This window comes from Pongo abelii, chromosome 16 (genome assembly GCF_028885655.2).
Source record: "Pongo abelii isolate AG06213 chromosome 16, NHGRI_mPonAbe1-v2.0_pri, whole genome shotgun sequence".
Taxonomy (NCBI): Eukaryota; Metazoa; Chordata; class Mammalia; order Primates; family Hominidae; genus Pongo; species Pongo abelii.
Window position 1 is genome coordinate 59,659,937 of NC_072001.2, and position 144,179 is coordinate 59,804,115.

Here is a 144,179-nt window from a genome sequence, read left to right on the forward strand (position 1 = left end):
TCTCTGTCTTATATAACTGTGCTGTTGCAGTGCAAAAGTAACAAGAGACAATATGTAATTAAATGGTATGGCTGTTCTAATATTTTGTTTATAAAAATAGGTGGTCAACTGTGGGTCATAGTCTGCTAACCCCTAATATAGAGAACCAAAATTTTTTTAAGGAAGTGGAGGCCGGGCGTGGTGGCTCACGCCTGTAATCCCAGCACTTTGGGAGGCCGAGGCAGGTGGATCACTTGAGATCGGGAGTTAAAAACCAGCCTGGCCGACATGGCAAAACCCCCGTCTCTATCAAAAATACAAAAATTAGCCGGGCGTGGTGGCAGGCACCTGTAATCCCAGCTACTTGGGAGGCTGAGACACGAGAATTGCTTGAACCTGAGGGGCAGAGGTTGCAGTGAGCTGAGATTGCACCACTGCACCCCAGCCTGGGTAACAGAGCAAGACTCCATCTCAAGAAAAAAAAAAATGTTTTTAAGGCACCGGATAAAGATGAAATATTTTCAAAATTTAAAACTGGCCCAGCATGGTGGCTCACGCCTGTAATCCCAGCACTTTGAGAAGCCAAGGCAGGTGGATCACCTGAGGTTGGGAGTTTGAGACCAGGCTGACCAACATAGAGAAACCCAGTCTCTACTAAAACTACAAAATTAGCCAGGCGTGGTGGCACATGCCTGTAATCCCAGCTACTCGGGAGGCTGAGGCAGGAGAATTGCTTGAACCCGGGAGGCAGGGGTTGCGGTGAGCCGAGATCACGCCATTGCACTCCAGCCTGGGCAACAAAAGCAAAAACTCCATCTCAAAAAAAAAAAAGTTTAAAACCATACTTTATACTTCTCCAAATCTCCACAAACAGCATGCTTTACTTTAATATTTAGGGGAGAAAAGTCATTTTAAAAAAGATGTTGGAATGGATCAGCAATACAGTCAATTTTTCTATTCTGTTTTTGGTAAAGTCTAATGATCCTAGATGTACCTGGGGCATTTTCCAGAAACCAAAATCCAAGGTAACTTCTGTGATCAACTATCTTTCAAGCCATTAACTTCTGCAGCTACAGCTTCCCTTAAAGTGTGGCCCAATAATCTTCATAATAATGGCACACTGTGCCATCAATGAAGACCAAATTATGTGCAATATATTTTTTTAAAATGAAGGCAATTTTACAGTACTTTTAACAAGCAATTAAAAGTTAGCTAGAGCTAACTATAAAAGTAATTTCACCCAACATATCTCATTTCTTAAAGATGTTATAGTTGTTGCTACAGATGTGTTTAGTTCCTCACAAATGATCTGAGTGTATCCCTTAATTTGCAGCTTTTAAGTTGAAAATTAAATATTGTCATGGCTTTCGAAAACCTATTCATTTTGTCTACATTGATCTGCAGATGTGCATCAGTCAAAAAAATAGTTATGCATCGCTTAATGATAGGGATCTATTCTGAGAAGTGCGTTGTTAGGCGATTTCAGCGTTGTGTGAACATCATAGAGTGGTCTTACACAAACCTAGATGGTATTGCCTACTATACCCCTAGGCTATATGGCATAGTCTATTGCTCCTAGGTTGCGAACCTGGGCAGCATGTTACTGTACTAAATACTGTAAGCAAGTATAACACGATGGTGTTTGTGTATCTAAACATAGAAAATATACAGTAAAAACAAAGTATAAAGATAAAAATTGTACACCTATGAGTACTTATTATCAACGGAGCTTGCAGGTCTGGAAGTTGCTCTTGATGAGTCAGTGAATGGTGACTGTGAAGGCCTGGGACATTACTGTACACTACTGTAGACTTTATCAATACTGTATACTTGGGCTAAATTTAAAAATGTTTTTCTTCAATAATAAACCCTAGCATACAATAACTTTTTTACTTTATATATTTTAAATCTTTTTACTTGACTCTTGACACAGGGTCTTGCTCTGTCCTTCAGGCTGGAGTACAGTGGCTTGATCATGGCTCACTGCAGCCTTGAACTCCCAGGCTCAAGTGATCCTCCCACCTCAGCGTCCTGTGTAGCTGGGACCACAGGCAAGTGCTACCATGCCTAACTAATTTTTTTTTTTATTATTTTTTTGCAGAGATGCAGTCTCACCACATTTTCCTGGCTGGTCTCAAACTCCTGGGCTTAAGCGATCTGGCCATCTCGGCTTCCCAAAGTGCTAGGACCACAAGCGTGAGCCACTATGCCCGGCCTTTTACTTGACTCTTTTGTGGTAATGTTTCACTAACAACACAAACATTTTACAGCTGTACAAAAATTCTTTATATCCTATTCTGTAACCTTTTTTTACTATTAAACAAAAAAAATTTTTTTTTACTTCTTAAACTTTTTTTAAAAAAACTAAGACACACACACATTAGCGTAGGCCTACATGGGGTCAGCATCATCAAGATGTCACCAGGCAAGAGTAATTTTTCAGCTTCATTTTAATCTTGTTGGACCACCATCATACATGGGGTACGTCATTATGTGGCACATAACTGTACTTAAAAGATAATTGTTTTTCCTCTTAAGTTTAGAAATAGGTAAATCAAGTGTTTCACTTCTTAGCTGAGTAAACAAGTCTTAGAGTTATAATAGTCTAGTAAAAATAAAACACTTGTAATCCTCTTCTAGTGCATACAAACTTCCTATTTCATTAGAGATAGTACAAAGAGTAGTCTTGTCAACCATGAAGTCAAACAATGACCTAACAGAAGCCTACAAAAATGTAACGATATTAAAACTTCAATATTTTATAAAGTATATCTTTACATGATATACTATCTTGCCTATTAATAAAAATGATTCACAACTCCTTCTCTTGAGGAAAAGTCCCCTTTCTTTAGGTTAAGAAGTCTTTGATTCCATATGCATTTAACAAGCAAATAAAAGTTAGCTAGAGCTAACTACAAAAGTAATTTCACGCAACATATCTCATTTCTTGAAGATGTTATAATTACAATTAGTATCATCCATAGGAGGATTATTTGCAAAAAAAGAAATATTTTAAAAGGAAATGTTTAATATAAATGCTAGGAACTAGATATAATGGAAAAACAATAACTTAAGAATCAGATCAAACTGGGTTCAAATCTAGGCTTTGTAACCCTAGGCAAATAATTGCCCAGATATTTGGTTTCCTTATCTTTTTACTTCTAACCAAAATAAAGTGACTCACATCTTGTCAGTTTCTTTTAACAAATGTTTAGAATAGTTCTTTAAAAATTCATGGGGTGAAAAAAATTTATAGTTTCTTCCTTAAAACACTGAAGAGATGGAAAGGGGAAGAAATAACAAATAAATATGATATTCAGATTTTCAATATAAATTAACAGTGCATCCTACAAAATAAATATAATGATTCTTGATGTTATTAAACTGCACTTATAATCCATCATAATCCTGTTGTTTTAACAGGGAACTATAACATACTAAGGCGTCCTGATAGTTCTTAGGCAGTCACTAGAGTGCATCACTGGCTTTCATATTCTTATCAAAGGAGTTTAAGCACTACAAAGCAGGAGTAGGCAAACTATAGTCCATGGGCCAAATCCAGCCAACATCCTATTTTTGTAAATACAGTTTTACTGGAACACAAACAGGTTCATAATTTACGTATCATCTACAGTGGCTTTCATGATACAAGGCAGAGTTGGGTAACTGTACTACATGGCCCACAATTATTTACTGTCTGGCCCTGTAGAGAAAGTTTCCTAACCACTGCTCTAAAGCGCTGCTACCAAAGGTTTGGTTTGCATACCTGGATTGGTTGTTCCTGATTGGAGATAAGGAGATTGAGAGAGAATGTAAACCAGCTATGGTACCAAGTACAATTCTTAATTCAGCTATTTTTTTCATTGCCAGAATTTCTCAGTGAAGCACTTACAGTCCAGTATAGGTTCCTTTTCTCATAGTATAAAGGTACAAACAGTTCATTGACCTGCTAACTTTGAATACCACTACTCAAAAGGTATATGGTGGCTGATGTAGCAAAGCTCCAAAGGGATTATGGTGTCATAATGTGATAATGTGGCAACAGACTGAATGAGACTCACAAAGTGGTCCTTATAGAGACAGGCGTTTTTCCTAACCCTGCTCTTCTAAGGTTTATATTATTCCAAAAATCTTCCATGATACAGAATTACATTTTAACAAGATGAAGGATGACAGCTAACGGCTCCTTCTCTCCCTATCTTTTCTTGGGAGCAGGAAAGATAAAAATATTAGCTCTCCTCCCCAAAATACTCAAAATAATTCATAATATATTTTGCCTATTTAGCCTCTTTAAATTGTTGAGCAGATAGAAATGTATAATATTAAATTCTATTTCTCTTGAAGTAAAAGAATTTATAAAGCAAATCTATTCTCACAAATATTACCAATATTGTCCCCTGTACTTTAAGTCCTAATTTAAAATAATGTATCAGCAGTTAAAGAATGTAGAATGGAATCCTCACTACTAACACTGATATTAAATTTCTTGAACAAGTATATAATTTCTAAAGGCACCAAAGGTAATCTGAATCAAGCAGTGATTGGAAAAATAGAATTATTCGGGGACAGATTTTTATTGCAAATATTTACTCAAAAACTACTATATACAGCAGAGTTTTAATCGCCATTTAAAACATTGAACATTCAGTGAAACAAAATTTAAGAATCCAAAGCACATTTTAAGAAGTAAAAATGAAGCATTTTAAATAAAAGTTTATTAGTATTTCAAAGCAAACTACTGTTCTTCATATTATTCATTTCTATATCTATTATATTCTAGATGATAAAAAAAACTGAAAAATCAATTTAGCAGCCATCTTATAGATAAATTAGGCTAAATTTCCAAAACCAGTTCTTTTACATCACTGTTTTAGGTCCCATTTGAAGTTTTTATTTTACAATTACAGAAAAGTCACTTAAACATGGCTGAATACATGCCAAGACATGTTTTCAGTTTACTGCTTTACAATATCTATATTATACCATACTTTGGTTTGGCTTCCAGACCATTTTTATGGGCCTATTTCTAAAGAAGATCATTAAAACAATATTAAAAGCATAATAGCTACAGGAGTTTCAACAATGGGTTTCTACTTTACATTAATACAACTAATACATCAAAGAATTTCTACACAGCTTACACACTGACAAAAAGCACAAATATAAATTTATATCTTAATAATTCCACTTTCACTGAAAGTTTAATTAAGGTAAGCTTACAGCCTGGCAGGCTAACACTTGTATGGAGGTACAAAGATTCAAATATTCTGTTTACATGCGTCTGACTGGAATGTTATATTAAATCCAAAATTAAGTTTATGTTCTTCCAAATTCTCATTAGATCAGTTTAGTACTCTAAGCATGCTCCATTTACCAGCATCATCCTCATAAATAAAGCCTTCGTTAACAATGCCAATCAGCCATTGTTTTACATCCATTACTCCCCAAAAGTACATGGTTTCCAAATCCCTTCCTCTCAGTTAACTGAAAAGGATATACAGGTAATAAAGATTTTTAGCTTACGATTGATGGAAGTTTGAAAGGCTTTATAAATATTACTAATATCATCAATTCATGTCAGCAAGCAAATCCCATTTCCTTGAAAACCATTAAATGAGACCTTTCCACTGCAAATTTAATTATCATTAAAATCCTGTTCGTGTTTTTAAAAACTTTTTGGGAATCCCTACTAATCATGCTATTATTGGTGAATTGATTTGTTTGATAACATAGGTTGAACATACAGGTAAAGTGTATGTGTGACCTCCCTTACATATTTCCATTTCTGAACCTACAACAGCACCACTGAGCTCACCTGATAGCACTGTTCCAAATGCCCTTATCGTTGGTACACTGAAACTTAAAATGACTAATTTCAACTTCTTTCTTTTTCATCTTCCAGGTCTACTGTTGCCTCTGTTGTGCTAGGGTTATTTCCTCCAGGAATGTCATCTGTTTGATGAGACACTACTTCATCAGTCTTGGCTGAAGAATCACCACTACCTTTCTGAAGAATCTCTGTGGCTTCATACTCAAGTACCTCGGATGGAGTCAGAGGTTCCAAATGAATACTGCCTTGCTCGCTAACATCAGAACTAACAGATTCAGGTTCATCTCTTTTTCTCAAAAACTGATCAATGCTTACATTATCTGATGCTAATCGCAAATCCTTAATATTCTTTGAAGAAAATCTGGCTTCACTGGAGTTGTGATCTTTAATCTGATCAGATAAGATTATGTTTTCTGAACTTTGGCACATCTTCAACTCCATTTCCTGACAAATGTGTTGTATTTGTTTCTTCTTTTCCACTTTATCTGCACCAATATTTGAATCACAACTGAAGATGTTTTTTGAGCCAGTTTCCTGGTCTGCAAGACAGGTTTCATTTTCCTTATCTGAAACCGTTATGCTTTCTTCACTTTTTGTTGTTGATGAGCCTTCAAATGAATTTGCATTACATCCATTTTTTTCTTCTGAAGAAGCAGCTTTATCTTGTTTACTGAAAAATAAAGTCATTTATTATGTATTTCTTCAGAAAGCAATGTTTTTGAACACTATCAAAATAAAGACATGCTCTAAAAAATAAAAAGTCAAGGTACATTTGCCCACCAAAAAGGAAAACAAGTCCAAGTTCCCAATCCTTGCTATGGCAGTAAAATTTAGAAGGAGGCCGTTTTCTTAGGCAAGATTCTGAGAAACTCTGGAATCACATACTAAAAGATGTCTATCAACTAGTTTTAGTCCTGGCTGTCATTATTTTCATCTGTTCATATCTCTTGCCTGTTTCTAGTTCAAATTTACGTATTTTTATTAACTTGTAAAAGTACCTAAAAAAAAAAAAATTTGGAAAAAAATCTATTTTTTTTATGATTTTTTTTTTTTTTTTTTTTTTGAGACAGGGTCTTGCTCTGTCACCCAGACAGGAACACAGTGGTGCAAATGTCTCACTGCAGCTTTGACCTCCTGGGCTCAAGCAATCCTCCCACCTCAGCCTCCCAAGTAGCTAGGAATATTGGCGCACACCACCAAGCCCAGCTATTTTTTTTTATTTTTCATAGAGACAATGTCTTGCCATGTTGCCCAGGCTGGTCTCCTGCGCTCAAGCAATCCTCTTGCCTTGGCTCCCAAAGGGCTGGGATTACAGGTGTGAGCCACCATGCCCAGTCTCCTTTACGATTTAAATAGCTTCTTATGTTTAGAATGTCTTTCCATACATAAAATCAGATAAGCATTCAAACATATTTCTCTAATTTTTAATAGCCCAATTTAAAAAAAATAAACACATGCCTGAAAAACTATATGTAAATATATAACATACATACACATCTGAGAGTGTGTGCATGTTTGTACACATACATATGTGTGTGCTTCTGTGTGTTTATTCTGGCCCTGATGTGTTAACAGAAACTATCTAGTGAATCACAAAATATGAGAAACAAGATTTCTAAGAAGATCACCAGTCCATTATCTAGATCTAACTAAGGATGCTTATTTTATGAAAATAAATTTAATGATTACATATACCTTATTTCTTACACTTAATCTGACATTTAGACATATTCCAATGAATTGCACAAATATCCTAGCAACATTTCCAAAAGATAATTTATTATTTACTAAATTATTATTTATATAAGGCTATTTCTCTGCTATTTGTTTTGTTCTACTGATTTGTCTTTAGACTATTCCTAAACCAGTAGCACCCAGTTTCAACAATTATTGAGTAACAATATACTTTAGAACTAAACAAATCACCTACAATCTACAACTCTTCCCGATAAATTTCATACTTTTAAAATGTAAAAGATACTTACCAAGGATGCTCATTAAAACAACATTTAAAATAGTGAATACAAAAAATCTAATATCTTTTTATCTTTTTTTTTGTTTTTTTGGGACAGTCTCACTGTGACGCCCAGGGTGGAGTGCAGTGGCATGATCTCGGCTCACTGCAACCTCTGCCTCCCGGATTCAAGTGATTCTCCTGCCTCAGCCTCCCGAGTAGCTGGGATTACAGGCACGTGCCACCAAGCCCGGCTAATTTTTATATTTTTAGTAGAGACGGGGTTTCACCATGTTGGTCAGGCTGGTCTCGAACTCCTGACCTCGTGATCCACCTGCCTCGGCCTCCCAAAGTGCTGGGATCACAGGCATGAGCCACAGCACCCAACCAAAAACCTAGTATGTTATCCAACAAGAAAGGAATGATTAAATACATTATGGTATTAATAGTGAGAAAAATATAAATCTTTTTTTAAGTTTGTCAGTTTCCGAAACAAATCCCATGTTTATTAAATTCGTAATTTAATTTGTAAAATAGTCTATCATGTAGTTAATATATTATTTTTTATCATGGAAAATTTTGCTTTTCTTCATTTGGATCCTGCCCATTTCTCTCTCTATATATAGATATAGATATTTTTAAGGCTAGTCAAGTGAATCAGTGGGAGTGGAGAAGGAACAAAGAACTCTGCAACTGGCTGTGATCAATTATTTGTATCATTTTTGTTACATTATGATTGAGTGAGTTTGTCCACTATATTTTGTAATCATACGTTAGTGGTAGATTAGAAAGATTCTGATTTTTATACCAGGTTACTTTAATCAATACTCTCATTAATTGAATCACTTAACTCATTTTTTGGATCTTAACTGGTCAATTACATATGGAAAAAATTATTATTTTTTTCCTCATTTCAAATTTGTATAATTCTTAGTTTTGTTCAGATCATAATGCACTAACTACAATTTACAGAAAATGTTAAATAATACAGAGATGACTAGTCCACATTTTCTAACTCCTTAGTTGATTTTTTGTTAACATTCCCCCAAGAACTTACAAAAAATTCAAGGTGAAGAAAGGGCGAGATAACTTTACTATTGAAGTATAAGAAACACCTTCATAGGAACTTAATCCATAACTTGCTTTTAGGGACAAAAAATTAATCTCAACAGACTAACAGGCAACCTACAGTAAAATATACAGCATACAGATATAAATGGGTGAAATTACTTAAAAGGCAAAATAAAATTACCCTTCTTTGGAATAAAATTCTAATTGGAATGTTCAGATTCTCTTCTGCTAAAAGACTGTGAAACAGCTTGTGTTCTTTAACATTCTACCAAAGTATGAAAATTTTAAAAGCCAATCCCTGAATTTTGAAACTATTGTGATCCTACCATATAAGTAGTCTTATAGCTTTTTGAAAATACTTTAAAAAAATCTTAAGATTACCTATTTGCAATAACTGTTCCTGTCCAGTAACACGTAGCATCTTGTAAATGTTTTCATTTAATAGGGGCAAAGAAAATCTGCCAACATTTTACTCGCTAGTAAGTAGTTTTTCAAAAATTTAACAACATAAAATATACTCTATATGTTTAAAAGATTTAAAAACAAAGGATATAGAGAATATTTTTCTTGGATTAAAGTTTTTAAGTTTTATTTTAATTAAGAGCCATTACAGAAAATAGCACTATATACAAAAATTTAAATAGTCCTTTGCCAGTTAACTGTGAAATAATGCAGCTCAAGTGTTATTTTGTATACTTGAATTTTATGAAATTCAGTTTTTCCTTATATTTACCTTTCAGAATTTGATGTTTCTGTTTCTCTTTCAGCCATGTTAGGTCTTGCAATTTCCTGAAATAATTAATAATACTTTTCTTTTACATTCACAGTTAATCTTAAAGAAAACTATTTTTATTATACTAAACTCTCTGGATAAAAGAAACAAGTGTGCAACTTAATATAACAAAGAAATAGAAAAATAAATTATTAAATATAAAATGTAATTAGAATACTCCACAATTATATGCAGGTTTTAAAAATGTTTTTAAACCTATAAAAGTTTCAGTGTACCAAAAGTTTCTGATTCAAGGTAAAAAAGCATTTACCCACTCATGTCAATATCTGCTTTTCGTAACCTCTATTTCAAATGTGGCTCATAATTACAATTACTTAAATAGAAAACTAGTAAAACACAACTTGAATTTGAATAACAAGATGCATCCATAGTATTTTATATAAATATATTAAGCACAGATATTTAGATAAAACATTTCTGAATTTATGATTTCATATTGAGTCACGGTAACCCTTCCACTGTCAAACCAAAAACATGAAACAGTACACAAAGTAAGAAATATTGTACTTATTTCAAATGTTTTACAGGGAAGAAAGAAAAGTGTAAAACCACAGTAAACCATAGGCCAACCTAACAACTTGTAACAATTACCAGCTATGGAGTACATATGATGCATGAAGCAGTATATTAAGAACTTTACATTCACTATCTCATTTAATCTACATATTAGATTTTATAAACACTATTTTAATACATGAGAAATAAGACTTGAGTGGGAACCCAAGGCAATACCACAATAACTGGTAAAGAACCAAGGCAATACCACAATAAGTAGTACAGATTCAAATCTATATCTACCTCTTAACCACTATGGTAGATGTACTCAAGCCTGTGAAATTGATAATGGTGTATTAATCACACACACTCATCTACTCACCATCTCAAAACCCTGCTAAAACAAGGGCAAAGAAATAAAATATTTTTACTCATAAAGATGAAGAAAACACCGAAGTATACTAATTGCTAAACAGATTTCACCAAATGTTTAGAAATAGGAAAGTCATTGGAAGAGTGGCTACTGATTTAAGCAGTATGGAGGAAGTTACAATCAATGTCTGCAGTGGAGGAGTGCAAGGAGAAGAGATCAATTTGCCCAGAGAACCAAAAACACCTGGTATTTGCAGGTGGTCAGTCTACTATTTAGTACATAAAAACAAAGCATTGCTGGGAAATCTAAATGCTCCTTCCCCGCAACTTACACAACAGGCACTTATCCCTTCCCTTACCAAAGAGGCTAAAACTTAACTTCCTTCCTTCCCTTTTTTTTTTTTTTTTTTGACAGAGTCTAGCTCTGTCACCTAGGATGGAGTGCAGTGGTATGATCTCAGCTCACTACAACCTCCCACCTCCCAGGTTCAAGCGATTCTCCTGTCTCAGGTCCCTGAGTAGCTGGGATTACAGGTACCCACCACCATGCCCGGCTAATTTTTGTATTTTTAGTAGAGATGGGGTTTCACCATGTTAGCCAAGCTGGTCTCAAACTCCTGACCTCAGGTGATCCACCCACCTCGGCCTCCCAAAGTGCTGGGATTACAGGCATGTTCCACCATGCCCAGCTAATTTTTTTTATTTTTAGTAGAGATGGGGTTTCACCATGTTTGTCAGTCTGGTTGTGAATTCCTGACCTCAAATGATCTGCCCACCTCGGCCTCCCAAAGTGCTGGGATTACAGGAGTGAGCCACCGTGCCCAGCCTAAAAGTTAACTTTCTGAAGTAGAGATAGTCTAGACTTATGAACACCAGGAAAAGCAAAAGGCAGGCATGAGATACTGAGAAAACAAAGTTTTAGTAAAAGTCCACGTACTTAACAATCCCTCTCCCTGCCTGGCTTCCAGAATGCCAACAGCCAGAGAACTCACTCCCCAACCTAGCACCCTCAGCTAGAAGCTAGATTTCTCTCTGGAGAAAATGATCAACCCCAAAGAAAAAATATTCCAGAATGAATTTTATTTTTTTAAGAGACAAGATCTCACTCTGTCACCAAGGCTGGAATGTAGTGGCACGATCATAGCTCAACTGCAACCTCGAACTCCTGAGCTCAAGCAATCCTCTCACCTCAGTCTCCTGAGTAGCTAGGACTACACAGTATGTGTTCACCATGACTGGCTAGTTAAAAACATTTTTTTTTTGTAGAGACGAAGTCTCCAGTGTTGCCCAGGCTGGTCTCAAACTCCTAGCCTCAAGGGATCCTCCTGCATTAGCTTCCCAAAGTGTTGGGATTACAGACATGAGCCACCACACCTGGCCTCTCCATAATGATGTTGAGACCATCCTCCTCAACAAAGAATCAGTCAGTTCAGCACCTAATTTTCCCACACTGAAGTCTACGCAATTTTCATGCAGATTGCGCACACAGTACAGTGGACAAATCCAGAGGGCAACACATTGTAATTCATATCATCCGTTCCCAAAGTATGATATATGGACACCTGGGGAATCCAAGCCACTTTCAGGAGGCATCTGAAGTCACAACTCTTGGCATACAAACAGTAGTGTGTAAAAATGGTGGCAAATTAATATAAATCAAGGCAGTAGCACCAAACCCAACCTGTACTAGTAGTCATTGCATTCTTCACCACCATACACATTGTATTCTTCACACCACATCGAGACAAATTAAAAAAAAAAACTTTATTAAATCTCAATCTTTGAGCTCATATCTTTTTAATATTTTGTGTGACAAAATGCAAAGAAAGTATGCATAAGACACAACCATTGCCTACTGAAAATATTTGAGTCTGTGATTGAGTTGTGAGTTGTACTTAACCACATTTTTTTCATAGAACAGGATCATTTTTATTTTAAAGAATGACTGTCAAACTATGAATATTTAGACTTGAGTTTCAGTAGATTTTTTCTTTTTGAAAAATTAACAAAGTGAGCCTGTCATATCAAGGAAAACAACTGACAGTATTCATTTCCAGTAATAAAATCAAGCAAAAACTCCTACCCACCGCTGATTAGATTAATGCTAATATTTACTGTGAGTGCTTGATATTATATAATGAAATATTTCAACATTTGGAAGATCCAGGGCACTTAGAGGGCCAATATGTTCCAAATGACCAATGCATGACATTACAAAATTAGGCATGGATAAAAGATCCATTCAAAATGTAAAACAGACAAACAGATTTTGATGTAACAAAGCAAAAAAAGTCAGTGATACGGAGTTAGATTCCACAGTGCAACAAGCAAGAAAACTTCCACTTTTGGTGTAGTATCAAAGGAGAATAATCACAATTATTGGAAAAGATTATTAAAGTACTGGGTGAGGCTGGGTATTCTTCATACATTTCAACCAAAAGAATATATCACAACAGATTGGATTCAGAAACATGAGAATCCAATTTTTTTCTACTAAGCTTGACATTAAAGAAATATGCAAAAGTGTAAAATCAAGCCATTCTTTCTCACTAAATTTCTGTTGCTTTGGAAAATAGTTATTTTTCAGAAAAAATGTTATTTATGTTAACATATATTTATTATTTTTATTTTTGACAATAGTTTTTAAATATCATTATTTCAATTTCTAATATGGTAAACATCAGTAATTTTTGAGACTACAAAGGATATATTTAAATAGTATCCGCAGGAGTTCTGCAGTGTTCAACCTGAATGGCTATGCAAGATAGCCCTGTCTCCATTCAAACACATACGGTTTTCAATGATTATTTTAGCCTCATTCTTTAATTATGTATGGGCGGGTAAGGATCACCACACAACAAAATATACACCTTAACATGAAAAGTACCAAAATAAACAAAAAGGAATAAAGAAAGGGGCTTGCAGACATCAGATACATTGCTGGGTACAAAAGAAAAAAGTATATATAAAATATTTAATATCTCCAAAGAGGTATATGTTATTATATCCATTAAACAGTAACAAAAACTGTAAAAAAGAGAACTAAAGAACAAATAAAAAGTTACAGAGCTCTTCAAAATTACAAATATGGCAACTAAAATAAGTAATTAAGTTAAGAAAATTATTTAAAAAGATTGAAACAAAAAAACAAAAAGATAAAAGGCCAGAAAGAACATAACATACAATTAAATGAGCTAAAAAAAAAAAAAAAAAAAGAGTTGATGCAGGAGGCTCAATGTCAGAACAATAGGAGTTTCTTAAAAATAGGAGAACACAGAAAATAAAAGCTAGCATTTACCACAGAAATAAAACAAGAAAACTTCTCCCAAACAGAAATCTCCAAACTCCAAAGGTTTGTCAGATGCCTCATGCAATGAATGAAAAAAGGATGGGTGAACATATCATGCAATTTCAAAACACCAGTGACAGAGATAATCACTAAAGTTTCCAAAAAGAAGAAAAGTAACCTAAATACCAAGAAACTGGAGCAAGACATGCATTAGACTTAATACAAATACTGGATATAAGAAGACAGTAAAAACAACATTTTAAAAACTGCATGGGAATTGTTTTTATGTACTTCAGCCAAACTATCATTTGTATATTTTTAGATATGCAAAAACTGAAAAAAGATGCACACCTTCTGAGGAAGCTAGTAGAGGACACAATTCATCAAAATGATGAGTAAGCCAAGAAATGAGGACTAATTCATGGTTCAGCAAACAGGACATCCAATACAAGAGAGTGGCAAAGGATAATCTTGACATAACAGAACTAAGCACAGGCTTAGAGAGCAACTAGTTGAAGTTGAGGCAGGAAGTCCGGGAGGAGATCTTCAGACCCCTTCACTCCCCAACAATTTTTTTTTTATGTGTGTGAACACTGGAAAAACTATTTCCAAATATTAGAGACAGAAATTGCAACATTAGAAAAAAATACAGCATTAGGTGCACAGAAAACTAAACAAACGAGTAAAAAAGATACACATTTTTAACTCCAGAAAAATAACATAAGGTATAGAAAAGGAAAAGAAATCCAAATGTCCAACAATGATAGACTGGATTAAGAAAATGTGGCACATATACACCCATGGAATACTATGCAGCCATAAATAATGATGAGTTCATGTCCTTTGTAGGGACATGGATGAAATTGGAAATCATCATTCTCAGTAAACTATCGCAAGAACAAAAAACCAAACACTGCATATTCTCACTCATAGGTGAGAACTGAACAATGAGAACACATGGACACAGGAAGGGGAATATCACACTCTGGGGACTGTTGTGCGGTGGGGGGAGGGGGGAGGGATAGCACTGGGAGATATACCTAATGCTAGATGACAACTTGGTGGGTGCAGCGCACCAGCATGGCATATGTATACATATGTAAATAACCTGCACATTGTGCACATGTACCCTAAAACTTCAAGTATAATAATAATAAAAAATTAAATTAAATTAAATTTAAAAAAAAGAAATCATGGGGTACTTTCTGGCTCAGCATAACAGTCTCAAAAATTTTGATGTAACTATTCTGCAATCAGTGCTATACCAAGGCATATTGAAGCCTGAGGCAAAAGAAAAAATGAATGCCCCTATAAGTTTTGCTTTGTGTGTGATGTGTTTTTGTTTTGTTTTTTGTTTTTAGCAACAGGGTCTCATTTTGTTTCCCAGGCTGGTCTCTAACTCCTAGACTTAAGCAATCCTCCCACCTCTGTCTCCAAAGTGATGGGATTACAGGTGTGTGCCATTGTGCCCAGCCTGTTTTTGTGTATTTAAAAATTTTTTTTTCTAGAATGTTAGTCAGAAAAATATTGAAAAATTTAAAAGTAGGAGAATTAAACTCACATTAGCTTAAACTTAAAGATTTTGCTTATGCCAAACAGTATTATTTTATTCTCCTGGCTAATGGAAGCAAATGCATCAACAGTACATTTTCAAATCTAATTCTTTTCTTATTTTGTTTTCAAATGAGCAAACTGTCATGTACAATTTCTCTTGAACAAGTGACAATCATAAAAAAAGTTATATTAACTTCAGTTTACAGTTAAGCTTCATTTGCAGGATTCCACTGTGGCTGGAATTGTTTAAAATTTTTTAATACCATATCCAAATCTGTTTAAGACTGCACTAAGCAAAATATGTTAAGAAGGTTTAGAAGACCCAAACACAAACTTGATTGTATGTTACTGATATCAAATGCTGCTTTAAACTATTTCATATAGAATTTCTATAGAATTTAAATCGTCAGAATATTTAAGTGCAAACTTAGTGGCTCGTCTTTGTAAATCAGATATATTTATACAAAACAACTTTTCTCCAGTTTAGAAATTCTAAATCTGAAAACATTTCACTGAATTTTTTATATATCTATATAAAATATGAAATTAGGGCATTTATAATCTTAATTTCTATTTAATAAGCACTGCCCTCATAATTATCAATACTCTTCACCCAGTGACTCATGCATTTCTCATTTGTTTACTTTTTTCATTTATTTTAAAATTTGAGAAGAATATGTGTATCTCTTGCTCAAGTTTTATGTTCATCAAATACACTTTCAAAATTACCTTCAATTGTTGTAAGCAAAGGGATAGACCTTTTATTAAGTGTGTAGCTTTATATGTAGTCATGTTTACTGATTGTAAAGCTTTAGCTTCTTCCACTTGGCTCAAAATATCCATACAGATAATCTGCATAACACTTTGTAATCTATTTGTACCAATATGCTTTCAATTTCAGCATAATGTATTTTGTCATTTGATATTATATCTTTTAATATTTGATAATCATCTTTAATTTGTGTGCAAAGTGTCTCAACTGCATTTATCTTGATGCCCATAAGGTAACTATATGTGATTTTAATGTCATTTTTAGACCAGACAAGAATATCCCATTTGCTCACTGAATTCCCCTACCCCTAAAATATATATCCTTTGTACAATACTAAAAAAGTTGATCATATTTAAATTCACAGAATGAAGCATTTTCTCCTGTTAAATTATGATGAGTTAAACAAGGAACAAATTTGGCATAATTATTTTGGGGGCAAACAGTGGCTTGTATACCCCTGTATAAACCCGAAACATTTGCTCCATTATATCCCTGGCCAGAATTTTTAATGTAAATGTGATAAACAGAAATGAAGACTACATAAAGAAATGAAGAGCATAGGAAATGGTAAAAATAAAGGTAAATATAAAGCTAATTTTAAAGTTTTTAATTGCCCTAAAAAAAACTGTCTAAAGTAAAAACTGTAATACTGCATTCTGTGTATTTACAACATATTTAAAATTAAAATATACAATAAGAATAGAAAAAACACACAAATTGTCAATATCATGAATGAGAGGGGATATCACTGCAGATTCCAAAGATTACAAAGACAATAAGGGATACTATAAGCAACTTTCTCAATATACATAAGATTAGAGTTCAACATATTAGGTAAAACGAACCCATTCCTCAAAAAAACTACAAACTACCAAAACTCCCTCGAGAAGAAATAGATTAAAAAATTAAAAAACCTGCATCTGTTAAAGAAATTTGTCGTTAAAAAATTTTTAAACAAAAGAAAACTTTCTATGGTACAAAAGAAAGCTGCTTGGAAGAAGGCTGATACTTCTGCCTGGGTTTCAGTTATATTATGCACCATTCAAGACAAAGTATTCAAAAGATAAATGCCAAATCTACCTCACTTCATTACACTCAGAAAGAGGCAAACAATCATTAAGTAATATCAACATAAATTGACATCAAGAAAGCAAGTAGTTGAGCAAAACTATTTCCACACACATCTATTAGACTGTCCGGTAAATAACATTTATATGATAATTCTGAGTTTTGCATTCAGAGTACTTGTTTAAAACATATTTAAGATACATTCAAAATATTTCTATTTTAAAAATTAGTTTAACCTTTTGACAGTTAAAATATCCCAGAAAATTAAACCTGGAAAGACTAATTTTTCCAGTGTGCCAAGTGATTGAGGTTTTACTGATTTGGGGATTTTTAATTCATAAATTTATCTCCATTACTCACTAGTTGAACTAAATAACAGGCAAGTGAAATATAAGATGTCTTTGTCAAAACAAGAACACCTTAAAATTTTACTTAGGGCTAGATATTTTTATATCTAAGGAAAATTTTAAATCTCGATTTTTTTCTTCCTCACAACATCCCAAATATTGTTGATGTATGCATGCTGAAATTGAAAAAAATTTTTATATCATACCAATAATACTTTCAAATGTATAAACCTTTAAGGTATAAAGTAAAACAAACTTTACCTTAGACACAGGTTCTTGTTCCTTTGTGGGAGCTTCTTTTTTTAATCTTGAAAACAAGATAAGTATTGAATATTTTATTTTATATGTACGATGGTAAAATATGAAACAGTTCTTTCTCTGCCAGCCTAAAATAATTAAAATGTAGATCGAAACTAATGTACATTTTATACTTTAATAGTAAATTGACCTCTGTAAATGTTTTAAGGTAAAAGTTAAATGTATGAGACTAAATAGTAGATTCAATAAATGTGCTAAATCAATAAAGACATTTATTTCCTTGTTCTCTAAAAACAAGGGCATTTAAGAAATGTTCTCTTTGCTAAGTACAATTTAAAATAAAAGACATACACATTAGTAAAACAAGAATTACTCTTTAAAAATTAAAAGCAGGTTATATGCTTATATAAGTAATATGCCTCAGTATTTACGATTACAGGACTTAAAAAGTGAAAAAAGATAAATATTTTATCTATTGTGAAATTCAACATGATAATGCCGTTTACATATATATTATAGTCAACTTACTCTGGAGGCAGTAAAATCACAGAAGTAATTAGAATTTTGAGGAATATATTCTCTTTAAAACCTCCATAAGCACTGCTCAAATATTAAAACTTCTTGATTTCTAAAAATATTAATTATAACTTATTAAAACATTAACAAAGGTATATGCCATCCAGAAAATCTTGTAAAATAATCAATTTAATCTAAGAGCTAGCTTATCCAAAGGATCTTTGTTTTAGAAGCTGCAGAAATGACTAAATATTATTTGTGATATTATATATTAAACTCAATTTTAATCTGTGTAAGTAGGGTACCTACCTGATCTGAAATGTCATTAATCAAGAGTTAAGTTATACATAATTTTATGAAGGCTTAATAGCTATACCTAAGGAATAACATGTTTAACATAAGCAGCAACTATATTATCTTAAATTTCATTGACCAAAAAAAAGATATCTAATAGGATAGAAATGTCAACCATCCTAAAAGCTACTCTCACGGCTAATCAATGAAACAGAGTTGGCAAAACCCTCCTTCTTCATCCATCCTTTGAGGGCATATTTGAAAAATTAGGGCTATAAATGTTTATACTTTGTTAAATATTAATAATTAACTGTATGAAATTACTTATCTGTACTTTAGCTATTAGGCAAAACTGCTACTTAAAATAGATTATGTCCTTTGTAAAACCACTATATTGGCAGTGCACTACAATAATTTACAACCAACTTGTTAAGCCAATTGAAATGAATAAAACTTGCACAAAAAATTGACAAAAGACACAAACGTCAATCATTTTGGGGGTTAAAGATTTTGTAATTGTCTCAAGTATTTAATTGTGCACAATACTTATAAAGATGAGATCACATCAAGTATACAGTATAACTTCACTGCTTTAATGCAGTATAAAGGAAAATAAGTTTTAAGAATAAAATTAGTTATGAAGTAGTAAGAAAACATGAAACATTAGTCTAAAAAAGCAAAAAGCATGAAAAAGCAAATTAATGAAGTTTTGAAATAAATGTGTATATTACAACTCATTTTTATTTCTAAGCATTTAGTTATTTTAAATTCAGTTTGAAAAACAAATTGGTCACAGAACAATTTAAATATTTCATGAAAGATTTTTCTCCCTCAGCTCATCATTGTAAATGTTATAAAAGTAAGACCTTTTATATTCTTATAAAAGAAATATTACCATGCTAATCATTTTAGCATATGCCTATTATAATAAATTAATTGTATGCAGCTATTAAAATGAGCCCCGTTAAGTATGTTCATTATTGCTGGCATTTCAACAGAGGAAACACAGTCCTCTTGCTATCTCTGCAATGGAGGTTGGTGACAGAGGTTTTTATTACTCTTTATTGTACTGGCAGGAAACTGGTAGGTGAGAACAAAGTAAGTTATTGAAATAACTTGCATTAAGAGGCCTATGATTTCAATCTTGTTTTGTGCCTTTTACCATATTAGCACTCTCTTTAAGGAACAGAATCATAATAACTAGTGAACACATTTAGAAAAATAAATCTTAAAAATATTTAGAAAAGCACACAGTAAATTTTAAATTATAAAATGCATCACTAAAATGTACACTCAAATTTTGAACTACAAAAGTATACTTTAAGATTAATACTACTAACACATCATTAACACTTTTAGAAAAGAAAAATTTTCTTACCTATAATTCTTATTTACTAAAGAGACCTGCTGAAATAGTCATTATTTTAGACATTCAATTACTTTGGTAGAAGACAGGAAATTTGCTAAGCTCAAAGTTCTGAGCTAATGACCCACCATTAGATAATTATACTTTTCACCTGTGAATGTTACAATAATTTTTAATAGAAAAATACAGTGTAGTATTTATAGCAAACACTATTTAAAATTTCAATGCAAAGAGAACAGAATGACTGACTGGTGATCAATTTCAACATCATTAGTGATCAAGATTACAAGAAATAACTTTTCCCCTCTATGAAAACCTGCTGAAATAGATCTTTCTGATGTATTTCTACAGGACAAGCTTTTCCCTCTAAACACTAAAATGACCCTATTTGCATTTTTCTGCAGGTCTTAGGAGCAATCCATACAAAATTTTTGTTTTGTTTTGTAGACGGAGTTTCGTTCTTGTTGCCCAGGCTGGAGTGCAATGGCAAGATCTCGGCTCACTGCAACCTCTACCTCCCAGGTTCAAGCGATTCTCTTGTCTCAGCCTCCCAAGTAGCTGGGATTACAGGCACATGCCACCATGCCTGGCTAATTTTTGTATTTTTAGTAGACATGGGGTTTCATCATATTGGTCAGGCTGGTCTCGAACTCCTGACCTCAGGTGATCCACCCACCTCGGCCTTCCAAAGTGCTGGGATTACAGGCATGAGCCACCATGCCCAGCCAATCCATACAAAATTTAACATTCTGGCTCACCTCCAGTAGTATGTTCCTTTGAGGTTTCATTCACACTATAAACATACCATGGGGTGAGGGGAAGAACTGTAAGGGGAAAAATATTAAGATTCATTTCAGCTAGGCCACATTCTTTCTTTCTGATGACATTTAAAAGCCAAAAATTTCAATGCTGATGTTAGAAATGTAATCTTTAAGAATATTTGTAAGCATACTAAAAAAGTTGAAAAGAGGCTGTAAAGCAACCAGTAGTAAAGTCAGCCAGTAATCATGACCTTCCACTTAGCCCAGGCATGGTGGCACATGCCTGTAATCCCAATGCTTTGGGAGGCCAAAATGGGAGGATCGCTTGAGACCAGGAGTTTGAGACCAGCCTGGGCAACATAGTGAGACCTCATCTCTACAAAAAAATTTTTAAAAAATTAGCCAGGCGTGGTTGTACATACCTGAGTCCCAGCTGAGTCTCAGGAGGCTGAGGCAGGAGAATTGCTTGAGCCCAGGACTCTGAGGCTGCAGTGAGCCATGACTGCACACTGCACTCCAGCCCTCTGGCTTGAGCAAAACAGCAAGACCCTGTCTCAAAAAAACAAACAAAAAACAAACAAACAAAAAACAGCAAAATAAAAAGACCATTCACTGAGACATTCAGGGACTAAATCTAATATAGTAATCATCAGACTAAGAAATAACAGTAAAATATCTACTCTACCATTTCTGATCATTTGTTCTGAGAATTATCAATATATTTATATGTGGAAAGGATGCCTGAGCAAAACATTTACCAGGTTGTACATATTTCAGGGATTGTACTAAGTGTTTCAGTCCAAAGTTAAAAAAGACTGTCTCTCCTCTCAAGGAGTTCACTGTGAAAAAAACACAATGAAGCAAATGTTTACATTATGAAAAGGTTTAGAAAAGACATCTTTGTTCAGAGACCTAAGCCACTATGAAAGGGAAAGAGGCAAGGAAGCAGTGAAGATACTACAGTGAACTTGGTTTTGCAAAAAGAGCAAGAATTACCAAAGCAGAGTAAGGAGATCCAAGGCAGAGAAAAAGCAAAGAAGTATGAAACAGAGAAAGTATGAAAAAGCAAAGAAGTATGAAACAAGATGACAATATGAGAATTGGTGGTCTCATATCACTGAAATATCAGGCACAAAGCAAAGTAGTCCAAGATGAAACTGAAAACATACAAGAGCCTCTTCAGGGAAGGTCTTGATTGCCATGCTAAAGTGTTCATGCTAAGAACTTTAATGCTAATAGGAAAGTATGACCAAATTTGTGCATCAGAAAGACAAAGGTCTGTATTGGTAGAAGACAAGCTGAGAGTCCAGTTAAGAGACAGTTAATGACCTTCTCAATTAAAACAGTAACAGTGTCAATGGAGAAAAGGTTGGTTTAGGGAGATGAGAACAAGTTAAAACCAAAAGAATATAAGTATACACTGGATAAAGGTAAATGTGGAGAACAAATATGACCCCCTCAAATGCCTGCCCTGGGTGGTAAGAGATTATTCATGATATGGAATTCAAAGGAGGGAGAAAGCATTCTTTGAGGGAAAAATAAATTCAGTTTTGGACATATTGGATTTGTGGTGCTTACAGAACACTCATATGGAAATATTTACCACTCAGACCTGCCTCTTGTGTATCTCATCCTTATACACAATTCCAACCACAACTTCTATTTATTTATTTATTTTATTTTTTTAAACAAGGTCTCACTCTGTTGCCCAAGCTGGAGTGCAGTGGTACGATCACGGCTCACTGTAACCTCCACATCCCAGGCTCCAGTGGTCCTCTCATCTCCATCTCCTGAGTAACTGGGATTACAGTCACACCACAACACTTGGCTAATTTTTATACTTTTTTGTAGAGATGGGGTTTCACCATGTTGCGCAGGCTGGTCTCGAACTCTCGAGTACAAGTGACCCACCTGTCTTGGCCTCCCAAAGTGCTGAGATTACAGGTGTGAGCCACCACACCTGGCCACCAACCATCACTTCTCTTCACATAACTTCAAAATCAACATCCAGGGAATGACTCCTCGATTTTTAATACAATTTGTTATTTTTCAAACAGCTGACAATTCAGTTCAGAAACATCACAGTGTATTAGACTTGGGTCCTAAGAGATTATATTATTCAACTACCCCCATCTTGCAGATGAGAAAATCTGAGGCCTAAAAATGCTAAAGTTATAAAGCCATTAAGCAATAGAATGAGGATTAAATGTGTGGGTTCTACTTCAAATTTCCACTGCACTGCCTCAAGCCAATTCCTCTCCTGTGCACCAGGCTCCCTTATGATCATGCCAGGAAAACTGAAAACCTTAACTGATCTCTCTGCCTCTATGTTTTCCACTCTAAAACATGCTGAGTATCACTGCTAAATTAATCCACCTAAAAGACCAATTTATACCATTCTTTGCTCAAATGTTGTATTGCCCAAACATCATTAGGGCAGTATTTCTATGAAGTTTGAGCAATAGAACATAGGATTGGGACAGTAAACTGGTATGCTAGATTACTGTCCCAATCCTATGATTGTGTCAGTTGCTGCCTACCCTTCTGCAGAAAGAGGGCCTTAAGACTGAAGCTTAGTCCTCTCCAGTTTCTGGGCCAATCACAAACAAGTCAGGATGTACACCTGGAACTACAAGCAGAAGCAGAGAAGCAATAGAGGATACTACCGAGTAGTTTACTCTCTGAAGACAGACTGACAGAATTTAAATTGAGGCTCTCCACTTAACAGGTATGTGCGACCTTGGGCAAATTATTTAACATATCTGTATCTCAGTTGTCTCATCCATAAAATCAGACAGTAACAGCTCATATCTCACAAATATGTGACAATTAAATGAGTAAATAAATGCAAAACACTTAGAAGAGTGTCTGCCACACTGTATGTGCTCAGTAAATGTTAGTTATTACTGTCATGGGTATGGGTAGAGTATAGAATCAATCTTCTTGCTCAGAATCTGCTTGAGAGTATACAACAAATTTAGTATACCATCTAAGTATCTCTACTCCCATGTTTCCACCTCACCCTCAACTCAGCAGACATTAATTTTGATTGCTGGTCTATTCTCCTTAGGACCAGTTCTATTTTTTCTAGTATGAAATGATCTGCTAATCTTAGAACACCAGGGTACGATTTGGCCATCTAAAGCTATTATAACAAAGGGCAGAAAAATCATTTTAGACAGACAGAAGAAAGAACTAGGTAAAGACAGAGAGACAAGAAATAAAAAAGACCAAAATATTCATGTGTAAAAATGTGAATAAAAAAAATAAGACTGTCAATGTAGGCAGAAGATTTTAATGACAGTCTAGGACTCTATTTTATTATTTTGGTTTGTTGGTAATATTGAATTATACCCTGGATATTTCATTTATAATCTATAAGCAACAACCCTCAGGAACCAGAGACTGAAAAAAATGGTGGTAACCTCAGAGTCACTGGTAGAGATTGGTACAGTTTGTCCTAAATGAAAGACTACACTAAAGTTTCATTTATTTTTCCATCTCACTGGGTCTCAAATTCTCCCTGCTTACCAGATATCAAAGGCAGAAGTCCAAATTGCCAGAAACCACCACATCTTGATGCACAGGTCCTACCTACTGACTTGCAATTACATACCAGGAGCAAATACATTAAGTCTATTTTGAAAAGGAAGAACTATTTTACAGTTCCTAAAGATCGGTTTGAGATATTAATGTCTATGATAGGATGACAGAATCTAGGGGCTACAATCCCGGTCACATTTCAAAAGTTTAAAGAAGGAAACAAGCCCAAAATGAACTCAATAGATCAGTTTGGTTTTTTTTTTTTTTTTAATCTTGCTAAATAAATGAAATGAAGACTCCCGACAATTTTGAACACATAAGAGCTATAGAGTTATAATTTAGGATTATGACCAGAGCCAATAATTCCTCCAAGTAAGTTCAAAATTTCACAGGAAAATAATGGAATGAACCCTTACAGATCTTCAATGGTCACAGATTCAATGACAGTAAGTATCTCTTAACAGAAATAATATTTTAAAATATGAGATTTATAGAAAAAGGCTGCCATTCTGTTCCTAAGAGTTTACTTACTGCTTACATTTATGAAAGATAATTCATAACTTATTGGTTTGAGAATGGCAGAATAAAGTGCTATTTCACCTTGAGAATAGGTCCAGATTCTCTTCTGATACAGCATTTCACAAAAAAATCCCATAATGCAATATATACATGATATTAGTGGTTTAATTGATTATGAAATCAGTTGACTATAGGCCCTGTAAAAAATGTGGATTCAGTGTCTACATTTCTAATTCCCTTATTCTGTAATTGCTTTGGTGCTATAAACCATGTTTTATTCATATTTCCAACACCTGACACAGAATCTTGCACACATAAAAAGTAGGTATCAATGTTCAGTGACAAAGAATATATGGGAGGGTTATCTATATCATACTGTGAATGAGCCATGTAGTTACTACTGGTGCTAAGTATAAAGCTCATTAAATTAGGGGGATTTAATAAAGTATAATACACACATTAACCTCTGTAAAACACATTTTACATATTTCTAACATCTTCAAAACAAAGATATTTTCAACTCGATTTCACAGAAAAAGAAACTGAAGTAACTTTACCTTAAATAAAGTTAGTGAGGCAGCTAGGTCCTTTAACTCTAATATTTTGACTGTCAATGTCTTTCCCATTGTACTTTGCTTAGAACAAACAAGGATGTCACTCAGAGAACTAAATCAACTTTTAAAATCTCTTCAAATGGTGGCTTTTAGGATATTTGATTCAACAATAAAATAGGGAACCAGTTAAGTAGCCTAGTTTAGCAAACTTGAGTTATTATGTATTTACCACAGATTCTTACACTCTCAAGATCTGTTAGAGGAAATTATCATTCTATTCTCAACTTTTTGTCAAGAAAAAGAAACTTACAAAACTCAAACCTTTACTTCTATTTTGTTATAATTCATCCACCCAGGTAGATATACAAGAAAACAGAGGAGGGGAGAAATGGAGGTAAGGGAGAAACAGAAAAGAACAATTTCATGACTGAGTTTGACTTTGCCTGTTTCATGTCTTCACTCAAATGTCATCTCTCAGTGACCCCTCACTAAATTAAAGATGGCAGCCTTCCAACTCCTACCCCATACTCCTTTATCACCCTTCTCTGATTCATATTTCTCCATAGTATTGATCATCATCTAACATATTATATGTTTTATTTACTTTTATTGTCTTTCACAAATATAATGTAAGTTCCATAAGAGCAGAGATTACAGTCTATATTTCTAGCAACTAGGACAATGCCAGGCACAAAGTAGATGCTCAATAAATATTTGCTGAATAAATATATGATGCCCAAAGAGGCAAAGTGTTCTGCCAAAATGTGACAAAAATAGGGCAAGAATCTGAGCCTCTGTAGTTTAATAATTATTTTTCTAAGAATGGTGATGGACTCAAACTCAACCAATCACATCTTTTAATCAACAGTAACCAAAAAGCACATATGCATGAAATGGCTATCTGACCAGATGAATAAACTAGAATAAAATGATGGTAAGGAGGGATCAGACTCAAACTAAAACTCATTGGCACCAAACTGAAAATTCAACTAATTGCTTACAATAAGCAAACTTTGTACTGACTGCCAAGTGTTTTATTTGAACCTTTTTTTTTTAAATGAATTTACTGGTGAAAGAACTTTAAGAGTTCATACTTTAAGAAAATGAATGTGATACATACTATAAAAAATAGAAGTCTATGTAAGACCACAAAGCAGTACAGTCGTTCCCTGGTATTGGTAGAGGATTGCTTACAGAACCTGCCCCCACCCCACAGGTCGCCCCTACCTCCGCAAACCTCCACCAGGAATAACAAAATCCTCAGATACTCAGATCACTTATACAATGCAAATGCTATGTAAATAGTTGTTATATTGTATTGTTTTTTATTTGTATTTTTATTATTGTATTGTTATTTGTTATTGTTTTTCCCCCCAAAAATTTTCAATCCATGGTTGGCTGAATCTGCAGACACAAAACCCAAGGGTATGAAGGATTGACTGTACTCCTACATTACTATATTAACAATGTGGTTTACCCTATTTTTGAACTATGACCAAGGTAAGGTGAATATCTGTAAATGAACTAATGTTAAAAATGGAAAAAGTTATTTTTTCTGGATAAACTTTTAAAAACTGGGTAGAGAGAGTAGATAACAAAAATTCCTAGAGACAAATAAGGGAAAAAAAAACCTAGTATATCACTAAGTCCACTACTAAGAAACAAACCACTTGTGGAGATTTTGGAAAACCTTTCACTTAAAATATAAATTAGTTTGGAAATTCAGAACTATTAGATTCAACTCTTTTGATAATTAATTGCAAGAAACACATCATATAATATGTGGTCCTCTAAATTGGCTTTAACTGGTCATCTAAACTGGCCTGCCTATCCTTATGGCTATTAAGTTCACAAAAGGCATTTTGCTAGTCTTTAAAATTTAAGAAATCAGTAAAGTATAGTAACCTTTTCATTGTGCTGCAAGAAAAAAAATGCAAGATATACTAAGTAGATATAGCACTGTCTGCAGCCAAGTAACAAGGCTTCCATATAACAATGAGAGCAATGTTCCTATTTATAAGATAAAATCTACACCCTTTATTCATTAGCAAATAATTCCTGAGGCACTTAAACAATATAATTTTTATTAAAAGGATAATAGTATAAAAAGTGTTTAGATCTATATTCAATGTAACTAAAATAAACACATGACAAATTTAAAATATATAAAGGAAAGAAATACATGCATTACTGGTTACCATATGTATGTTTTTTAACATGTTACCTTTACCCAAAGGAGCTACATTAATGGCTAAGTAGACATTACATCTTAGACGCACAAATACGTAACTTTAAAACTGGCTCTTAAGGTCTGCAAGTAGTATTGCCAATTCTTTACACCTAAGAACTCACAATTAAGGTAATATTAAATAATAATCCCAATAGGACAGAGTATCTAATAATGTTTAATGGGCTTAGTAACAGCCAAATTTAAAATCTACAAATAGACAGCTACATAAAATCTGTAGAGAATTCTAAGAAATCTCTTGGAGTTCTTAAAACAAACACTAAACAAATTTTAAATAATATAATATAAAAACAGACATCATAAAATAGACATTAATAAATTTTGAGAACATAAAACCAAGCTATTAAATTAATTTTTAAAAAATCAAAATGCAAGAATTGGTATTGTTAAAAAATTACAGAATTAATACTGGTTAATAGATTTTATATGTCAGTAAAAATAACTGCAATTTTGGAACATAATTGTGGAGACCTGTTGTTCCAAGGATATGAAAGTAGCCATGGTTTCCTAACAACTAGAGTTTTTATATTCCTTGGACTGCATTCATGCTAGAGAAAGATTTAAAGGCAGCAGCCAAAATGACTAAACTTCAACTTGGATGCTGAAGCAGTGGTTTGATGGGCTTTTCTTGGTCATGACTGACTCATAAGCTTAAATCATAAGCCAAAGCCCCCAGTGGGAAGTATGCTCAATTTGGTGGGCCTTAAAGCCATCTCTGGCCAAATAACATCAGCCTTATGGGAGGCCAGCCATGTAGAAAGGGAGTCTCCCCAAGATCTGATTTCTTGAGGCCACAACCTAAGAGCAGGTCCCACAGTCAAATTATTCACATTCCTTGGAAAGAGAGAACAGGCATCAGTTGTGTCCATCGAAGGGGGACACTGTCCAGGTATACCCTGGACATTTTTTGAAATCTCTGGGCTGCTTCTGCATCTGAAAAATAAGAAAAATAGCACAATGACAGACAACGAATGAGGAAAAAGACAATTATCTGGCCTAAAACTTAAGACGTATAAGAAATTAAGAAAGCAGACAAATAGACAAAAGACAAACAGGCATATAATTTGGAATCTATTATTCTGAAGGCAAGTACAGCAGAGAAAAACAAAAATTATTGTAAGCAAAGAAAAGACCATAGCAACAAACGTTATTTTTAGATAGCGCAAACTGGAGAAAAAAAAAATGTGTTAAGATATGTCAACCTGACACAAAGATAAGGTGGAATAAGAATCTAGTCCCATTTGAAAGCTGAAAAGAGCTGAATAATGAGAGCTAGTGTCATGAACTTGGCTGCTCAACTGCCTTTGTGTAAGAAAACATCTCAGAACTTTGAACTTAGGAAATTCCAACTTGTCTTGCACCAGGTCACGAGCTCCATAGAGCAGGAACCTATTTCAACAAGCAGCTTTAAAAAAAAAAACAACAACAAAATACTTTAATACTTTTCATTCGTATTAATGATACATTTAAAAATGCAATAGTGCTAAAATCCATCAAAGTAAAATGCACTGAATAAAAATTAAACTTACTCAGAAAGGTGCTCAGAAGTTGGAATACAAACAGAAACTGAAATTAGAAGAAAAGTTTTACATTTACAACAGCATATGAAATATGATGAGTGAGAATAACGATTTAGTAAAGAGACCATATTGTGGATGACCAAAAATACTGGAATAAAAGTCAAAAATCTAAAGTAGCACTGTTACATATACGTACCTTTCTGCATTACCACTTGGCAAGTGTGAGTTTTATGTCGACTTAAGTGTGTAGCCATATTATCTAAGCCAGAAACATCACTTAGGAAATCACAATTAAGGCACACTAGAGTAATGCCCCTAAAAAAAAAAAGCATTAAAAAAAGATTTTTATCTTTTATGAAAATCCATTTACAAGTTTGATGATTATTTTTCCATAATTTGCTTTTTGTGCCATACATAACTATAACTTCCCATTTTTGTTATATAAATTTGATACAAACTGAAATTATTCTCTGGAAAATGACATAGCCATGTCCAAATTATGCTACCATTTATTTACAGAAAGTATTTATTTTATACTTTTACCTGTCATACCAATTGTTAAAAGTTAGGAGTCAGAAGACCTAGAGTCAGTCTTGGCTCCACAACCAACTTGTGCAACTTAGGCAAGTCACATTCTATTTGTCCTCCCACGCATCTGCAAAGTGAAGATAGCGTATTCATTCACTTGATATTTACTGGAGCTATTTTTATATATACTGTACTACTAGGTATTGTGAATATAATGGTGAACAAAAAATAGTACTGTCTATGCTCGAATGGAGCTTACTTAGAATCTGGTGTTTTATTCAGTTGGAGATAAAATCAGAAGAAAAATGGGAAGGCTTTAAAAACAGATCATGTTTTAGCCACCATCGATTGTACATTATGTGTCAAGAGTTTTCCCATTTATTATTTCATCTGATTCTCACTACAACCATCAAGGTTGGTATTATTCTTACTTAACACTGAACTAGCTAAAGTAGTTAATAAAATACTAAAATCCACAAACTTGAGTTCCTCATCATCTCAGCACTGTGAACTAGGGAGTCTCACTCTGTCACCCAGGCTGGAGTGCAGTGGCGTGATCTCAGCTCACTGCAACCTCCATTTCCTGGGTTCAAGCGATTCTCCTGCCTCAGGCCCCTGAGTAGCTAGGACTACAAGGCTCATGCTTCCACACCTGGCTAAGTTTGTATTTTTAGTAGAGACGGGGTTTCACCATGTTGGTCAGGCTTGTCTCGAACTCCTGACCTTGTGATCAGCCTGCCTCGGCCTCCCCGTGCTGGGATTACAGGCGTGGGCCACCGCACCCGGCCTGAGTGCTGTAGTTCTTAAATGAAATGTGTAATTATTATAAATTTTTAAAGAGGTTAGGAAACAATTCCCTAGTTATCAATACTTTATTTTTGAGTACAGGAAGAGTTTTTGTCCTCACTGGATCTAACTGCTTAGCATTTGCTATTTGAAGTATCTGAATATACTTGACATAAAGTACATTAAGATTCTAATTTAAAATACATTTAGACTTGTGTGATTTTTAGCTGAAAGGTGTTTTAAAATATTAAACCTGTAAAAATACTAAAATGCTTCAGATAACTTAGCCACTATATGTTTAATTTCTTATAAGAGTTAAGCACTTGGGAGTTTGTTACACCAAGCATTTAAAGTGCTATTTAAAAGAAAATCAATTATGTTAAATGTACAAATGATGTTAAGTTGCCTAAAGTAATTTGAATTGTAAACAGAACTCTTGAAAAAAATTTAGTCTATTGAACTAGAATGCCCCGTGCCTCTTCTACCAGTAGAAACAATACCCATCCTTTAAAGCCAAGTAGGCCTAATACCTATCCAGATCACTACAAGAACTGTAATATTTTTCCTCTCTGAAATAACTCTCATCGCACTTATTAAAATTCATAGTTATTTATGTTCACACCTTAACTCCCACCCAATAAACTGTACTGTGCATTCCCTGAAGGCTGGTTCCAACACTGCTTCATCACTGTCATCTTTACAGGACCTGCTACTTTATGTGCACGACAGATACATAATAAATAGTTACGGAATGAATAGTCTATTTCAATAAGAATAATTACATTAATCATTGTCATATAGAATTATAAATATGCTAAGCTCCATTCACAGAAATTGAACAATTTTCAATTTGAGACTACCCAAGTTTAGCGAAAAAACATCCCAGATCTTTAAAATCACATAGTTCATTGAGAAACTAAACACACAACTGAGCTTGACAACAATGAGGTAAAAACTGAATTAAACTCTCATTCTTAGAATGCAATAAAACCATATTCACTCTTGTAACTGTTTTTAGTAAAGGTAACATCTAATGTAGCTTAATTATTTCCCTAGCTTCAGTAAATATTTTAAAAGTAGTATTAACATTTTAAAAATTGAATGATATTTTCTCTCCCTGTGAGCTACTAGTCTAACATCACAGATGGGACCTATTTTCCACGTACATCATTTTCAATATAGACATTAATTTATTCAACAAATATTTACTGAGTGCCTATTATGTGCCAGGCATAGACAAAAAAACCAAACCACACACCATGTAGTGAGAGAACACAGGCAATAAGTAAAATAAAAGTATGTTAGATGATCTAGAGAAAAGTAAAACATAAAAAGGAGATAGGGAATGCTGGGATAAAGCAAAGGGAAGAGGATACAGTTTTAAATTTTGTAGTCAAGGAAAGACTCACTCAATCAAAGTGAGGCCTAAAGGAGACAAAAGAGCTAACCATACAATATCTGGGGGAAAGCAAACTAGGCATAGGAAATAATAAATGCAAAGGTCCTGAGACATACCATCCCCTCTTCTACATTTTCCACTAATCCAAAGCATCAAAATAAGTATTGGCTAAACTTATCTCTACAGATCAGCTTGGTGGAACAAAGACACTGACATTTCAAGGAGCAATGGCAACATAAAATAAACAAACAAAGTTCAAGAAATCAGAAGAATAGGAAACAATAGCGCTCAGTGGATTCTAAGTGTGTGGTATAACCAAAGATAACTATCAATGCCTTTAGAAAATTTTATTGACAGTTCTTTCTGTATAGTAAAATTGTATAATTCTCTTTATTTTCAAAAGAAAATATAAGAATTATAAAAATCATATACTGATTTCAAGAATTCCAGTGGTTAAAGGAAATTTACTTCAAAACTAAAAAAGTGTTCATTCCTTTACCAGATAGCTTAGCTATCTTTTTAATATTCAAATACTGTTGGAGAGCCTTATTTTTGTTCTCATTTTACAATGCAAATGCATCAAGGTTTCCTCTGGACACCACCTTTCCCCTGAAATAAATTCAGCAAGAGAACAATGGCTAATCATACTTCTGGTCTAAGAACACAATGAACACAACTCTCTAATGTTCAGTAGCAATCATTTATATTTTCAAATTAGGTACCCTAACATCAGGTTTAAAAAAAGTTATAGCAAACCACAATGAGATACCACTTTATACCCATTAGGGTGACTATAATCAAAAAGAGATAATAAAAAGTGTTGGCAAATATGTGGAGAAATTGGAACCCTCAAACACTGCTGGTGGGAATGTAAAATAGTGGAGCTACTTTGGAAAACAGTCTGGTGGTTCCTCAAAGGCTCAGCATGGAGTTATCAAACAAACCAGCAATTCCAATCATAAGTATATACTAAAGAGAAATAAAAATACATGTCCATACAAAAACATGCACACACATGTTCACAGTAGTATTATTCATAAGGGCCTCAAAATGAAAACAATCTAAATAAATAAACTATGATATATCTTTACAATGGATTATGCAGCAATTTTTAACAATGAAATACTGATACATGCTACAACATAAATGAATCTTGAAAACATTATGCTAAATGAAAGAAGTCACAGAGGACCACATCATGTATCATTTTTTATATGAAATGTCCAGAATGGGCAAATATTACACAGACAGAAAGTAGACTAGTTGATGTTTAGGGATGGGGAGCGCTGGAGAGAAATGGGAATGACCACTAATGGGTACAGGGTTTCTTTCTGGAGTGATAAAAATGTACCAAAACTAACTGGTGATTGCTGCAGAACTCTGTGAATATCCTAAAACCTATCAACACATAAATTGTATGGTATGCTAATTCTACCTCAATAAAGCTGTTGTGTTAAAAAAAATTTAAGTCATTACAATTTTTCAATAGAAAGAGTAAAAAAAAGATCAACTAGTTACCTGAGATTTTCTGAATGCTTCTTAAAAATACAAAACCTTTTGCTTGGACGGTTACTATGAAAGCTGGAGAAACAAAAGAGATTGTAAAAACTTTATTATACAATAAGTCACATTAATTTATAACTATATTTCAAGTCCATACTTAAGTTTCTAGTTTTTAATGAAAGATTATAATGTAAATAATAAAATAATGCCTGTCACTTCCATTTAATTCAATATTTTATCTAATATTCCATTTTACCTATTATATTCTAATGACACTATTTTCCTAGGCATATTCTTAGATGGTTAGCACTGTACCTTACCATTATATTAAAAAAGGAAATACTGAGAATTAAGAAAATGTAAAGAGCATCAAATTAAATATTTTGATTTACTAAGAGTTGAAAACAATTCTAAATTTTTGTTAATAACACATGTGCTATAATATGAACAGTTATTAATAGTAATTCTTTTTTATTACTCTCCAATTTTAACGTTTGTGTAGGGGGAGTGGGGTAGGATCCAAATGATCTGGGAAGTAAACAGAACTTGAGCTAAATGCCATTGTTTACCATCTATAAATTCAAACATTTACAGTGTTCCTTGTAATTACTAGTAGGCTTTTTTTTCTTCTTAAGAGATGGATCTCACTATGTTGCCCAGTTGGAATCAAACTCCTGGGCTCAAGTGATCCTTCTGCCTCAGTCTCCTGGGTAGCTGAAACTACAGAGGGAGGCCACCAAGCCTGGCTTTCTAGTAGAGGGATTTTTATTAAAAAAAAAAAAAAAAAAAGGAACTCATGAGTTAAAACAATGTTTCCTCTAAGCACAGAAAAGAAAACTAACCAAATTTTGTAGCCCATGATAATAGCTTCTACATACCCTTTTTAATTCCAGTAAGGAAAGTTTCCTGTACTAGAAAGCCAGTATTAAACCAAAAGCATAAATATCACCTAACAGCTTACAGTTGTCCCTCCTCACCACCGTTATCCACGTTTCACTTTCTGTGGCTTCTGCTACCCACATACAGCACAATAAGATATTTTAAGAGAGACAGACTACATTCATATAATTTTTATTACAGTATATTGTTATTATAATTGTTCTATTGTTGTTAATTATCTTACTGTGTGTAATTTATAAATAAACCTTTATTATACATATGTATGTATAGGAAAAAAAAGTATAGTACACATAGAGCTTAATACTATCCACAGTTTCAGGCGTTCACTGGGGGGTCTTGGAATATATACCCCAGCAGATAAGGGGGACTACTGTATTTCAAAATGTAGTCTTCCCCCACCAACAACCCCATCCCCCGTGACAACCCCTCAACCTACAAAGGGCAGAGGAGCTCAGGAATTTGCTTTAACAAGCATTTTCAGTGATTCACACATACGCTAAAGCTTAAGAAACAGCAGCCAACACACCTGGGTCAATGCTTACTTTCAGATACAAGGTAATTGTCCCCAGAACCGCATGTATGTATAGGAAAAAAAGGAAAAAAAATATATATACATATATTCCTACCCATCTATCTGCAGCTTTCCTTCATGCAATCACAGACTCTGTATGTGTCACTAGCTATAATCCCCAGAAAATATCCTCAGATTTCTAATAGTCATTTCTTCAACCTAGGAGTAATTACTATTAGAGTTTACAAATTTAAGATGGTATCACAAAAACAAAGTTTTGTTAGAAGAGTACATTGGGAAGTTGGAAAGCCCTGAAATTATATGCAAAAACTTGTATACCCAACTATATTTCCTCAGAGAAATAAGTCCAAGATTTTGTTTGATTACTAAAACATGTGAACCAAAATAAGTTATTTTTAAATGAGATTTAAAAGCTCTTTATTCTTTCTCTTCAAACAAGGAGACTATTTTTGGCTTATTTATCTATTAAATATAAGAGGAGAGAAAATATTACAGTACAGGGTCTTTTGATAGCCTCTGCATCTGTCTACAACTTATACCATATCATAATGTTGACCATTTTAAATTTTTAGTTACCTGAATTGTTTTATTAGAGTTTCTCATCTATAAAAAGGGATTTCTACCACCTGTTTGATTTCTCTGTATTTAATTCCATACTTATAGTTTTGTGTATCACAGGAAGGGAAAAGTGAATTCACGGCTCACACATAAAAAGGAAAAAAAATACTACCCTTCTTCCTATTAGCTCTCCATAAAGGTAATAGTAATATAGAAATAAATCTAAGAAAGGTTTTTTATTACAATATAGTAAAAATATAATGTTAAAACCTAATTTAAAAAAAAAATCCCTTACCTGGTTAGCTGACAGTATATAATTATCAAAACTCATTAAGCAATTCTCTAAAAATAGGTGAATTTTATTGTGTATAAATTATACCTCAAGAAAACTGAGGTCAAAAACCTCCTCTAATCATATTTTCTTCATAATCTTGATTCCATATAAGTAACAACCTTACTTTCTAAGAAACACAAAAGGAACAATTTCCTTAACAATTTTAAGACATTAGGCTAGAGGCTGATGATACAACAACAAAGGCAAGCTGCCTGCCCTAGAGTTTATGGTTGCTTGGGGGGAGTGTTTGGGGGAGAGAGGGGACGGCACAGAATGAATGCCCAATAAATATTTGCTAAATCAATGAATACATGTTCATAAATAATTAACACAAGATAAAAGTCAATAGTGACACATACAGAGTTTGTGGTTGAATGAAGGAAAGCTGCAGACAGATGGGGTAGAAGCCAGCTAACAATTAGGAGTTCACTGCAGTTAGAAGATTCTTACTGCTTCACTTCCAGGCAAAGCAAAGAGTAACTGTGAAGATACAGAAGGATTTTCAAGAGAATAAAAGGAGTTGAAGGAGTTGAAAAGTAGTTAGGAATTTGATATGGAAAGGTGTTATATTTTCCAGAAAATCTGAACTTCATCCTATCAATGTTAGGAAAGGATTTAGGCCAAAGAATGACCTGCCCAGATTTGCCTACAGCAAAAGAAAGGATGAACTGGAAAAATGGGGGAAAACTGTAGGCAGAAGACATAATAATAGTCTAACTAGTCCTATGATTATCATTTAGTGTCAATAAATTTATGTAAAATTTATAATGAAGTCAAGTAGATCTTTTTAAAATTCAGTACTGTCTTACCTACTGTGTAAGAAACAAATTTTTATACTAGCTTTCTTTTTCCTTGGAAATTTTAAAAATCATCCCTCAAAGCCTAAGTGAAATTTACAGAAAATCTTCCCCTATTTCTTGTTTAAAGATTTCATCTTTACCTCCTCTGTACTTTCACAGTCATTTGTTTATCACAATAAGCTAGGTAAATTTATTTCCCCTTCTAAATTGTGAAAATTACAATCAAGGACTCCCCCAATCCTAATAATGACAACTTAGAAATTAATAGCTATCATTACTTGAGTATCTCTTAAGTGCAAATTGTTATTAAGCACTTTAATACAGTTTTTCTAATAATCACAATAACTTTCTTTTCAAGAAATGCAATCTGAGAGTCAGATTAAGTAACTTGTTCAAAGTTCCACACATATACAGTGAAGCTTGGATTCAAATCCAGACTTGTTTGATTCTTCACCCCCAGCTTGCCATACTTCTTATCAAATTGTATTAAATACCTTACTAGTAGGTACATAATAAAATACATGAACCTGGTTGAAATAATAAAACTCTGCTACAAAAAAGAGATATTGCTTATGTATGTTAACTTAATTCTCTTTTATGTAAAGAAAAATGTTTCTTATACATCATTTTGAGGAATAATAGCAACACTATAGAGCAATTTAAATGCATTTTTTTCAGATAATTTCTATTACTACCTAAAAGCTATAAGCCAATAAGGTACAATAATTTAAAGAACTGAACCTAAAAAATGCTGCTTAAAAAAATTAAAAATTACACATTTAATGATGCTTTTCTTTGAAAGGATCTTACTCAAACAATACTCCAACTGCTTCAAGATTTTTGAACACCTTCTGAGATTTTATTTAGGACCTTTTATAATTAAAACAAATAATGACTATCACCTGCAGTTTGTAATGTGCTAGGTGATATGATAAATACAAAGACCCCCTTCTTCTCTAGAAGATAATACAAACACAAATAAATACAATAAAAGGCAAAATAGGGCCAGGCGCGGTGGCTCATGCCTGTAATCCAGCATTTTGGGAGGCCGAGGCAGGTGGATCACCTGAGGTCAGGAGTTTGAGGCCGGCCTGGACAATATGGTGAAAGTCCATCTCTACTAAAAATACAAAAATTAGCCAGGCATGTTGGCGGCACCTGTAATCACAGCTACTTGGGAGGCTGAGGCAGGAGAATCGCTTCAACCTGGGAGGTGGAGGTTGCAGTGAGCCAAGATCTCGCCACTGCACTCCAGCCTGGGTGACAGGTAACAGAGCAAGACTCTGTCTCCAAAAAAAAAAAAAAAAAAAAAAAAAAAAAGGCAAAATAGATGAATAGTACACAACTCAAAGAAAGTAATGGCTATGGTGATCAGACACTTGAAAAAAGAAGGTAAACTGAGAGGAAAGAACAGGGTATTCTGGGAACTAACAAGGAATACAGAATAGTCACTGTAGAAAACAAACATGGGGCCAGGTGCAGAGGGGGCGCTCAGCTATAATCACTGCACTTTAGGAGGCTAGAGTAGGCAGATCACTTGAGCCCAAGAGCCCATGACCAGCCTGGGCAAAATGGAAAAAATCCCATCTCTACAAAACAACAACAACAAAAAAATTATCTGACCATGGTAGTGCATGCCTGTAAGTCCCAGCTACTCGAGATGCTGAGGTGGGAGGATCACCTGAGCCCAGAAGGTTGAGGCTGTAGTGAACTGTGATGGAGCCACTGCACTCCAGCCTGCGTTGGAGTGACACCCTTTCTCAAAAAAAAAAAAAAAAAAAAAAGGAAAAAAGAAAGAAAATTAATATGGAAGAAACTATACTCTGTGGAACATTAACCAACTTACAGGGATGGATTGGGGCAGGTATGACACCAAAGGGAAAAAGACCAATGAGAGGCTACAGAGTTACTACAGGATAGGAATTAAAAGTTCTCGTGCTTTGGAGAAAATTAGGCTTCTGTATATATAAACCTCAAACTTCTAACAAGAATCAACACTGCAGAGAAGAGTTTGCCATTCAGTGGGATGCACCTAATGCAATGAGGGAAGCAAGGGTACCACTGAGGTTGAGAAAAAGACAAAAAGACCTACCAAACCCTAAGAGTGGCAATGGAAGCTTTCAATTCCATATGACACTAAGAGCTGTGTGTGATGACAATGAACAAGAATTTCTTGTATATTGCAAACTAATTAGAAGAGTATATTTTGAATGTTCCCATCACAAAGAAATGATACATGTAGCTGGGCATGGTGGCACACACCTATATAGCTACTCAGGAGGCTAACACAGGAGAATCACTTCAGCCCAGGAGTTTGAGGTTGCAGTGAGCTTTGACTGCACCACCTAGCACTCTGGGGTGACAGAGTGAGACCCCATCTCACAAAAAAAAAAAGAAGAAATGAAGAAATGATAAAATTGGAAGTGATGGATATCCCTGGGTTTATTACATACTGTATGCTTGTAACAAAATTTCACATGTACTCCACAAATATGAAGTCGTCTCTATAAAAATTTTTAAATTAATTAATTTCACATGGCTGTCAGGAACATTAAACAAATTAAGTTTTAAAAAGTGAGTGACAACAATGTCAAATACTCTAAAGAAGTTACAGAGGAGTAAGAATGAAAAACAGTGACTAAATATGGTGATATGTTCATAACAGATAATCTTTAAAAGAGCAATGTTAGTTGGTAGGTGGGGGCAATACTCAAAAGGTAAAGAAATGAATCACAATAAAGCTGGTAGCAAACACTTTTTACAAATGTTAATGGTAAAAAGGAAGACAAGAAATAAGGAAAACAGGCAGTTGGGACAAACTGTCCTCTTCCAAAAAATTTTTTAAATACCTGAAAATGTTTGTAAGCAGAAGGAACCATATAGAGAGAAAGAGATGAAGATCCAAGTTAACTGAATATGGTCATGGTGAACTGGGGGAGAAAGGACAGTTAATGGGGAAGTGACACGTTAGATTTTTAAGATTAATATCTGATTGAAGGTAACAGGAAAAATATGTGGGGTTGAAAAGAGTTAATTTTAGGAAAAATAAAAAGGATGACCCACAATTGACTAATTAATTAACAGGCCAAATTAACAACTCAGAAACTAAAATAAAACCTTTAGGGTACTGAAGAAGGATTAAACAAATGTTGCAGGTAAAAATAAAGAGGTCTTTTAAAAAAAAAAAAGACCTAATCAGAATTAAAGTTTTTGAAATCAGAGTTGATTAAATCAAGGACCATTCGATAGTCTAGAAGTGAGCACAGAGAAAGTTCAAAAGAGAAGAGGTTCAAATCTTACCTTGGCCTTTATGCCAAGTGAGCATGACTAAAGATGTAAAGGATTCTAGGACAAAAAGCCACAATCAAAACAGATGATCCTGAGAGTAAGGTTGACTACAAAATTAGATGGGTGCTACTAGGCTGGAAAAAGGAGTCAAAGCCCTGAACATCATGGGGTAATGGAAATCCAAAAGGAATGAACAGTTTATAGGAAGAGATTTAAATAGTACTGTAGTTTCAAGAAAAAAAAGACAGTATATGAACTTAACAGCTGATGTGAAATGCTGGCACTAAAGAAGCAAGACACCATGAGGCCAGGCCAATCATGAAGACATGGAAAAACTGAGAGAAGTGCTGAAGCCACCAAGAAAGGTAGGAGAATCCTTGAAAGCAGTAGTTGATAATGACCAGCAAGTAACAGAGAAGTCATGTGTAATCTGCAAGAAAGTCACTTATAATACATTAATTCTAATTTTAAAAAAAATTGAACAAACTTACTTTGAATAAGCAGACTCTCAGGTTTATATCTAAACAACCTTTGCCTACTTAAAAAAAAAATACAAACCCATTCTGAAGGAATAAAGTATTCCCCTAATGAGATCTAAAAATGAAAATAATGCAGACTCTGAAGGCTTTTCCTAACATAGTGTAAATACTAAGTACTCAAATAATCTAAGTTGAATGAATTAATGAAAAAGAATTCCAAAAGTGGCATCATAGTGGAATGGTGTCTCATTTTCACTGAATGGATGCAAGTACAGATGGCCTGACAGATGGATAAAAAGACACTTGGAATACAGAAAGAGAAACAGACTCCACTGAAAATCTTAAAGTCTCTCAAAGTGACTGCTTTAAAGAGGATGACGCCACTCCAGCCTGGGCGACAGAGCGAGACTCCGTCTCCAAAAAAAAAAAAAAAAAAAAAAAAGAGGATGACGCTCATGAGATTGCAAGTATTTATTTAGTAAATATATTTAAAATTTTATAATTCTGTTGGAAAATAACCATTATTGAAACACCAATGGGGCAATAAAAACTTCCATGGAAAAACTATTTCCCAGCCGGGTGCAATGGCTCATGCCTGTAATCCCAGCACTTTGGGAGACCAAGGTGGGCAGATCACTTGAGGTCAGGAGTTTGAGACCAGCCTGGCCAACATGGTGAAACCCTGTCTCTACTAAAAATCCAAAAATTAGCCAGGCATGGTGGCTCACACCTGTTGTCCCACCTACTTAGGAGGCTAAGGCAGGAGACTTGCTTGAACCTGGGAGGCAGAGGTTTCAGCGAGCTGACGCCACTGCACTCCAGCCTGGGCAATAGAGAGAGACTCCATCTCAAAAAAATAAAAAAGAAAAACTATTTCCCTAACAAACCTATTCTAATTTCATTAGTTTAATTTTTCTTAGAATTTTAGTCCCATAATTTCTAGTTACTGTGCTGAGAAATAGAACCAGGCAATATCCTAAAAGTTCCTTGTTAGATCCTTTTAGCTCCTTGAAGAGAAAAACTGGCTTCTAATAGGATAACTTTGTTTTCAAAATAGAAACTTGCTGAACTATAATTTTAATTGGCAATTTACACATTTAATTCATCTTACCTCATCATATGATTTACATAGGCTTTGCTACAGCTAGTGTTGTATCTGCAAAAACTACAGTGGACGTACGTAGGAAAGTGGTTTGCAAAATCTTTTATTTCGGAACAACACTCAATGCATTTGTGAATGCCCCGACGATACCTTAGGGAGACATAAAAAAATGATAAAAATATATTTTAAAACAAAAATAAGAAGGAAGAGCCTTATTAATGTTCTCTTAACTAAAGTATAAGCTTTTATACTTAAGTTTAAATTATATTATATATCAGGAATAAAAGATTACCTTAAATTCCTCAATGCTGTATTGACTTTACTTTTTTTATTGCTACTAGCCAATGTGCTTTGTTTCTTTTGCATATTAGAGATGTTTGGTTTGTATTTAGATTTACTTCCATTAGGCTTACTTGTATTAGGTTTACTTGCGTTGGATTTGATTGTATTAGGTTTACTTGTATTAGATTTTGCAGGATTTTTAGCAGTTATATTTTTAGTCCTTGGAGGTGAGAGCTGAAGGGTAGAAGCACTTGCACTAATGGAAGGTGTAGGTGAAGCTCCTGATTGCAGAGGTCCAACTGAAGCTCGAATAGTAACCTACAAAAATAAAGAGAAGATTTGCTTTAAGAGATTAATCAGTACATTAATATTAAAATATCATGGTACAAAAAAGTTAAAAATCAAGAATTTTGAAAAAAGCACATATAAACTACAATCAGGTAAGTCTCCCATTTATTCTAAATGTTCAAACTATTAAATGATATTAAACTTGATATTAAGTTGTAATATTACATTTTTGTATTGATATCAGTTATATGTTAACACAGTTATCAGTGAATAATTAGGAGTTAATACAAATTATATGAATATACAAAGAGCACATTCCATAGCTATTTTTATGCCCTGACTTAACTTTAAGAAATTCACAAACATAGAGCTCAAAATTTAAATCTCAAGCCTGAAAAATAATTCTAGGAAGGCCTAAATTACCCTTTAACAACTATAAAAGAAACAGATCTACAGTAAATGTGATCTCCTCTTTCCAGGGGCTCAGTGCCCAAGATTTATGCTTAGAAATGTTACGGGAGGAGTTACATCAATTTATTATACTGCGTAGAGGGCTAAATAATATTTAGAATTTTCTTAAAGTAAACTAATACAAAGTTCATCATTTAGTATTCAGAATGAGAAAATGTTTAATTTCATCTGTTGGTTGACAATGAAAAACACAAGTGCCTACCAACATTCTGGTTAATCATTTGACTATACCCTCCTCCTGTATTTGAGGAACAGTCAATAAGGAAGTCCTATGTCATACATGTGCTTGGGTAACATACAATGGCACTGGACCAGCAATCAAAAGGCCTTCCTAGCCATGTGACCTTGAACAAGGAACTTATCCTTTCTATGCTTCTTCACATCTATAACATGGGGTAATTAATACCTGCCTTATTAACCTCAGTGGATTGTGGTACGAATTAGACAACAGAATGTATGAAAAAGTACACTGAAAGTCTAATTCTAAGGTGCTATAAAAACATTTAGTATCATTATCATTAATATTATTATTATTAATAAGGGAAAAAATGAGAGAGGACTGCACTGCTTACATTAGTGTTCTGCATGTCTAGTCCCAACATGGAATGAATGGATTGCAGGGAAGGATGCTGGATAGCTTCTCTTGCTATCATGTCTTCAGAGCATGGCTTTATATTGTTTTAGTTAATTCAAATAACAGACATACCCACATTCAAAGGAAAGTACCCAAAGCCAAAACTAAATGTTTTGGGGATTATTCACTTTGGATTATCCATGCCTCTGTTTCCCTCCACTGGAGCAAATATTCAAGAGCTGACTGTATATAAAGAAGTCAGAGAAAACAGATGTACATAAGGCAAAAAGGGAAAAGTAAATTACAATCATCAGTATGCAGTCAGACATGTGTTTGCTCACTTAAAACACAATGCTATCCAGCAGTAGAACTTGCTTCTCAGAGTAAACTCAGTAATAACAACTGCAACAAACATCTGAGAACCTATGGCACTCAAGGCACTATACCAGATGCTGGGGACACAAAGATAAATAAAACATGATTCCTGATCTCAAGCATCTTATAGTTTAGCAACTAAAGTCAACATATACACTTTCAACTGAAAGCTCAAAAATAGCCTATAAAATATTGAAACAACCCATTGACCCAGGAAAAGTTAATTGAGTTGTACTTTTTAGAAAGGACTACTACTCTAACCTAACAGCTATCACTGAACTCAAAACAATGGTTACAAGTTTTTCCTTCTACACATAAAATTAAAACCTAAAATTAGAGTCTGAGCAAAAATCTGAAGTCACTTAAAAATATATTCAATACATAAAGCCGGGCAGGAGTTAATTTCTATTATCATACAAAATGTTAAAATGCAATATATTTTAACTCACTTTTGTTCCAGGAGGCAATCCTTCTAGTTGTTTAGGTTTTATAAATGTTCGATGGTGTTGAGTCTTATGATCCATTTTCTCCTTGCATGTCAAAAACTGCAGCCTGCATTTTGTACAACGATGTATTCCTTTTTTCTGTTTAGAAAAAAAACAGAAAAAGGGGGAAAAATAATTTCAACAACTACAAATCCTGTGTCCTGAAACTGCTGACTTAATTTTAATGATACCTAAATAATGTAAAAACTTGCGGTGTAACATCTCCTATCATAATAATATAAAATGCCTCATTTTTTAAAAGTCATTACATTAGTATTTGGGTTTCAAAAGTGTTCGCTACTATGTAGGAACTGTACATGAAAGTTCTATCAATAGGTTCTAATAAAACTTCTATTAATTGTGGTGAGAAATCTCTTTCAATTATAAACTTGAAGTAAACACATACTTTGAAAATGAGATGTACTATGTTTTTATCCTAGAAAAAGGAAATTATTTCTAATTTTTGCTATTTCTAGTCGGTTGAAAAGTTGGTAAAATAAACTCTCTAAAACCAAATAAATCTAACCAGACATTTCAAAGAAGGTTATTTTATAGAAATGGTTACATAAACCAATGCTGTCCAATAATATCTCCTATGATAATGAAATATTCGAGAGCTGTACTGTCCAACACAGTAGCCACTAGCCACATGTGGTTATTGAGCACCTGAAATGTGGCCACTGTGACTAAGGAATTGCATTTTTAATACTGTTTAATTTTAATTAATTTAAATCTAAAAATCCATATGTGGCTAGTAGCTACTACATCAGACGTGGATGAAGACGCATAAAACAGAACAACTGAACTTACTGAGAACCCCTTGACTGAGTCCCTCCTCAAACCCAGTCCTGTCATTATTCTACAGATGGGAAATGGGACCCAAAAAAATTCTAAGGCACTTCCCCATAGCTAGTTAGTGACATTACCAGACACCTGATCCAGTGTTCTTTCTACTACAGATTATCAACTGCAATTTTTACCCTCATTGTTTTATATATATATATATTTCATATATATATATAGTGGTTTTAGAGAAACCACTCTTTTGTCGTTATATGTTGTTTTACATATATATATACATATGCACATGCACATAATTATACAACATATAATTATAAAGGAATGCCTTATCTAAAGCTGTATCTCTGCCAGATACATCACTATGTCCATTGAAATACAACTGTTTGTTTATTTATTTATTTACTTTTAAGCTCAGGGAACATGTGCAGGATGTGCAGGTTTGATACACAGGTAAACGTGTATCCCGGAGGTTTTTTGTACAGATTATTTCATCACCCAGGCATTCATTAGTTATTTTTCCTGATCCTCTCTCTCCTCCCACCCTCTGCCCTCTGGCAGGCCCAAGTATGTGTTGTTCCCCTCTTTGTGTCTTGTGTTCTCATCATTTAGCTCCCACTTATAAATGAGAAAACATGGTATTTTTCTGTTCCTGCATTAGTTTGCTAAGGATAATGGCCTCCAGCTCCATCCATGTCCCTGCAAAGGACATGATCTCATTCCTTTTTTTAGCTGCATAGTATTCCATGGTGTATATGTACCACATTTTTTTCATCCAGTCCACCATTGATGGGCATCTAGGCTGACTGCATGTCTTTGCTATTGTGAATAGTGCCACAAAGAACATATGTGTGCATATGTCTTAACAGAACGATTTATATTCTTTTAGGTATATACCCAGCAATGGGATTGCTGGGTGGAATGGTATTTCTGTCTCTAGGTCTTCAAGGAATTGCCACACTGTCTTCCACAATGGTTAATTTACACTCTCAGCAACAGTATAAAAGCACTCCTTTGCTCCATAACCTTGCCAGCATCTATTATTTTTTGATCTGTTAATAATAGCCATTCTGACAGGTATGAGATGGTATCTCACCGTGATTTTGATTTGCATTCCCTAATGATCAGTGATGTTGATTTTTTTTTCATATCATTGTTGGCCACATGTATGTCTTCTTTTAAGAAGTGTCCATATCCTTTACCTGCTTTCTAATGGGGTTGGTTTCTTTCTTGTAAATCTGTTTAAATTCCCTATAGATGCTAGATATTAGACCTTTGTCAGATGCATAGTTTGCAAAAATTTTCTCCCATTCTGTAAGTTGTCTGCTTACTTTGTTGACAGTTTCTTTTGCTGTGCAGAAGCTCTTTAATTAGATCTCATTTGTCAATTTTTGCTTTTGTTGCAATTGCTTTTGGTGTCTTCATCACGAAATCTTTGCCTATGCCTATGTCCTGAATGGTATTGCCTAGGTTTCTTCTAGGGTTTTTATAGTTTTAGATTTTACATTTAAGTCTTTAATCCATCTTGGGTTAATTTTGGTATATGATGTAAGGAAGGGGTCCAGTTTCAATTTTCTGCCTATGGCCAGCCAGTTTCCCAAGGACCATTTATTGAATAGGGGAATCCTTTCCCCATTGCTTGTTCTTGTCAGGTTTGTCGAAGATCAGATGGTTGTAGGTGTGCAGTTTTATTTCTGGGTTCTCTATTCTATTCCATTGTTCTATGTGTCTGTTCTTGTTCCAATACCAAGATGTTTTGGTTACTATACCCCTGTAGTATAGTTTGAAATCAGGTAGTGTGATTCCTCCAGCTTTGTTCTTTTTGCTTAGGATTGACTTGGCTATTCGGGCTATTTTTGGTTCCATATGAATTTTAAAATGGCTTTTCCTAGTTCTGTGAAGAATGTTCATGGTAGTTTAATGGGAATAGCACTGAATCTATAAATTACTTTGGGCAGTATGGCCATTTTCATGATATTGATTCTTCCCATCCATGAGCATGGAATGTTTTTCCATTTGTTTGTGTCATCTCTGATTTCTTTGAGCAGTGATTTGTTTAATAGTTCTCATTGCAGAGATCATTCACTTCCCTTGTTAACTGTATTCCTCAGTATTTCATTCTTTTTCTGGCAATTGTGAAGGGGAGTTCATTCATGATTTGGTTCTTGGCTTGCCTGTTATTGGTATATAGAAAAGCTAGTGATTTTTGCACGTTGACTTTGTATCTTGGGACTCTGCTGAAGTTGCTTATCAGCTTAAGAAGCTTTTGGGCTGAGATGATGGGGTTTCTAGATATAGGATCATGTCATCAGCAAACAAAGATAGTTTGACTTCCTCTCTTCCTATTTGAATGTGCATTATTTCTTTCTCTTGCCTGACTGCCCTGGCCAGAACTTCCAATACTATGTTGAATAGGAGTGGTGAGAGAGGGCATCCTTGTCTTGTGCTGGTTTTCAAGGGGAATGCTTCCAGCTTTTGCCCATTCAGTATGATACTGGCTGTGGGTTTGTCATATACGGCTCTTATTATTTTGAGGTATGTTCCTTCAGTACCGAGTTTATTGAGAGTTTTTAACATGAAGAGATACTGACTTTTATCGAAAGCCTTTTCTGCATCTATTGAGATAATCATGCGATTTTTGTCTTTAGTTCTGTTTGTGATGAGTCACATTTATTGATTTGCATATGTTGAACCAACCTTCCATCCTAGGGAGAAAGCCTACTTGATCATGGTGAATAAACTTTTTGATGTGCTGCTGAATTCAGTTTGCCAGTATTTTGGTGAAGATTTTTGCATTGAGGTTCATCAAGGATATTGGCCTGAAGTTTTGTGTGTGTGGTTTTTTTTGTGTGTTTGTTTGTTTGTTTTTGGCACAACCAGTTATTTATAAAAATCAAGTGAAGTAATATATAGGGAAGTACCTAGCACAGTTACTGGTATACAGCAAGCACTTCATAAATGAAAGTTCTTTATAAAATTCAAAGCAATATATAAATATGTGTTACAAGTCTATTAATAGCTGGATCTTAAGACTTTTTTTTTTTTTAACATAAGGTCTCACTCTGTTATCCAGGCTGGAATGCTGTGGAGCAGTCTTGGCTCACTACAGCCTTGACCTCCTAGGCTCTTAAGACTATTTTACAAGTGTGATACATTGGATTACATCATAGGTACAGGCAATTTAAACAAATTCACTTATATGTGCTCAAGGAAGAAGAGAAAGACCAAAAAATAGATACCAAAACAACAGAGCAGGTAAAAAGTTCACCAGAGTTGAGTTCCCAGAAATCTTTTCTCCGTCTATAACCACTCAGTAGGTTACATCATCCAGTTTCATGGTTTTTAAATACCATCTATCCAACTGCCTACGTAACATTACTGCTTGATGTCTAATACGCTTCTCAAATCAACCTGAACAAAATTGAACTCGAGATTTCCTTCCTATATCCCTGTCCCTCTCCTACAAAAAAAATCTGTTCCTTATTCAGTCTTCCCCATATCTCAGTATATGAAAACTCCATTCTTGCAACTGCTTAAGACACAAAATTTAATCTCTTTCTCTTACATCTATTGTCAAACACATTAGTAAAACCTGTCAGCCCTACCTTCAAAACCATTCATAATCTTTCCACTTCTCATTACCTCGTTCAACCATTGCTACCATACTGGCCCAAGCCACTTACCTGGACTACTATAAAAACTTTCTATCTTCTCCCCCTAATATCCTTTCTTCTCTATGGACTTTTCTTCCCATAGCTGCCAGTAATAAAAACATGGCACATCTTTTTACATGCTTAAAAATGTCTAGTGCCTTTCCAAAGTCTTGGCTGTGGCTTACAAAGCTCCACATGAATTGGTCTGCATTCTATTGCTATAACCTCATCTCCTATTATTCTTCCTCCTATTAATTTACTCTGCTCCAGCCACACTGGCCTCCTTGCTATTCTTTGAGCATCCCAGGTATACACTCACTTCACTGCCTATATAATGTTACCTCTCCGAGGTAATTCACATGGCGTACTCCTTTATATCCTTCAGAGAGGCCCATGTTTGAACATTCTTTATACAACATCCTTTTTTGACCACTCCTGTACTCCTACCACCTCCCCAATCTTTAGCACTCCTCATCTTCCACATTTTCCTCCCACAGTACTTATTGCCAGCATATACATTCTAACACACACATAAACAAATGTATTATCTTTCTCTACTATAATGTAAATTCCAGAGGGCACAAACTTGGTTTTGTTCACTGCTATATGATACCTAAAGCAGCCCCTAGCACATACTAAGGCACTCAGTAAATATTTCTTAAATGAATAGTGAGGCAGAAAACAAGAGATTAACAGAGAAAATGCATATGAGTAGCATGTACAATTTAGTTCAAAATATCTGCCTTTTCATTCAATGAACATTTGCCCAGAGTCCTAAGGTAGATAGAATATATTAATCTACCAGTTCCTTAGTTGGACTCAAGTCTTCCACATCTCTTTTATGTATGCATGCATCTCAATGCACTCAGGGTGATGAAGATACTTTTTTTTAATAACACTATGTTCAACAAAAGAAACAGTGATCTATTCCAAGTATAAATAAATAAATATCTGTATTAAACTTTTTATAAGTATACTATATTGTTTGGGAGACTTGAGAGATTTACAGGTAATTCTTACTATATGTAATTTCTACCTTTAGACCTAATGCCAATGTGAAATCCAACTCTGGTAGAGCAGTAAAAGCTTGGATGCTGAAGTCTAATTTTGACTCTGCCTTTATTAGACAATGTGACATTAGGCAAGTTACTTTCTCTAAAGCTCTGTCTCCTCACCTATAAAACCAAAATAATAATATACATCTAGTGGCTGAGAGGATTAAACAAGAAAATACATGTAAAGTACCAGCTGATCCCATAAGGTAAGTAATTAGTGTATGTCAACTGCTTGTTCTATTAAAGCTCTAATGAGCATATTTAACAGATCTGGAATTTCTGTCAATATTTCTTAAAAGTCACACAAACTGGGTTATTAACTCTAAAATCACTAAAGACATAATAATATAATCTTTAAAAAAAAGTTACAACTGAATTCTTCAAAGACAATAAAATGAGGCACGGAGTCAACTATTCTGATTGTCTAATACTTTGGTAATAATGTTATCTCAACTACAAGTTTATAATCCCACTCAGCTATGGTTTTCCAGTCTTGTAAATAATTACACAAATTGTAAATACCTTCAAAGATGCCCGATGATCCTTATTAATAGACTGCCCCCTCTTTACTGCTGGCTATCTACCTCCCAGGCACTCCAAACAAAAAAGAAAATTGGCAGCCATGGCAAGTTAAAACATACAACTCAGGGCATGACAACTTGCTTATAAATCACACAGCCCACATAGCGGGTCCCTAACTCTCTACCATAGTTACTATTCTTCCCACATCTCTATCTCACTCTATAGTTTGGCAAAGCACCCGGGAAAGATTATGTTTAAAAGCCCCATCATGAACTAGAGCTACTGCTTTATACCTCATTCTCCCTTTCAAAATTAAAGTCCAAAGATGAAATACAGGGTACCAAGAACAGTGTTTCCCAAACTCTGTTCATAAAGAAATGTTAATAGGTACTGTGCAAATAAAGAAGTCAATGGTCAAAGAAGTTTGGGGAATGATACATACTATATCCTTTCTTGGAGATTTACAACGTCCATTGGCATATTAAAAGCTCTGAGAAGTCCTGTTTTAAAAAACAAAACTGCTTGATTTTATAAATCCAGACATTTAATAAACTTATTGATCAGTGATGATTTGGGGGAAAATATCTATTAACACCTGATGGAACACTGTTGGGGAAACCCTAGAATAGATCTTGCCAGAAACTCTCAAGGATGTGTGGCATCCTAGTCACAACACAGGTGATCCCAAATTGATCTGGAAATTCTACTTTCATGATCTTCTCCAATTAAAAACAGTAAGTCAATTTCATGATTAACAAACAACTGAAAATGACAGCAAAGTGAGCACCAATGCTGAATAAATTGGCATGTCAATTTAATCAATAATAAGAGAATGTATTGAGCTTTGTAGTGAGTTGACAAAATTTGATTACATGATCAGATTCAGTAAATCCATCGGCTTCTAATTTTGGCAAAGGCACTGTTGTTCTTTCAAGCACTCAAGAACAGGATTAGTGTTGCATCAAAATTTTTAGCCCAAATAAAAGATGGTTTAATTGCTTCAGGAAAAGAGCCAATAAGCATAATATCAGAATTCAAGGGAGGGGTACAAGCACTAATATTGAGTTCCAAAATTATATAGCAAAACTGGTGGAAGCCATCCAGGGAACAAGTGATGATCTAAATATAGTTCTCTGCCAGAGTTCAAACATTGATCAGTAAGTGTCATTACTATTCCCATGGTCACACAACTATAAAAGACAACTCCAGGTCAATGACAACATGTCTTCTCATAACGATAAGGGGTTAGAAAGTTGAAATAAAGTTTGAAGAGCAAAATGAAAAATAAGATTATAAATCCTCAATCTTTTCTTCCTCAGTTCAAACTCATTTTTCCCTTTGTCCTGATAACTCCCTTCAAAATCATTCTCATATCTACCTTTAGACCCTGAAATAGTCAATCTTTTGGATATTCCACTCACTTTTTTCTTTTTCTCTCAATCCTCGGCTTCCTATTTCTAGCTATCTTTCAGAATTTTCATTATTTATGACCCACACCATCACCAGAAAGCAAGTAAGGAAAAGAAGTGGAAGTTTCACAAGCAATTCAACATGAAGTGTAAATTATAGTGTCATTTGGAACAACTCTGCTTCTCTTGCAGAACAAATCTAAAGATTCTCCAAGTCATAATCAGTTTTTTCACTAAGACAACATAACAAACAAATAAGAAATGGTAAATCTCACCTGATGCTTCATATAATGATGCATATATGGTGTTGCAATTTTAATAACTTTGAGGCAAAACGGGCATAGCAAGTTCTTAGTGTTTTCATGGGATGTTCTAAAATGAGTTTCTACATCAGAAAATGATGATGATCTATAATTGCAAACCTAAAAACAGAAAGAAGGCTTAGTTTAACCTGAAAATTTAAAACTGATATGTAATTACAAAGGAACAACGATGGATAATTTGTCAGGAGAACATTATGTACTACTAATCTAGCTCTGATGCCTTTGCAACCAAGAATCTCACTAAGGCAACACCAAAAGACCATCTTTGAGACATTAAATGTAGCTTTCAAAGTTAAGGGATACATCCCAAAACAAAACTAGATCTCCTTCTCTTAATCAGATCTTTTTATCTATCACCTTCTGTCTTGACTTGAAGTTTCAAGCTTTGGCACCTCTTGCTCTGTAAAATGTTTTTCTGCTACATGAAACAGCATTCTCCTTTAGATTGTTAATGGCCTCCAGGTTTATGGCAATGGCAATTTATCTTTTCCTTGCTTTCCTCTTCCTTCAAATTCTTCTTCTTCGGAAAAATACTTTTGCCAAAGCATTTGGTAGGGTTCTTTGTATCGAACAGCACTTTGTATTTCCCTTGTATGACTACATTCTTCCCTATGTAGCACAGTAAGTCCATATGTTTGTTTTTCTACATACAACAGGACTCATCTTTGTCGAGTACAGAGATAAGCAAACAAAAGCCTGTGGACCAAACCCAGCTTGCCGCCTACCCCTCATATAATGCATAAGTTATGCCAAGTTGCTGACCGCTCGTCTAATAGGCTTAAATTTTATAACCGAAACAACAAACAAACACTTAAAAAAACAATAAAATGTATGTGTACCTGGCAGACATATGGCATTTCACCAGGTTTATGATTGTCCTTCATATGTTGTAAAAGAACATGTTCTGTTTCAAATGACAGTTCACAGATTTTACAAATAGCTAAATGTGGGAGAGAAACAGTATTATAATATTTAAGATATTCATATAAAAATTAATTTTATACATCTATATCAACAACAATAACAGTAGCAGTAGGGACAGTTGGTGAACAGTTAAATAGCTTGTTAACTATGTGCAAAGAACAGTTCTAAGCACTCACATGACCTCACCTACATTAACTCAACTCCTATTAACAACCCTGTAAGAAAGGTATTTCTATTATCCGCATTATTCAAGTATTAAGTAACGTGGCTAAAATCTTGTAGCTATATTAAGAGGCAGATATGGGATTTAAAACCAAGCTATCTTGCTCCAACATCTGTAACTTTCTTTTTTTTTTTTTTTTTTTGGAGACAGTATCTTGCTCTGTCACCCAGGCTGGAGTGCAATGGAGCAATCTCGGCTTACTGCAACCTCCGTTTCCTGGGTTCAAGTGATTCTCCTGCCTCAGCTTCCCAAGGAGCTGGGATTACAGGCATGCACCACCATGCCCGGCTAATTTTTGTATTTTTAGTAGAGACGGGGTTTTGCCATGTTGGCCAGGCTGGTCTCAAACTCCTGGCCTCAAGTGATCTGCCCACACTGGCCTCCCAAAGTGCTGACTGGGATTACAGGCATGAGCCACTGCCCCCGGCCTGTGATTTTTAACTAAAACAGTAGTTCCTTTTCCTATTAAAGTTTAAATGAAGAGCAATGATTTAATATTTTAAAACTATGATACTAGGCTCCTAATTTAGTCCCCAACATATAATGCATAGTTTATGTCAAGGAAATTACCATACTGAATTACTCGCAAGAGGCACTTTAATATTAGTAACTAATTTTATTTAAAAGTTTATCACAGTTAAAACTTGGCCTTTCAATTTCGCCCTCAAATTCCAAAGTCTATTTCTTATTCTCATTTTTCTAACAGGCTTCTTAAGGTTTTCTCACAATTTATATTAACGAAATCAATAATATGGAATATTTACATGTATTGGTAACTTACTAGAAAATTCATGGGGTGTATGTGTACTTTCGATGTGACACTGCAACTGAAATGGTGTGGGAAACTGACGGTAGCAGTGCTGGCAGGTGGTATGGTTTTCCCAGCTCTCACTGCTCTGCTTCTCAAGTTCCAAATGGTGTTTCATGTGGTTCATAAACCTATAAATGGTTGTCAACAGGTGCAAAACTTGAGATTTAAAAACAAAAAGGAAATCTTGCAAACAAGAATCTGAACCTAAATCTTAAAAATATAGATGTATTACTCAAACTCTCAAAAGTCTTAAAGTTGCCTAGGAAAGTATGCACTTTTAAATAATCACTTTCTTTAAGTGGCTAAGTGAACATCTTTTTATCTTTGCTTTAAAATAATTCATTCTTGTAATTATCTGAAAGATCAACAATTTGATATAACTCTTAATCATTATTTCAGATTATTTTAAAAATTGTTTTAGATAAAAGAGCAGGCTTCTGATCCATACTTGAAACCCTATTTACATTTTAAAATAAAATACTAAAAGAAAGGAAACCCTATATCCATACTTGAAATCCTATTTACATTTTAAAATAAATTACTAAAATAAAGGAAACCCTATCACCAAACGCAGCTACAGAGTCAGGAGGAAATCTTTTAAGGCCTTGAAAATATACAATAGATTCCAGCTGCTTAAATGACAAACTACTGGTATTTTTACTTGTATCTTGGTTTCTAAATGCATATAATGGCAGTTTTGATGCCTACAATTACAAGAATCTTTTGTTTTATTTAATGATATTGGTTTTCTGTTAGCACAGACTGTTCATCTTAACTTGCAGACAGTGCCCTTTGTAGGCAACATACATTTTTCAGTTTTACATTCTGCTACTTCAGCTTCCCTAATAGGCTTCTATGAGCAGGAATTATGACCTTCAATGGCAGAGAGTGCAATATAAATGGTAATACATTTAAAAGAGCTTACTAAAGCTTTTTGCTGAATTTGAGAGTAAAGTTATTCAATAAAAACAATAATTTTTAGACTAGGTCAACTGTTAACAATTATTCACTTTGAATCCCTAAAAGAAATTATCTTGCAACTAAGTGATAATGTCATCAATCTAGATAGCAATCATCATGAAGATTATAATATATACCTCTTTTCACAAATTTACAGCACTATTCTCTTTAGAGTGGGCTATGGTACACCTTGAAATATCTTTTCCTCCTTTGGTTTTAACAACAGCTCTACAAATGCTTACAAAAAATCCTGGTCTTGGTTAAATATTTACGTTTAGAGTAAAGATCATGAGCCATTAAACTTTCAGCTCACAGCTTTCGGCACTTAAAGTCTATTAACATAAAATGTTCCCTTAACCAATTCGCTTTTTCCCTATTATTATATGAGTTCCCATCAGCTCATACTTCTCCAACCAATAGAAATGAGGGAAACAGCAAAACCTCTTGCAAGGATGTTCACAGAACAAGATAAATCTAACTATTTTTAGTGACACTCAATGTAGGAAAGAAACTCCATACCACAATATATTGACGTGGCAGAGAACAGAAATGAAATGTTGAGCTATCAATTTCTTATTATTCCCTATAAATATCAAGTTGCCTTCCCAGTTTTTACTGTTAAAGTAAAATATTATATAATACATTTAACTTCTTTGTTCATGAGGTGTTTACCATTAAGGTTACATTTAATAAATGATCAGTATTTTTTAAAATACTCAATTCCTGGATATTATCAGATACAATTTTCTTAAAATCTGTAAATATTATGAAAGCCTAAACATACGTAGCTAGCCTTCATAAACATAACCAAAAAAATGAATTTTTCATTTTCTTTTTATTTTGAGACCATCTCGTTCTGTTGCCCAGGCTGGAGTACAGACACACAATTATAGCTCACTGCTGCCTCAACCTCCCAGACTCAAGCGATCCTCCCACCTCAGCCCCACAAGTAGCTGGTACTACAGCTACTTGTGCGTCACCATGCCCGGCAAACTTTTGTATTTTTTGTAGAGATGAGGTTTCACTGTGTTCCCCAGGCTGGTTTCGAACTCCTTTGCTAAAGCGATCATCCTGCCTCAGCCTCCCAAAGTGCTGGGATTACAGGCGTGAACCACCATGCCCAGCCTCATTTTCATGTTTGATATTAAATGGGCTAATCTTAAAGGAAAGGCCAAAAAAATACTGCTGAAATAACATAACCTCATATTTCAGTACAAGAAATTAAGTCAATGAACCACATTGCTCTGCATTTTACCATATTTGCTAACATGATTTCCCGATGTTGGCATGACATCAGAAATAGGTGGTAGAGTTCTACTGCAACACTGTTTCAACATTTTATCTCAAAATACACTTTCCCTTTTGTTAAACTACTGCAACCATTAGCTATTGATGGCCCTTAAAGCTTGATAAGAGGAGGTAAAGAAATAAGAAAATTCATATAAAATAAGTGAAAAAACTTTGAAAATTATAAAGCACTATCATAAAGAAACCATTAATAACTGTTATAGGTGTATATCACAGTGTATTTCAGGACTTTTATATATGCTTCTTTTTGGACCCAAGGACTCACAGGAAAACAAATAAATGCTGAACTCAGAAGTAACTACAGCTGCTTTGAAATGCTAATTACAGATGACAGTTACCAAGAATAAACACAAAAGGCATACACATATGTATATGCTGTACACACATGCACAAACACAATGCAGATTACTTTGAAATGCACCAAAAAATCAGATAGTTCTAAGAAGGATGAAGAGATACATAATAAAGCAAGTAGAGTAAAATGTTAATGGTAGAATCAAGGTGGTTAAGTGTACAAGGGTCCAATGTGAAATTTTCAAAACTTTGCTTAATATTTGAAAATTTTTAGAGTAAAGTGATAGGAAAAAACCTTATCTAATATAAATATCAGACTACATAATCAACAAATCATTTCATTCAATTTCTTATTACTTTTCTCTTGTTACTAATTTATATAGAATAGTTTCAAAGATTAAAACTGAACGATTATAAAGTACAAATTTCTAATATTTAAAGCATTCATATATTCCACTGGGAATTAAATCCCCAAATTTCTAAAGGTGTTAAATTTTAAAATCAAAACAGACATGTTCCCTAGAACTGATACATCTCTAAAACTGATAACTTTTCCTGCAAGATGAATGTTCTAAAAACTATAAATATAAATTGAAAAATTTGAGCATTACATAGATTAGTATGGAGGAGCTCAACCTGAACAAACATAGAGTGGTTCTTCTTGTAATGTGAAGAAATATAAAATTCAAAGGCAACTAGAAAATAAAAAATGTCTAATAAAAATTCAAAAATCACTACTAAAACAGAAAAAAGAAGTTCATTTTGTCTTAAGTTAAAATAAACAGTCCTTTCTTAAGCTATGTGAAAGAAATATAACTAACTGGATCCAAGAGTCAAACTCCATAACACAAGAAAGGACAGAAGCTTTTCAACAAGAGAATCTGCCTTTATTCTCAGTAGAAAGTGTTAAAATCACTTACCTAGAATGGCACAGAAAACACAAAATAAAGGTATAACATTTTTATTTGCAGCATTTCAATTTTCAATAGAAATAAAAACAAGTATTTACATACCTAATGTTATTTTTTAGAATTTTCAAGCAACTGAAGCATTTAAAGGTTGTATGAGTCTTCTGTTCTTCCTGGACATCTCCTTCATGTTTTCCATAATAAAAGTCATTAACTAACATGATCAATTTTCCTTTCTCTGAATCAATAGTTGTGTTTTTATTTACTGTACTTGAAAATTCTGTTTTAGCCAGTCCCAAAAAGTTATTTATCATGTCTGGACAACAATACTGAAAGAGAAAAAAAAAAAAAATACAAGCCTTACTTATTCTTAAAAAAAAACACATACCAAAAAGTGATTGTGTGTTTACACCTAAGGCCAGACCATTAAAACTATGCTTGTAATATATCTAGAAAAATAGTCACCAAAAATTTGTGGTGCATGTACATAGTCTAAAAATTCAAATAATAAACACCTATTATCTTAATGTAAAAATTCAAAAAGATTTGAGAAACCCTAAAACCAAGACATGGCCATAGCTCTAACAGCTTTACCCTTGCAATTTGCCTTTTTAGATGTAAATATTTAATAATAATCTGTTCCTTAACCAAAAATCATTAATCTCATGTCCAAGTCAAGATGTATAGAAAAGAAATGTTTATATGCCTTGATGTATATATTTAATTATCAAGTGATATACAAAATTTCATAAAGCCTGGTTGAGGAAAAATTAAAATATACAAAAATTATATAATATAGAATAGTCTCCTTAATTAGAAATGTGGATAATCTTCTGTCCCAAATGTAAAATTATCAAATTACATTGCAAAGTTAGTCTATGAACATTAAAGATTACCCTAAAATACCTATAAATTATGATACCCATAATAGATGATAAATTACTTACTGTTTTTCTATTTTTTTAACAGAAAAGTAGGATAGGATCAGATTTTTTAAACAAACATATAAACTTCGTTCACAGAGTACCTTTTAAACAATGTTTCATATCTCTATAAAAGAGCTGAATAATAAACCATCGACAATCAAAAATGAACAATAACTTGTAGTGAATTAGGGTGAAGGATTTAGTCATTGAGAACAGCAAAGTATCCTTGCTTATCCAAAAAAACAAATAAGCACCTTAAGAGATGAGAACCAAGCTTAGATTTAAGGTTTTATAGGAGGATAGAGTAAGCTACGGAGGGGCATAGCTGAGCTATGGTACAATATCAACTGGTCATCTTTTATTCAGCCCTGGTACCTTTTAGTTTTATTAACAGATCTTCACTGCAACTCCTCATTTGTGGATTAAACATTCTGCAAATATTAAATATGTACTTTAATGCCATATACTATAGTTTGACAAATATCAGGCACCATCTATCTATCATTCTTATCTTTACTCCTCCATGTTCTGTTGCTTTGTTAGTGCCCTAAAAATTTAGGTGGGTTTTTCAGAGCAAAGGAGGTGAGACCCTATTTTTACAGTTCAATAGGCCTTCTCATGTGAACATCCAACATCAGTCAACATTTTCCTCTTTTCCTCCTGAGAGTCATCCAAAAGCTACACAACCAAATTCCACAAATTGGTTTATCATTGAAACTAAGGGTCAGATAAATCCACAGACTCCATAATATACGAAAGCACTATTCAAAGCAGCCAACATCAGGCAGATGGCATTTAACTAGAAGTAAACCAGAGAAGTAAAGGGGACCCAGTGGCAACAGATCTTAAAGGGTCAGTAAAAATATACATCTTAAAGGTGAAACACATATTCTGAATCACAAGGGTATAGCCTCTGTTTACAAAAACAGGTGCAGAAGCTGAGGCAAGAAGGATGGCAGCAGAAGTACCCCAGACCTGATTCAGTAGAGAGAAGCAGACAGGCAGTGCTACATAAAGAATCAGACACACAAGTCACAATTGCAGGAAGCCTTCTGCCCAGCAAAAAGCTGTTCAAACCAGCTAGCAAGCTGTGAGACTATCCTGGCAACCTATGCTTCCTCCTAAAAGGAACTTGTATAAAACAGCTGGCCCAAGAAAATCCAACTTGTTAAACACGATAGGCACTCACATCTAAACAAAAATACCATGTAATAAAAGAAGGCAAATAACAGAAAAACATAAAATTCTAACAAAAACATCAGAAATATGCTGCCATGGAGCAGATGCAGATGAAAACAGTAGCCACAAATTTTAAAAACATAATGAAGCAATTGTCTCTATTTGGAAGACCACAAAGCAAGAAAAGATGCCAAGACAACAAGATATTTAGAAGGAAAAAAAAAAAAGAGTGGCAAAATCAAGGGTGAAAGTATAGGAAAAAAATAAAATCAGAGACATGAAGACAAATTAGGAAGGAATACAGTGGTGAGTAGACATTGCAAATAAAATAAAGGAAACATATTAGTAGGAGAAAAGTCCATTTAAAAAAATTAAGGATTAGAAAAAAAAGACATATGCCAGGGAAAGAAGATAAAACAAATTCATATTGGAGATGAAATTGTATGGAATAAATATTTTAAAATACAATTCAAATAAACTGTGCTAAATCCAAATATACAGGTTGAAAGAACAAGGTGTATGCCAGAGAGGACTCACCCAAAATTCTCAACACCAAGTTATACCATTATAAAATTATCAGTCTTCAAAACATAAAGAATGTAGACAACCAAAAAGCTATAGACAGCCAAACAAAAAGATCAAACCACTTATAAAAGGCAAAATAATTCAGCTTGTCCCAGATTCCTCAAAAGCAACACTGAATACTAGAAAACGGGAGCTATACCAACAAAATCCTGATAGTGGGATTCAATTTACTTTATATTAGATCAAACTGTCTTTCCAGAATGGACTATAGTCAAATTGCTTTGAACATGAATGACCTCACAGAAAGATGTTTTCAGACTCCTCCTAAATGAAATTACTACAGAATGAACTTCAGCCAAACAGAAAACCAAATAAACCATGACAAAAACACTGATGATGAACACTGGATATATTTACTGTAGAAAAAGATCAAAACAAATATGACATAAGGTTAAAAAAAAAAAAACAAAACACAAATGTAATGTCATATGCCCTGACAATGGAAAAATAATACAATGAACAAATAAAAATTGGGAGAGGATAAAAGGACAAAGAGTACAAGGTCAAGAGTTCATAGATTGCCTCACAGTTCATAAAGGAATATCAGTTAGAGCCACCAAATAAAGTAATATAAGTATAGACATTTTAACAGCAAAGGTAAACAAATGCTCAGACAATATTGACTAAAATCAAGTAGCAAAAAAGAAGGAAAAGATGGGTGGGTTACAAACAGGAAGTTTCATGCTACTTTAATCCTTCCTCATAGAAAAGAACAGTAGAAAATTGCTAAAGGAATAGACTAGTGGAGTTATACATTAAAATTAGAAACATAATCAGGAGAACAAAACTACAACTCTCTTAGAAACCCAAGCTACACACACATAAAGCAACCACATTGTGAAAGGCTTTTAAAAAAGAGAGAAAGAAAGGATTAATGAAAAATTTTAACAGAACTAAGACCAAATAAATCTATCATATTGGTAAATCTAAACCCACTATTAAAAGAAGAGATTTTCATATAGGATCACAAGAGAAAAATCAACTTTGCTAAAAGCAAAAGGCACACCTAAAACAAAGTAATTCAGAAGAGTTGAAAATAAAAGAATAAACAAAGAATACACCAGGTAAATGGAAACCATAACGGGGGTTGTGAGTCTAACATGAATTTGGGCTAAAAGTCACTAACCATTAAAACCAAGAAAAGGATATTTTCTTAAAATGCTAAAGGATACATTCATAACACAGTTATTTTATTTTATTTTATTTTTGAGACAGTCTCACTCTGTTACCCAGGCTGGAGTGCGGTAGTGGTGCCATCTCGGCTCACTGCAACCTCTGCCTCCCAGGTTCAAGCGATTCTCTCACCTCAGCCTCCCAAGCAGTGGGACTACAAGCGTGTGTCACCGTGCCTGGCTAAGTTCTTGTATTTTTAGTAGAGATGGGGTTTCACCATGTTGGCCAGGCTGGTCTTGAACTCCTGACCTCAGGTGATCTGCTGGCCTCGGCCTCCCAAAGTGCTGGGATTACAGGTGTGAGCCATGACTCCCGGCCTCACAATATAGTTATAAAAGCTAGATTCTTCTATATCATAAACAACAGCAACAACTTTGAAACAAAATTGCAATATATGAAAGAAAATACTAGTAATGAAAGCTGTGGATTGAAATGTGGTGTTTCCCAATCCAGGACAGATCAAGTGGACTAAATGGAAGTGAAGACACAGAAATATAAATATAATTAATAAGCTATATTTGGTTGATAAATATCAAATTCCATACCCCAAAGGAGAAATAATATACCTATTTTCAATCTTCCACATAATATTGAATACCCCCTATACTTTACAAAAAAAAGTATTTGTGAAAGCTTGGGCTTTACCATTAAAGAAACTGAGTTTTGAAAGCTAGTTACGCCAGTTAATTGGTTATACAACAATGAGAAAAAATATCTCAAAGAATTTTCTAAGGATTAATGAAATAATGTGTTTAAAGCTCAGTACTGTGTCTGACACATGGTCTCAGAGAAACACATTTTTCTAATTATTGTAAAATATTTGATATTTTAAATATTTTTCCATTGAAAGAAAACATACGCTAGTTGGCAAAAAATAATTCACAAATAATGTAAAAATCACATTCTTTTCAAAATGAAAGTTATTATAATACTAAAACTTTAGCTGATACATAAAAATATATAAACTAGAAAATAAAAAGCCCCCACAGATTTAAACTTTCCCTTCCTAGATTTGGAGACTATTCTTTCAAGATTTCCTTACGATATAAACACATATACTGTTCATATTATCTTCAACTTAGTTCAGTTGTAAGAAATACAATTTCTTACAATGACAGAGATACTTTCCTTATTTAAAATGTCACAGTGTTCTATTATATTAATATGAAAATTCTATGAAGTTCTGGTTGTTTCTACTCTAAGTAATTACAAACCACGTAGTAACACATAAAAGCCACATTTTGGAGAATGTTGCCATTCTCTCCAGATGCAGAGATATATATAACATGCCACAATTTCTGTACAAAATAGAAAATAAGAACACTCATATTTACTTGTACATCCAGAAAGAAACCCAGGGAGCATTCAAAACAAACTAATAAAAAATTATTTTCTTTGAGTCATACTAGGAACCAGGTAAAAACGACACAGAGATAAGATTCTTCACATGTATATCTTTGCAGGATTTTTAATTTTGAATCATGTGACTGTATTGCACCTACTTAAAAAATTAAATAAAGAACGTAGTCTTTGTTTTCTTCATCTATAATGCAAAACACAAAAAAAATCAGAAATTTCATCAAAACATTACATAGAACAGGAGAATTGAAAGTACTTCTACAGGATAATTCTCCTATAAGACCAAAGCACAACGTGCAGTTATCCAGGGCTATACTCTGAGAGTAAGGACAGACCAAATATGGCTCTGTACATGAATAAGAAGACTGTACTTATAATTTTTTAAGTTTCCTTATTTTTTTCTACCTTTTTTGTAGAATACTGAATTTCAATAAAAATGTGTCGATCTCTGAAACAGCAAAAACTTTTCCTAAGTTACTTCTTTGCCACTGCACCCCTCTCCTTCCTTCTTTTCCTTATATAATCTACACTGCCTTTTTTCTGATCTCTTTTCTCCTTTCCTGTCATTTATACTGGGCATGCAAGGGGAGTACAGACCATCTCTACACAAACACAGCAGGATACTATAATATCTACTAAAATACTTTAAATGTTACCTAAATCTCATACTTCATTAGTACTTTGAACATTTCTTAAAAACTAAATTCAGGGGCTTCTTGTACCAATAAAAAGCTCAAATTCTGTAACCCCAGCACTTTGGGAGGCCAAGGCAGGCGGATCACAAGGTCAGGAGATCGAGACCATCCTGGCTAACACGATGAAACCCCATCTCTACTAAAAATACAAAAATTAGCCGGGCGTGGTGGTGGGTGCCTGTAGTCCCAGCTACTTGGGAGGCTGAGGCAGGAGAATGGTGTGAACCCGGGAGGCGGGGCTTGTGGTCAGCAGAGATCTGCCACTGCACTCCAGCATGGGTGACAGAGCCAGACTCCATCTCAAAAAAAAAAACAAAAAAAACCTCAATTTACACAATTATATGAACTATATTCTGGACTGAGTTAAAACAATTATTTCATATGAAATGCTTCAACATTTGGAGTTTATACCTGAGTGTTAAAAATTAAAATGTAAAACTCAGATTTTCATTGTGTAATGTGACATGTACATGTTAACATGGACACAAAAATAAGGTAACAGAATTTTTAAGTTATACGCAAAAGTAAAACGTAATAAAATGCCTGTTTTATAAGAAGTTTGAAGAGTATGACCTAATAAATAAAATAATCAGATTAATACATTATTTTTATTTAAAATTAAAATACAATAAGCATACATTATAATATATACAAATTTAAGTTTCAAAATTTGAGGATTTAGGAGGAATTTGAGAATCTATATAATCATTATGAATGTAAATTTTTATTTAAATTAAATGGAAATACCAATGAGATTATTTCTGGACAAACCATTAATTACTGTAATCATCAGTATTTTTAGAAATGTGCAAACTTTTTACAAATTAAATTTTGAAAGAGTTTTACCTTCATGTGATTTTTCAAAGGATCCAAAAGATTGAAATGAATGTTGCACTTCGGACAAGCTCTTGGAAAAGGTGTTCCATTTTTAGATTGATTTGATGAGGTATTTGTACCTAAAATAAATTCAGAACATTTATGACTCAAAATTCATCACTTTTTAACTTTAAATAACCACTAATAATACTTTTAAAATTTATAGCCACTGCAAAAATGTATGTATAAATACTGTAACTTCTTTTTATGTACCAGATTTCATATTTACCTTTTGCTAGCATAGCCTGGGAAGAAGTCACTGAAGGAGATTTAACTGAAGGTAATACAGCTGAGGAATTTGCTCCAGAAACACTTTCGCTGGGCTTAGGCTTCTTTGGATTAACATTATTTACTTCAGAAGTAGAAGGACGTTTTGATAAAAATGAACTTTCACTCATACCTGCAATAATTTAAATAGAAAAATATTTTTAAAAATTAGAATATTATTTACATCTGAGTAAAAATACTTTGGAGCTACATTAAAGGTAATATAATTGAATTATCATATCATGACAATAATGATAAAACTTGATATGATCCAAACTCAAGGGTGTAAAGAAATTGCACATTATTTATCATGGACTACATACATTTAAATAATTTAAAAAATAATCCCTCTATGAAAGAAAATTCTAAATATGGCTTCAAATAAAGAAATATATAAATAGCTATCACAAAGGGAGCCAGACCAATATTCCAAGCCAAAAAAAAAAAGTATACTATGAATAAGTTCTGACAAATGAATTATCTTTAGATGCTTAAGTGCATTGAGTACACTAGAGTTTGTAAAAAAACAACAATCACCTGTTTCAAAAATTTAGAGATACTCTTAAGGTGCTTTTTTTAATTTAACAACTTAAAATGTCTAATGGAAATTTAGTTCTTTCCTACCTAACAAACTGAAGACTGGGTAAGAGTGATCTACTCATGGCTTTGAGTGGTATTACCCATTTATCGCTACGTACAAAGTGGAAATAACTAATCTTGAGTGATAATACTTCATTCATTTATATGAAAGGACACACAGGCCAGGCATGGTGGCTCATGCCTGTAATCCCAGCACTTTGAGAGGCCAAGGCGGACAGATCACGAGGTCAGGAGATCGAGACCAGCCTGGCAAACATGGTGAAACCCCGTCTCTACTAAAAATACAAAAAATTAGCCTGGCGTGGTGACAGGCACCTGTAGTCCCAGCTACTTGGGAGGCTGAGGCAGGAGAATGGCATGAACCTGGGAGGCAGTGCTTGCAGTGAGCCGAGATCACACCACTGCACTCCATCCTGGGCCACAGAGCAAGACTCTGTCTCAAAAAAAAAAAAAAACAAAGGACACATAATGGAAGTAGTAAGCATAATGATTTTCACACATAATGGAAGTAGTAAGTATAATGATTTTCACACTATGTTCCCCAGAAATTAATGGGTTTGTTTTAGAGAATATATTGAGCATGTCTAAGAGAGAAACTCTTTTTTGTTTTATTTATTTAAATTTTGCATAAAATTTTTATATAAGGATTTCATTCCTAAAAATACTTCCCCATTTGAAAACCATTTTGTTAAGGCTAAAGGATTTTAGTTTTATTTAACGCATTCTCAAGAGAAATGAGGATATTCAGGCTATACCAAGGCTCGGAAAAGTTTTTTTTTTTAAATAACATTCAACTGTACTTTGTAAAAGAGATTCTAAAACTGTACATCGTATTTTAATCCTCACAATTGTACATTAAAAGTAGAAATGGTAAGGTAACTATATTAGAATTATTCCAGGTTTTTAAGTCAGACAAGATAAGTTCAAATCCACACCTTGTCACTCTCTAGTTATGTATTCTTAGCTTAATTTCTCTAAGCCTGTTTCCTTTTTTATAAAATAAGTTATAAATTTACAGAGCTGCTTTAAGGACCAAATAAGATAATGTACTTAAGGCACCCAACAAAACATCTGGTACACAGAAAGCACTCAGTAATAAATTACAGATATTATCATTACTAACAAAATATTTTATATTTAACTTACCTCAGAGGGGAAAAATATAATAATAGATTAACGTGTCAGCTTTTTAATAAGAGCAAACATTACAGCAAAATAAGAGTATTATACTATTTGGCTTCTCTGTTTCATCCTTTTCAGATAACATAAAAATGATTTTTTTCCATCTTCAAAATACTCGATTACTGATAGATATACTGTAGGTACATGGGAAAAATTCTGTATAATCACATTCACATTCTTGTGAGATGTTTAAGTTACCTGAAAAACCAATGAATGCTGGAATTCTGAATTAAGCATCTGATTATATAGGAGGCTGGACAGTAGAAACAGACTGCTTTAAGAACTTTTAAAACAAGAAATCTCAAGGTTAAATAAAATCACTCTGTATGTGTTTTAAATTTTGATGCTTTAACTTATTTCTGTGTTGTGTTTGGCTTGTGCTGCTCCCTACCCTCAACAGCTCTCTCTCTGCTGGTAAAAATCCTATTCTCATTCAAGATTTAGCTCAAATTCAGTTTTCTCCAAACCCCCATAATCTCCCTAGATGGTAGTCTGTTAATCATGTTACTGAACATGTGGCAGATATCATTCATAATTATCATTCAGAATAACTGTGTTGTCAAGTCTTTTAAAGCTTATAATGTATTCTCACATTTCACTTGGATTTGGACATTAAAAAATCCCTAAGTAGAGCAAGAATTAAAGTTACATGTCCAAATGAATGGTTCCAGATGTGAAGAATGAATGCATTCTACAAGAAAAATTAAAATCTCCCTTTTAACAATATGAGAAAACCAAAGTGCTTAGGTAACTTAACAGAGACTACAAAAATCTAAAGAACAGAGGATCAAATCATCCCACTTACTGCTCAGGCTAAAGTCCCACTCACTGAAGTAGAACACTTATACAGAAAGAATAGGAGTCATTATTTCTCTTTATTCCCAAGAAGTTTCAAGAATTTAGACTTTTCCTATGAATAAAGTCTACATGCTTCATGAAACCAGACTTAAGACAACTATTTTTTTCTCCCTGTTTCTTTTGGTTCTTACCTATTTCACAAACCAGATTGTTACTAAATATGTAAGTGACACCCAGAGAGGTGAATAACAAATCAAGTATTAAAAAAAAGGAAAAACAGTTTAAGTTTATAATAAAAGTATTACTATTAAAAAAAAAACTGGGAGAGGGTTTGGTAAATTCTCCGCATTGATTTGTTAGTAAATCTAAAAATTCCAAAAAATCATGTATACGTACGTCTGTTTAGTCAAATATTTGGATGCAAATTGCTAAGATACAGAGTAACTACCTTGATTACAGGGAATTTTCAATTAGATACAATTATTTTATAGTACACTAATTTATTTTAGATTAATGAAGAACTTTGTTACAGTATACAATCAAAGAACTTTAAATGTTCCTCAACAGGGAAAGTTCACTAATCCTTCAATGTACATTTAATGAGTACTTACTATGTACAAATCACTATTTATTGTTGGCAGTTTATAATAGCACTTTATAATCATATTGAACTATCACGCTGAAACAATTAGAATAGAAAGACATTAAACTAATTAAGAAATCAACTATAACCCTATATTTTTCACACTAGTATCCATAGAAACTAATTAATACTTTTTTAAACAGAGTATTTAGGCTACCTGAGAAGTTCTCTAACTCACAGAAATTATTTTAATATTTCTCAGCTATGGTTAGCTCCAAGTGAGAATGAGTTCAAAGTTGGTTAGCTTACTTAATAGGAAGAAATAAAATATTCTGTCATTAAATAGGATTTTACAGAAAATTACCCACGAAAGGTATTCAAGAACTACTAGTGACGTTCAACCTTACAATATATAAAAAACTTCACACAAGGGTAGGGGCTTCAAAACAGAAAGTCAATCTCATATGCATATTCATCAAGTTTCTTTCTATAATCTTTATGAAAAAAATACTAAAACCAACCTGCCATAGAAAGTGTTGGTCCCCCTTGGTAATGTGATAATCTTGTATCCTGGGTCAAGTCAAATAGTAACTCTGATGACTTATTAGACACAACTCGTGATGAGTTTGTTATATAACCCTGTCAAATAGTTCAAAGGAAAAATAATACATTTATTCAAGTTATAATTATTTCAATATAATTATATATTATGTAATTTTATATAATTATATAAGAATTTTATTTCATAGACATTTATAAAAGTAAACTTAATTGTATGCCCAATATTCTAAGGAAACCCTTTGATAACTCAATTATTAGTAAGTTAAAAACACAAAGATAATTGCTACTTTGCCAAAATTATCATCTACTGAAACTGAAAGCAAGCTATTACTTAGAGCTGGTTTACTGCTGACTAGAAAACTAAAATGGAGGGCATATTCTTAGTCCAACTTCTTCAAGGTAAAAGAAACATAAATCAACTTATAGATCAGTAAGATTGATACACTTTAGATGACTTCTAAAGATTCAGTATCCCCATTAAAGGGCAAATAATAGAACTTAGCAAAATCTTTGGGCAAAAGCAAGGAGAAAAATAAAAACCATATTTACATGACTAAAAAAATTAAAAGCTTCTACACCTCTAAAAACCTCACATCTGAGATATCAGGGCAAACAAATGGAATCAATCTGCAGTACTGTGCATCAGTGTTAAGGATGAATATATCACATAATATGAATTTTGAAATCATCTTTATTGGAGAAATGTATAAGCTATGCGTCAGAAAGAGAAAAAATGGGCCCCACGCACTTTCCATCATCCCATAGAAAGCCATGCTAGGCCAGGAATCTTCCGTCTTATCAGGCAAATATGAAAGCAAACCAGTCAGCAGAGTGAACAAATAAGAATGCCAGGCAGACAGGGTTTAGAACAGAAGTTGTTTATGGGAATAACTGGGGCCAGCTGTCCTGCTCCCGGAGGCCTCGGGACTCAAAGGAAGTTTTAGCCCTTCCATCAGCAGAAAGGGTGGTCCAAACTAAAAGGAAGATCTTAAGAAGAGAGGAGTGAAAAGTATGAGATGAATGATAATGGGGTCAAGTATAAAGCAGTATAAAGTTATAATATATATGAGCATACATATATGGTGTACATAATTATGAAAAATATGGTCAATATAACTTAGGGACATACACTCCAATATTATTATACATTAAATATAATCACACACACACACACACACACACACACACACACACACACACAATTATACTCCAATACTATTAATACTTCTAAAAGATACTCATTGTGGATGGTAAGCTCTCAGAGTGACTTTTGGACCATTCTACATGTCATAATACATAACAAGCAGATTAACAATGATTAAAAATTAAAGGAAAAAAAGACTATCACTTTAGGAAAAATATGGGCAAAGGACATAAACTGAGAGAATTCAGAAGTCAAATACTAATGAACAACACATACGAAATACCTTTTTTCCAAATTACTAGCCAAAGAAATGCAAATAAAAACAACAGCAACATTTAACTAATGAATTGGCATGTTACCATAATATCTACTACAAAATAAATTAATTAGCCACTACTCTTAAAAGTGTCAAGTTCATGGAAGACAAAGAAAGAATGAACAACTAGAAAAGACGAGGAGATTAGAAAGAAATAACTGCAAGGTAGGATCCTGAATAGGATACTGGGCAGGAAAAAGAACATTAATGGGAAAACTGATGAAATTCCAGTAAGGTCTATAGTTGGGTTAATGTTAATTACCCAGTTGTGATAAGATGTTAACATAAATGGAAACTGGGTAAGGGGTTTATGGGAGCTGTTTGTACTATTTTTTCTGTGTCTAATATTAGTTTGAATTAAAAAGCAATGATAACATTCATTATTGGCAAAGTGGAGCTTATATTTTAGTATAATTTTTCTGCATAAAAGCTTTGGCAGTAGCTAGTGAAGGCTTTAAAAGGTTCACTTCCTTTGTGTGTGTGTGAAATGGAGTTTCACTTTTGTTGCCCAGGCTGGAGTGCAATGGCCTGATCTCCGCTCACTGCAACCTCTGCCTCCTGGGTTCAACTGATTCTCCTGTCTCAGCCTCCTGAGTAGCTGGGACTACAGGTTCATGCCACCACACCCAGCTAATTTTCGTATTTTTAGTAGAGACAGGGTTTCATCATATTGGTCAGGCTGGTCTTGAACTTCTGACCTCAGGTGATACACCTGCCTTGGCCTCCCAAAGTGCTGGGATTACAGGGGTGAGCCACTGTGCCCAGCCGGTTCACCCCCTTTTATCTAATTATTCCATTTTTAAGAATTTATGGTAATGAAATAAAAATGTTTAAGGGAAAATTAGTTATAACAGAAAAACAATTATAACCTGTATGTCTAACAATGGAGAAATGATTAAACTGATAAACTATTGTGCAAAAATTAACTTTTTTTTTTTTTTTTTTTTTTGAGACAGAGTCTCACTCTGTCACCAGGCTGGAGTGCAGTGGTGTGATCTTGGCTCACTGCAACCTCCACCTCCTGGGTTCAAGCAATTCTCCTACCTCAGCCTCCCGAGTAGCCGGGACTACAGGTGCACGCCACCATGCCCAGCTAATTTTCGTATTTTTAGTAGAGACAGGGTTTCACCATGTTGGCCAGGATGGTCTACATCTCTTGACCTCGTGATCTGCCCACTTCAGCCTCCCAAAGTGCTGGGATTACAGGTGTGAGGCACTGCACCCGGCCAAATTAACATTTTTTTAGGAAATGTTCCAAGTAGAATGTTCAGTGAAAAAAGAGAAATATGTATTTGCAAATACTATAGGGTCCTGATACACTCTTCTCACTTTTCTAAACTCTGTCCCCAAATACATATTACCTCATAAAAGAAACATAAAAGTTTTATTATTATAAATTAAGGAATATTCAAGTTTTAAGAATTTTGCTTTATTACTAACTTTTCTATTGACACAGGTTTGTTAAAAAGTTACGGAAACAAGCTATTGATGTAACTCAAACTAATCCTAGAATTTGAGGCCTAATAGGCAGATGTAGGCATTTGGGCCTCAACACGTAGTATTTTCTTTTTATAATGCCCTATGATTTAACAGTAATAAAACATAATCTTACTTCAAAGTAAACATTTTCTCCAAATATTTGTGAAAAAATGGAAAAGTTACTTCTGAGTTTCAAGTTACTCACCTTTCAAACTGAAATAATAATTACAATTGTTTGTTTTAAATGTACTTGCTCTTCATGGTACATGTATTATATCAAGCAGCTGTCACAACAATACTAATAAAGACCTAATATTATTCCCCATTTTATAAATAGGTAAACTAAGGTTAGGTGGGGTCGAGTAAGGCTCCCAGTACAGCCCCACTTGTTGCTGATGGAGCTGGAAATAGAATCCAGATCTGACTGATTACAAAGCCCATGCACTTAAGCTATATCACATTGACTTTCTGGGTGATAATAATATATCCCATCCCTGCCAATCCGAAAGCGATGTTGAGATATGACATTCCATGAAAAAGTAAAAACACACACACAAAATATGACGTAAAATAAAAAACTACTAATTATAGTTTATTAAAATGACTTCCAAAATTCAGAGAAAAGTCACTTAAACAGGATTCTCAATTCATTCCAGAATACTCCTCTGTCATTCTTTGACTGCACAGTAGAATCACACTTGAAGAGTTTTTAAGAAGCTATCATTTCTGGGTTCCACCCAGACCAACTGGCAAAACCTCTCATTTTTTAAAAGAACCCCAAGTACTGGGAACCATCAACTGAGGTGCTTTGATTTAAAAACTATGCCCAAAACATTCTGAGTCAGAAAAGAATCTAATTCCTAACTCTTATAACACCAAACGTACAAACTCTTGTTTTTATTTTTTTTTCCCCATCCTCGGTCAAATGTTGGAAAGATTTTTACCTAACAAACTACTAAATAATGTTTTCTTTTTCTATTTTTTTCCCTCAAATGCCAAACAGCTTATAATAAGCATAAAAGAAACCACTGAGTTAATTTGATTCCAACTAATAGCAAAGAATTTTTACATTCTGGGTACCCTTCCAGCTATACCTTCAGGAACACCTATTACTTTTTTTTGAGATGGAGTCTCACTCTGTCACCCAGGCTGGAGTGCAGTGGCAGGATCTTAGCTCACTGCAACCTCCACCTCCCAGGTTCAAGTGATTCTCCTGCCTCAGCCTCCCAAGTAGCTGGGATTACAGGCGCCCATCACCAGGCCCAGCTAACTTTTGTATTTTTAGTAGAGACGGGGTTTTGCCCTGTTGGCCAGGCTGGTCTCAAATTCCTGACCTCAGGTGATCCGCTCGCCTCGGCCTCCCAAAGTGCTGGGACTACAGGCGTGAGCCACCATGCACCAGCCACCTATTACATTTTTTAAAACATTAAAAATAGCCTGTGGAACCTTAGATGATTCAAGATAGAGACTCAGCAGTCTCCCTTATTGTTCTTATTATTTAAACAATATACATTTTTAGGAAAATTTACTACTATTTTTCTGAGACAGTGGTGCCCTAACTCTTTGGCTTCAGAATCATCTTATGCACTTTAAAATTGTTGAACCCAAAAAGACTTTTTGTTCACATTGGTTATATCTATCAATATTTTCCATATTAGAAATTAAAACAGAGAATATTTTATAATATTTATTTATTCATTTTAAAATAACAAACTCATTACAGATTAACATAAATAACATTTTAATGAAAAATGACTTGCAAACGCAAAAAAAAACTAGTGAAAAGTGGCATTGTTTCACATCTTTGCAAAGCTCTTAAATATCTAGCTTAATCAAAAATTGTTTTAGTCTCTTATCTGCTTCTGCCTTCGGTCTACTAGGACATGTTGTTTTGGTTGAGGAATATTATTAAATTCTGCCTCACAGGAATATATAACTGGAAAAGGGCGTGTTTTAATAGGGTTTTAATTAACTGTGGATATACTACTTTGATACTATACCAAAACTGAACAGTTGGTACTTTCTTAAAGGTTTGTTGCAGTGTGAAATCTGAAACCATATCCCAGAACACCCGTTCCATTAAAATCATTGGTCTATCTTAGCTTTTAAATGGATGTTTTACCCATGCACACTTTTGTAGTATATATACTAGCTATGTGGAAAACACTGGTTTCACTGAATTACACAGGTCTTCCAAATGGTGACATAGTTCATTACACAATATTTTAAAAATCATTATTTATGAACACCACCACCCATCAGAAAACTCTTAAAAGTATTCAAAAGCTGCCAAGATCATGGTGGCAAATGAGTTTTCCAAAATTCTAATTTCTGCTTAAAAGTTCAAATTTTACCATTGGTAAGAAATATTACTATCAATTACTTTTGCTGAAGTGACAGGATTGAGGAAATGTTTGCCAAACAATCAAGATTGACTAAGTGTGTGTGGCAGACAGATTCTAAAGTGGCCTCCATGTAAATGTCATTACCCATAATCCCCAGGTCCTGGTATCATGTCCTGTGTAATTCCCTCCCACTGAGTGTGGACAGGACCTCTGACTTGCTTTTAACCAATAGAATACAACAAAGGTGACAGGCTATATATGATTTTTGTGTACGTGATTATGTTACCTAAGACTGTCAGGGCATCTTGCTAAGGACTCACTCTCACCTGCTAGCTTTGAGGAAGCAAGCAGCCTTATTGGGAAGACCTACCTGGCAAGGAGCCAGCCAAAAGCCAACAAGATACTGAGATTCTCAGTCCAACAACTCTTAAGGAACTGAATGCTACCAACCACCATGTGAACTTGGAAGCAAATACTTCCCCAATAGAATTTCAGATGAAACTGCAACTTCAGGGACCACATCTTGAATGCAGCCTTGTGAGATCCTTAAGCAGAAAACCCACCTAAGCCATGACCTGATTCCTGACCCACAGAAATTGTGAGATCATGAGATAAAGAGTGTATGTTGTTTTAAGCTGTGTAAGTTTGTGGTAATATTGATTCACAGAAATAAATATCTAACACACCATGGTTTGTCAGTCATTCTTTCATGTAACAACAAAAAAAAATCAGGTAGTTTACCTCACAATTTAATCACACAAGTGCTTTTCCTCAAGACAACCATCATACTTCAGGACACAGAGGTACTTTATGCATACTACCCATGTCATCACACAGAATATTTTAAAAAACACACATTCAAGTGTAGAGAGTTAACAAAACTGATAACATTTTAATACTTCATCAGGGATTGGGTATTAACTGAGTAATACTCAGTTGAGTAATGTAGTTTACTGTGAGTGCATGGCAGGTGATTAATACAGAAACTACAAGTACACTTTGGTGGCACTACCTTGATTCACACTAAGGCACCAGCAGCTTATCCACCATTACTTTAGCATCACCAGTGCAAATGCCAACACAGTGGAAAAGGAAAACAGTCTTTGATTATAATGACAACACTGTTGACCCTCAAACCTCTGAAAGGGTCTTGGAGAACCCCAGGGGATTACAAACTACAGTCTGAGAACTGTTCAAGTAAGGCAATTTTTTCATGTCTAAAAAAGTGTACATTTATATACAACATATATGTATGTATGTGTGCATATACATATAAACTATGGGTTAGGTTGGATTGAAATCCCAGATCCATCAACTGCCAGCTTTGGGATCTTGAATAAATCTTTCAACCTCTATGAGCCTCAGTTTCCTCAACTAAAAATGAGGATAATAATAGTGTTTATTTCATGGGGATGTTTAAGAACTAAATGAAATGAATTTACCTACAGCATTTAACACAAAGCCTTACACATATTAACAGCTCAATGAATGTTAACTATTACCATTTTCTATTACTTTTTGTAACAAAAAAAGTGGGAGTTTTTTGTAATAGGAAAAAATGTTTGTTTTTTTTAACTAACTGAACTATGAAGGAATGTTTTCAGAATCAGAATCAGCTATGATGGTCACTTGACTGTTTTCCCAATTAAGAATACCTGGCCCCGTCTACAATCTTAAATATTTGTCATTATGCAATATTTATTGCTGATTATAATTTTATTCATATTTTGATAGCATAGTTTTCATTACTGTACCTATTTAGGCATACGGCCTGTTATTAACAGGTTGGGTAGTTAGCTCCTTCAGTTATTACTTGGGGTACTGCTTGAGCTAGCAAAAACATGGTGACATTTTCTGATGCTAACTGTGCTTCTACTGGATGACTACTTATGACAGTCCAGAATTGTAACTGGGTACTGTTGATATTGATAAACAACATCCAATGGATCCCTGAGCTGGCTGTATAGTTTTAGAAACACTTACAGGTTTAGAAAAAGGCTGAACAATAACAGAACTATCTGAAGATCTAGACTCAGGATGAAAATTTATTGGTGAGGCAGGCACTGGATTTGATGTTGGATTCGTGTAGTGTTGACTTGTAGGCTTGAATGCAGCAGTAATACCTGTATTTTAAAGTAACACAATATATTGAAATTATTTGTACATAATCAATTTTGTCAAAATACTTCACTTTAAAATTAAAATAGTATAATAATACTGTACCTCGACTGAGTGCACCATTCTTTAGTCCCCTTGAATATGAGCTGGGGTTAACTCTGTTCAAAATATCTATAAAAGATTATATTTATTTTAAAATTCATTGTTTGAATGAAATACCTATTAAGATAATAGAAATCATGAATTGAAAACATTTAAACAGATTCATGGACGGAGTATATAACTAATCACTGATTTAAGAATATAGTTCATTTTAAACACATACATCTTTATCTAATAAAAAAAGAAACAAGATAACCAGACTTTGTTTTACAGACTAAGAACAATCTTTCTCATTGTAACGCAAAATCCAAAAGCCAGAAGGGAATGACAAATCTGACTACAGGTGAGTCAAAACATTGTGCTTGCAAAGAAACATCACATAGTTAAGAAAAATTTTCCAAAAATATATTTATATATAACCTATAATTTAAATGTATATCTTTCTTTGCATGATGACAGGGCTGTTACATACAGTCAGGTTCCTATGATTCAAAATCAAATCCTTGCCCAACCTCTACACTTCATTCACTCCTCTAAAAGCCTTGAAGCTGCATTACAGAAAATCTCATTGGATTATCTACTATTAGTTTTGAGTTAAAAAAGAAAAACTATCAGAGATTGCAGACTAAAGTGAACCAATCGTTTATCATAGCATTTTATTAGTTAAGAGGTTTCAAATTCACCACTACACCAGAAGTCAATCTGAGCCTGCCATGACTTTCAGGATCAATTTAAAGTTCCTCATTCTCGCATGCATGTAAACTCTGTAACTTCTAGCTTATCAAATTATAGTTTGGAAGCATGAGGGTTTGCCTAAAATTGCTGGTTAGAAAAAGGTAAAAAGCACCAAAAAAAAACCAAAAACACCCACCAAATCTCATAAAAATTTCTTTTATCTTCCTCACAGTAGAAAGACACCAGATCCCATTAAGTAATTCTATAAAATAATGGTTCACACAGAAATATGGTTGTTTTCTGATAAGGTCAATGCAGTGCTCTGTAATTAAACACTACAGAAGTCTTATTAGAGAAAGATCTACTCAAAGAACTTGAAACTGTTTTCATTCAGAAATTCAGGATTAAATATTTACTCAAACCATGAAAGAGCTATTGCTGTAGTACTTTTTAGTGGGTGTAGTTTATGGATCACAAGTTTTTGCCCTCCTTTCTTGCAGTTTTATATAAACATTTAACTCATGTTCCATATGTTAACATATTTTATGGCTTACAAATAAAACAACAATAAAACCATTTAAATTATTCACCTTAACACTGTAGAAAAGAAATTCTGTTGTGGTCAATCCCCTTCTTGATGGAATTATTTTAAAACTAATGTACAATGTTCTACCTGAATACCATGAAGAGTCATCTACAATCAGTATAAATTCAACTTGAATCTTAACTGTCATGTTTTCAATAAGAGTTTGAATTTTGCAATATAATATTTCAGTATAAAACAATAATTAATAGAATATTATGTCCCACTATCACCAACGATGCCATCATGCCTAATTCATTTTATAATCCAAGTGGCACTACACTTAGCATTCCATGAGAGATGACCAATGTGCCACAGGAAACAGTATTGAAAATTCGATTGGTGAAATTACTCTCTCTCTGATAAAACTGAATAAAGGTGCCAATCCAAGTTTAGAGGTAAGCGAAGCAAGAACTAGGCTTTCTGAAAATTTTGGTCTCTTAATCACATTTTTAAGCACTACCATGGTAAGTAAACACACACACACACTAGTAAACTGGGTACATAAAATTCTTTGGTAAATTCTCCTGGCTTCAAACAAACAAGTAAATGAAATGGAAAAGAATCTATTTTCTCTTTCTCCCTGAAATTTGTACATTATTTCTCTGCACTGTCATACATTTTTGAGTGGACATTTTAACAAATGTCATCAGTATCTGCACGTTAATATTATAACAATGTCAAGCCCAATTCTCTAATTCAAAGCTAATAAGCCACAAAGGTACCAAGTTGTTCTGCCCAAAAGCCTTAAGGATTTAAATGTACTAAATGCTACATCATCCAAGTACAGTGGCTGTAGACAGCGCCATTCTCTTTCATGAATATAAAAAGAAGTTGCTGGAAGACGGATATGGTCAGAAGCTGCAGCTTCTATTGGTACACCGGCCAGAGTCTGTGCAATCATTCATCACCTATACATTTTGAAGCCATGTATAGATGACACTGCAGTGAGGACTAGATGTGAGAAGTCCCGTTTGAGACTAACAAAAACTCACTTCGTATATTCTGAAATTTTAAGCAAAGCATTCCAAATGTTTTATTTTCTCTTCTTCTGGGTTTGAGAAAAATAAAAAAGAATAAACAGATAAATATGTTACTTAAGGCTAAGTGCAGTGACTCACACCTGTAATTTTAGCACTTGGGGAGTCCGAGGCAGGTGGATCATTTGAGCTCAGGAGTTCGAGAGCAGCCTGGGCAGCATGGTGAGACCCTGTCTCTACAAAAAATACAAAAATTAGCCAGGCATGGTAACACACGCCTGTAGTCCCAGCTACTTGGGAAGCTGAGGTGGGAGGATCGCTTGAGCCAAGGAGGTTGAGGCTACGGTGAGCTGTGACTGCACCACTGCACTCCAGACTAGCGACAGAGTGAGACCCTGTCTCAAAATAAATAAATAAATAAATCACTTAACTCCATTAAAAATTATGATTTCTAATCTCAGAAGACCTCCAGGGTCACCAGCTAATCTCAGTCCATTTCTCTTTTCTGATATCTGATATTTAATCTCTTACCTCCTTCCTCAAGTCCCCAATCACATCCCCATCCTGAGTTTCAAGTTCTTACTGGTCTACCACCCAATCTCTGATACCTAACTCTTTACAGTGGAACATGAACATCAGGTACCTATTAAACAGTTCACAAGTTTTTCTATTAGAAATAATACCTTATAAAGCTTGGTTTCACTAAAATTAGTAAATGCTTACTTGAAATTGCTGGTTTTGAACTTGATATCTCTCCAACAAAGATTGGCTCATCATCATCGTCATCCTCAACTTCTTTTACTTTCTTCTGCCATGGTTCCAGCTCTTCTTCTTCACATTCCATAAACAGTTCTGCCATTTTTGAATTACCTAATTTTCAAAAGGAGAGAAGTAAACCTCATTTTTGAAAATAAAAACATTTTTGTAATACATAGCATTAAATTTAAGATGTACTTTAATAATCTTAATAGCAATTTCTGAATTGATATTTGTAGTCAGTATGTGGTAACAACAGTGAGAAATACAGAGCTTACTCTCTAAAATATTAAATAGTAAAATTTAGATAAACAGATAATCAATGACAGTGGTTATTTACCGTAGACAGAAAATTTGGAAGTCAAATTCAGTGAAAGTGAGTTTCAGTCATATACATAGAATATGATTATCTCTACAAAAAGATTATACCCATTGTCTTTTAAAAATGTATTCACAAAAGGCAGATAAACTAAGAATAATAGGCAACAGGTGGGAGATAAACTGGATAAACTAAACCATATTCAAGAATGCCAGGCAGGATGGGAGCAGTGGCTCACACCTGTAATCCCAGCACTTTGGGAAGCCGAGACAGACAGATTGCTCGAGGTCAGGACTTTGAGACCAGCCTGGCCAACACGGTGAATCCCCATCTCTACTAAAAATAGAAAAAAATTAGCCGGGCATGGTGGCCCGCATCTGTAATCCCAGCTCCTTGGGAGGCTGAGTCAGGAGAATCGCTTGAATCTAGGAGGTGGAGGTTGCAGTGAGCTGAGATCATGCCACTGCATTCCAGCCAGGGGTGACAGAGTGAGAGTATGTCTTTAAAAAAAAAAAAATGCCAGGCACAGAACACAGCAGGGAAGAGATGCTAGAATAGAATACGGAAAACTAATTAGGCTTATTCGATTAAGGGCAAAGTAGATATTTCTCACAGGAAGAATGTCACAAATCATTTCCCAGTCTAATGTTATAGTATCGTCCACCTACCAAAAAAAAAGGCCTTCCCATTTTCCTAAATGCCATCAATATCATGAAACTTTTTTCTCTAAACTGTACTACTTTACTAATTATACAGAGTTCTTCAAATCTAATAATTAAAAATACTAATTTTCATTGGCAAGTCATAACTTAGCATTTGTTTTTTAAATACTTGAAATACCAGCCTTATTGTGTGTCTCAGAGCGATTATTTATACCACTTCTTCTACCTAGAATATCTTTCCTTCTCAGCTTCACAATCTATATCACTCCAGTCTGGAGCAAAGAGAGCAGAGAGTTGATATCAAGTTGAATAATTCAAATCTTTACTCCACTGTTTCTAATCATATGACTCTAGAGAAGTTACTTGAACCTATTTTCCTCATCTATAACACAAGTATGATATCTACCTAATAGAAGTATTACATAGATTCAAGAAAATGCCACATAAAGCATCTAAAATCAAGTGGACACTCAACAAAATATTAACTCCCTGGCCCTCCTAACTCTTGGTTCAATTATAATTCTTCTTGTAAACCATTAGATTTTACTTTCCTTCAAAATCTGAACTACACTGATAATCAATATCATGCAATTCAAGATTTAACATATATGATCTCAAACTGCTATTTTTTCATGTGTCTTAATTTTATATGTCCAAGGTCATATAGGAATACATTTCCCCCTATACATTAGAGGGGCAGTAGGCACACATGGCATATAATAATCTATGGACTAGGCGAAGTCAGAAAATGCATAATTTTAAACAATTAGGGAGACTCGTTGTATAGTAATAACAAAAGTATCATTTATATCCAGTTGGTGTACGTATAGGCTGAACTGTGTTTTCTCAAAATTCATATGTTTAAGACCTAACCCTCACCACCATAGAATGTGACTATATTTGGAGATTGGGTCCTCAGAAGTAATTAAATTAAAATAAGGTTAGTAGGGTGGGCCCTAATCTAGTATGACTGGTGTCCTTAATAGAAGAGGAGATTAGGACACAGATACAAGCAGGAAAGGAGATCACATGAAGATGTAAGGAGAAGATGGAGGACAGGCACAGTGGCTCACACCTGTAATCACAACACTTTGGGAGGCTGACGCAGGTGGATCACCTGACGTCAGGAGTTCGATACCAGCCTGGCCAACATGGTGAAACCCAGTCTCTACTAAAAATAGAAAAAAAATTAGCCAGGCGTGGTGGCGAGTACCTGCAGTCCCAGCTACTCAGGAGGCTGAGGCGGGAGAATCACTTGAGCCCAGGAAGAGGAGGTTGCAATGAGCCGAGGCTGTGCCACTGCACTCCAGCCTGGGTGAGAGTGAGAATGTCTCAAAAAAAAAAAAAAAAAAGAGAAGATGGCCATCTACAAGTCAAGAAGAGAGGCCTCAAACCCTTCCCATATGGCCCCCAGAAGAAATCAATCCTATCAACACCTTAATCTTGGACTTCTAGCCTCAAGAATTATGAGAAAAATGTCCATTGTGTAAGCCACCCAGTCTGTGGTACTTTGTTATGGCAGCCCTAGCAAACTCATATAGTATACAAAGGTCTTCCTTGTTCTTTTTAACAGGGCACTGCCATTGTTAATATACCCAGGACATATTTTTGAGAAAAAAAAATTTTAATACATAATAGCTTTACAATTTTTTTAGAAATAGTTTATTTTTTGTCTATGTACAGAAGAAACATGTATGATTATATGTACCAAATTAGTAAAAGTAGTTTCTTCTGATAATGGGGGAAAACACTTTTATTTTACTTTTTTATTTATATTACTTGTTTTTATGTGAACATTTGTTACTTTAACAATTTTAAGCATTTTTGTTTTTTAAAAAATGTCTCCCAACTTTCATCCTTTCTCCTGAAGTAAAGTGATACGAAAGCCACACATACTAGTATTAGTTGTGGCAGCAACACTTACTTTTTGGTTGAAAAGGGTTGTCGCCCATCAAGCTGCAGAGATGACTTTCTGTAAATTGTCACCTAAGTACTGACACATGATATCAGTCAATTTAATGAGTCACTTTAAGTAACACCAAATATTGAAACATGAAACTTGGGATTCACAAATTATTGGATGTAAGGTTAACCTCTAAACTCACCATGTGACTCCAGACAAGGCAGCAAGTTATTTCTGTTTTCCTTCCTATAAAATAAAGATACCAACTATTAGGGTGGACTTCATTAAATTAGACGTATACATATTTAATCTTTTCTCCTATACAGAGGTCAATTATGTTTGATATATCTAATATACACATATATCAGATATAGTTCATATAGTTCATTTTACATAATTGGTTCATTCCTGAATAAACCCAAATTTAATAAATAAATGGTGATTATACTTGGCACTTAATACTTGAAGAAATGTGACGATTCGTAAATTACAAATAATTTTTAAAAGTATTTAGTAAAAATGAGTAAACACCTTACAATGTATTGTTTTTGGAAATCTAACTTTTCAAATGCTGAGTGACATTAATCTTTAACTGTTATCTTTTCTTTGTATTTCAGAAATACATGTAATTATTTCTGCAAGAAAACACAATTTTAAACAAATTTTAGTTTATATCTTTCTGGCTTTTTATCAACTGAAAGGGAACAGAAAATTCATTGGAAATATTTCATCATAGATTAATTCATTCAAAAAATAACTACTCATGGCCTTCTGTATGGAAGGGAATGTGCTAAGCTCAGGGGAAAACAAAAATGAGTAAGTCACATTCCTAGACTTCAGAAGTTTACAATCTAGTATGTCAATAATTTATTTGGCTTTAAAAATGCTGTTAGAATAAACATTTTTAAAAAAACTATTTGAATTGCTTTATTCAAACTGGGAATCTGTTTTTTGAATTTCCACGCACACGCAATAGCATAAATTTTACAAAATAAACAAGCTTTTATTAAACTGAGTTATAAAGCAAAAAACGTCAACAACTAAACAATGGAAATCTAAAACACTGGAATATATAACTAATTCAACCTTCACTTTCCTCTTTATCCTTACGCTGACAAAAGCAAGCTTTCCTACTTTTCAATTTCCAAATTATGTAAACTGAATTAGTACAAAGGAAAAATTATTACTTTAATTTCAGAAGTTATTGTTATTAATTCAGTTATTCTGAGTTACTATCACATAAGACTCTAGTGAATCTTGTGCTTAACTAAATATCCCCTAGTTCTAAAGTTGTACTATTAAAAATCTCTTTAACTCAATTTTTGAATAGCTGTAGCTTGTCCCACTAGCAACAGTATAATGCTTATTCCAGATAAATACATGATAATTCTTGCTTCATATTAAGGACTTATCAATACCAGGAACACAGAATATTTTTAAGATTCACAATTACATATCCTATGGACTCATACATAATGTTTTTAAGTGATCATATAAGTATCTATTGGCTTCAGAATTTTGTTGGTAAGGCACAGAATTCTATGAAAGATACCTGACTTCAAACTATACTACAAGGCTACAGTAACCAAAACAGCATGGTACTGGTACCAAAACAGAGATATAGACCAATGGAACAGAACAAAGCCCTCAGAAATAATACCACACATCTACAACCATCTGATCTTTGACAAACCTGACAAAAACAAGAAATGGGGAAAGGATTCTCTATTTAATAAATGGTGCTGGGAAAACTGGCTAGCCATAGGTAGAAAGCTGAAACTGGATCCCTTCCTTACACCTTATACAAAAATTAATTCAAGATGGATTAAAGACTTAAATGTTAGACCTAAAACCATAAAAACCCTAGAAGAAAACCTAGGCAATACCATTCAGGACACAGGCATGGGCAAGGACTTCATGTCTAAAATACCAAAAGCAATGGCAACAAAAGCCAAAATTGACAAATGGGATCTAATTCAACTAAAGAGCTTCTGCACAGCAAAAGAAACTACCATCAGAGTGAACAGGGAACCTACAGAATGGGAGAAAATTTTTGCAGTCTACTCATCTGACAAAGGGCTAATATCCAGAATCTACAAATAACTCAAACAAATTTATAAGAAAAAAACAAACAACCCCATCAAAAAGTGGGCAAAGGATATGAACAGATACTTCTCAAAAGAAGACATTTATGCAGCCAACAGACACATGAAAAAATGCTCATCATCACTGGCTATCAGAGAAATGCAAGTCAAAACCACAATGAGATACCATCTCACACCAGTTAGAATGGCAATCATTAAAAAGTCAGGAAACAACAGATGCTGGAGAGGATGCGGAGAAATAGGAACACTTTTACACTGTTGGTGGGACTATAAACCAGTTCAACCATTGTGGAAGACAGTGTGGTGATTCCTCAAGGATCTAGTACTAGAAATACCATTTGACCCAGCCCTTCCACTACTGGGTATATACCCAAAGGACTTTAAATCATGCTGCTATAAAGACACATGCACACGTATGTTTACTGCGGCACTATTCACAATAGCAAAGACTTGGAGCCAATCCAAATGTCCATCAATGATAGATTGGATTAAGAAAATGTGGCACATATACACCATGGAATACTATGCAGCCATAAAAAAGGATGAGTTCATGTTCTTTGTAGGGACATGGATGAAACTGGAATCCATCATTCTTAGCAAACTATCTCAAGGACAAAAAACCAAACACCACATGTTCTCACTCATAGGTGGGAATTGAACAATGAGAACACTTGGACACAGGAAGGGGAACATCACACACCCGGGCCTGTCGTGGGGTGGGGGGACGGGGGAGGAATAGGATTAGGAGATATACCTAATGTAAATGACGAGTTAATGGGTGCAGCACACCAACGTGGCACGTGTATACATATGTAACAAACCTGCACGTTGTGCACATGTACCCTAGAACTTCAAGTATAATAAAATAAATAAATACTAAATCTGCTGCCAGAGAATATATCCAACAAAGATGTTCAAGGGAGACATCAAAGGCCTCAGCTCAGAGTTGGCTCTTTAAGACAGCCAGAAAAGGTCAGGCGTGGCGGCTCACGCCTGTAATCCCAACACTTTGGGAGGCCAAGGTGAGTGGATCACCTGAGGTCAGGAGTTTGAGACCAGCCTGGCCAACACAGAGTCAAACCCTGTCTCTACTAAAAAATACAAAAATTAGCTGGGCGTGGTGGCACACGCCTGTAGTCTCAGCTACTTGGGAAGCTGAGGCAGGGGAATCGCTTGAACCCAAGAGGCAGGCAGAGGGAGGTTGCAGTGAGCTGAGACTGCACCACTGTATTCCAGCCCGGGCAAGAGAGCAAGACTTTGTCTCTCAATAAAATAAAATAGCCAGGAAAAAAAAAAAAAAGAGGACTCTCAACTTCAACTACTAACTCAGGTACAGATTACATGCCCATATTTAATATACTGTTTGCATGGGGGAAAAATGAATTCCAAGTAACTGACTTAAAATAAATTCCATTCATTTATGGATACTGCCCACATAAATAATTATAATTCCTATTTTATAAATTTTTGGTTTCAGTTTTTATCTAAAATTAAACTATAGCTTAAAACATTTTTTCTATAAAAAAATTAGAAATCAATGGAAATGTGGGTCTAAGTGTTTTAACTATCTGAAATTTTCACTTTCATCCATTGACAGATATCACCCGATGTAATGCTGCTGTGTTAAATAATATTAATACTGCATGTGATCAAGTACAGAGCACATACTACGGACACAGGTGTGCTATATACTAGATACAGTCCTCTTTACTTTCTGATAAGAAAAAAATTAAGCAATTTCACAAACTACAACTGTAGTATCTGCACATTTAAAAAAAGAATATTGCACTAGAAACCAGGAAAACCAAGTCATAGTACCAGCATGGCCACAACTTTCTGCCAAGTCATCTTCAATTCTAGCTCTCAGGCTTATAGTTCAACTGAAAGATTCTGGCTTAATTCAGCTCAAAATCTATTGTATACTTTAAACATTTAGTAACCATGAAGAGTAAAACATGGTGAAGAATGAATGCCAAATTCAAATTCTGACTCAATCACTTATCACCAATATGATGTTGGACAGGTTAGTTAACCTAGTGCCTTGCTTTACTGCTTTTTATATATACATTTACCATTTACATATACATATAAAATAAAAATAGACATGTCATTGGATTATAGTGAAGATTAAATGAGATAATATATGTAAAACACATCTCAGTGCCTGGCACATAGAAACCACTCAATGATGTTTAACTCTTTTTAACTCTGAGATAAATCCCATTTTAAAGAACTCTAGGCCAGGCATGGTGGTTCACACCTGTAATTCCAGCACTTTGGGAGGCTGAGGCAGGTGGATCACTTGAGGTCAGGAGTTCAAGAACAGCCTGGCCAACATGGTGAAACCGGGACTCTACTAAAAATAAAAAAAATTAGCCGGGCATGGTGGAGCATGCCTGTAATCCAAGCTACTCAGGAGGCTGAAGAAGAATGGCTTTAACCAGGAGGCAGAGGTTGCAGTAGTGAGCTGAGATCGTGCCACTGCACTCCAGTCTGGGCGACAGAGCAAGACTCAATCTCAAAAAAAAAAAAAAAAAAAAGAACTGATCCCAATTCTATTATACTGGAATTTATGTGCTATCAGCTAAGCATTTAGAAATCATTTTGTTTTATGGTCATGCATCACTTAAGGACAGGGATAAGTTCTGACAAATGTATCATTAGATGATTTTGTAGTTGTGAGAACATCATAGAGTCTATAGTACTTACACAAACCTAGATGGTATTGCCTACTATACATCCAAGCTATACGGTATAGCCTATTGCTCCTAGGCTATAAACCTGTATAGCATGTTACTGTACTGAATACTGCAGGCAATTATAACACAAATCACTAGGTAATAGGAATTTTTCAGTCCATTATAATCTTACAGGACCACCATATTATATAATGCAGTCTGTCCTTGGCCTAAACATCATTATGTGGTACATGACCTTCATTACAGTGAAATTTCTCATGATGAAATTTTAGCTTTATAAATATATCTTACAGACTGTGGCTCTCAAATCTATCCTATTTTTCTTTTTAAAAATTTTCATCTTTTTAAAATGAAATGCTTTTTAAAAAAGCATTTCTAATTAAAATATACACCAAAAAAAATTTTAACCGTCATATAAACATAACACACTGTTAAATTATATACTACTAATCTAATAGAATAAGTATCCAATTCAAAAGTACCAACATATAAAAATTAACATTTAGATAAGGTATCTTTATACCATTTCTATTAAGAAAAAAACGTTCAGGCTGGGCATGGTGGCTCATGCCTATAATCCCAGCACTTTGGGAGGCCAAGGTTAGAGGATGGCTTGAGCTCAGGGGTTCAAGACCAGCCTGAGCAATATGGCAAAACCCCATCTCCACAAAAAATACAAGAAAATTACCAGGAGTGGTGGCACATGCCCCTGGTCCCAGCCACAAGAGGTTGAGGCTGCAGTGAGCCAAGACTGGGCCACTGCACTCCAGCCTGGGTGACAGTGTAAGACCCTCATGCCAAAAAAAAAAAAAAAAAAAAAAAAGAAAGAAAGAAAAGAAAAGAAAAAACACTCATTCTACATGTATCTTAGTATTTTATTTTCTAAAAAATAAATAAATAAATAGCTGGTAATTAAAACACAAAAGTGATTATGAGGAACATAGTGAATGGTTAGCTTTTTTTTTTTTTTCTGAGGTGGAGTCTTGCTCTGTTGCTCAGGCTGGAGTGCAGTGGCACCATCTCAGCTCACTGCAACCTCCACCTTCCAGGTTCAAGTGATTCTCCTGCCTCAGCCTCCCGCGTAGCTGGGATTATAGGCGCACACCACCACACCCGACTAATTTTGTATTTTTGGTAGAGACAGGGTTTCACCATGTTGGCCAGGCTGGTCTCGAACTCCTGAACTCAAGTGATCTGCCTGCCTTGGCCTCCCAAAGTGCTGGCATTACAGGTGTGAGCCACCATGCCTGGCCAAATGGTTAACTTCTACATCTCCCCCAATCGCATAAATTCAAGATATACAATCAATAAAATAATCCAAAAAATCACATTATAAACTTAATCTTTCTTTTTGTTTCCCTACCATAAAAATGTTTTAATTGGGGATTGCATTACTAACCAAGAAGTTGGCAACACCAAAACAAGATATGATCAACTTAATAGATACAAAAAAGAAAACTATTTCAAATAGTGAAAATTTATAGTCAAAATAAGTATTGCACATAAAAATGAAGTTCAACTAACTCATAAAGTTAGCTCAAGATAATGTTCTATCTATAAAAAAACTAACAATTTACTTATATACTTAAAATGAGCTTTTCAGTGGAATCATTTAGATGACACTGGCTTATTGGTTCAGTAAAGTTTGATCTTTCACTTTTTTACTCTCAGAAATTTTCCAAGAAATCAGGCATTTAAGTCATTCTACTTAAATCAGCTTCTGTTTATATTCTATTTCATTTTATAAGCAATTCTTTAGTCTTTATGTTACTAATGGCATACTGAAATGGAGGACTATCATTTTAGAATTCCAATCTCAAATGAATAGAGCTTAAAGGATACAAAGTTAATTCTTAACTATGAATAACAATCTAATATTTCAAACCCTGATTTTGTGATCCCTCAAGCACTTCCAACTATCTCAATAAAGTATTCAAAAATTAATTTTTATTTAATGTTCATCACCTTACAATCATATGAAATCTTTTAAGTAAAAAGAGCAATTTTTAAAACTCCTGTTGTATATCCCCTTACTATCCATTGCCTGTTGATTCCATTATGGAAAATTGGAAATTACTGTAACAGGATTAGAAAAGCAGTGAATGATGATACCTACTTTGGCACTATAAGACAAATCTGTGTGATAGCAAATGTAAATCATAAGCGATAAACAATAATATAATTAAAGGAGAGACCTATGATTAAAATGATTTAATAAAATTTAGGTATTTAGCTATGAAATTTTATAAAGAAATTAACTTACTATATTTTTTATTTACAACCTTTAAGCAGATGAAATTTCAAATCAATACTTCCTTTTGTGCCTCAAGTATTTCTTACAAATGTTTTAGTGTTAGAAAACTAAGTATCTTTTTTCAGAATCAGTCCAGTTGTTACTGTTAAAAACCAGTCTTATTCTTGAAAAGGGCACATTCCCACCAAACGAACTTTATTACTAAAAACACCTGATCAGCAGCTAAAACACTGTAGACAAAATACTGGATGATTATAGAATCTTAAGAGACCGTAGAAGATAAATCTCACCCAATTTCTGAAAGATTCTAATTTTTATGAAGACTATTGTTTCCCAATAATAAGCACTCTAAGGAAGAAAAGATCTTTAAAAAGGGAATATATGGATACACCATAGTTTTTATTTTTAAAACAAACCAAAAATATCGAATGTCATTTTTAAAAGACTATATATTTGAAAATCTTAACAGTGAACAGGCAAAGAGAAGGGAAAAGGTTGGAATTCAGTCTTGAAAGAAGTGGCCTTCAAAGGCGATCAGGACTAGAATAGGGAAAATCCAGGTCCTGGAAGAGGCTGCTCTTTCCAAGAATAAAAAGATAGAGCAATGAGGCCAGCTTTCCCTGCCCATCTCCTAACTTGCACAAAAAACTTCATTCTCTGAAGGTAACTTACCAAAGAATTAGCACGTTAATTCTCTGAAATTAAGATAAATCCAGATGGATTCCTTAAAGCCAAAACAATTCTCCAAGTTAGTGAGCTCAGTCAAGACTTTGAAAGGACAATAAAATACTTAATAATATTAATGATTAAGAATTTGAAAAATAATATATTTTCTTTCTAATGCAAGATGCAAATCTCAACACTTTTTTCATAGGATATGAAAAGGACCCTATCTCAAAAAGTTACCTATTAGGGGGATTATGATGAATACATAAAGATCTTATAAAAGAGGATATGGTTGCTATAATTACAAAAACTAAAAGTGGTACAGCAGAGGTTCTTGATAAGGTGTTGGGGGCACCATAGAAATAAAAAAGTTAGCAAAATTTTGTGAATACTCAATTTGTGGAAAGATAAAGACAGTGCATCAAATTCTCATAACAGCCTATGAACCAAAAAGTTAAGAGTTTCTAGGTTAGGAGTTTGAATAAAAGCAATCACTCTAGCCAGGGGTTAGGAAATACCCTATCATGGAAGAAACATATGCATTAATCCTTAAAGTAAAAATGTTTTCATTAGCACTTTTTTAAAAAAATAAAACATGTTTACTGAAAATGGTTCAAACATAAGTGTATATAAAGCACAAAGTAAGAATCCTATTCCCTCTCCTGCCCTATTCCCAATCCCACTCACTAGAGTTTGGTGTGTGTGATGCAACAGATAATAGTGATTGAACATAGAGTTGTGGTTAAGGGATAAGAAGGGTATTCCAATGCCTTGAATGACTTAACTAAGGGCAATATTTATAGCCATGATTTGAATAAAAGCTATACTGTGTGCAGATTCAATTTATACATGAGTAGAGAGTATAATACATGTAAACTAGCATAATGAGGCTTTATCCAGTCTGTCCCTAGTTCTAAAAACAAATGAAGGAATATGTTAATTAAATAAATAAATGGAATGAAGCTTTAAAAGATCTCAATAAGAGAATGAATGGTAGTAACAGTTTTGTATTTGCCCAAAAAAAATTAACAAAAATATAAATTGAAGATGTCTGCTGAAGATGTACCAGAAGATCTACATGACAGAAGGTCATTTATTCCAGAAGTGCACATTTGGCCCTCCCTATCCGTGGTTCCACAACCACAGATTCAAGCAACCATGAACTGAAATATTCAGAAACAAAACCAATAAACAGTAACAACAGAACAATAAAAAATGCACATTTAAAAAATATATAACAACTATTTACATAGCATTTACTTTGTATTAGGTATCATAAGTAATCTAGAGATGATTTAAAGTATATGAGAGCATGTGAATAGGTTATATCCAAGTACTACACCATGTTATATAAGGGACTTGAGCATCCTCAAATTCTGCTATCCACTGGGGTCTTGGAACCAATCCCTCATGAATACTAAGGGACAGCTGTACTGATTGAACATGTACTGTGTGTTGGGTAGGAATACAATAATGAACAAAAATTAATACATAGTTACTGCACTCATGAAACTTATGGTCTAGAGATAGGGAGAAACACCCATACAAAGAGATGTAAAATGACAATGGTAAGTGCTATGAAGGTTATGAACCTGGAATTATAGTCAGCATAATCAAAATTGGCTTTGCTAAAAAAAAAAGTGATGATTAAGTTGTTATTTGAAGAAAGGGTTGGAGTTAACTAGGCAAACAGGAGAAGGAAGGGAGGATTCCATGAAGAAGGAACTGAATGTGCAAAAGACCTATGGCAGAAGATAAGCCAGCAAATATGAAAAGCTGCAAAGAAACTATTGTGACTGAAGAAAAAAAAAAAAAGCAAGGAGTTACATGGGAAGAGATAAGACAATAGAGATAGATAAGAGTTAAACAATAAAGCACCTATAGACTGTGTTAAGAAATTCCGTCCTTATCCTAAGAACAATGAAAAACCACTGAGGGATTTTAAGTGGGGACTGATATCAGATTTGTGACACAGTGTCAAAATAACAGAATTTGAGTATTAAATCAGAGCGAAGACTATTTTACCCTATTCTATACTAATCAACACCCCCACTTGAAATACTACATATTGGCCATGATTCTTTCAACTATAAGTAACAAAAACCCAACTCAAACTGGCTTATGCAAAAGGATATTTATTGGCTCATTTGTAGCAATAACTACAGGCATAATTCAAACAATATCATGTGAATCTGGTTTCTTTCTCCATTTCTGGGCTTCACTTCCTCTGTATTGATTCTATCCTCATAAAGGATCTCCATTGAGGATGACTGTAACAGCTCCAGTCGAACCATCTTCAATATTGAAATCCAGGACAATGACAAGAGGCCCAGCTATGATTGGAGTTGGTTGGCTTGGCTAAAATTACATGCCCTTCCCTAAGCCAATCACTAAGGGAATGCTATGGCATTGTGATAGGTTTGGGCTTACATCACATGCTCTCCCTGGTACCAGAGGGAGAGTCTTAATCAAAAAGCACAAGAATAAAGATTGGAGGAAGAATGGAAAACCAAGTAAGAGTAAATAGATGCTGGGTGGCAAAAATAACAGATGTCCACTACAAGGAATTCAGAACTAGAGCTTTGTCTAGGTCAAGATGAAAGGACTAAAGTTATTTAACCTAAAAAACATGAGACTATAGGGTGGGAGAAGTAAAAGCTATTTACGGAGATTTTAAAGTTTGTCATGAGAAAGAAGGAAAGAAGGTGACTTGATCTTTGTGCGGCTCAAGTAATAATAACAACAACAGTAATATTTACTTGTTTTGAGCACACTAGAGAATTGCTAGTATTGAGCTTTAACATTACTTCATTCCTTACATTCTACTATGTTATCATTATAAATTATACAATATGATAAATATATAATTATAAAATAATTGTAATTAGTATACATTAACATTAGCTAACATTAAGTGCATACATTATTTCATCTAATCCTCAAAAACTCCTATGAGGTAGACACTATTATCATCATCCCCTGTTTACAGCTGTGGAAATTTAGTTATACATGGTAAGTACCTCGCCCAAAGTAACAAAACTTAGTAGAGGAGCAAGGATTCAAACCCAGGCACTTCTAAGACTGAATATTTCAGACACAACACTATTTGCCTCCATCAGGAATACTGGAATATTTGGAATACCGAATTACAGGGAGGCAGACTTCATCTCAATATAAGAACAAAACAATTAGCAGTTAAAATATCAAAAACTAAGATGAACTCTAAGTGAGAAAGATCACCAAAGAAAAATATGAAAAATTTAAGCATTATGTGATTGAAAATGTTCACTTTCAAGATCCCTTCAAGAACCCTTCCAACCCTAACACTGTAAATATTTCCGTCTAGTGGAGGTATGTAAATTTCTGCCTACACTGAAAGATACGGAAGATTTTTCATTATTTCAGTTAAAAAAAAAATCTAATTAGAAATGTTGAATTATGAAACTTCATTTTTGAATTAGCAATAAAATATTTGATAATCAACCTGCTATATCCAAATATTTTCTAAGACCCTTCAAGTACAATATAACGAATGAAGCAGTTAGGTTGAAGCTCAACACTGAGAACAAAAGTCTTGAGTTAATTCAAAACAAGTATATTCTTAAAAAAAAAAGTAACAGCCAATAATCTTAATTTCATTTTAATAAAGATATCTGCGGGCTTAAATCAAAACTCCCACTGAAATCAACTGCTTCACAGACACAGATTCAGATCAAACATCTCAAATATTATAGCATCATGATAAATCAACTTTTTAGAATTTTAACGTTTTTGTAAATGCAAAATTCTTTTAATATAATATTAATACATAGAAAGGCTATGCTTCAACAGACTGCTCAAATCTACAATGAATCTAAATCAGTACAGTTATTAAAAGCTTTAATATGAAAGAAAACTTTTTCACACAGGGTACAGGGAATATCTTCCTCTTCATCACTTCCTCTTCATCCAACTAAATTCTCCTGCAAACCCAATCCAGGTTGCAAACCACTTGCTCTAGTTACTGCTACCCACTTTGTCAGTCAAAACTGAGCTGAGCACAGCAGGGCAACTACAGCATTATCTACCCCACAGTGCTTTGCTAAAAGCAAGTATCCACCTCAAGATCCCAAAAACCCTCCCAATAGCCAAATCAAATTACCTTTTCTTCATTTGCATTTTCCTTGTTTATCTTGCAGCTATTTTAACCCCATTTCTTGAAAATATCATGCTCAGTAATTTTCTATACACCAATAGTCCTGTGTACTCACCTACTCCTTTTTAACTCTTTAGAGATTCTCCAGATCACTTCCTCCTTAAATAATGTAAAAACAGGTTTTCCACAAAGTTTAGACCTCAGTCCCACATAAACTGTTCCCTAACAGCAGATCTAATAAATCCCATAGTCTCAGCTATCAATTCTCAACAGCAGCCTATAAGATCAGAAAATATTCACCTCTGCTACAGTCTGAATGTTTGTCTCTCAAACCTCATGTTGAAATTTGATCCCCAATGTTGCAGGTAGGGTAATGAGAGGTGTTTGGGTGGAAGAGACAAATCCCTCACAAATGGCTTGGTGCTGTCCTCAAGGTAATGAGTGAGTTCTCAGTCTATTAGTTCCCACAAGAAATGGTTGTTTAAAAAAAACGAAACAAACAAAACAAAAGCCTGGCACCTCCCTCCTCTTTCTCTCACTTCCTCTCTCTCACCTTATAAATCGCTACCCACACAGACTCCCCTTTGTTTTCTGCCATGAGTGGATGCAGCCTGAGGCCCTCACCAAAAGCCAAGCAGATGCTGGTACCATGCTACTTGCAGAACCATGAGCCAAATAAACCTTTTTTCTTTATAAAATGCCCAAACTCAGGTATTTATTTATTTATAAGAGCACAGACAGAGAAAGACACCCTGACATCTCATCTAAGTCCCAGTCCTTCCTCTTTTACTACTGAAAACTGCTATCTAGATATTTAAACGCACCTCAAATTCAGTAAATGCACACTTCGGAGATATTGAGGGCTCTGTTCCAGACCACCACAATAAAGTGAATATTGCAATAAAGCAAGTCACACGCATTGTTTGGTTTCTCAGTGAATATAAAAGTTAGGTTTACAACTATAGTGTAGTCTAAATGTACAGTAGCATTGTCTCTAAAAAACAACATATATACCTTAATAAAAACTACTTTATTGCTTAAAAAAAAAAAAAAAAGATAATGCTCATTTGAGCCTTCAGTGAGTCATAATCTTTTTGCTGGAGGAAAGTCCTGCCTCCATGTTGATGGCTGCTGACTAATCAGGGTAGTGGTTGGCTGAAGGTTGGGGTGGCTGTGGCAATTTCTTAAAATAAGACAATGAAGCTGGGCACATCCATTGACTTTTCCTTTTACAAAAGGTTTCTTGGTAGCATACGATGCTGTTTGATAGCATTTGATCCACAGTAGAACTTCTTTCCAAGTTAGAGTCAATCCTCTCAATCCTTGCTGGTGCTTTATCAACTAAGCTGGTGTAATACTCTAAATCCTTTGCTGTCATTTCAACAATGTTTACAGCATCTTCACCAGGAATAGGTTCCATCTCAAAAAAACTACTTTACTCATCCATAAGAAGCAACTCCTCATTCATTCAAGTTTTATAATGAGATTACAGCACTTAGTCACATCTTCAGGCTCCACTTCTAAATCCGGCTCTCTTGCTACTCCCACCACATCTGCAGTTACTTCCTCCACTGAAGCCTTGAAACTCTCAAAGTCATCCATGAGGGCTGGAAACAACTTCTTCCAAACTTCTGTTAATGTTGATATTTTGACCTCCTCCATCAATCACAAATGATCTTAATTGGATCTAGAATGGTGACTCCTTTCCAGAAGGTTTTCAATTTACTTTACCAAGATCCATCAGAGAAAACATAATCTACAGCAGTTATACCCTTACAAAATGTATTTCTTAAATATTAAGACTTGAATTGAAAGTTGAAATGACTCCTTGACCCATGGGCAGCAGAATGGATGTTGTGTTAGCAAACATGAAAACAACATTAATCTTCTTGTACACTTCCATCAGAGCTCTTGGGTGACCAGATGCACTGTCAATAAGCAGTAATATTTTGAAAGGAAAATTTTCTGAGCAGTAGGTTTCAACAATAGGCTTAAATTTTCTGTAATTCACGTTGTAAACCAGGTTTACATCTGGTTTAGTAAACCAGATGTGCTGTCATCCAGGATTTGTGGTTCCATTTTTAAAGCATAGGCAGAGTAGATTTAGATTTTTTTTTTTGGGGGGGGGGTACAGAGTCTCGCTCTGTTGCCCAGCCTTGAGTGCAGTGGCACCATCTAAACTCACTGCAACTTCTGCCACCCAGGTTCAAGTGATTCTCGTGCCTCAGCCTCCCGAATAACTAGGATTTACAGGCATGCGCCACCACGCCTGGCTAATTTTTATATTTTTAGTAGAGACGGGGTTTCACCATGTTAGCCAGGCTGGTCTCGAACTCCTGGCTCCTGACATCAAGTGATCCACCCACCTCCACCTCCCAAAGTGTTGCGATTACAGGCATGAGCCACCACACCTGGCAGATTTAGCACAATTCTTAAGGGCCCTAGGATTTTCACAATGGTAAATGAGTACTGGCTTCAACTTAAAAGTCACCAGCTTCATTAGCCCTTAACCAGAATCAGCCTGTCCTTCGAAATCTGAAAGCCAGGCATGACTTCTCCTTTCTAGCTCTGAAAGTCCTAGATGGTATCTTCTTCCAATAAATAGAAGTCTATTTAATCTATATAGAAAATATATTGTTTAGTGTAGCCGCCTTCATAAATTATCTTAGGTAGATCTCCTGGATAACTTGCTGAGGCTTCTGCATCAGTACCTGCTGCTTCATCTTATACTTTTATGTTATGGAGACAGTGTCTCTCCTTAAACCTCACGAACTCATCTCTGTTAGCTTCAAGCTTTTCTTCTGCAGCATCTTCACTCTCACAGCCTTCATAGATCTGAAGAGAGTAGGGTCTTGACCTCAAGCCTTTGGCTTAAGGGAATGTTGTGGCAGGTTTGATCTTCTAGCCAGACCATTACAACTTCCTCCATCTTAGCAATAATGCTGTTCCACTTTCTTATCATTCATGTGTTCAATGGAATAGCACTTTCAACTTTCTTCAAGAATGTTTCCTTTGCAATCACAACTTGACTGTTTGGGACAAGAGGCCTAGTATTTGGCCTACCTCTGCTTTTAACACGCCTTCCTCACTAAGCTTAATCATTTCTAGTTCTTTTTATTTAAAGTGAGAGACGTGCAAATCTTCCTTACACTTGAACACTTACAGGCCATTATAAAGTTATTAATTGGCTTAATTTCAATATTACTATGTCTCAGGGAATAAGGAAGCCCATGGAGAGGAAACTAGGGAAGAGCAGGCTGGCGGAGCAGTCAAAACACACACATTATTATATAAGGTTACCATTTTACATGAGTGCAGTTTGTGGTGCCCCAAAACAATTACAATAGTAACATTAAAGATCACTGATCAGAAATCACCATAACAAATATAATAAAGTCTGAAATATTGCAAAAATTACAAAAATGTGACAGAGACAAGAAGTGCTCACGCTCTTGGAAAAATGGCTGTGATAGACTTGCTCAACATAGAGTTGCCACAAACCTTCAACTTGTAAAAATGCAATATCTGCAAACCACAAGTGAAGTACAATAAAACAAGTTATGACTATATTTCCAAAACTGAACATATCTTCCCCTGAAAAATTATTTCTACAGCATTATTCATAATAGCCAAAAAAGCAGAAACAACCCAAATGTTCAACTAATAAATAAAATGTGGTATATCAATACAATGTAGCATTATTTAGCAATTTTTTAAAATGAAGTACTGATACATGCTACAACATGAAACCTTGAAAGGGAAAGAAGTCAGTCACACACTGTTTGATTCTATTTATATCTAATATTCAGAATAATGGGTAACAGGTTTCCTTTTGAGGAGCTGAAAATATTACAGAATTAGTGTTGACAGTTGTACAACACTATGAATGTACTAAATGCCAGTGAACTGTATATTTTTAAATGGTGAAATTATGTTATATGAATCTTACCTTAAATTATAAAAGTTAGTTTTACTTTTGCATTTCTCTTTTTCTACTGAACTGCCATCCTTCTGATCTTGAATCCCTGGAGGTTTTTTTCAATGTCTCCCTCTTTTAATTGTATCTAGTCAATTCCCCAATCCTATAGACTTCCTTCAAAATATTTCCCACACCATCCTTGCCTCTCCATCCACTCAATACTTGGCCAGGCCCATAGAACCTCACACCTAAAGTGAAACAGATTTACTTTATAAGATTCACTTTATATAGCTGCTCTTCAGCTTATGACGGGGTAATGATTAAACCCATCGTAAGCTGAAAATATCGTAAGTTGAAAATGCATTCAATACACCTAACCTACCGAACATCACAGCTTAGTCTAACTTACCTTAAATGTGCTCAGAACCCTTACATTAGCCTGCGGTTGGGGAAAATCATCTGACAACACAGTATACTGTATGTTAGCAGTTGTTTACCCTTATGATCATGTGGCTGACTGGTAGCTGCAGCTTGCTGTTGCTGCCTAGTATCACAATATGGTATCATACCACATATCACTAGCCCGGAAAAAGATCAAAATTCAAAACTTGAAGTACAGTTTCTACTAAATGTATACCGCTGTCACACCATCATAAAGTCAAAAAAACTTAAGTTGAACCATCTTAAGCTGGGGACTGTCTGTACTCGGTCTCTCAGCATCCAGATTTTTGCTTTCATCTCTTCAATAAAGAGCCCCTAAATTAACAATTTACTAAAATAATGCTTTCATTCTGTCATTTACCAATTCCAAATTCTTTAATAACTTTCCAACCTATGCAGAGCTGGGTTAGGTTATCCTAGTGCTAAAAGCTTCCAGGTGCAGTGAGGTGCAGAATAGGTCAAATGCTCTAAGGAGCCAGCACTTCTAAAAGTTGTCACTGCCAGCCTGTAAGGCTCACCTGCATTGTACAGCCCAAATAGAAGAGAACATGTCATTCTGTAATAAAAAGGCTGACGGTGAAGTGAGGGAAAACCAACGCATCGTATCTTATAAAATGAATACACAGTATCTGGCACCCAGTGTTATTCCAATGAATAAAATGAACTTTTTCTAAGACTTGATTTCCTCATCTGTAAAGGATGGTAACACCACCTTTTGCAAAGAAGTATTTGTTCTGATGATGGAATATGGTAACTGTGAACATACTTTATAATCTCTAAAACACTACAATAAAAGAAATCAAAGAATAGAAAGACATCTCTTGTGTATAACTTCTCAAATGAACAGACACTACAATGTAGTGTCACCAAAGTAGTGCCAATTTTCTTCTTTACCTTTTTCTATTCAATAAAGTTGTCAGATCTATTTTTTTTCTCATGGAATGTAAGAAAGCTATTTCCATGTTGCATTTTGGTTATGAGGGCCTTTCTAGCAGCAGTCAGCAATCCTGTATAGTTGAGAGTCAGATAATCTTAAACCTTGAATAGGAAAAGCAGAGCAAGTAAAAAAACAAAGCAAGAGATACAACAGAGATTAGGATTATACCTAAAACCCCCAGGCCTCTCTCAAGCCCCTCCAGGCTTAGCTTCTTAGATTTGCCAAAGGTAACCCACAAAATAAGGAACGCACAGGAGTGAAGCCTAGAAGCAAGGGGCAAATTAGTTCATACACTGATCATCTTTGCTTTGGTTACTAGCCCTAGTCAAAATGCATATCAACTCAAAGGCATTCAGTTAATAATGTTAAAAAAAAAAATCCCAAACCTGATCAAAAAAAAGATGTGTGGTTGACTAAGCTTTAAGGATGGAATCTTTGCCTGGGAGTCCAGAAACCCCAAACCTGAGAAATTTTTTTCAATATGTATTCATTCACTTAAAGATAATAATGAAAGCAGTATATATTAATATATTTTTACAAAAAAAGCATATTTCTCAAAACAAAAAATTTAGAGAAGAGTTGTATTGTTTTACATTTTTGCTACATTTTTGCACACCTCATTAATATGTCTTAATAAAGACAGCTGGATTCTCTTACGACCTTCTGCATTCAACCTGTTGCACTACACTCTTCTGTTGAAGAAAATACAGCTTCACAGGAAAAGTATGCGGTAAAGGGAGGACCTAGTAGAATCCTTCAAAGAGTCTCAAGTCCAAGACCACATTTAGAGAATTACTGTACTAGATAAACACAAGTCAAAGCCCTTTTTAAAAAAGAAAGCTAAATTACTATACTAACCGGTCAAAAATTTGTTAAGTTACATACCAATCCAAAAAGTAAAGCAATAATTTTAAACTGTTGGGGAATATTCAGGTGACTAAAAAAAAAAAAAACTAAGAAAAAGTATTTATCGAACATTATGTATAAGGCATTGTGTTTACAAACACAAAGAGGCAAAGCATACATCATCCCAAAAATTACTTTGTCTTCATCCTGTTATACAAAACCAGAAAAACAGGAATGTTTGCAATGAAAATGACTGAAATGAAATACTTTTTTGGTGTAATCCACTTAACCAAAAAGCCTAAATACAACACCTGATGTGCCAGGGTTCCAATTAATAATTTTTTATTATGAAAGGTCTCTGAAGGTAAAGCTTGGAACAAAGGTTAAAAAAAAAAAAAAACTGGTAACAACAAAAAAACTTTAGAACAGAAACCTCAAGGAACAACTTTCTAGGTACTGCCTGTATTCATTACAGATGTATTAAAGTACAACAGGCTAAAAACAACCTATTATGGAAGTAGAAGAGGCAGGTAGGTTTAATGTGTGTATTGGAGAGGGGTGGAACTCTAACTGTCCAAATTAACCATTAAAGTTCAGTATACTATCGGAATCCAAAGGAAACTATTTTAGTTTTTTACTTTCTTTCTTGAGCAGTTCTTTTTAGAAAGACTGACATTTTATTATTCACGTTGTTTCCTAGAGATCTTTAAACAAAGAAGGGAAAATTTACTTACTACTTTAAAATAGATGAAAACTCATTATATCTTATAATTATTATGTGGGTCTATAACAGAATTCTTTTATCAATCTAAAATACATTATGGGATGTTAGTGGCTTTATTTTTCCTACACCTTGGAATATTTTGCTAACTCCATCATTCTAGGTATTATTTCACCATTGTTCATCAATTAATCCCAACTATGCTAAAAAAATAAAATAGGACTGCCTAAAAGAATAATACAACAGTGAAATAAATCATGACTAATGCATTAGCCTTAATTTTTCTCATTTATTTTCCAGTTTTCTTATAGTTTTGTAAAAATATTGCATCAACTTTCAAAGACATATGGAAAACTGAAGACATTTTTGTAGTCTATGTCAGGGAGGGAAAACAATTCCTCTATCACCTTTGGTTCAGTATCTCATGGCCTGTGAATTAAACTATGAAAAGACACATTCACAAGAGAAGAAGCATACAATTTTTATTAATATTTACATGCACAGGAGTTCACAGAAAAGAAGTGAAACTCAAACAAGTGGTTAGATGTAGAGGCTTTTATACTATTTTAACTCCCCCAAAAAAGGGAACTTGGAATTTCAGGGACAATAAACCATGGGAAAGTGACTAGAAAAAATGGGAGAACTAATGGAAAATAAGGGTTATTTTAGTAAAATTTGTTTATACAAACTCATCTCTGCCTTGACTCTCAATCTCAAGGGAAAAGAGTTGCTCTTCCCTCCCTGTTATAAGAAGGAAATTGGCTGGGCGTGGTGGCTCATGCCTGTAATCCCAGCACTTTGGGAGGCCGAGGTGGGTGGGTCACCTGAGGTCAGGAGTTCAAGACCAGCCTGGCCAACATGGCAAAACCATGTCTCTACTAAAAATACAAAATTAGCCAGGCATGGTGGCGCACACCTGTAGTTCCAGCTACTCGGGAGGCTGAGGCAGGAGAATCACTTGAACCCGGGAAGTGGAGGCTGCAGTGAGCCGAGATCACGCCATTGCACTCCAGCCTGGACAACAAGAGCGAGACACCGTCTCAAAAAAAAAAAAAAAAAAGAAAAGAAAATAGAAATTAATGCCCTGCTACTACTAGGCAAATAAGGGGAAGGCACAGAACTCTTCCAGCATCTATTGACTTTCAATTGCCTTCAACTCAAAATAATCCTCATGCTTAAGTGGCAGATTCTGATCCCCTTCATCTGTTTTTAGTTTTCACTGAATACAGTTAAGAACTCAGACTTTATTTTCTGCCCAAAATGGAAGAGAAGAAAATTAACAGAGGAAGGCATTTCACAACTATTAGATGAACCAGAAGATTAACACAAAGATAGACAGGAGCACTTTAGACTCTTAATGATGGTACTGAAAATGACTTTATAAGGGAAATCTCAGACTGAGTCCTCGGATGAGTTACTTTAGATAAATTCCCTCAAACTTAATCAATGAGAGAACAACGTATTTCTAAAAACAAAAAGGAAATACGGCATTCTCATCCAGCGGGAAGAACTTCATCACACAATATTTTTACATTAAGAATATGGACCATGCTGTTCTGCTCAAAGAAAACGTGACAGTCTTTCATCCCTTACAAGTGTATGCTAAAATTTTACTTAATACATTTTTAAGAGACAGGGCCTCACTCTGTCACCCAGGCTGGAGTGCAGTGACACAATCGCAGCTCACTGCAACCCAGACCTCAAGTGATCCTCCCACCTCAGCCTCCCAAGTATCTGGGACCACAGGCACATGCCACTACACCCGGCTAATTTTTTATTTTTTGTAGAGACAAGGTCTTCTTATGTTGCCCAGGCTGGTCTCAAACTCCTAGGCTCAAGCAATCCTGCCTTGGCCTCCCGAAGTGCTGGGATTACAGGAATAAGCCACCACACCCGGCCTTGATACAACGCTTAAGTGCACAAGTATTGAATGCAGGTGTATGCAAAGGTGACTGGAAGGAAATAGAAAATATAGACATTTTAAAAAATTCATTGGATTGATCATTCTAATTAGTTGTTTATAAATCTGAAATTGAACGTATCTTGCAATTGTGGAGCAAAGAAGGCCGTCCTGTCTTCAACAAAATTATGAACCATCAAAGGTTTCAAAAATTCTTCCAGTATTGCATTTTGATGATGTACACGCAAAAAGACAACCCAGAAGGAATGACAAGCAAGAACCTATTAGGGAAGCATTTGAAATTTAGAATCAGTATTTATAAGACAAATAGTTCCAGGGTCATGTATGAAAGTTGCTAAGTACAGACAGTCTCCAACTTAAGATGGTTCAACTTACAACAATTTTTCAACTTTATAATGGTGTGAAAGTGCATTCATTACTTCAAGTACTCATACAACCATTCTGTTTTTCACTTTCAGTACAGTACTCAATAAATTACATGAGATATTCAACACTTTATTATTAAAAAATAAGCTTTGAGTTAGATGATGTTGCCCAACTGTAGACTAATGTAAATGTTCTGTGCATATTTGAGGTAGGCTAAGCCAAGCTACGATGTTCAGTATGTTAGGTGTACTAAATGCATTTTCAACTCATGATACTTTCAACTAATGATGGGTTTATCAAGGATGTAACCTATCGTAAGTCAAGGAGCATCTACAGTTAATTCCATTCAGATGACGTTGCCCATTTCAGGTAGAAATACCTTCAAAAGGTGAAAAACATGAAATGAAAATCTGAGCAACAGGTGACAATGAAATAGGATAAGCTTGGACAATGCAGATCTACACAGAGATTTGGAAAAGGCATGAAAGTAGAATCAAGATTGATATATACGAAATGACAGAAAAATTTCAAAATTCTGCCAGACATATAACTTGTGACAAATTTTTTACAAATTTAGACTCGGCTGAATATTATACAGCATCAAACTCTCCTTAGTTGGCACTGTAGGAAGAACAGCGTTGAACTTCTGTGAATTTTCACAAATTGAAAAGCAAAAGAAGTCAACTGCACAAAATCTGGATTTCGAATTTACTTCATGATTCTTATTGTCCTAAGGAAAACTATACCTACTCTTCTCAGCGCAATGCATTCTCAACCATCAATGAATTTTAAAATCCTTGCATAAATTAATCTGAAGTGATCTGTATTACAAAAAGACTACAGGAGTGATACATTCAAAAAGTGGGTCAGAAACAATACTTGGAAGAGAATGACTTGAAGATGGCTTATGACTGATATTAGAACTGAGTACACTTTCATTGTATGGGAAAAGCTTCAGTTACAAAACTGTAAGTTACCAAGAAGAAATTCCTCATGCAACTAGGAAAATAACTTGCAGAAAATAGGAAGGGAATGTTGTCTTACCCTCTAACCACAATGATTTCTGCACAGATCTGAAAATGGGAAGAAAGGAAGATGTTCTTTGTATAGATACAAAAACTCAAAAAGAAAAAAATGTGTGTTATAATGAGAATGTTTACGCAAAGCGTTCAAATGTGATGTATATTTGTTGTAGGAGTGTTATGTAATTAAATGCATGAAATAGATTTTTTTTATTTAAGTATATACAAAGATATCTGCTATATTTAAATTCTTATTAAAAGCTCCAATAAGTTGTTTTACATTATGCTTTATTTTTACTCCTATAAATTATACATAATAACTTAAAATGCAAAAAAAAACAGTCCCTTTTGACCCAGATGATAGTGATAATTGTACACTTTTCCTCGTATACTGAGGGTTAAGAGAATCCGTAAAATTGCTCTGGATAAATGAATCAAAATTCTAAACATACAATTTTTGATATAAGGCACCAAGTAAATCAAGTCATTATTTAAATCACTATTTAAAGCAATCTGAAAATTCAAAGTTTCTAATTCCTTTCTAAAGCAAGAAAAAAACTATTCAGGATTTATATATTTAATTAGTGAATATGTTGTAAGTACTCCTCATCTTCCAAAACTTGCTTTTGGAATAACAAAATATGTTGTCAATAGAAATAGCCAATTTCCTGTCACCTAAAACTACAGTTGACTTTTCATTTGTGAAAACTGCTATTTCAGTGAGCCAATGCTGACTAATAAAACACTGGAATGAAAAAGGACTGGATTAGTAGCCTAACTGGACAGATGTTCCAGTTGATGCACTTGCAATCCTCCAACATCAAACTACTTCAGAACTTTTCTATTTACCATAGCTTACTGCGGCTAAAATGGTCCTAAGCAAACTTTCAAAGAAGGCAAAGCTTTCTGACATCTACTTTCTGCCTCCTCTCTCCTAGTCTCCCTAGGCTCTGATGCCAACACACAGAAGCATTCCAAGTTCCCTAAAGTAGATGGGTTAGTATTTCCTCCAGAATTGTCTCCTTCTCCTTCTTCCTAACTTCCAAAGCCATACCTAAACGACTGCTCCCAACTGCGTTTATCAGATTACTGCAGGTAAATTCCTACCAACTACTAATGCCAAAATATCAAACCACAAATGACTTGCTAATTGCAGAAGGAAATGCTTACAATGGAAAGATAGCTTGTCACCACCTTATCTAAGAGATCAAATTTAGGATTATTAATAAGACAAGCCTACTCTATGTGCCTTTGGATGTTGTATGCAATGAAGTATACTGCATGGCTTATGAAGTATTCCTGTCAAAAAAAATATTAAACCTGAATATATTCAAGCCTTTAGACCCAATTCCAAGTTTAGAGAAAACAGAGAGGATAGGGGGAACAAATTTAAACACTATGAGGAGGAACTATCACTAAAACATGGAATATGGGTTATTCTGTAAGACTACAGAGCTGGTCTCTTCAAAAAGTCAATGTCGCCCAGTGCTGTGGCTCACATCTGTAATCCCAGCATTTTGGGAGGCCGAAGCAGGTGGATCACTTGAACCCAGGAGTTTGAGACCAGCCTAGGTAACACTGCAAAACCCCATCTCTATAAAAAATACAAAAATTAGCTGAGTGTGGTGGCGTGCTCCTGGGTTCCCAGCTACTCAGGAGGCTGAGGTGGGAGGATGGCTTGAGCCCAGAAAGGAGGTCAAGGATGCAGCGAGCCAAGACTGCTCCACAGCACTCCATCCTGGGACACAGAGCAAGCACCTATTTCAAAAAAAAAAAAAAAAAAAGACTGAAAAGGAATTTTGAAGAAATGGGGAGAAATGTGAATATATACTACACCACATGTTAGATTTTAAGGAATATTCTTCACTTTCTTAAGTGTGAATGCGGTATTGTTACATAGAAAAATGGCCTTGATCTCTTACAAAATACATACTGACACACATACAGCATTTAGGGCTGAACTGTCATATCTGTAACGCACTTTGAAATGTTCAGAAAACAGAATGTGAGATAAGTGGAAAAATGCAAATATGGCAAAAAGGTAGCATTAAAACTAGGTGTTCAAATGGGCTATTTAACTTTCCAATATTTTCGAAAAAAATAGCAAGTTGCAAAGTTAAGAAATTAACTCGAAAATAAAAATATAAAAGCCAGGCTAGATGGTGCACACCTGTAATCCCAGCTACGGAGGCTGAGGTGAGAGGTCAGCTTGAGCCCAGGAGTCTGAGACCAGCCTGGGCAACATAACGCCCTCATTTCAGAAGTAAAATATAAAAATATCAACGAAAGGGCAATTGAGTAATATTTCTTAAAATCTTTAAGTGAGCCTTCTTGCCTATTCTCGTCTACCTCATTCCCACAAAAATGGGATATACTAACGTTGAGCACCGGAGAAGGAGTCAGAAGACCTAAGGTTCTATTAATATAATTGGCCTTGGCTCTTCCTAGTTAGTGACCTCATTAAAGTCCTCTCCCTGAGGCTCTGTTTCCTCGCCTGCAAAATGATTCCAGCAACCCAGACCACTTCAAAAGGGGCTAAGAGATAGAAATCAGGGGTTATCAATGAAAGGCACAAAAGCAAGACACAATTACAACGGTATTTGTGGTGATGTTAAAACATCAGAGGCACACAGCCCTAACAATGGTATAAGCAAACCAGTGCCTTCCCTGGTTAAGTTTCTGCGTGGAGACAGCTGGAGGTGGCACAGTAGTCCCCCAAAGCAGGACACCTTACAGATGCTAAGAGGCAGCTTTTGTGCTTTAAAACTCTCCTTCTAGCGTTCCATTTTATGTTTCATGACACTAAATAAATTCTGTCCAAACCTGAAAACAATAAAGCCAAATATTTACGATGACAGATTTTTTTTTTTTTTAAAACAAATCTTCGCAAACAAAGGCCTTTGACCAAAGGTCTCCCGTGCTTGCAGAAGCGGGTTCACCTTGACGTTTTTCCTCTCCAGCAGATTTCTCCTTAAAAGCGTTAAAACTTGAGATAAGTTGGAACTCCTTCCATCGCTGGAGCAGGCTAAAACCTCAGAGTGAGATCATTCTTTCCGTCTCAGTAAGTGAACCTTGCAAAGCTCAGAAAATTTTGTCTCCAACTCCACGTTTCTCCTCAGGGCCCTTCTTCTGTAGACAATAACGGGAATTCTATGGCAGTGCAGGGGAGGTCCCTTTGACAAAAATGAGAGTGCAAACGTGGAACGACCGGTCATCTGGGCAAAATGAGGGGCCCTGTGCCTGCAAATCCCGAATCCCCTTTGGTCTCCTTTCCTACGACTGAAGAGACACGGGAGTGGGCTGTGGTGTGAGGAGCATGGGTCTTGGCCAAACATCGGCACAAAATGTACCAAAGGGAGTTGCCTCCAGAGAGAAAAGCCAAAACCAGGCTGGGGACAAACAGGCGCACAGGCCTGGGAGGCGAGGTGGCGGAGGAGCAGAAGGCGGCGGCCTGCGCGGCCCAGGCCTGCAGCAGCCGAGGCGGCCGCCGCGTCGCGCCGGGATCCCTCCTCCCCCGCCTGGGCCGACGCAAGATGGCGGTCCGGCCGCCGCCGCGCAGCCGGTCTCCTCCCCCGCGCTCTGGGCGCTCCCGACGACCCGCGCCGGCCTCAAGACCCCCAGTCCAGCGCCCCCGGAGTGAGGCGGCGCAGGCCGCGCGGGAGGGCCTCTGCCTGCTGCAGCGCAGGGCGGGCGGGGGCGGGGGCGGGGGGCGCTTACCGTGAGCGGAGCGGATCGGCCTGACTGGAGCCCTGAGGAGGAGGAGAAAGAGGAGGAGGAAAAGGAGGAGCACGAAAAACTACACTGCGGCGACGGCGGCGGCTCCCATTGCGGAGCTGGCAGCCGAGCCGTGGAAAGGGGGGGGCTCTCGTGCAGCCGGCGCGCTGCCTCATGGGTAGGCTCCGGGTCAGCCTCCCCGTGTCCGAGCTCCTTGTCTTCTCGCCGACGCGGGAGGCGGGCACCGGCATGTGCGCCGCGTCGCAGGCCCTCGAAGACCCACGCGCCCCGCCACGCGCCGGTCGGGGGCGAGGGTCAGGGCCGTGCTCCCATGTGGGTGCGAGCTGCTGGCTGGTGTGGCCAGGAGGCAGCCCCAAAATCCGGACTGCTCGGAATTTGCAGGCGAGGAGCCGTGCGTTCCGGCCCCTCCGCGTGTGTAACGACCCCCAATCCGTTTGCTTGGAAAGTGAAAATGTCATGGGATAGAGCCGCCCTTCGAAAGAAGCGCGGGGCCTGCGGGTCGAAGACTAAACCAGAAGAGAAAAAGGAATCGTCCGTTTCTTTAAATAACGAGCTGATTTTACCAAGTCCGTTTTAAATGTGTGGTTTTGCTTGCGTCCCCTGTCGAAGTCAAATACGAAGAGACGAATCTGTACATTTAGCGTTTTATTTGGGACACAGGAATTGCAAGTTCAGGTTGTTTACACCTACAGGGTGGTCTTCAGTATGTCAGAAGAACAAAGAGGAGTTAGGGGGTTTTATTTTTTTAAAAAAAGTTTATTGTTTTTCTAGAAAGTTCGTTGACATTTAGTAAAGTTTTGGGCAGCTGGTTAGTTCTGATTGGTGAGGGAAGGGGGTTGGTAAAGCTTGCCCTACAGCTGCAGCAGCTTCTTTCAGAAGATAAAACCTGAAGATAAAACTTGTTTCAGGTTACAGCAGGCGGTTTCAGCAGCCAGCCTTGCTGAGAATTCCATTCTTAGAGCAATGTTATGTGCCCTGAGGGCTTCCCCCACCACTGGCTTCTCCTCTCTTTTAGTTGGCTATGACAAGAGTGACCCAATTCGAATGATTAACTTTCACACTCTAATTCCTAACTCTGCCATCTGCATATTAACCTGTAATAGCATTTTTTAAAGTTTGACAACGAGAAGTATAGGAAATTTACAAGAAGAACACTTGCCAAGATACTGCTTGCATAAATACTTGCTAAAGGTTGTATTCTGATCTGTAAGGAAAGTTTCCTAAACTGATTGTCTTCTCAAGAGCAATGGCATTACTGGTGCAGCTTGTGAGTGACCAAGACTTGAAATCTTGCCTGTTAGGATCTTTAACAGACAGCCTGTTCGATCACTGAATCTTGCTAATTTGTCTTCCTATTTGAATTCAGTTTCTTCTCTCTCATCTGGCTTTCCCCAGTTTTTCTCAAGTGTTTATCGTTACTGTAGTCTCCATATTGATTACTGCCCCCAAATTAATCTTCCCCAAAGACCACCTGGATCACTCCTACAGCTCTGGTGTACTTGAAGGTAACCATGACCTATCCTTCTCCCAAACGAGCCTGGGATCATCTACCCAGCTTTCCCTTTCCTGCTGGCCCTGAAAATAAACTTTACAGGAAAAGACAGAAAATAGTCAAAACAGCAAACATGGAAAGTTTAAAAATTCCAAAATCTTGGAACATTCTTAAGACATCGTTTTTCAAATGTCCCTAAAGGTTAGCAAAGCATGCTACAGTGTCAGGCGAAATTACAACAAATTTAAAGATCTCAGTTGGCTTTATTGCAATTCTAGATTCAGGCACCACTTCATTCCGTAAAACAGAATAGGTGTTCCCATGAATGGAGCAGATGTGGTTGGCTTTATAGACAGAAAATGGGCTGAAGAAAGAAGAAACAACAAAAAACAAGTTGGTCATTTCAAAGTTACACTCCTTGTAAGGTGGGGCAGTGAGACAGAATAATAGAAAGAAAACTGATTGGTTAATACCAGGTTACTCCAGATTGCTATTGTAAGAACAACAGCAGCCGGATGTGGTGGTGTGTACCTGTAGTACCAGCTACTGAGGAGGCTGGGGCAAGAGGATTCCTTCAGTCCAGGAGTTCAAGGCTGCAGTGAGCCATGATCCTGCCACTGCAGTCCAGCCTGAGCAACAGATCAAGACCTTGTCTCAAAAACAAACAAAAGCGACTTAAAACAGGGAACTTCATTATCATGGGGATTAAAGGTTTAGACTGGCCTGTTTGGGAAATTAGGCTGTTCTGTCTCTCCTGATTTCTCAGAAGGTCACATAACAACTCAGTTTCAGTTTTGTAAGCATGGGTAACTCCATGTTGATTTTTAGTCTAGTCTGTTGGGGCTTAGTGCAGGAGTTTGGTCCAAAATAATGGCATCCTCATAAAAAGGAATGAAATAATGGCAGTTGCAGCAACCTGGATGGAATTGGAGGCCATTGTTCTAAGTGAAGTAACTCAGGAATGGAAAACCAAACATTGTATGTTCTCATAAGTGGGAACTATGTTGTAAGGATGCAAAGACATAGTAATGATACAGTGGACTTTGGGGACTCCGGGGAGAGCGTGAGAGGGGAGTGAGGAATAAAAGACTATACATTGGGTAGAGTGTATACTGCTTGGGTGATGGGTGTGCCATAATCTCAGAAATCACTACTAAAGAACGTAGTCATGTAACCAGACACCACCTGTTCCCCAAAAACCTATGAAAATAAAAAGTAAAAATAATAAAATGATGACATCCTATTATTTTTATTTATAACAGGATGAAAGAGAAGGTTGCACTCTGTATTCTAGAGTCTAGTCCTCACTTTGTAGAGACAAAAGCTCAATGTGAACTAATTTGAATCCTGGGGGATGATTCATACCAACCAAACTTACTGAGGCTGATGTGTAAACCAAAATTGTAATTATTTTTTGTTGTTGTTCATGAAAAACACAACTGCCATGGAGACCAAAAAGCTGGTTAACATATTTTCATTCAAAGGGACATTTACATGAGAGGCCAAATTACAAAAGATGACTCATGAGAATAGAATCAGCACACAGGAAGTTATTTGGATGATTCTGACATCGTCCTTCAAACTTCTGACATCCTACGCCCTTGGCCTCTACAACGCCGTTCTTTTGGTTCTTCTGACTTATGGTCTGAGCTTTCCCATTATTTTTTATGAGCTTCTCAGACTTATATTCTCAGCTTGTTTTACATGTTACACACTTGCTATAGATACCCTCACAGTACTCATTCTCCTTAAGTGAGATTATGCTCCACATCCTTACCTGAATTATTGCAGTGAATATGGGTGATCTCCCAGCTTTCATTCCACAATTACTTTGTGTTCATCCATGCAATTTGGACAGACGTAATACACCGCACAGCAGGTCCAAGAATTGTCCAACTGGCCAAAAATTATCAGAGTTACCCTCACCCTTTGAACTAGTTTCAGAGGCCAATCAGAGGGAAGCCTAGGATTTTTGTTTTATTGCAGAGAATAGAGAAGTTCTTTTTTTTCTCTGAATGGTGTAGCATTCAAATGTAAATACTGGAAGAGCTACATTCTCCCTCTTTTTTTTTTTTTCGTTGCTACTAAGTAGAGCCAACTGAAAATAAAGCCAACACGTGAAGGAGGAATGGCTGGGAGAATCAATCATAGGGAAAGGAAGCCAATCCCTGAGAGAATCATAAACCTTCAAATAAAACATCACTGGAACCCATACTACCTCTAGACTTTTCTGGTTTATGAGCTAATAAATTCCCTTTGTTGTTTAAGCTGAAGGGATCCAGAATAAGCCATTGTGGCATAGAAATTATTTTGAGCTGAATATGTTTATGTTCCTGAAATCCCTTATCTACCTAAAAGCAGAGCCTTTCAAAAGAACCCAAAAGAACTCAATTGTTATAAATTCCCTCCAGGGAGCAACCAAGGAAGATTGAGTCACCGTCAGAGACTGTGAGAATGTCACCACATCTAAACAGACATTGTCAAAACAACTATGATATCTCCCATCTATTCTCCAAAGGGCCCATTTATCTTTCCCAAAAGTCATTTCCATAAGTGCCCTTTCTGCTCCTTCCCCTTGTAAGAAGTCATTTGTTTTCCATCAGTGCTTTTCTCCCCCTCCCCTTCAGGGAAGTATATGAGTCTATAAGCCCCAAATTCTAACCACCCTCTGGAGTCAACACTTCTTTGTGATCTCCCTTACATACATATGTGATTAAAATCTGTCTTCTCTTGTCCTTTGTCAGTTTAATTCACAGGCCCCCAATTATAGAACCTCAAAAAGTCAAAGAAAAGTTTTTCCTCCCCCACAAGGCCAATTTGAGTTGAATTTTCTGTTACCTGCAACTGAAATCATCGTTAAGTGTGACAGAGATAATGATACATATTCACCATCTTATTTTCCTCTTTGCACCCAGGAAACCTATGTTTCCCAGCTTCCTTACCTTTTATATTGGGCTGTGTAACTAATTCTGGACAGTGGAATGTAAACAGAAGCAGTGACCCTCCCATGCAAGCCTGACCTTAAAACTTCCAGTAATTTATAGTTCCTATTTGTTTTTCACACACCAGTCAGCTAGATACAGAAAACTCTGAGAAGCTGGGGAATGGCAGCAACATTATATAGAAGGACTCTGGGTTTCTTAAAAATCGCATCAACACACTGATCCTCACTGGACTGATTGGAGCAAAAAATAAACCTTTATTGGGTTAAGACCCTGACATTTGAGGGTGGTTTGTTGCAATAGCTAAAATCACTAACTCTGATTAATAATAGTAATGGCCTACAATAACAAAAACTAAAATGTGTGTCATTAGCTTAGCACAGCAATCAGGTGGGAATTGAGGAAATAGATGTAGGAGGGTGGAGAGCTGAAGGTTCACATTAGACAGTGGTTAAACTCTTGCTTACAATATCTCACAAGGCAGATTAGTATCTACATAACTTGTAGAGCTAAGGGAAGAGTTCAGAAAGCAATATTAATGGTAGATGTTGGTGATTTTTGATATTTTTAGCAAGATGTTATCAGAAGGAGATTAGCGTAGAACAGAATTAACCAGCTTATTGTTGGGGGGCAAAGGAAATTTTTCACATCTGAAGATTTGAGTCTGCTGAAATTACCAACAATAGAGAGAATAACAGGAGAAAAGGCATACAAAGGTATTAACATGGTACTGTGCACAGGAGTCATACAAAACATAAGACTCAAAGAAGGGCCAGACAGTTGACACTCAAGTACCCTCTTCATAAGGGAGAAGAAAATAGAAGACATAAGCAATTTTGAGGGGTAGGAAATGATTTTCAGAAGACATGAATGAGCTCAAAGAACAGACAATGGTCTGGGACAAAGTTTTCTGAGCTCTGGGGGAGGTGGCAACAAGTTGAAGGAAGGTGAGGGGCACTAGAACACCAATAGAATAGGTGTTCCCATGAATGGAACAGATGTGGTTGACTTTATAGACAGATAAAGGACTGAAGAAAGAAGAAACAACAAAAAACAAGTTAGTCATTTCAAAGTTACTTTCCTTGTAAGGTGGGGCAGTGAGACAGAATAATAGAAAGAAAACGGATTGGTTAATATCAGGTTACTTCAGGTTACTATTGTAAGAACAGCAGCAGCCAGGTGTGGTGGTGTGTACCTGTAGTCGCAGGTACTGAGGAGGCTGAGGCAGGAGTATTCCTCCTACTGAGGAGGCTGAGGCAGGAGTTCAAGGCTGCAGTGAGCCATGATCCCGCCTCTACATTCCAGCCTGAGCAACGGAAATGAACAAAGACGGTCTTCTTATGCAGATAAAATCTCCCAGGTAATCTCAGTTGCCCTGAGAAGAATAGAGGAACAGTCTGTCTGGGCATGATGATGACTTTTAGTCTTTTCTCTTCTCCTTATGGTTAATCTTCGCTGGTTATTTGATGAGATTCCTAGGGAGGAGGCTTTAGAACAATTGCATTTCTTTGGAAAAAAGTTTTCTTCTGTAAGATAAGGGAACTTCCAGGGAGAGCCTCTCCCTGTGTTTGGGGGTTGCGAGGACAGAAGAAGGTTAGAAAGTCCTTTATTCTGAGGCAACTTCTAAGCGTTTCCAAGTTTCTTTAATTCAGAAGTGCTCAGCACACCCCAAAGCACCATACTTTGAGGTATCGTTCTCTGAGCCCTAAAATTACAAACAGAAATGAAAGGGAACAGAGAGAGTCCACCATTGGGGGACTTTGCAGGGTTGGAAAACACTACTTCTTCTACATTCCAAACAGAGATGTGACTTTAAAAGGCTTTGAGCAAGGAAGCACCAGTAGAATTTGAACAAAGTGACTTGCACTTAGGAAAAGATCAGATTACACATGTTTCAGATAGCACCTCTTATTTCAGATAGCCTCAAAGTAACGGCCATTAAATTGAAAAAGAAAATTTAGTCAAAAAAGCAGAGAAATAAGGCAGCTTTTAGAACTATGCCTCCAGAATAAATACTGTTGATGCTTCAGTATTTAAAGGTAGGTGATATTCATCTACCTTTTTTGAGTGTTCCCATTACCTGAAGTTTCACTGTGCTTCTATTTTCAACAGCTGGGATCTGCAACTCTTTTTCACAGGACTGTCCTTAGGCTTTTGGAACAACTTTGCATGCTTTCACAAGGACTGGAAGTCCCTGGGAAATTATATCCCTCAAGGGCAGTTCTTAACCAATGACTGATAAATGCAGGAGTATGGAAGCTTTAGCTCCCCCTGTCTTGGGTAGGAACAATTTAGACACATAACTTACACTCCAGAATTTCCCTGTAGGATCAAGCTGAATATACCCTCTGTAGGGTTTTACCTACAGCTGTATCCTTGGCTTGTGGGCAAGTTAAACTACTATTTATTCCAGTTCCACAGCCACCCTTCTTGCTTTGTGATGCTGGGAGCTAGGACTCTACAAAACAACTTTGTGCCTTGCCAGTTGCTGGTAGGCTCTGCCAATAGGGGGAACTAAAGAGGGACTGGAAGACTGGAGGAAGAAGAAGGGCTTTGCTCCTTCCTGTTTGCCTGTTTTTTCTTCCTGTCTTCATGAATCCAGCAACTTTTCATCACTCCAGCAGTGACAATTCAATCCTGTAACAGAGGCTCCCAGCACCATATATTGAATAGGGTATCCTTTCCTTAGTGTGTATTTTTGTTGACTTTGTCAAAGATCAATTGGTGGTAGGTATGTGGCTTTATTTCTGGGCTCCCTATACTGTTCCATTGATCTATGTGTCTGTTTTTATATTACCATGCTGTTTTGGTTACTATAACCTCGTAGTATATTTTGACATCAGATAATGTGATGCCTCCAGCTTTGCTCTTTTTGCTTGGAGCTTTGGCTCTTCAGGCTTTTTTTTTTTTTTTTTTTTAATTCCATAAGATTCTTTTTTTTTTCTTGAGACAGAGTCCAAGTCTGTCACCCAGGCTGGAGTGCAGTGGCACAATCACAGCTCACTGCAGCCTCAACATCAAGGACTCAAGTGATCCTCCCACCTCAGCTTCCCAAGTAGCTGCACTACAGACACATGCCACCACACTCAGCTAAATTTTCTTAAATTCTTTCTAGAGGTGGGGTCTCGCTATGTTGCCCAGGCTGTTCTCAAACTCCTGGGATCAAGCAATCTGCACCTCCACCTCCCAAACTGTTGGGATTATAGGTATGAGCCACCATGCCTGGCATTGGTTCTATAAGAATTTGAAGCTTGTTTTTTCTAATTCTGTGAAAAATGACATTAGTAATTTGATGAGTTGCATTGAATTCATAGATTGCTTTAGGCAGTATGGTCATTTTAGTGATACTGTTTCTTCCAATCCATGGGTTGTTTTTCTATTTGTGTCATATACAATTTCCTTCATCAATGTTTTGTAATTCTTCTTATGGAGATATTTCACCTCCTTGGTTAAATGTATTCCTAGGTATCTTATTTTTTTTTCCTTTGCAGCTATTGTAAATGGGATTGAGTTCTTGATTCGGTTCTCAGCTTGATTGTTATTGGTGTATAGAAATGCTACTGATTTTTGTATGTTGATTTTGTATCTTGAAACTTTACTGAAGTCGTTTATCAAATCTAGCAGTCTTTTGGAGAAGTCTTTAGGAGTTTCTAAATATAAGGTCATGTTATCAGCAAACAGAGATAATTTGACTTTCTCTTTTCCAAATCAGATGCCTTTTATTTCTTTCTCTTGGCTGATTGGACTAGCTAGTATTTCCAGTACTATACTGAATAGGAGTGGTGAAAGTGGATGCTTTTAACTTTTCAGTAAAATGTTGGCTGTGGGTTTTCATATGTGGCTTTTATTATTTTGAAATATGTTCCGTCTGTGCTCACAACATTACAACGTTTTTATTGTCTTTTACAAAAGTAATGGTCTGCAGCGGATTGGAATTTTTTTTAATTGGTCCTTTCCTACAGATAGTTTGAGAAGTTCCAATTTTTTTTTTTTTTTTTTTTGAGATGTGTTTTCGCTCTTGTCACCCAAGCTGGAGTGCAATGGCGCAATCTCGGCTCAGTGTAACCTCCGCCGCCTCCCGGGTTCAAGCAATTCTCCTGCCTCAGCCTCCCGAGTACCTGGGATTACAGGTGTGTGCCACCACACCCGGCTGACTTTTGTATTTTTAGTAGAGACGGGGTTTCACCATGTTCACCAGGCTGGTCTCAAACTCCTGACCTCAGGTAATCCACCGGATTTGGTCTCCCAAAGTGCTGGGATTACAGGCATGAGCCACTGTGCCCAGCTGGAGAAGCTCCATTCTAACATGACTTCTAGCCTGACCCCTAAAACTTGTCAACATTCTCCCAGCCTTTTTTGTTCTTGGGTCAGTCAGATGCAGAGGATCAACCAGAGTATTTTGAGCTCTAGAAGACATGGGAGCTACTGCAAAGAAGTAACCTGAGGTTTCTGAATGGTTGATGGAATAGAAATATCTCCCCCACCAAAATCAGAGGACTGCTCTGAACCATGAGGTGCATAGAAAATAAACCTTATTATCTTAAGCCAGTAAGAATTTTTGGTAATTTGTTTTAGTAGCTAGTGTTAGTTATCCGAATACAATGTCATTGAATTTTCCTGTAATACTGACTTTTATCTATGTGGCCATGATCTCCGAATGTATGCCTTCAAACCACATCCCTCTCCAAAGCATCAGAGCCATATATCTAATCACAAACTTGAAAACTTCTTGTAACTATCCCACAGGACCTAAAAGCTCAACATTTCTAGAACTAATTATGCTTCTTTCTCTTTTTCTTTCTGTATTCCATTTTGTTGAATCATATCACCACTACTTCAGTTATCCAACTCTGAAAACTGAGAGTAAACCTCTTCTTCTCTTTCTCTAACCCACTATAACCAGCTGACCCCGTACCACGTTCTGAAGAGTCTGCCTTCTTTGTGTTTCCCCAACACTTACTTTACTCTCAATTCCTAGTTATTCTGTGAATCTCACTTGAATTACTACAAAAATATTTTATTGTATACTCTTGCAATTAATTCCTTCCAGTGTCACAGAAACAACTTTTCAGAAAGCAAATATAAGTGTGTAATATCCATACTTCAAATATATATTAACCATTTTCATAGTCCTTGAGATAAACTTCATACATAAAATGACATACATGGTGTGTTAGACACTATGGATTGGCCACTTCAATGTCCCCCCATTCTCCTAATCGGAGATGATGGAAATCTAAAAAATAAAAAATAAAAAAAATAAACAAACAAAAAAACCCTAAAGTCCCCATACAGTAGTGCCACCGGAGCTCCAGATGTAGTAGATTCTGCCAATTTGATGGGCTACCACCAGATTTGGAAGATAAAAATGAGGCAGAAGTGATATTCTGTTGTTGTTGCTATTGGCAAGCAAAGTTATGAAGATGCTGGTGTTAAGAGGCAATTGCAGTAGTTAAACTTGGAGTTCTGATATCTATTCACCAGCTTCATGGATGTGAGAGGCAACTGATGCAGCCTCAATGGTAACAGCAGCAGTGGCTTCCTGAATCCTAGATCTCAGCTATGAAGTTATAGCAGCCCCTTGATTTCTATTCTTCCAGCTTTTCTGCCAATGTTATATTTCCCCGAATTAAATACTTTTCTATATGAAATGCCTGTTTTCTCTTTCTCCTACATTATAACTTGACCAATTAACATTACATAACATACAAGGCTTGGCCAGGCGCCATGGCTTACGTCTGTAATCCTAACACTTTGGGAGGCCAAGGCGGGTGGATCACCTGAGGTCAAGAGTTCGAAACCAGCCTGGGCAACATGGTGAAACCTCGTTTCTACTAAAAATACAAAAATTAGCTGGGCATGATGGTGGGTGCCTGTAATCCCAGCTACGCAGGAGGCTGATGCAGGAGAATCACTTGAACCCAGGAGGCAGAGTTTTCAGTGAGCCAAGATTGCACCATTGCACTCCAGCCTGGACCACAGAGCAAAAACTCCGTCTCAAAAAAAAAAAAAAAAAAAAAAGTGGCTTTCATGATGTGTCTCCTATTTCTTTCACCAACAATCTCATGACACTTTTCCATGACCGCTCCGTACACATCCATCCCCATACATTGTATTTAAGCTGTGCTAAACTGTTGCACATCCACAAGTGTGCCATTTTCTCATGACTCTTTCTATTTCAAAGGCCATTTTTACCCTTTGTCAACTCTCTAACTCCTGCTTATTCTTTAAGATTCAACTTGAACCTAATCTATCTACTCTGGGAAGACTTTCCTGATACCTCTGCCTCCATCTGTGTGCTTGTAATGGAAATTCCTCATTCTTACTTTTTCCCACACAGCATCTGAGTCCCCTACCTATGTTTGAGATGTTGCTATTATGAGATGGAGGCTTCCATCTCTTTAAAAACTGAAAAAGCCAGATGCTTGCTTTCCCACATCCCTTGTAATCAGGGCATGTGCATGTGATCTAGGATCTACCAATCAAATACATATGTCCCAGATTTTGAATTAGAAGCTAATGGCATGAAAAAGAGCATTTTTTTGCAGAACTCTGACAATGTATAGCAACAAAGAAGGCAGCTAAAATCAATTTTTAGAGGCAATAGTGCCAGTAGTTATAGCAACAGTGTTGTATTAGTGGTGTGGGCAGTTATAGTGGGAGTGTCTGTGCTACTGGCAATAACAGTGGTGTCCTCTCCAGCCTAGTTTTGTGTGATTTTGGAAGTTGTACGTGGTTGCATAGTCTCTGGGACTGGTTTTTAGACCTTTCAAGAGACTTTGTGTACTAACCAATAGCTCCTTAATAAATTCCTTTTCTGCTTGAGTACTCCAGAATCTGTTTCTACTGGTTATAACCAAGAGCTTTGAGTTATATAATCCCGCTCTGCTTTTTCCAGTTGCACTGTGTATGTGTGAGTTTGGATTATTGTTCAGCAAATATTTGCTCCTATAGACTCCAATTATAGTTTCTTTCCTGCCCCACTGACATTAGTCTTGATCATATGTTTTGGGTTTTGGCCAATGGGATGTCAGCATCTGTAAGTCAGAGGTTTGACATATGCTCTGTGCTTGCGCTTGCCCTCCTATTCCAGTTATGAGAAGAGTATTTCCCAGGTTGCTGCTGATTATTCAGGCTAGTCCCTGAGTGAGACACATGGAACAGACCACATACCCCAGGCGCCTTCTGGTCCAAAGACGAGGAACATATGGAGCTGACCTAAACCCAAGCTGTATCCTAGAGCCCAAAACCCAGGGGTTGGAGTCTTACCTATCTAGCCTGCAGACTTATGACCTAGAGAATACAATTGCTATTTTAAATCACTGTATTCTTATGCAGTATTGTGTCCATAGCTGACTAATACAGTATGTAATTATTATTAATAGTTACAGCCATAGCCAGCCTGTATTATAATTATTGGTTTACTGGTCTGTTGCTCTCTACTAGACTGTAAGTTTGTTGTGAGTGGAGACTGTGTCTTATTGGTCTTTACATTTTAATGCTTATTACAAAACCTACACCAAGACTCCGTGAACGTTTGACAAATGCATAAACAAATGAAGGAATAAATGGCAAGCATTCTTTGCATTTTTTGGTCTATTGCACCACTATAGGAGCCGTGTAGGACAATATGTCTTTATTAAAATATTTCTTCTGCTGCCAAAGTATGGTAAAATTGATTAGATTGAGCTGGATTGAATTATAGCATAGCAATACATTCATCTTTTCCTGAGACTATTCTCTTTTTATCTTGTGTGAAGTTTTGGGCACTCCTCAATCAGGTAAAAACACAGGACCAGCTCATAATAAATATGCTCAATGAATTTAATTTTAACTTGCTTTCCAGAATTTCTTAGTTACTGATTTACACACAGACCCTTCTGCTTCTTTATAGATAGTTGGTTACTTCTATTATGTACGGATTCTACTAGTTTCACTCTCAAATATTAGATTAATTTCTTTGCTATCAATTTGGGCTTATCTTTAGTATCTCATTATTGCTTTCATGTACCAAATACCTAACCCATAGCTGAGACATAATAAAAGTTTGTTAAATGAATTTGGCATTTGTTATATTAATAGTCTCCAGAGTATGTAAAATTTTGATGCAATCATTTTGACTAGGGTACATTTTGGTACAGACTAAAATAGAAACTCTTATACTTTTTTTTTCTTATTTTGACATAATGTGCAAAATGACTGTTTTCAGCCCATTCCTGAGCCTCCTGCAATTACTGACATCCTCAGCTAGGGTGAAGATCAGAAATGTGATGAAGCTCAGGAATGAAGTGAGTATAAGGAATGAGGCATAAACAATAAAAATGAATTTATGTTTTGTCATAACCATGGCCATTTTGATGAGTCTGTAACTACAGCAAAGTGACTATGTCAAAAACAGAATTGAAAGCTATGCGTACATCCTGTCTCCCTACGTTTAAGCCCTAAAGCAGTAGTAGTAAGGTACTGGACCATAAATAGATATGTTGTCTATAATGCAGAAAGCAAATCAATTTCTTGGGAAAGAAAAACTGCTTGAATTAAAACCAGAAAATAATTTCTCTATTGGGTCATCACCGGCAAGATTCTATGTATGGTATGTCTTAATCCAGAGGTAGATTTTCGTGTATCCAGAAAAATGAATGAATTGCAAATCCTTCCAATGGCCCTCCTTAGTGTTTCTTTCAGCTGAGCTTTTAAAATACAGTGAACAGCTCTGAATTTGAGATTAACTCTCCTGAGGAATACCTAGAAAACATCTATTCATCGTCACTAATTAAGTACAGAGCCTTATGTTTTAATAATCAGCAGAGCTGGGGGGTAGCATTGACATTTTCTGGCGAAGATTAAAACATGAAAAAAGCTACATGGATAGAAAGTCACTCAACCTGGTACTTGGAGTTGTGCCAAAGAAATAAAGTACTAGGAATAAGGATGAGATTGTCTTCAGAAAGTAATGTGTGTCCCCTCTGAATTACAGACAAATGAGTTACTGATGTTTCAGAGTTCCACACCACAAAACATGGCAGCAGTAATTTTAGTATGGAAAATGTTAAATACCACCAGCACCCTTTAACAATAAAATTTGTATACTAAAATATCCGTAGAGCATCAAGATGTTAATTTCTTATTATAGAATGGCCCACCTGAAACTTGCCTGCTTTTTGAACTTAATATTGGCCCAAGATGGCTACAGTTGAAATTTATCAGGTATGAAAGTGGAATTTTAAATGATATATTAAATAAGCAACACACAAATGAAGCTTCTAATTTGTAGATGATGAGTGGAATAGTGTTTTTAAAATGGAATAACCCGTATTGCAAACATTTTAGATCTATAGTGAGATGGCCAAGTCATCTGAAATGAGTTTCTTCATTAGTTCTGGAACATCCCTAGTCATTATTTCTTAAAGTGTTTCCTCTGCTCCTTTCTCTCCTTCCTCTTCTTTTATAACTCTGATTTAAAAATGTTAGATTCCCCCACTCTCCTCCATGTCTCCTAACTTTTCTTATATATTTTCTTTTTTGTCTATCTATGCTACATTCTGCATAATTTCTTAATATATATGTCTTCTAATTTGCTGTTATATTTATCCACTAATTTTTTTTTAAGAGACAGAGTCTCACTATGTTGCCCAGACTGGACTCAAGCTCTAGGGCTCAGGCAATCCTCCCACCTCAGCCTCCCAAACAGCTGAGATTACAGGCACACACCACCAAGCCCAGCCTGTCCACTGATTTTTAATTTTTTCATTTTTTATATTTATTTCTATACAATACCATTGGTTCTTTTCAAATATGGTCACTTTTTAGACTATTTTGATGTTTTAAATTGTGAATAGGCTCTGTCTGATAATTTATGTATCTGCTAAATTTCATGTCTATATTTTTTCTCATGAGATCTTTTCTGTTTGTGTGTGTGTATGTGCATGTGCACATGTGTGTTTTACTGTGCACTGATTAGTGTCCCTAAAATATTATGTAAAGGAATTCTTCGAGGCCTAGGATGAAGGTTACCTTCTTTCAGTGAGGATTTTCCTCTACCAGTCAGAACCACATTATCCAACTTCATGGTTTCATGTTCCCTGACTATCCAAACCCAGCTCTGTAATTCTTGGTGGGGCACAACTTTTCAGGGAGGAGTTCTCTCCTTTTCTTTTTACATCTGTTCTTCTCAGTGTTAAGGCAACATTCCCTTCTACCTCTGGGAGTATGGGAGGGTAGTATAACTAAATATCTGAGATTGGGTAATTTATAAAGGAAAAAAATGTATTTTTTTTTTTTTTTAAGACAGAGTCTTGCTCTGTCACCCAGGCTGGAGTGCAGTGGCATGATCTCGGCTCACTGCAACCTCCACCTCCTGGGTTCAAGGACTCTCCTGCCTCAGCCTCCCAAGTAGCTGGGACTATAGGCTCCTGCCACCATGCCCAGCTAATTTTTATATTTTTAGTAGAGACAGAGTTTTACTATGTTGGTCAGGCTGGTCTCGAACTCCTGACCTCGTGATCTGCCCTTCTCGGACTCCTAAAGTGCTGGGATTACAGGCGTGAGCCACCACACCCAGCCAGAAATGTATGGAGGCTGGGAAGTCCAAGATTGAGGGACTGCATCTGGTGAGGGCCTTTTTGCTGGTTGGGACTCTTTGCAGAGTCCTCAGGCACTATAGGGTATCACATGGTAAAGGGGTTTATGATAGGTGGCCCTACTGGCTTTTTTAAATAACAGATCTACTCTAGTGATAACTAAATCATTCCCAAGATAACTCATTAATTTATTAATCTATTAACCTACAAACTCATTAATCCACGAATGGACTAATCCAGTCATGAGGGCTCTGCCTGTTAAAGGCCCACTTCTTAAAAGTGTTTCCTTGAGGATTAAGTTTCAACATGAGTTGAAACCATAGCAGTATATTTCAGGTTTTATTTTACTCTGAGGGTGACACCCCTTTGGGGTGCTAGCTCAGTTAGGGAGGGGTCATCTTGTAGGATCCCCTCCTTGGATAGGCCCTGGGTACATCTGCTAAAACCAAGGTTCAAATCTGTCCAGATCAACAAGTCCCCTCAGAGAAAAGCCATCTTCAGTGCATTCGTGCTCAGCTTATCTCTCCAGATTCCATTGTTTTCTTAGATTTTGGCCAGTAATTCCTTACTACCTTGACAGTTCTACAATGCTTCTGAGAAAAAAATTAATATTTTTTCCAACATTTTTATTTTTTTCAGCAGGAAGATTCAGAATAGAAATAAAATACATAACTTTAAAATGAAGAGAGGCGATAAAAGGGAATGAAGAAAAATTGATCACAGAAGACAAAAAAGAAACACAAAGCATGGTAAATAAAAAACACGAACTAAAATAGAAATTAATCCAAGTTGCAAAATGATTCATTCAGTATGATACCATTTATATAAAATTTTTTAAAACATAAAATAAAATCACATAGAATGTATTAAAATATTCATGATAATGAACATACCAACTTCAATAGAAATGCTAGTTCAAGAGAAAGGAAAGGATGAAAGGGAAGAAATGGAGAACTTTATTGTATTCATTCTGTTTACCTAAAAGGAGAGAGTGAGGCTGGGTATGGTGGCTGAGGCCTGTAATCCCAGCATTTTGGGAGGCCGAGGCAGGTGGATCACCTGAGCTCATGGGTTCAAAACCAGCCTGGGCAACATGGCAAAACCCCATCTCTACCAAAAATACAAAAAATTAGCCAGGCATGGTGGCACGTGCCTGTAGTCCCAGCTACTCAGGAGACTGAGGTGGGAAGATTGCTTAAGCTTCCATTGCTTAAGATGGAGGCTGCAGTGAGCAGTGATCATCCCACTGCACTCTAGCCTGGGTGACAGAGTGAGACCCCATCTTGAAAGAAAAAAAGAAAGAGAGAGAGAGTGAGCTGAAGCAAATATGGCAAAATGCTAATGTCTGTAAATACTGGTAGTGGGTACATATGTGTCTGTTACATTATTGTTTGTATTTTTCAGTATGTTTGAAATGTTTCCTAATTTAAAATATTTTAAATAAAACTTAATTCAGTGTGTTAAAAGTTTAAAGGAAAAAGTCATATGATCAACTTAGTAGATGCCAAAATTATTTAATAAAATTCAACATCCATCCCTAAGGGGATTGGGAAGCAACCTTAGTAAAATAGCAATCGAATGAATGTTCTGTATAATTTTTATTGGCTCTGGAGAAATGCCAAGAGAGCACTAGGAGATTCAGACTTCAACTTTTCCATTTTAAACAAACTTATGAAAACAAAGTTGTGAAACTCTTGGCAAATATAATAGTTCAAGAGAAGGAGCAGAATGGCTAAGTTACATGCAAGTCCAGGACTAGGGTGAAACCAGAGAAGCACCTAGGATGCAGTTTAAAGGAGACAGTCTCCTCAGTCATCTCACTCCAGTCCTGGCCCACATGGCAGGTGTTATGTTTAACTTTTTAAGAAACTGCTGCATCCTTGCCAATACTTAGTATGATCAACCTTTTATAATTTGAGACATTCTAATAAATGCATATATGGCTTAAAATTTTGCATGTTCCTAATGACTAATGATACTGAGCATTTTTTCATGTGTTTATTTGCCATCCATATATCTTCTTTGGTAAAGTGTGTGTTCAAATGTTTCACCCATTTTTTATTGGATATTTTCAAATATTTAGATCTTGAGAAATCTCTACATATTATGAATACCAGTCTTTTATCTAATATATGGCTTGAAATTATTATTTCTGGTCTGTGGCTTGTCTTTTCTTTCTCAGAACAGTGTCTTTCAAAGAGCAAAAGCCCTTAACTTTGTGGTATAATTTATCACATTTTTTAATGACTCACACTTTGGGTGATGATATGTCTTTACGTAAGCCAAAATCACAAATATTTTCTCCTGTTTTCTTCTAGAAGTATTATAGTTTTAGGTTTTAGATGTAAGTCTATGATCTATTTTGAATAAATTTTTGAATATGTTTGTATATGGTGCAAGGTATGAATTGAGGATATTTATTTATTTATATACTTATTGAATATGGATATCCAATTATTCCAGAATCATTTGCTGATAACCTTTCTCCATTGCAATGCCTTTGAATCTTTGTCAAAAATCAATTGATCATATATGTGTAGGTCCATTTGTGGATTCTCCACTCTATGTGGTTGATCGGTCTGTCTATATTTTTACCAATATCATACTCTCCTGATTAAAATAGCTTTATTTATCATACTCTCTTGATTAAAACAGCTTTACTAAAAGTTTTGAAATCAGGTAGTATCGGCCTTCCAATTTTTTTCTTTTTTGCAAAGTTGTTCTGGCTCTTCTAGGTCCAGTGTATTTTCATATGAATGAAAAAATCAGACTGTTAATTTAGTCAATAAAAGTCTGCTGGGATTTTGAATGAGATTACATGGAATCTATAGATCAATTTGGGAGATAATTGGCATCTTAAGAATATTGAGCTTTCATTTCCATAAATGTGATTTATTTTTTCCTTTATTTGGGTCATTAATTTCTAGTAGCAATATTTTAGTCTTTTTAGTGGACGGGTCTTACCCATGCACTGTCAGATTTTTTTCTATGTATTTCATGTTTTTGATGCCACTGTAAATAGTAGTTTCTTAAATTTCAATTTCAATTGTTTGTTGCTAATATGTAGAAATAAAATTGTATTTTTTTAAAAATTTACCTTGTAACCTGTAACCTTGGTAAAGTCACTTACTAGCTCTACCAGCTTTTTTGTAGAGTCCATGGGATATTCTACATATATGATCATATGGTCTGCAAATACAGTTTTAGTTTTTCCTTCCCAATATGGATGCCTTTCTTTCATTTTCTTACATTATTGTACTAATGTTGAATAGAAGCAGTGACTGTGTACTGCTTCTATTTTTCTTTTTTCTTTTTTTTTCTTTTTTTTTGACACGGAGTCTCGCACTGTCGCCCAGGCTGGAGTGCAGTGGTGCAATCTTGGCTCACTGCAACCTCCCTCTCCCGGGTTCAAGTGATTCTCCTGCCTCAGCCTCCTGAGTAGCTCAGATTACAGGTGCCCGCCACCACACCCAGCTAATTTTTTGTATTTTTTTAGTAGAGACGGGGTTTCACCATGTTGGCCAGGCTGGTCTTGAACTCCTGACCTCGTGATTCACCCGCCTCGGCCTCACAAAGTGCTAGGATTACAGGCGTGAGCCACTTTGCCCAGTGACAGTGTACATTTTTCTATGGCTTCTGATCTCAGAAGATAGAAATAAAACATTTAGTTTTTTATCTATAGGGTTTTTTGTCAATGTCCTTTATCAGGGTGAGTAGATTTCCTTCTATTTCTCATTTGCTGAGAGTTTTTATCATGAGTGGATGCTAGATTTTGTCAAATGTTCTTATTGCAACTATTGAGATTATCATTTTTTCTTTTTTAGTCTGTCAAAATAGTGAATTACATTGACTGATTTTCAAATGTTAAGTCAGCCTGGTATTCCTGGGATAGACCTTTTTTGGTTCTTTTTATATTACTGTTGGATTCGATTTGTTAAATTTTTAAAAATATGTTTACATCAAACTTTATGAGGGGGATTGGTCTGTGGTTTTCCTTTCTTAATAATATCTTTGACTGATTTGGGGGATCACGGTAATTCTGGCCTCACAGTATGAGTTGGAAGTAGTTGCTCCTCTTTAATTTTTTAGAAGTGTTTATGTGGAACTGGTATTATTTTCTTCCCCAAATGTTTGGTAGAATTCACCAATGAAGGCATCTGGGCCTGGATTTTTTTTGTGGGTAAGTTTTTAAATACGAAATCAATCTTTTAATAGATATATAAATATTTACGTTATCTGTTTCTTCTTGGATAAGCTTTGGCAGTTTGTATCTTTCAAGGAATCTGTCCATTTCATCTAAGTTGTCAGATTTATTGGCATAAAGTTGTTCATAATTTTTTTTATCCTTTTAATATCTGAAACATAACCTGTATTTGTGTTACTGCTCTCATTTCAGATATTGTTATTAGTGTATTCTCATTTTTTTTCTAGATCAGTCTGGCCAGAGATTTATTTATTTATTTATTTATTCAACCTTCTCAAAGATTTAGGTTTTCACTGAGTTTCTCTACTTTATCTGTTTTCTATTTCATTGATTTCTACTCTGGTATGTAGTATTTTCTTTCTTCTGCTTATTTTGGGTTTTTGTTTTTTCTTCTTTCTCTAGTTCCTTAAGGTAGAAAACCTGAGGACTTTACTATTTTCTAACACAAATATTGAGTGCTATAAGTTTTTAAGTACAGCTTTAGCTGCATCTCATAAATTTTAATTTGTTGTGTTTTTATTTTTGTTCACTTAAAAATACTTTCATTCACTTCAAAATCCTTTAATTTTTTTCTTTGACACATAGATTATTTAGAAGTATGATACATATTTTCCAATATTTGATGATTTCCCAGATATATTTTTGTTATTGATTGTTAATTTTTTAGTTTGCCACTCGCCTGCCCCCACCACTCGCCCCAAACCCCTGGACCACTGATCTTTTTATTGTCTTGATGGTTTTGCCTTTTTACAGACTGTCGTGTAGTTGGAATTGTACAGTATGTAGCCTTTTCAGACTGGCTCGTTTTACTTAGCCACATGCATTTGAGGTTCTTCCATGTCTTTTCATGGCTTGACAGCTCATTTCTTCTTATTACTGAATATTTCATTGCATGGATGTACCACAATTAATTTATTCACCTACTGAAGGACATCTTGGTTGCTTCCAGTTTTTTGCGATTACGAAGAAAGCTGCTATAAACATTCATATGCGGGTTTTTGTGTGGACACAAGTTTTTAAATCATTTGGATAAATACCTAGGGCACTAAGAGGCTGATTTACTTGCCCAAGGCCATATAATTATGGAGTAACACAGACAGAACTTGAACTTGAACGAACTGACCCAGAGTTTATACACTTAACCACTATGCAAAACTGCCTTTCAACATTTGATACAAGTCAGACAAACACGCTAAAGGAAGAGTCTGCAAACGAGGCGGCTTGAGTCAGATCTTGGATGAAGACTAACAGTTGATAAATAGAAGTAGAAAGAAACTTTCAGTGTAGGGTATGGTGAAATGCTACTTGGAAAAGCACAGTGTGGGATAATGGTGATGGTTGCACAACAATGGGAATGTACTATTAAGTTATTCCACTGAATTATAAACTTAAAAATAGTTAAAATGATAAATTTCATTATGTGTATTTTACCATAGTTTTCTAAAAAGTATAGTGTGTATGTTGGGTTTTGGGTGTAGGAGTAAATTATTCTGATTAAAGTTTTATTAGGGAAACAAAAGGAGATGAATATGTAAATTTAGAATAAAATCAGTATGAACTTTTAATTATATTCTACGGTCTAGGAGAATCTGAAAATTTTGCAAGGTGGAATGGACATGAAATCTACAATTTCAAAGTGTTAACCTGTGCTGTATAAAAAATGTATAGAAGTCTCATACAACATAGGTTATGACAAGGGACAAGGCTGGAGAGAACAGGTTCTCTGTTGTTAAGAGAACCAATTCAATTCAACCTAGGTGTATTTATATATGCATTATTTAATTTTCTCTAACAACAGCTTTATAAGGTGGATATTACTGTCCCTAATCTATAGTCAAGGAAGCTAAGACTTATGCATATTTGTATTAGGCAAAAGTGCAGTAATTAAAAACCAGATCTCTTAATTTCAAATCCAGTGGGATTCAAAATGGGTAGCTGAAATTGAAATAACATGGACTGAAGAATCATACAGACCTTTGAATCCCGGTTCTGTCTTATTAGCCATGTGGCTTTGAGAAGATTATTTAGCTTGTCTGAGCCTCAATTTTCTCATCTGCTAAAGTGTGATGAAAATAGCCATCTCCTATGAATTAAATTCTACGTACATAAAGTGCTAAGTACATAGCACCCAAGAAGTGTTCCATAATTGTTAATCCACTTTCTTCCTCCTGAATCTCTGACGTTTATCTGACATTTATTTTGTAGAATATATGTGAATCAAGTTATTTGTTGATTGGTGATATTTAAAACTTCTTATTTGTAAATTTAGGCTTTCCTGCATTGACAAATAATAAATTTTCACACATTAATCTCTTTCTGGCTAGAAGAAAAGCACATTTTACTAATTAAAGGCAAAAAATTCCAAAGAAAAATTATGAACATGGTTTGGAAACTCATGTACATATTTATTTAACACCATTTCATATCTTTAAGAAGGCTTTTGGAAACTTATTTAGAAAACTGAAAGTCCTTGAATACCAAGTAGTTTAACAGGAATTTTTAAATGAGTTAAGTGTAAATGAATCAAAAACACATGAATTCTATTTTCTGTAAATAACACATGGTTTTGAAACTGAAAACATACTTGGGAAAAAAATGTGTCCTGTGTATTATTAAATTAAAACTCTTTTAAAAATGGTGCTCCCCAAAATGAGGCAAGCTTCATTTAAATTCTAGAGTGCTATGGGTTGAAGTTCTCTTGGAGAGATCACAGCATATTTTATATGTTTGATTTTGAGATAAGATTACTTTAGGATAGTGTCCAAGGCTCCATCTGATGAGATGTTTTAGGTTATTTCCATTTTCACAAGGGGTAGAATTAATCTTTTTTTTTCTGGACAAAAGAGAAAGTGATTGTGTTCATCAACATGAAATGTTCACGTGGAAGCAACCCTAGGACCTCAGACATGAGAGTATTGGGGTGGGAATGAGTGGAGAAGTATTGGTGAAATGTAGCACCACCATTTCCCAGGATGAATAATTTATTCTGTCAGAAAGGCAGGAGAACTAATCAGCTAAATTTTCATCAACATATTAAAGCTTTTCACTAACATTGCCAAGTAATATATGTCTCTAAGTATTTTAGATACACCGTGCCTATGATTTCCTCTTTCTCTCTCTAGCTCTGTCTCTGTTTTTATTAGAAGGAGACGGCTACCACATCTGGGATCCAGATGAGGCAATCATAATTTTAATATTACTGTTCTTCTGGTTGGAATCATCCAATTCCTTCTTCTGGTATTCAGAAGAGTTTCCACTGATTTGAAGTGGGAGACATTGCCTTTTATTATTTGCTGTCCTTCTCTCCCCTCAGATGGTAAAACTGACTACATTTTGTTAAATGTACAAACTACATTTGTGGAAACTGACTGCATTTGTGAAATAAAAACATGCAGATAAAATTGCTTTGGAATAAAACATATGTTTGTGCAGTGAAATGGGCCCTAAGATATGACCAAACAGACATTGATTAAAAGGACCAGAGCACTGGCAGAAGAATAGACATACAGATCAATGAAATAGAATTGACAATCCAGAAATAAACCCTCACATTTACAGTCAACTGAGTTTTAACAAGTGTGCCAAGACAATTCAATGGGGAAAGAATAGTCTTTTTAAAAAAAAAAAAAATGGTGTTGGGACAATTGGATATCTACATGTGAAAGAATAAAGTTAGACCCCTACCTTATGCCATATACAAAATTTAAGTAAAAATTGATCAAAGATCTAAATGAATCAAAGACCAACTCAAACGAATCAAAGCTAAACTATAAAACTCTTAGAAGTAGAAGAAAACATAGGCATCTGCAAGACCTGTAATTTAGCAATAGCTCTTAGATGTGATGCCAAAAGCACAAGCAACAAAAGAAAAAAATTATGTAGACCTAATCGATATGTAAAACTTTGTGCTTCAAAGCATACCATCCAGAAAGTGAAAAGACAATCCATAGAATGGAGGAAAAGTTTGCAAATCATATTTCTGATAAGGGACTTCTATCTAAAATATATAAAGAACTATTACAACTCAATAATAAAAAGACAAATAACCCAACTTAAAAATGGGCACAGGATTTGAATAGACATTTCTACAAAGAAGATATACAAATGGCCAATAGAACATAAAAAGGAAATTGATGCCATTAGTCATCAGGGAATTGCAAATCAAAACCACAAGATACTTTGTACCTATAAAAATTAAAAATAAAACATTTTTTTAAATAATAAAAAATTAAAATAAATAAAAATTTAAAAAACCACAATGAGATACTTCATTACTACTAGGATGGTGATAATAAAAAATGCAGATAATAACAAGTGTTGACAAAGGTGTGGGTACATTAAAACTTTCATGCACTGCTTGTGGCAATGCAAAATGGTGCAGCTTCTTTGAAAAACAATTTGTTTATTCCTCAAAGTTTAAACATACAGTTACTATAGGACCCATCAATTCCACTGATGGGTACTGTATATAACCAAGATAAAAGAAAACACGTCTACACAAACACTTATACATGAATGTACATGGCAGCATTATTTTTATAGCCAAATGTGGAAAGACCCAAATGCCCATCAACTGATGAATGGATAAATAAAATGTGATAGATCCATACTATGGAATACTATTTGGCAATAAAAAGAAACAAAGTACCGTTGTCCTTCAATATCTGCAAGCGATTGGTTCCAGTACCCCCTGAGGATACCAAAATCCATGGATGCTCAAGTTCTTTACATAAAATAGTGTAGTATTTGCATATAAGCTACACACACCCTCTCTTATACTTTAAATCATCTGTAGATTACTTATAATACAATGTAAATGCTATGTAAATAATTATACTGTATTTTTTTATTTTTAGTATCTTTATTGTTATTTTTCCAACTATTTTCAATCTCCTATTGTTTTACTTCATACATGTGGAACCATGGATATGGTAGGCCCTCTATACTGATAGATGCTGTAACATGAATAAACCTTGAAAACATTATGCTAAATAAATGAAGCCAGTCACAGAAGAACACATATTTTATGATTCCATTTACATGAAATGTCTAGAAGAGGCAAGTCCATAGAGCCAGAAAGTAGATTAACCATTGCTTACTTAGGAGCTGGGAGAGTGGAGAAAAATGGGGCAAGAACAGTTGACTGCTAAAGGATATGGGCTTTCTTGTTGGAATGATGAAATATTCTAAAACTGATGATGTTATAGATGCATAACTTTGTGAATATACTAAAAACTATGGATTTGAACATTATGAACAGGTGAATTGTGAGGTGTATGAATTCTATATCAGTAAGGATTTTACCAAAAAAGGAACCAGTAACAGTTGATAAATAGTAATGTGTGGGCCAGGCACGGTGGCTCAAGCCTGTAATCCCAGCACTTTGGGAGGCCAAAGGGGGTGAATCACTTAGGCCAGGAGTTTGAGAGCAGCCTGGCCAGCATGGTGAAACCCCGTCCCTACCAAAAATACAAAAATTAGCCGGGTCTGGTGGCAGGTGCCTGTAATCCCAGCTACTTGGGAGGCTGAGGCACAAGAATCGCTGGAACCCAGGAGGTGGAGATTGTGATGAGCTGAGAATGTACCACTACACTCCAGCCCATGGAACAGAGAGAAACTCTGTCAAAAAAAAAAAAAAAAACAGAAAAGAAAAGAAGGAAGGAAGGAAGTTAGGTTAGTTATGTGATTTTTAACCCTTAAAGTATTTTAGATAACTTACACTTGAACTACTATGTTGAATTTCAGGTTAAGAAGTAAGAGAAGGAGGATAAATGGTCTCTAACAGTATGAATATAATTCCTTTCTCTTTCTTCTATTTATTTTCTAGTGATTTCTCAATGCACTTATTAAAATATAAAACTGACTTTAACACTGGTTATATAATAATTGATCTGACATATATTTCCTTCTACCTAGCATGTGTCATGCCCTGTTTTTGGTACTGGACACGCAGAAGTCAGAACAAACTCCCTGATGTCAGCTTATATTCTAGTGAGGGGACTAGAGTGGAGGTGGCAGAAAGGAAGTCCACTTTGAGGAAGTGATATTTGCACAGAGACCTGGATAATATGAAAGCTCTGGAGGAAGAGAATATCAGGTAGAGGAGAATGCCGAAGAATAAAGGCCCCAAGTTGGGAGGAAGCTTAGTAAATATTAGAGCAGTGGTTCTCCAACTTGAGCTAACACCAGCATCAGCTGGAGGGCTTGTTAAAACAGATTGCTGGCTCCACACACAGAGCAACTGAATCAGTAGGTCTGGGATGGTGCCCAAGAATTTGCATTTCTAGCAAGGTAATGCTGATCCTGATGGTCTGGGGAACCATGCTTTGAGGAGTACTGTTTTAGAGGAACAAGAGAAAAACTAATGTGGCTAGGTAAATTTGAGTAACTGAGAGAATGGTAGGCAGTAGTGTGCTGAAGGCAGCTTATACTAGCTCACGAGAGCTGAAATTGTACATCTCTTTCCAACCTTGCAATCAGTGATGTTACCTTGGTAGCTGATATCAGGCATGGTAGGAGTACTCACACTTTGGAAATTGACAAATGCTACAAATCAAGGATCCTGCTGCTGGTGGTAGGGATGAGGTCAAAGAAGTAGGGAGATGCCAGAATTGGAAGTCTTATATTCTATAATGAGGAATGTGGATTTAAGTATAAGGATAATGGGAAGCCTTGAAGAGTTGTGAGCAAAGGAGAAACATTATCTGACTCCTGTTTTAAAAGGAATATCCTGGATGCTAACTGGAATATAGATTATGGGGGATATGATTGTACCCTCCAAGTTCAATCTCTTCTTCTTAGGTGCAATTCGCTGCTCAGCTAAAGCTACGTTTCTCAGCCTTCCTTGCAGTTGCATGTGGGTATGTGCCTAAGTATAGTCCCTACAGGAATGGAATATGAGTAAAATGATTTGTGAAATTTCTGAGTCACTGGATAAAGAATAAATTCCTTGCCCTGAATGTCTTTTCCCTCCCTGAAAGCCACAACTCAGACACAGCAGAGACCTAGTGTTGATATGCAAATGATGACAGTACCCAAGGAGATGAGAAGCAAGGACTCAGAAGCAGCCCTGGTCTTGGGGTTTTGAAGAGCAGAGCTCCCACCAACCTATCAACCTGTGAGAGATAAAGCAATATATTTAAGCAACAAGCCAATGTATCATTGGGTCTCTGTTACCATAGCTTAATCTTACCCTAACAGCAGGAGAGGTTAGCGTAAAGGCAGGGAGATGACTTAGGAGACCATTGTAATAAATCCATCAAGAGATGATGGTGGGTTGAATTAGGTTCCGTGCCAGCTGGGCCTATTTGCTCTCAGACCCATTCTTCTCCCTTCCTTTGCTCTGCTTAGCTAGCTGGTCCCTGCATTCTGCATTTTCCAGGATCCATTTCATCCAGCTTCTGGCTGGCTTTAGGCACTGTTTGGAGATGGAAGAGCCCGAATAAGAAGCAAGTTCATTTCTTTCTTTCCTTCTGTCTTTCTTCTTCTTCTCCTTCTCCTCCTCCTCCTCCTTCTCCTTCTTCTTCATCTTCTTCTTCCTCCTCTCTCTCTCTCCCTCTCTCATGTGTGTGTCCCAGTCAAGCAGCATCTCTGGCAGGGACCCAATGGCTCTTGCTTCTGCTATTCCCACTGTGGTTAATCTCTGGGTAACCTTGCCATCCCCTCTGGCTTCTCGCTTCTTGCATCATTGTGTAACTAATTCCGTGCATTAAATCTCCTCTGTTTTAAATAGTTTCTGTATTCCTGGTTTAGCCTGGACTGGTACAGAGGAGGTAATGGATTAGTGAGAAATATTGGAATAAGGACATATTTTGAAGGTGGAAAAGACAGAATTGATGAGGTATTGGATATGTGGTATGAGGAAAGTGCTTAAAGCTTAAAACAGCCCATTTCCTTGCAACTTCCCCAATAAAATGCTTCTCGGTCTTACCAGTCTCAGATTGCACGATCATTTACCTAGCACCTCAAAACAAAAATCTGAGGCTCATACTTTATTCATTGCATTCTTCATCAAATCCATTATAAAGCTTGATCCCAACTTTTGGGATATGTGGGAACTTGTCTGGAATTATAAGAATCCAGGTACACCTCATCATACCTTATCAAAAAGCTCAGACTGGAAACAGAGCCAAATTCAGACACTACTGATAGTTTCAAAAACTCCAGTGAACTTCACAAAGACTATACTTTGAGAAAGAAACCAGATTCTGTATGTAGGCTAGACAGGCCGGCCACTGGACCATTGCCAAGACAACTTCAGGGGGTGTGGGGAAGTACAACAATCCAGGTTTTACTACATCAATTGGGAAACCAGAGCATTTTTAGGTAAGCTGAAACATGGGAGCTCAAACATGCTTGAAGGATCCTAAGAAAATGGAAAGTGATTACCAGTTACAAGGCCTGAGGCTGAGAAAACGTCTGTTTTCTTTTATTTGAGACTACTGAAGACAAAGACAATCTCTGGGAAGAAGAAAGCCTTCCCAGTTTATTAGCTGTGTGACCTAGAACAATGTTGTTATCCTTCCAGGCTTTAGTTTGCTACTCTATTAGAAACAGGCAAAGCATTACCCACCTTGCAGGATTGTTGTATTAAATCATGTGATAGGCCTTCAAACATGGTGCATAGCATGCATTCATATTTATTTTTCTGTTCTTCCCTTCCTCTTCTCCCATGTGAATAACATTGTAGAATAGATTAACTATAACTTGCTGTGACTTAGTATACTCTCAGTTAATAACTATTGATCTTCTACACATGTGGTCCCCAGAGCAAATGTAGGCTGTGGTTTGATTCACAATTAAGATAAAATGTTTTCACTGCAGAAATTCATTGCTAGCTTATTTAAGTTTGTGGAGAAAATGTTTGTGGGTAATAGAGTAGGGTGCAAAAGTTTTGGTAAGAAAGGCAAAACATTGTCATTATTTGTGTTACATGCAAGATTAGCAGTTGCAAATGTAAGGACCATGGCCTCATAAAGAGCTCCTCTTCAATGAACACTATTGTTTGATTCTCTTCACTTCCTTGTTTGTATTAAAAAGTGGCAATGACCTATTGCATACTGCAGGCAGTTTGTATTTAGTTGCTTCGTAATAAGTTTTCTTAATACATTTTGTAAACTTGATTTTAAAATATTCCTTATTTTAAAAATTGTAACTCCCAATTTATGAAGCCATTCTAGACAAAGTCTAATTGAAAAATATAACTCAGGATTATGAGGACAGAGTGAGTTTTGTTTTATTTATTCTATTTTTGACATTTAAAAAATGTATAATAATAAACAGGCATTAATTTTTCTTCTGAAAAGAAATTAAGTTCCAAAATACCATAGTGCCTGTATTGATTACCTTAAATTCTCTCTGCTCAACAGTTGGCCTGCTCTTTCTCTGCTCTCAACAGTTTACAGCCAAATCAGAATAAAAAATTAAAATTACTGTAGTTACTTCCCCACATAAGTGGGTATAATTGTTAATTTTATATGTCAACTTGGCTAGACCATGCTATCCACATATTTGGATATTCACATATTTGGACATCTAGACTGGGAGGTCAAACACCAGTCTAGAAGTCACTTTGACTGTATTTTTAAGATGGCATTTAAATCAGTAGACTTTGAGTAAAGCACGTTGTCTTTCATAATGTGGGTTGGCCTCATCCAGTCAGTTGAAGGCCTTAAGACAAAAAAGGATCCCAAGGAAGAAGGAATTCTGCCTTCAGTCTGCCTTTGGACTCAAGCTGCAACATCAACCCTTCCCTGGGTCTCCAGCCTGCCAGCCTGCCCTGCAGATTTCAGACTTGTCAGCCCCAACAACCACATCAGCCAATTCCTTAAAATAAATCTCTCTCTCTCTCTCTCTCTCTGTATATCTATATTGATACCGGTCTTAATAGGTGTTTGTGACTGGGGCCTGTTGTGGGGTGGGGGGAGGGGGGAGGGATAGCATTAGGAGATATACCTAATGTAAATGACGAGTTAATGGGTGCAGCACACCAACATGGCACATGTATACATATGTAACAAACCTGCACATTGTGTACGTGTACCCTAGAACTTAAAGTATAATAATAAAAAAATAGGTGTGTGTGGGGGTGTGGGAGTGTGTATATCTGTATCGATATTGAGACCAATATCAATATAAATACACACACACACACACACACACACACACACACACACACCCTACTATTGATTTTGTTTCTCCGGAGAACCTGACTAGTAATACAGTGGGGAAACACTTAACTGGGCATTAAAGTAGCCAAAATACTTTGCTAGGTAAAACATTTTTAGAGCTTGTAAGAATTCCTGTTGTATTGTTAAGTTTTCATTGATACTCCATATCAAAATGCCACCAGATTTTTTTCCCTATGACTGTTAGAAATGTGACTGATATAAGAATCTCACTTTCCTTTTTTCATTTTTTAACGGATTAAGCTAGACATAATTCACATAACCATATAGGTCAACCATTTAAAGTATATAATTCCATGATTTTTAGTGTATTCACAGAGATGTACAGCCATCACCACAATCAATTTTAGAACATTTTTATCACTCCAACAAGAAATCTCATATCCTTTAGCAGTCACTCCCATCCTGCTCCCCTCTGCCCAGCCCTAGGTAACCACTAAGCTATTTTCTGTCTCCCTAGATTTACCTATTCTAACATTTTATATAAACGGAAGCATACAGTTCAGTAAGCAGTCTTTTATGACTGGCTTCTTTCACTTTATATAATGTTTTCAAGGTTCATCCATGTCATAGCATGTATTGGTATTACATTTCTCTTTCTTGCTAAATAATATTCCATTTATGGAGATACATATTTTATTTATCCACTCCAGTTGATGGATATTTGGATTGTTTCTACCTTTTTGGCTATTATCATTTTCCTTTTTCTTGATCATAGTACTAAAATGTGAAATGACTAAAAGGGAAGAAAAAAAAGTACTAGATCCTGGAAAAATTCTCAATTAAGTGAATAATCACTGAATAAATAAGTTATAAGAACACAATATTTATTATAGGCGCAATTTCTATTAACTGATCATTTCCAAAACCATAACTATTAATAAAATGCCTTGCAAAATATGTTCTTATTGCAAGTATTTGTGCCTAAGTGCTTCTGTTTATGGGAGAAGAAATTCAAATAGCAGTCTTGGCAGTATCACTCCAGTTGTATAAGCCAAAGGATTAAGAGTACTTTTAAGAAGGAGTAACAATGTGTTCTGCTTGGCTTTGGAAATGATGGTAAATTTATACATAATGTATGGATGATTATATTATACCCATATGAAGCTGTCAATCAAAACAGAATTTCTGTCAGATGATAGTTTCCAATTCACAAAACTTTTTTTTTACATTAGAATCTTTGCTGGATTCAGATCATATTGAACGTCCACATTTCTCTGTCACTTTATTTTTAAAAATCCATTTCTAAAAATGAAATGACTGGATAATTATGACTTTGAGCAACAACTATCCATGCCAGCCTGGTACAGGAAAGCTTAATTCTAATCCTAACATCACTCTTCATATAAAATAAGAGCTGTTGATATTGCAAAATCCCAGGGTGGAACTTCTTTTAATTTCCCTTAAACTAGCTGGTCTGGCCAGTATTGCTTCACAGGATATAAACAGAACAGTAGCTAAGCTTCCATAGAGCAGAGGTATGCTCTAGGAAGAACAATAAAGTCAACTGGACTTAGTGCGGAATGAAAGGCTTAAAAATTCCATAAAATAAGGAAAGAATGCAGGCATTACTTATAGGCATTTTAAAAGTTTTTGCCTTCTCACCAGAAGTACTCACCTACCAAATTTTACTTTTGGTTTCCCTACAGGTATGGTTATATAATTTTAACTATCAGTAAAATAATGTGAGTAGCAACTTGACTTGCAAGCTAGATCAGATTGTTAAGAGGTAATGTTTATCTTGGATGTTTCTTAATTTCCATTTCCTCTCTTTCCTTTCTCAATGTTCCTTCCTCTAGAAACAGTTTTTTTTTAAGTAATTTCCACAAAGATGTCAATGAAAACTTGCTTATTCTCAAAGAAATATAGGCATTTTAAAAGAGGCCCTAACAACACAAAACAGTAAATTATTACTGATGAGATTTCACATATTGTACACAGATCAGAGGTACATTTCAGGGCCTTCTTGAATCCACACTATCTTCACAGTAGAGCAAGCCCCTGCTATACACTCATAGACGTAAAAACTTGACTTAAGTCAAGTTTTTGTTGTTGTTGTTGTTGTTTTGTTTTGTTTTGTTTTTAAATACCAAGTCTCACTCTGTCACCCAGGCTGGAATGCAGTGGCATGATCTTGGCTCACTATGACCTCCGCCTCCCAAGTTTAAGCAATTCTCCTGCCTCAATTCTGAGTAGCTGGGATTACAGGCTTGCACCAACACACCCAGCTAATTTTTGTATTTTTGGTAAAGATGGGGTTTCTCTATGTTGGCCAAGCCGGTCTCGAACTCCTGACCTCAGGTGATCCGCCCACCTCAGCCTCCCAAAGTGCTGGGATTACAGGCGTGAGCCACCGTGCCCAGATAAAGTCAAGTTTTTCATACATAAATATGTTTAGTTGGAAGAAAGTGGAGGGTCATTTTTTTTTTTTTTTTGAGAGATGGGGTTCTTGCTATGTTGCTCAGGCTAGTCTCAAACTCCTGGACTCAAGTGATCCTCCTACCTCAGCCTCTGGATTCACTGGGACTTCAGGTATGTACCACCATGCCCAGCTGCAAGGGCTATTCTTAGATCACAATCACAGTATTGGCTAGTAACAGCTGTTTTCCTTCAAATCCGAAACTTGTAGGAAAGATGGAGTGATAGAAAATATATTGATGGTTATGACCATAGACTCAGAGAACATAAAGGTGTTGCATGCGACATACACAACTAGGAATAAGCCAGCGCAGGCCTCCTTTTGCGAGGCTGCTGCTTCTTGCTCTGCCCTCTCATCATCATGCTTGTGATTGCAATTGTCAGCTGGGTCTTCTTGGTTCAAATATAAATAATCTTACCTGAAAGATTCTCTAACTTGAAGGTTTATAAAAACAATAATACATTTATTTGAGAATCACTTATCCTAAGCTATGGAAGAAGAATTAAATACAGATTTCCAGTTTGAATATAATGAAGTAAAAATTGGCATTTCCCCCTTTTGCTCTAGGAAATCACCCAAAAGAAGAATGAGAAACAGAAACACAAGCTAGGATGCATATGAAACTTTAAGCCACAAATAGGTAGAAGGGCTGCCAAAAGCAATGAAGAGCAAACAGGATGTGGGAGGAAGCAGAAGGAGATGCCTGTGAATGCAAATCCCTGAGACAACTGGCACTACCCCAAGATGCAGAGTACTCCCAAGATGCAGAGCTCTAATCCTCATGTGTCCTAACAGGGGTGGTGGGGTGGTGACAGAAGTATCCGTGACCATTTGATTCTGAGAAGTAGAGGTGGTAGGACTGAACAGACTCACGTGATAAAGCCATATTTTAAGAAACAATCTGTTGATGAGGCAGAGGATTGAAAAAAAGAGCCTGGTGTGAGTCGTAGAGCTGCCTATCTTTGTCAGTTGGGGAGAGGTAATAGTTAGATGGACTCTCACACTTTGCTGGGGACCCTAAGGAGAGCTGCTAGCCTTGGACACAGCTCCAGCATCTCCATCATATGAACCATTTACAAGTAGCTAGTCAAGAAAAGCCCTTTCATCCAAAATGAGAAATCAAGAATAAACCATCCAGAATGAATGAATACACATATACATTCATTACATATATGTGTGTATATATATATATACACATTATATATATTCATTATATATGTATATATACATATATATTCATTATATGTATATATACATATATATTCATTATATATGTATATATACATATATATTCATTATATATGTATATATACATATATATTCATTATATATGTATATATACATATATTCATTATATATGTATATATACTTATATATATTCATTATATATGTATATATACTTATATATATTCATTATATATGTATATATACTTATATATATTCATTATATATGTGTGTATGTATACATTATATATATATGATGAGAACACACCACGTGTGCACGCACACACACACACACACGGAGAAAAGGAACAGAAAAAAATAAATGTAGGTGAACTCTGATCACAGAAGTGTTTCCATGAAGCAGATGAAAGTTTCGAGCAAATATTTTACCATGGATTTAACAGTTAATGAAGAAATCTATGTATAAAATAAGAGCACATATGTACATACAATGGAGTATTACTCACTTTAAAAAGGAAGGAAACTGACACATGCTACAACGTGGATGAATCTTGAAGACATTGTGCTGTGTGAAATAAACCAGCCACAAGAAATACAAATACTATATGATCCCACTTATATGAGATACCTGGAGTGGTCAAATTCATAGAGACAAAAAGTAAATTTGTGGTTACCAGGGGCTTTGGGGAAGGAAGAATGAGAATTAGCATTTAATGGGTACAGAGTTTCAACAGGAGGAGACCAAAAAGTTTTGAACATGGATAGCAATGATAGTTGCACAGCAGGGTGAATGTGCATAATGCCACACAACTGTACACTTTAAAATGGTTAAAATGGTAAGTTTTATGCTATGTAATTTTACCAATTTTTTAAAAAGACAAGAACATACAGCAGATATACGAGACTCAGGAAGTAGCCGGGTGTGATGGCACATGCCTGTGGTCCTAGCTACTCTGGAGGCTGAGGCAGGAGGATCGCTTCAGCCTAGAAGTTTGAGACTACAGCGAGCTATGATTGTGCCACTGCACTGCAGCCTGGGTGACAGAACGAGACTCTGTCTCTCAAAAAAAAAAAAGACTCAGGAAAATGGAGAGACCAGGAAAGTGGCTTAAAAATAGAAATGGAGTCAAAATCAGAAGTAGCACAGTGGAGACTAGATACTGATGAGAATACAGAAAGAAACATAGAAGTTAGCAATGAGATAAGCAAGCAAAATTAAGGAAAATAAATAGAATTTAAAACAACTAGAGATAGATAAAATGTAAATAAGTAGGGAAGACAGGCAAAGGAAATCCAATACACAGTTATTCAAAATCTCTATGTAATGAATTAGAAAAAGTATTTGAAATACTGTGGAAGAAAATGTTCATTTTGAAAGGGCATGTCAGGTCTCAGGAAAAATTGACGCATAATGGCCAACACTGAGACATATCCTAATACAACTGCTAAACTTTGAAGATAAAAAAAATCCTTTGAACAAACAGACAAAAACAATGAGTCATCTATGCAGGGTAAAAACAAAACAAGCTGACATAAGATGTCTCTACAATAATATTCAATTCTAGAAGACAATAGGGAAATGCCCCTAAAATCTTCATGGAAAAAAAAGTATGACCCCAAAATTTTATATCATCCAAATTATTATTCAAATGATAAAGGCAAAGAAATTTTTAATATCCATGAACTCTGTGGAAACAGTTGGAAAACATTTGCAATTCATATCACAAAGTCCCAACTTTTTTATCTATAAGAATTAAAAAAAAAAATCTAGAGACAAACCAATAATCCAGAAGATAAATGAGCAAAGAACGTGAATGGTTTACATGAAAGGAAATAAAAAGGACTCTCAAATATATATGAAAAGATGCTCAATTGCATTCATAGTGAGAAATGCAAATTAAAATTAAACTGACCAGATGCAGTGGCTCACACCTGTAATCCCAGCACTTTGGGAGGCCCAGGAGGGGGGATCCCCTGAGGTCAGGAGTTTGAGACTAGCGTGGACAACATGGTGAAAACCCGTCTGTACTAAAAATACAAAAATTAGCCAGGCGTGGTGGTGGGCACCTGTAATCCCAGCTACTCGGGAGGCTGAGGCAGGAGAATCACTTGAACCTGGAAGGCGGAGGCTGCAGTGAGCCAAGATCTTGCCACTGCACTCCAGCCTGGGCAACAGAGTAAGACTCCGTCTCAAAAAATAAAAATAAAAATAAAATAAACTGAAATATTACAGTTAACTCATCAAATTGGGAAACATAACAAAGCTTGGTAACACTGCATAAATAAGAGTGTGTGAAAGAGGCATTTTGTTTGTTTGTTTGTTTGAGACGGAGTCTGGCTCTGTCACCCAGGCTGGAGTGCAGTGGCGGGATCTCGGCTCACTGCAAGCTCTGCCTCCTGGGTTCACGCCATTCTCCTGCCTCAGCCTCCTGAGTAGCTGGGACTACAGGCGCCCGCCACCACGCACAGCTAATTTTTTGTATTTTTAGTAGAGACGGGGTTTCACCGTGTTAGCCAGGATGATCTCGATCTCCTGACCGCGTGATCCACTCTCCTCGGACTCCCAAAGTGCTGGGATTACAGGCGTGAGCCACTGCGCCCGGCCAAAAGAGGCATTTTCATATATTGCTGTTAGAAACATAAATTGTCATTCTAACTGGTGTGAGATGGTATCTCATTGTGGTTTTGATTTATGTTTCTCTGATGGCCAGTGATGATGAGCATTTTTTCATGTATCTTTTGGCTGCATAAATGTCTTCTTTTGAGAAGTGTCTCTTCATATCCTTTGCCCACTTTTTAATGGGGTTGTTTGTTTTTTTCTTGTAAATTTGTTGGAGTTCGTTGTAGATTCTGGATATTAGCCCTTTGTCAGATGAGTAGGTTGCGAAAATTTTCTCCCATTTTGTAGGTTGCCTGTTCACTCTGATGGTAGTTTCTTTTGCTGTGCAGAAGCTCTTTAGTTTAATTAGATCCCATTTGTCAATTTTGGCTTTTGTTGCCATTGCTTTTGGTGTTTTAGACATGAAGTCCTTGCCCATGCCTATGTCCTGAATGGTAATGCCTAGGTTTTCTTCAAGGGTTTTTATGATTTTAGGTCTAACGTTAAAAACTCAGGAAACAACAGGTGCTGGAGAGGATGTGGAGAAACAGTAACACTTTTACACTGTTGGTGGGACTGTAAACTAGTTCAACCATTGTGGAAGTCAGTGTGGCGATTCCTCAGGGATCTAGAACTAGAAATACCATTTGTCCCAGCCATCCCATTACTGGGTATATACTCAAAGGATTATAAATCATGCTGCTATAAAGACACATACACACGTATGTTTATTGTGGCACTATTCACAATAGCAAAGACTTGGAACCAACCCAAATGTCCAACAATGATAGACTGGATTAAGAAAATGTGGCACATATACACCATGGAATACTATGCAGCCATAGAAAAATGATGAGTTCATGTCGTTTGTAGGGATATGGATGAAATTGGAAATCATCATTCTCAGTAAACTATCGCAAGGACAAAAAACCAAACACCACATGTTCTCACTCATAGGTGGGAATTGAACCATGAGAACACATGGACACAGGAAGGGGAACATCACACTCCGGGGACTGTTGTGGGGTGGGGGGAGTGGGGAGGGATAGCATTAGGAGATATACCTAATGCTAAATGATGAGTTAATGGGTGCAGCACACCAGCATGGCACATGTATACATATGTAACTAACCTGCACATTGTGCACATGTACCCTAAAACTTAAAGTATAATAATAATAAAATAAAAAAAAACATAAATTGTACAACCTCTATGTAGGATTATTTGGCAACACTTGTCAAAATTACAAACACATATACTCTTTGAATCAGTAATTCTACCTCTAGGAATTTATCCTGCAGATTAGTTACATATGTGCAAAATGACATATGTTCTAGAAAAGTCTTTGAAGCATTCTTTGTAATAGCAAAAGACTGCAAATAAATATCCATCAAGATGAAGTTGATCAAATAAATTATAATGCATCCATTCTATGGAATATGATGCTGCTGAAAAAAGAAGGGTAAATGTTTTACTGATATGTAGTAAGTTCCAATATAGTTTAGTGAAAAAAAAAACAAGCTTCAGAGTATATAGAATGCTATCATTTGTGTGAAAGGCAAAACTGTATGTTTATATTTGCTTATATTGCATTGAAGGATATATAAGATTTTGGTAATATTAGTTGCCTGTGAGGAGGGAAAGTAGGTCGCTGTATTGGAAT

At 35.6% G+C, this 144,179-nt stretch overlaps 1 protein-coding gene across 10 annotated transcripts; it reads right to left on the minus strand.

Annotated features, from left to right (window-relative positions):
- Nucleotides 1-4,534: 4,534 nt before the first annotated feature.
- Nucleotides 4,535-107,096, minus strand: ZNF280D (zinc finger protein 280D). Of its 10 annotated transcripts, none has more exons than XM_054531545.2 (23): nucleotides 106,891-106,973; nucleotides 106,113-106,346; nucleotides 81,344-81,387; nucleotides 81,163-81,224; nucleotides 78,225-78,371; nucleotides 75,267-75,332; nucleotides 75,027-75,166; nucleotides 67,720-67,837; nucleotides 63,998-64,168; nucleotides 63,739-63,848; nucleotides 57,081-57,304; nucleotides 53,476-53,633; nucleotides 52,387-52,487; nucleotides 51,500-51,646; nucleotides 43,752-43,886; nucleotides 41,605-41,912; nucleotides 41,322-41,462; nucleotides 33,335-33,397; nucleotides 29,300-29,418; nucleotides 29,113-29,149; nucleotides 17,786-17,831; nucleotides 9,568-9,623; nucleotides 4,535-6,479 (listed from the first exon to the last, which is right to left on the minus strand). In XM_054531545.2, exons 4-23 carry the CDS (start codon nucleotides 81,188-81,190, stop codon nucleotides 5,855-5,857), a joined length of 2,940 nt encoding a protein of 979 aa, XP_054387520.1. In that variant the 5' UTR covers nucleotides 81,191-81,224; nucleotides 81,344-81,387; nucleotides 106,113-106,346; nucleotides 106,891-106,973; the 3' UTR covers nucleotides 4,535-5,854. The 10 variants fall into 10 exon arrangements, with proteins under 10 accessions (XP_054387520.1, XP_054387519.1, XP_054387522.1 ...); XM_054531544.2 differs by having other exon boundaries at nucleotides 81,163-81,231; XM_054531547.1 differs by lacking the exon at nucleotides 81,163-81,224 and having other exon boundaries at nucleotides 106,891-106,980.
- Between the last annotated feature and the right edge of the window lie 37,083 nt (nucleotides 107,097-144,179).

What these genes read in the sequence shown, in the direction of transcription:
- ZNF280D (XM_054531543.2), bottom strand. Translation starts at nt 107,063, where the DNA reads ATGAGGCAGCGCGCCGGCTGCACGAGAGCCCCCCCCTTTCCACGGCTC. An exon ending in TTCAGCCTTTTTCTAAACCT is followed by an intron (nt 67,838 to 75,026) that starts GTAAGTGTTTCT and finishes ACTATTTGACAG; the next exon opens with GGTTATATAACAAACTCATC. An exon ending in CTTTGAAAAATCACATGAAG is followed by an intron (nt 57,305 to 63,738) that starts GTAAAACTCTTT and finishes TTTCTCTTTCAG; the next exon opens with TATTGTTGTCCAGACATGAT.